This window comes from Thermobia domestica, chromosome 15 (genome assembly GCF_964235325.1).
Source record: "Thermobia domestica chromosome 15, izTheDome1.hap1.1, whole genome shotgun sequence".
NCBI lineage: Eukaryota > Metazoa > Arthropoda > Insecta > Zygentoma > Lepismatidae > Thermobia > Thermobia domestica.
The window spans coordinates 81,612,327-81,744,793 of NC_137468.1; the positions used below are offsets into that span (position 1 = coordinate 81,612,327).

Consider the following 132,467-nt stretch of genomic DNA (forward strand, 5'->3'; position numbering starts at 1 on the left):
TGGTCTGTTAATACTGATCCTAGATATTTGAAAATATCTATTTTGTCGAAAGTATTATTTGATATTTTAACCAGCGGCGTAGCGTACGGGAACGCCGGTATGCCCGGCATCTCCTGTTAATAAGAAAAAGTACGTATTTCATTATATATAAATTGTTTGCTTGTAATTATCACAATTATTTCCACTGCAATCTTCTGGCGCGCTCTCTCGACTTACTTTGACAAGAGGAACCTACGCATGCGGTCGCTCAGATGCACATTTTGTCTTTCCTCCTGTCGTATGCTATTTTCCTCGGGCTTCCAGGCCTACTGAAAGCATCGGGGTTTTCGTCTGCTTTCTGTTGAATGCGCATGCGCAATACTTCCCTTCTCACTCCTCCTCATCCCTTGCAACCCTACATTTGCTTTAGATATACGCTGGCATATTCAAGTATTTCCAACTGTATACATTTTGAACTAAGCTATAGTTTCTGAACAGAACGTACGAGCCCTAATATAAAGGAAATAGAACAAAACGGAAATGGTTAGTTCAACGCATTTTTGAAGCATGCCGGTTATGTAAATAATAGTATTAAAATAGTTATGCCTTAATCGTAACTAAATGCATCGTAATTGTAATCTTCATCGTAAAGGAGCTCACAGACACAGGCATAAATTTAAAGCCCCCCCCAGAGTTGGTTTAAGTGCTTTGTCTTTACATCTTCAAATGATATATACACTCAGGCCCATATTCACGAACGGGCGTCTGAGTTCCGGACCCAAGATGACAAATTTCTAGGGGCGATATATATATATATATATATATATATATTTGAAAGAACGAGATTGACGTGTGGTATGTGGAGAAAAAAGCCGCCCACGAGAAAGAAATGAAGGGAACGATACTGGAAACAATGTTCATGCAAAAGTGGGGCCTAGTTTTCTCGTCACAACGGTAGTGGCAAGAAGGAGCTGAGACAATTGGTTATTAAATTCTAACGTAATCCACGCATTCGCTTCTCTATGCCCCACTAGGCCTCCAATTAGGGGGGCTTCCTCCTAAATTTTGTATAACCCTATATTTCCATTCGGAATAGCTATGTATTGCTGCTTGCAGTAGTACTATATCGCACAAATGACTAACTTTGGCATCCCCCTTTTGGAATATCACGCTACGCCACTGATTTTAACGCATCCATAATTTGCAGTATTACGATCCCGACGAACTTCCATGTATTTAGCTTTTCTCTGCATTTACTTCTAAAACCTAATGTCCCTGCAAGCGTTTAATAAGACCTCCGCATTTATTTCTGTTGTTCTCCTATCATTCCCTTATCTATTTGTATCCATTTATCCATCAATATATGTCTAAAATCATATTAGTACACTATATTCCTCATAAATACTGCCAAATGAATAGAAGTTATTTGGCATTTCGAAAGTTGAAACACTATTAGCTGTTACAAAAATAGATATAAAATTAAAATGAAACTACATCATTAACGGAATGACTTACTTGATACTTTGGACATATATTTATAAAAACTACGATACGTACAAAATTATTAATAAATTTATTATACATACAATCAATTCTGTAATTAATATATTATATCTCTATTCATTATCAAACATTTTAGGAAATATCTGCGGATAATTGTTGTAATATAGAGTATGTTCTTGTCAATATACACATGTTTCTACTACATCCGAGAACAACACAATCTGTAGAATTATGTACATACACATTAAAATGCAGATGTCATTTGCGGAACATTTGTGCACAGATGTACAAAGGCATAGTAGAGCAACATTTTACTTTAAGGTATCACAAATATTTTTACGTAAAAATATTCTTCTCGGTTTTTATTAACATTTGATTAAAATGAAACTTCAGTTTCCATTGTTTATTCCGAAATTCGAATCTCACACCTCTAATGTCTACGAATTCCGTATTCCTAGCGCTTGTTCCAATTCAGCACGCTTTTGTTGAACTTTCGTGTAGAAATAGCGACATACAGCTTCTTGTGCCCAAGGTTGATAATAGAATTCAGCTCGCCTTTCCTCCTCTGGATTGCCCACAACGTCTGTCATAGTCTGCAGAAAAATTCAGAAACAATCGTAAATACATCAAAATGTCATATACATTAACGTATGAACTCTAACGCACTAATTTATATAAAAGAGCAAATATTACCTTATGGTGTGCAGTGAAGCATTATTTTGGTGCTACAGTGTGTTCAAAAAGTTGTACAACCTTACGGAGAAATTCATGAATTGTATTTGTTTCATTATAAGCGTTGAATAAATGAACAACCATAGATTATACGATGTAACAGAGTATATTTATTGAGACAATACATCCGCATCAACAGTTATGCTTTGAAGCAGAGGGCCTATAAAGAGAAGTATGGAATAGATGCTAGAAACAAATTCACCATCAAGTTCCGGGAGATACTTAATGTAGTGGATGCACCGAGAAGCTATCGACCAAGGTTATTTACTAGAAGAATGGTTGATCGATGTGAAAGCTGCATATGGGAGTCGAAAAAATCATTGGGACAACTTTCGAGTCAGTTCGGGTTCTCCATTGGTAGTACACACATGGCCTTACACAAGTGTGAAACTGTACACCTATAAAATTACAGTGATCCAACAACTGCTGCCTGAAATATGGATGCCCCAAAGGCAATTGCCATTGGTTTATGGAATTTATAACGCCAGAACGGAAGGAACTCAATGATTGGTACTGGACTGATGAGACTTGCTTCCATCCGGATAGATATATTAGAAATGAAATGAAATCTCTGAGTTTTACATCCCACGATTATGCCGGTTAGGCTAAAGGAGACGATGATGAGGAGTAATGAATGAAATTGTGGAATGAAGAAAGTGGGAGAACCTTGAGAAAACCCACGCACACGGTGTTTGTCCACCTCAAAGTTCACTTGGCGGGGGCTGGGATCGAGTCTGGGACTCCAAGCACCAGAGGTGAACGCTCTACCACTGAGCTATCGCGGCCCCTTTGATATATTAGAGTCCAAAAGTATGATAACGACAACCCACATTCCATAGATAATATACACGAGGCCTGTTATGTTAAATCCCGTTAAGTCCACTTTGAAAAAATTGAGGAGAATGAAACAATTTTGAGGGACAAAATACATGTGTTATAATAGCATTTATTCTGTATTTATTATGTATCATATTTAAGAGCATGGATATTAATGTTTTTGCTCTCTCCTCAAATCTATCAAAGTCGACTCACGGGGTTTAGCATGATAGCGTGAGACTGTGCGTCGGAATGAAGTTGTGCTTGTATTTGTGGTATTGCGAAAATGGAGATTTCGGAAGAGCACCGTGTGTGCGTAATTTTGTTTCAAAATTGAGCAAGACATTTGCAGAAACTGAAAAAGAAGTGTACGGCTTGAATATATAAGCCGAAATAAGTGTTAGGCACGGTTTCAGCGTTTCAAAGTAGAAAGAATATCCATTGAAAATGAGGCAAAATCTAAAAGCCCCTTAACACCATGTGATTACGCTCACGTTCAGAAAGTGTGCAATGTCATGAAAAAGTCTACCAAATAGCTGAGGAAATGGCAATTAATAAATTGTCCTGTCAGGTCATCACAGTTAAAACACTAAACATGCATCGTGTTGCTGCAAAAATCGATCCACGGTTGCTATGAACAAACAAACAAAAAAGTATCGAAATCTGAGATCTTTTGAATTGTACAAACGAAGGCAAATAGCTGCTTGAAAGACATCGTGACGAAACTTCAGTCTATGGTTATAAGGTTGAAACAAAATCCGAATGGGTGACAAGCGCCAAGACTCCCCCACCCAAAAAACTCATCAAACTCGCTCAAACGTTAAAGTTATGCTTCCTGTTTTCTTTGATTTTGAAGTTCATTATGAATACGTCGCATGTGCTCAAACCAGAGATGTAAAAAATCTGGCTTTTTTTTTAGGTGGGGGGGGGGGGGACGGAAATTTCGGCTTTTTCATTTTCATGATTTTTTTTTTTTTTTTTTTATAGTATACTCTATAGTTAAGATTTCATGACTATTTGTTCTGGAATTCTCAATCATGATAGATGGAGTACATGTTTTATGAATTAAAGTAAAGAAAGTACGTAGTATTTCAGGGCAATTTTAGAGGCTATTTAACTCTATTTTAACTTCTGAGTTATCGATTTCTTTTTTCTAGATCATATCATTTTTAGTCATCTGTGTTTCATTTCTTTGAGTTTAGTACTCTAGCTTCTAACCCATAAGTTCAATATATCCGTCAGAGTATAGTACCACATTTGTTATACTTAGAAGCACAAGCTTTTCGCACTAAGAATTTGAAAATTTCGCGTTTCGTTTTTCATATTTCGCGTTTTGTCACATTTTCCAAATACAGTTTCGCCTTTTGTAGCTCTTGTGGAAAAGAATTCCCTGACATTTTTACAATTATTCCTTTTTATTCATAGATCACTATAAAAATAAACCATTAATTACCTAAAAACAAAATGCACTGAATACTTCACTTGACAATGTCAATTTCATTGATGGAAACTTATATTTTTTTCAAATCAAACTGAGGAAAATCAGTAACTAAAGTAGGAACGTTTGGTGTCTTCTAAAAACACACAGGGACAAGTTACATTTAAGCATTAAACATAAGCATGTTACATATTTCCACATTTTCCTCCTTCATTGTTGTACATTTGTCACTTATCATCAGTCCATACTTGGAAAAAAAAAAATCTCACAATTGGCATTGCCTGTTGAAAGCCATACATATGTAAGTGCATTTACAACAAACTTCAAACAATCATCACTTCGAACTCCCCATCCAGCTGTAATGGTGATAGCTAACGGGCAACATGTTCCCTATAGTCGTGTCCTAATCACACAAAATGCACAGTTCATGTCACGTTCTACCGTTCCGCCAGCAGAAAACTAGCGTTTTTAAAGTAATGAAAACATACTTTTAAAATTTCGCGTAAAGCTGTCAATTTCGCGTTTTATCGCGCAACGGAAACCAATGAAAATACACATAGAATATAAAACGTCAAGAAACTGAAAATTACTTACTTCTGACGCAATTCGTTTTATCGCGCGTTGCGAACAACTCGTGCCTCTTGTTATACTGTACCTGTGTACCGATTTAGCAATAATCTTCTGGATACAACCTTGAATATCATTTTATAGAAATAATCAGTAGCAGATTTAGAAAAGTATTTTGAAGGGGGTTCTCTGATTAATGTTTGGTTTTTCTGAAGTCCCTAATTTTTATTTCGGAGGAGCATGGTTATGAGTACAGACATAATTAATATTTCGTTTTACAGGGTTTTCTTTTATTAATGTTTGTTTTTTTGTAAAAATCTCTAATTTTTATTTGGGAGGAGCTTGAAATTTATGAATAAAGGCATAACTAATATTTCGTTTGTATCTGAAATTCTATAATTTCGGGGAACACGCTTAAGTCCGAAAGAAAGACGACACCTCCACTCTAACCCCGTTCGCAAATCCATCACTGCTGGTAATTAGTAATAATAACGATTTAATCGCCCAGGACTTACAGTACACGCATTATCTCTACATTTACAGATGGAATTGAAAAAAAAAAAAAAAAAAAAAAAAAAAAAAAAAAAAAAAAAAAATCAGAATGGTCGAATGCGGGATTGAATACCGGACTTACAGATAGAAGCGCAAAAGCTAACCACTCACTCATGTTTCTTGTCCAGCTGTGCTCGACTTAAATGTATCCTATAGTTTTCCTTTCTTTTCTTTTTTTTTTGAAAAAAAAAAAAAAGCGTTCTGTGATATGTTGAATTCATCTTGTTAAAAATTCAGAAATCTTCAGGATTATTATTATTATTTTTTTTTTTAAAGAAAGTACTTACTTTTGTATATAAGATGTTAAAAAATTCTTATTATATACATTGGTCAATCCTTTGGGATTCATAATGTTAAGAATTAAACTTGTTTGACATATTTTTTAGAAATTCATGGATTATTTTCGAGGTTTTATATTATTATTTGCATCAAGCACTAATTATATGAATTTTTGTGTTGCAGAGAAGAGAAACAAAGTCTGCTTTATCAATTTAAAGCATAATTTTGAAAAAAGCCCAAAATTTCCCAAGAAAAAGAAAAAAGCGAAGCAGAAAAAAACTTTAAAAAAAAAAAAACGTACACCTGTCTTTCTGCAAGCGAGAAGTTTTGTGCAAAATATTGGTTTGTTTTATCGTATGCTTCGATTCTAGTATTGACTGTTTTGATAGGACTGAAACCACATGATTCAAGTCCTTAAGTGTCTAATATGCTCTTTTACTCAAGTTTAGATGTTTCTCTTCGCTATACCTATGTAGTTTGATCATCAGTACATACCACCTCGTAAATGCCAGATTTCAATCATGATGCAACATACAGCTAACAATATTTGCTCTTTTATACAAAATGTCAAGTGTTGACACAGTCCTACCTACAAGTTACCCAAATCACTTTCCTTCAGTAAAAACTACCTAAAAAACGCTAATTAACTGAGACTTTCGATGATTATTGGATTCTCAACTGAAAAAACATGAAGAAGGTACACCCTATACTTACATCATGGGAATACAACATGACAAATTGCCACCACTAAAGACAGAACTGTGAACTAGAAACTTAACTCACTGTGACTCGAGTCTTTTATTTGAGATTTACATGGATCTACAACAATCCTTATAGGTATATTCTACGGAGTACACATAAGTATTTATGTATTGGTGCGAATATTCGCACATGTACTTGTCCCTTCTTTGTATCAGACCATAAATCAGGACAGAGTAAATAACTAATTTGTTTGATATAGCAACTACTGCCAGCTAAAGCCATAAACAAATAAGTAAAAGATGAATTTACTTTTTATTCTGGAGCGCGATGAATGTACACTGCACTGAGAAAAAAAATTTACAAGCCTCTACTAACAGGGAAGAAAAGCTTTTGACCTTATTAGCAGTCAAACTGTATTCTTTCTTTCTGAGGCAGCTCTACTCACATCCGTGACTCTCAAACCTCACAGAGAGAGTGAAGAGCACAACGGGAAGGAACACTCACACGATCTTATAGAGCTTCCACAAGCGACCATCGCCTACATCGGACGGGATCACTGGATAGTTGAAGTGGAATGCACCACATTTTAAATATTGTACCACAATTTTCTGATAGTTTTGAAATTCAAGTCTATACCGGAAAAATATTGTACAAATCTAAAGATATATGTTCTGTACTGATACCCAATGTATAGGAAAAAGTTTACGCATTTTCACGAAACTACATTTAAATTACAAGTTTGTTTCTCGCATGGATTTCAGCAGAACTTGCACAGTACATTTCGATCTTTAACTAATTATAATTATTTTTAAATATCCATTACGGTACTCGCGTAAAATATTATTTCACGACAAAAAGAAATGTGTGAGAAGTCACATAATTTTATTTATTTTTAGCAAGTGATTGAAGAGAAAAGCAAGTCATAAAAATGCATAATTATTAATTCTTTGGTAATTAATTATTGAATTTAGTAGAAAATCACTTTTAATAATACATACAACCAATAGAATGTTTCCAAGCAAGCAAACAAACCATGATTAATGCACTAATATTGTAAATCTTAAACAAGAAAATGCCTCCTGAAGCGTCATCATTAGAGCGGTTGTCTAACGTACAGTGGTGCAGCCAGCGTCAGTTGTAGTAAACAGTAGTCAATTTGCTCAAGATTTTTTTTTTTTTTTTTTAAATTTATGTTCGTGTGTTCATTGAACTTCATGAGCTGTCTGTCTAAAAGGATTCTTGTGTTGCATAGTAGCCATTCTGCGCTCAGTTGATAGTGCTGCACGAGCACTCTAGGGTGGTTATTGAAAATTTAGGATGTCCTCTTTCAATTATCACGTGCATCTTTCACATTTGATATATGATTAAAGAAGTGCAAACGTATAAAACTGAATCATTTTTTGAATTAAATTGTACTGAAAGTTTAAACAATGATCTCACTCCAATCTCTATGACATTTGTTAACATATGACAGTTCTGTAGGAAGTACTCGCATGCTTTCTCACTTTTAGTCCACGTTTTATTGTATTTTTATTTATTTATTTATTTATTTATTTAACTTCAGAATTCAGGTGTCTGTATTCAGACAAACGTGAGATTGGATTACATTTTTTTCGAGAAAATCCGACAATCTGACTGTATTTATGATTTCTTTTCTTTTTTTGCTCATGGCAGTCACTTCTATAACTTCTTGTACTTAACTTCCAGATTATGTATGAGAGATAAATAGCATTTATACATATAGAAAGCAAGTAAAATACACAAAACTACACTTAATAACTTACCTTTAAGTCTCTTGTCTGTGATATTATCCACTTATTAATAAACTGCTGCGGGTCTTTTGCAAAACTTAAGAAAAATTCCCTATTTGTTTTCAGCTGATTAATCGTCTCCACTGTTTCATGGATTTTGTTATCTAAACTCTGAAGAAAGAAAAGAAAAAAAAATGAAGTTTATGTAAATCCTTTTACTTGAATTCTTCATTATGTGTATTAATGCCTACCAGATTTTTTTCTAAGCTTTGTTTAAAAATGTTTTGTTATACAAACCATAACTCACTGGCTCTTACAATTTAAAAATTAACATAGAAAATTATTTTTTTTGCCTGTTTATAACAAAATAATGATATTTATATACAGTGCAGCCCAGTTATAACGAATTTCAAAGGACCAACACAATTTCTTTATATCCGAGCTTCGTTATAAACAAATTCATGTGTTTTTCCGAATTATGGAAAAAACAAAAGATTAGATAACAAGCAGATAAGTTTAAAAAAGAATATACAGCAGTATAGCTTTACGTCTGAAGATAATTTTATTAATTGGGTAGTTATCTACCCTATCGTACATATTACAGTTCTTCCTACCTGTTTAAGAACGCTTGAAGAAAAAAATCTTTGAGTGTTACGTCCCGCGATTATGCCGGTTAGGCTAAAGGAGACGGTGATGATGAATAATGAAAGAAATGGTGGAATGAAGAAAGTGGGAGGAAACGGGAGAACCCCGAGAAAACCCACGCACACGGTGTTTGTCCACCACAAAGTTCACTTGGCGGAGGCTGGGATCGAACCCGGGACCCCAAGCACCAGAGGGGAACGCTTTACCACTGAGCCACCGCGGCCCCGCACGCTTGAAGAAGTCTGTAATTTTCTTCTGAACCGTGTCTGCTGCCGCTGTTCGTAGCACCGCCACTTCCACTTCCTTAAACGCCTGAGATGCATTGTCCGGCACCGTGTTGTTGTGTTCAAGTGATAGTGTTGCAAGTTTTTCAAAGTTCGCCTCTTTTGAACTCACGGGTTGTTTCACATTTTCCACTTCTCCATCATCATTGGAATCTGCTTCATCTTCCTTCGTAGCCTCACTCACGCTTTCCGCATTGAGTTATCAATATCGGAATTCTCAGTTACAAGCGCATCATCTGCAATGACGTAATCGACAAACTTAATTCTCTGTGTCGCTGCTTTCTGAAATTCCCTTCCAGTTTCAAGATTAACAGACTCTTCCGCCGCAATTATAGAAATGACATTAGGTTCATCACGATGATGATTTGCGTAACGCCAACAATTTGCGAATACATGTGGTTTCAACGCACGCCATGCCGCTGCGAGCATTTGAATTTCCACATGCAGAGAAATGCTAGTTTCCCTCTCAAGACGGATGTTAACATTCTTTCAAGCACTCTCTTGAGTAACGGCATTTCACAGCATTTATAATGTCTTGGTCTAAAGGTTGCATCTTTGAAGTGCAAAAAAGAGGAAGGAAAAGAAGGCTTGTAGCCTTTTGAGTTACAACCGTATTGTGTGCGGTGTAATTGTCCAAAAGCAACAGTACGTTTCTTCCTGCGTTTTTCCATCTTATCGAAGTACAGAAGCCACTCGAAAGATTTCCGTCGTCATCCACACTCTCTTGTTGGCATAATACTTAACAGGAAGATAACAGGGAGTTGGCATAATACTTAATTCCCTTAAAACAGCACGGATTTTTAAACGTTCCCACTACAGTAACTTTTGCAAGTTTGACCGGCCACTGTTGCAGCACAACAACGTGGTAATGCGAACTTTACTGCTTTTTCTGCCTTCACATTTGTCTCCTCTAACAGAGAAAGTTTTCTGCGGCAAAAGCTGGTAAAAAAGAAAGCCAACTTTCGTCCACATTATAAATGCCACACGCGATTAACTTTGACGAAGTGTCCTGGTGCCTTTTCTTCCAGTTCTCTAAAGTGGCATCACTCATTGAAGCACTCCCACCACAAATACTCTTCAGTCCGATGTTGTGTCTTTGAACCGCTGTAGCCAACCATTCCCAGGCTCAAAACGAACGTGACCCAGAAGGGTAGCAAACGTCGTTGCTACTTCTTTAAGCATCGGCCCACTTACTGGAATATTTTTCGCCCTTACATCGCAAAACCACTTAAAAAAGGACATCTTCAACGTCACTATACACAGCACTACGTTTTCTTCCTATTCACAGCCAAACAGTTTTCATTCATTCTTCAATGAAACTTCTTTCTTATTTCAACTTTGATTTATACAATCGCTGAGAGCGTGTTCGGTGGGATTTCATATCTTTTAGAAATCTCATTTTTCTTCAATTTTCTCTCTTCAACTTCGTCGATTATTTTCTCTTCTGTCTGAACAGATATGGCTTTCCTTTCGTTTGCCATCTTTCAGTCTTAGCAATGCACAAACACGAGTTTAAAAAATCAACTTGCAGCGTGTTGATTTACAGCAACCGAAAACCACACCTCAATTTCTCTCCACGTCTAACACAATGAACTCCAGTGAAAACGGAGATTTATTTTTAGCCTCGACCTTGAACTCTAGTGGACGCGAGTTGCCGGAAATATATGCACCTGGGGGTTATTCCTACTGTCATTCGAGTGGTAGAGGGAGAAATGAGTTATGCCTGGCTTGCACAGTGACAACAGCTATGAAAACCAATTTTGCGGTACCTGATTTATCTACGAGCAGAAGAAATAAAAACATGATACCGTTCTGGAAACTTCGCTATAAGCGGTCTTTACGGAAAATATTGTTTGTAATATACGGTCATTTCTTCCAAGTTTTAAATAGACAGTGTGACGGGAATTTCATTTATGTTAGTAATATCCAATAATTCGCTACTTCCGAGTTCGTTATAAGTGGACTGCACTGTAGTAAAATTCATTGATAACTGGACTAGTGTACGTAAGTTAATCCAGATCGAACCATCAGCTTATCTTTATATATATATATATATATATATATATATATATATAAAAGTCCGGAGGGAAGAAAGGGAGAATGAAAGCGAGGTGGCCAAAACGAGTGGCACTATTTTCTGAAGACGTACTGTTCACAAGAGTGACATGTAGTTGAAATTTGTCTTAGTGTGGGGGGAGGGGGCATTAATAGACAACGCTGAGAATAATGGAGTCATTTCGAATCTGACACATTAAATTTTCTCAGATCTCCACCTTAAAAAGAACGGTGATAATTCCGTTTTCCCAGCAAGGATTGCTATTTTATCTACATTTTTAAAGCATGTTCTTCCGATAGCAACAATATAATCTTTGATATAATTGCTTCAACACTGTCGAATGAGCTACATAGAATGGTTTCCGACATCTTAGTACGATTAGTTGTTGTTACAACTTCCATTAGTGTGTCTGACTAGAAAATTAGGCCTCATCCAACACTTAGAATACACTATCAAGATCGAAACAACTCTATAGCTTTAAATACAGTAAATTTTCTGTTACAAAAAGGATTACGAAACTCAAAGTACCTGAATTTCCTGCTGACTAGCCGTAGACAGAAGAAAGTTGTTCATCTGAGTTTTCAAAGTATCATCCACTTCCACATCAATGTCGTAGCACGCAGTCTGTTTCTGCTCTGCTCCTTCAACACTGAAATGAAAATATCGCAATGAACATATCATGAAGCTACATGTTCATAAAAGTAAAGCTGACTTCTGAGAGGAAATACGTAATTTACACTTGGAAATTGCTTGCCTTCAGATTCATACCAAAACATAACTTACGGCCCTTTTTACACGCGTGAAAGCCTGGCCCAAGTTTGTGACTATTAACTTCGACTACATTCCAAAAGTTAAAAAAAAAAAATGAAGGAAAAATAAATAAATACACAGGACTGAAAAAATGAAACCGAGCAGGGAACCAAACCGAACATCAGCTTATCGTGCTGATCCTTTATTCACTACGCTTCCCATTCCGTTTCCTATCTAATCATTCATTCACAGTAAGTGCTCAGGTATTCGGAACGCACAACTGAACCCACGGTGCATGAGAAATAGGTTGTTTCCTCCACTTTTTATACACATAAAACCGGCATATGCTCCCCTGTTACCGCGGGAAATATTTTTCATTTCTCCTTCTCCCAGCACCCATTCTTCTGTCTTCGATGTTGAATGCAAATGAATAACTCTCACAATTTTATCGTTCTGCGCTTAATAGCTTCGCAGATCTTGTATTTCTTTATTAAAAAAAACAGAGTAAGTTCACAAAATTCCGTCTAATCTAGAACTTCGGATGCAAAGACAACATTTATACACAATTTCAAGGTTCTGCGGCGACACTTTCGGAGATGTGGCAAATGGCAAAAATTCTTTCAAGTCTTCTTATCTTTGGCTTCGAAGACATGTTTCGCGCAGTTTAAAGAACAAACAAAATGTTTACATAAAATTTCAAGGTTCTGCGCATGATTGTTTCAGAGATCTGAAGAACAGAATGACTCAAACTTTGAGGAGTGATATTTCGCAAAACCCTATTTTGCCTACAGCCTCGAGTGCAAGAATATTTCTGCAATTTTTTTTTTTTTTTTTTTTTTAATGGGTCAGAGACATGAAGTCCCTATTTCCCCTCCCCCCTCAGGAGGAAGTATTTTGCAAAACCCCGTCTTATCTACGACCTAGGGTACAAGGAAAGAATTTATTCAAAATTCCAAAGAGATTTCTTTTATATATATATATATATATATATATATATATATATATATATATATATTTTCAACTGTCGCACTGTTCATATAAAAAATTGGACTGTCTAAGAACACCGTCAGTAGTGTTGCAGCCCATTCTCTGAGTGGTTATGCACCAACTATGAGTGGGTAAATCTGAGGCTGAATAGAAAACGAACTGAATAGTGTAGTGGTGGTTATCACAGCGGCACAGTATGCTTAAAACCAGATTCAATTTCCGGTCCAGTCATAATATGTCACACTTGAATTGTATTAGTCTTTTTGAAAAGGCCATATATCCACTAAAGTAAATTGCTGAGAAAGAAACTCAGGACTGCAAACTCGACATGTACAATGACATCGATGATATTGAGGCAATACTGTAGGATATGTAGCATAATGTGACCATATAATTCGCCTTTTTCACAGGGGATGCGCGTTTCTTCGCGTACGTCTCGAATTTGAACTAAAATGAAAATGTGGTGGGGATGGATATATGGCCTTTTCGCAATGACTGATTCAATTGTATTCAATTTCCACCTAATGAGGATATGATGTAGGTAGAAATGTGTTGAATTTCCGGTTCCTCCATTTTCCATATAATGATTTTACTTTTATATCAGCTGAATATGCATCAACAATACTTAAGGACTGTAATAGAAATAAAGTAACCACTAGGAAACACACCTCAAAACTGCAGATATTTCAACAGTCTCAGATGGCTCTCTACAAAGCGACACTACTGTAGTTGAAATGCCATAGCGGAGATTTGTTGTGTATGAAGGAAATGAGCAGTCATGGTATGAATTCGCAAAGCGACGCGAAAATTCTGCACAAACGATGCACCCATCGGGTGTCAGAAAAGTGCTAGAAGAACATAATACTATTATAGATTTAAAAGGAAGAGGACGAAACCCTACGGTTTTACTAAAACTTTGATCGGCAAGATTTTGGGAATTTTGACGACGAAAAGACATATGTCAGTTCATGATGTATCCAAAAAGGTGAAATCAGAAAGAACATCCGAGAACACAAAACAAAAAAGCGCCCAAACGCGGATGCGGAGCAGAACCAATGTACTTAAACGCGCGCCAGAAACTTTATGACCAATCTCGTGACCAATCCGTCTCGATACATTCTAATGAGCGATGAAGTATACATCAAAATGGGACATACAATACTGCCTGGGACCCAGTTTAACATAGCAACGAATTCAGTGATGAAAAAAAAAAAAAAAAAAAAAAAAAAAAAAAAAAACAATTCGCGTGTTGAAATTTATCACGAAAGTTCTAGTTTGTCAAGCTATTTATTCGTGTAATCTCAGAAATTCAACATTTTACACGAATGATACATTTCGAGGCGAAATTTAAACTGTGAAGTGAATCTTCAGGACCAATGGCCGGATTGTTACTAACCTCAGCAATTCAAACAAATGTGGAATAGCGCAGTCCGTAATGTGGTGTAACTACTGTGAGCAACTTATGAATGGTATCAGAAACAAGCAACTTATGAATGGTATCAGAAACAAAGTTCGAAACTCCTTTCGTGTCCAATAACAAATCTGTTCCTTTTTCAGTTGTACTGTCTCTGAATCTAGTGTAATAGACAAGGAAAAGAAATCTAAATTCAATTTGTAAACAATGACGTGGATAAACGTATCTGGAAGCAGTTAACTTTTTATATAACAAGATTTTAGAGACAAAATGCCTCTTAACTCTTAACCATCAAACCTTACAAGAGCTTACACATGTTGTCTCTAGCAAAAAAGATAAGGTCGATTTTATGAATATTTCTTTTATGTGGGAGTGTACAGCTAATCAAACATCACAAAAATACTGAAGTATATTTAGTAATGAATGTGTACACCAAAAATTTAGTCAAAGGATTTTTCAACAGCTGGCAAAAGATCTACAATGATTTTGTTTATTATATTCCATTAACTACTGGTAAGCTTCTTCAGATGAGGGAAATGAGAAAATTAGTAGTAGTTCTTCAACGATAATCTGTATAAATATGTATGTGTTATGATGGACAATGGTCCGGTACCTAAGATATCATTTGCTTTTATGGCCAGACCTATACAGTCTGCAGCAAAAAATCTGCATCATGAACACGTAAGTTTATTGTGAAACTACGCCTAACAGCCCAGGGAATCAACATAACGTGTAAGTGGCCGAATCATGCCAGAGAAATTTCGGCGTCCTGCCCTGCACACTTTTTTCTCTCTTTCTTTTTTCTTTTTTTTTTTTTTTAGCAAAAGACTTCGTCGTTTCAGAATAAACTTACATGCCCATGTTGCATGTTTTTGCTGCGGACTGTACATTTACGTTGTTAAGTTTTGTGCCAGACAGATTATTTTTAATGCAGTTAAGATATTATATCCTTAAGATTTTTTTAACGTAACATGGCCTTGATACAACCCTCTACCCCTTTATCATGGACACCCCTCTAACTTGGACAGTTTTCGAAGGAACTGCAGGCGTCTAACTTAGAGGGGTTTAACTGTATAATATTATATCCTTTGTAGTTTATGTCATACACTAAGCAATTACTTTCATGAATGTTTCTGGTTCTTGTGCTATCATAAAATATATATCAATTTTTAATTTAATCTTATCTGCTAATTGTTTTCGATTGCACTCCTGCATAATTAATGTAATGTTTTACTTCATTCTATCTGGAAATACGGAAGTATAATACGTACCTGATGACATGATTGATGACAATAGGATCGGGCGGATGTAACAAAGGATTCAACCGTTGAGGAATTTCCGCAAACTTCATTCTCTGACATCCAAAGATCTGTTCTAAATACTTATCGCAGTTGATATACTCTCTTTCGTGGGCATCCTTTAAAAAAGAAATTATGTATATAATCAGAAAAATACACGTCAAGAATAATGTTTATTATTAAACGTTTATCAGACATACATACATAATTCATGCATTTTAGAACAACATTCCTGTAAATTTTACTAACTGGACAAGAAATGTAGAAAGTTCTCTGATATACGATTTGCAACTCAACCATCACTCAAGAGGGTGAAGTAAGGTAATATGATTTGTTTTATATTGACATTTTTATTTGTATTGCGCAGTACAGACGTGATACAGAATTAATTATAGACTGACATATTGTTTCCATTGATGAACCCTACAATCGCATATTTGTTTCACAACCTGTGTGTTCATCATCACTTTTTCATATGGAAAACAATAATTATCTTCCTGCGAAATTCTTAGCAAGACTATCGACACATTTCCAATTCAAGAAAACATTAAAAATTTTGACATAAAAAACTTTGATATTTGCACGCGTAGGAACACTAGTAGTGTTTTTTTTTTTCTTAGCAATACCGAACTATCAGTTTCAAACTGAAACCGTTACCACTGAACTACGAAATCTTACAGAAGGGATTGTGGTAAGGGATACTAAATTTGTATGTAAAAACAATTCGCAAAAATCAGCCTTCTTATCCATAAGCGTGATTGGGAACAAAACTTACAAATGTTGAATTATCATATTGTGTGTTTCTGGAATACTTGGGGCTGATTCTCCTTTTACAGAACTCGAAACAAAACAACTAAATCTAATATCAGTGATACCTTGGCTTACATTTCACAGGCACGCGTACATGATCACAGATAGAACCGAAATATAGTGACGGATAAAGTTCTGAACAAGGGTACCGGTTTCTGAACATGGGATATAAGGTAAGTTTTTTTTTTTATTTGACGCAGAACTGTTTATCACGGAACCTGCCTTGCATTAAAATCAGCGAAACTTCTCTAAGTATTCGATACTCTTTGCCTCCGTGAAAAACAACCTAATTTTGATTTCTCCTTCCATATAACTCTTCTCATCCATCATTCCGTAAATTAGTGTTCGGAGCTTCATCATCATCATGTGGATAACGTACACGTGTTTGGCGTGGGAGATTCGATTTCTAAAATGAAATGAAAAATGAAATCTTTTACGTCCCACGGTTATGCCGGTTAGGCTAAAGGAGACGGTGGTGATGATAGATAAGTGAAATGGTGGAATGAATAAAGTGGGAGGAAACGGGAGAACCCCGAGAAAACCCATGAGCATGGTGTTTGTCCACCACAAAGTCCACACGGCGCGAGCTGGGATCGAACCAGGGACCCCAAGCACCGGAGGTGAGCGCTCTACCACTGAGCCACCGCGCCCCGAGATTCGAGTTCTATTCCCGGCAGGAGATGGTGTGGTTTGGATTCCACGTTAAGCTGTAAGTCCAGGTTTTATATAGCCTCGCTACTGAACGGGATGCTAAATTCAAAATCTAACTAACTCTAAATTAGAGTATTTTATGCACAACCCTATACATATTCAAGCAAATTACACTGTTCTGTAGTTTTGCTAAGCATGAAACCATCTTTCAATCTAAAATCGTAATGTAGTTTTTTAAGCCTCGAATGTTTATTTTAATCATGTTATAATACTGTGAAAGAGATTTAGTTGTTTACATTTGGAACAGTGGCAAAAGACCAGCAATTTCTGTTAACAGAAAAACTTTGTTGTCCACACAAATATTACAGAGAGAGAAACTGATAATGAAACTTTTTCGATTTCATTCGTAACATCTTTATTTAATTTTTATTTATAAATATTATCAAGTATAAGCAACCCTTATCTATTACGTATGAGGGATGACGTCCCTCAGCGAGTACAATATCCGGGGAAATATGGAAGCGGCCTGGGACCTGTTATGTTAAGTACAATTCCGCATTGCCTGGTGTGAATGAGGAAAACTGAAGAAAACCTTGTCAAGATGGCTGGCCTTGGAAAGCTGAGAGCGTTAAAGACTAAGCTACGTCGGGTCACCATTGTTGCTATCGAACATAAAAGCGGTGCAATAACATCTCTCGTAACCGGCATCCAATTGTAGGAAATATGAAAGCAACAGCTCGTTTACATCTTTATCGATTCACCTCAGGCAGGCAAGTCCAGAACGAAAGAACGAACGTTCACAATGGCTTACCCTAAGCGCTCACTAGCTAAGACAAACTTCGTGTGCTCTTCAGTAAGTTACGCACCCGCAACTCGTGCCACCAAACTTCATTCGCAAATAGTTCAGCGAATGCCACTATAGCTACTCCCGAAAAAAGTTCTCAAGCTTAAATTGCCTGAGAAAATGGGAGAGAGAAGTCAGCAGATAGTAAGTGATGGAAGAATATAAATATGAAAGTTATATAGTGTATATATACAAATTAAAATCCAGTTTTGTATAAAGTGTTAAACTAATTATCTGGCAAAATCTTGTATCCAGAAATGACTAAACACTGTTGTTGCCGGTTACGAGAGATCGTACTGGACTTCGTAATACGGTATAGAATTATCGTTGCACTTAACCACTCGCGTATTTCTAAAAATAACAATGTTGCGAACTTACAAGGTTCGCCTTCAAGTTGGACTATCGCAACATTTATAGTACAGTGATTCACATGACATCGAAACAAAGTTGTTTTTTTCTTTTTACTTAAATCCAATAACACATACTTTACCGTTGGAGTCAGCTTTTGTTCAAGTAAAAAATAAAGAATAAATCTGGACAGGGGCCAACTGGATCAGAACTCGACCTCAATTCTGGATGCGTTTTCAGAAAGTAAGAGGAAATTGAAATCAATTCTGGATCCAGATAACATGATACAGAAAAAAAAAAAAAAGGAAGAGTAAATCTCCAGGCTACTTTAGTTTCGTAGAAAGGATTTTTGGAGGCTTTCCTTTCGATTTTTAATTTTAGTCTTTCACTCCCCCCCCTAAAAATAGTTGTTGCCATCTTGATTCGAAGCATACGGGGTACTGAACGAGCGAGGTTCACGAGGGAGACTCCTACCAGTAACCACGTGAATTGCAAATTGCTACTTGCGTCAAGAGGAACTTTTACTTTCGAAGTGTATTTTAAAATTTGCCGCGAGATTCTATCTTTATTCATGTAAACGACATCATGTTCTGAAATTGGATGATTCTTATAGAAACATTGAATACTTTCCTCTTGCTATCGCTATAAGTAGTCCTGAGTGTTCTGCATAATGTCATATAGTATCCCTCTTAAAGTAAATTTCTGTGTAGGGAATAGGAAAAAGTTACAGGGCTAGATCCGGCGGGTAGAAGGCCAAGACGTGGCCAAGAAGTCGGATACAATTCCTGAAGTATGACACGAAGCATTATCATGGTGCAACAGATAAGATGCATCGGTTTATGATGAATGCAATCTAACTGTTGTAAATACAGTTGTGTCGATTTTCTTATGATAGTTTGGCCAAGTGGATGAATATCATGAGATGATTCCGAACATGTCAAAAAATAGTAGCACTGTCACCCCCGATCTAACTTGTCTGGCCTTTTTGAGTTTTAAGGATTCAGGTTAACTTCCATTAAGGCAACATTACAATGGTTTCGGCTTCGTACCCGTAAACCTATGATCATCCCCAGTAATGACACTGGCTAGGAATGTCAAATCGTTGGCGGCTGTTTCCTCCACCTCCTTTCTTATGGTTGACATCGATTTCCTTCTGGTCTTGTGTGAGAACCCGTGGGTCTGCTGTAGGGATGTACCGATACTGCCGATACCGATACTTTTGGACACATTTCTTATGTATGATCAGGAATTTTCAGAATAATGAAATGATCAACATTGTAATAGGGTGTATTACATATAAGGTCAAAATTTGAAATATAAAGACAAAAAGCAGAATTTTATATTAGGTCCCCCCCCCCACACACACACACAAAGAAAAAATACGTTTCCTCTAAATTTAAACCAGCTCACATAAAATGAACTAAAAAGCAGCAAATACTTATATAGTTGTAAACTTAATTCTAAGAGTCAGTGATTGATATTTAAAGTGATAATGTACTTTGATAGTTACAATGTATTTACTAGTCTCTATTACATACATATAATGCAAAAGGGTACTACCGTTACAAATTTATTGTTTACAAAATTATGCGTGCTGAACCAGGTGTTGCTGTGTATACTATCAAAATGTAAGAGGGTTATTTAAGTGAAGTCGAAAACGACAAAACTATTTATTAACTTTTAGAACTGTTTTTAACTAGTAAGAAAGAGAAAATAATGAAAAGCGAGCGTCTAATGAGTTTCTTTCATATCTTCTTTCTTCTGAATCGAAATCTGCCTTGTTTAGGATTCAAATTACGGGTCTGCTATCCTGACCATAAGCGTCCCAAGGGGGAGGGCAGGATGGGGACCCCCTGGCTCACGAAAATGTATACGTAATATAGCAAACCACGTATATTAAATACCAGACGTAATATAGCAACCATGGAATGCCCATCCCCCCCTAGAAAATTTTCTTCGGGCGCCCATGATCATGACTGAGGACCTTTGGCTTTTCATCAACACTATTTTGGCATTGAGAGATTAAAAATATCAGTTGAGTACGTAGTGCAAAGGTGTACAAGTGCATAAAGAAATCGATTGTACAATATTGATAAAAATTTAAATCAACTTTAAGCCTAAAAAAACTGATGAAATATAAATGTCACTGTTAATATTAAACAAACTGAAAATAGTTCGGAAAATGTATCGGTAAATATCAATGTCCATTTGCCGATACCGATACTCCCAAAAGTGGCCGATATCATCGATACCGGTATATCGGTACATCCCTAGCTGCTGCATGCAATCACGTCTCACACAATGTTTATGCTCAGGTGAAATACAATGCTATGACATCATGAGATGTTACCACATGTACCTGCGGTGAATATTTCGAGCTTTATATACTATTTTTTAAGAAAAATAGACTGGAAATTAAATGACCAGCCATTGTATATTTACACATACTTTACTGATGATGCTCTTTTTAATTACCTGCAATTTGTGTGTTTTGATATACTGCCAGAGTGCACTGATAATTACTGGTCTTGTCTGTGTGTGTACGCCCAACAAACGAGCTAATCGAGGATCCAATTTGAACTGAAGTGGCTGATAATCCAACAATAGTAATATGGTACAACGAACATTTTTATCACCTGGACGTTTCACCTGTAAAAGAAAACAAGGCAAACTTATTATCTCTAACAATAAAATTTAACTTTTGTGTTCTTCTTAGGTTTTTAATTCACTTTATAGTTTAGAGATAGTAATTTCCTTTCCTTACTCCAACATGAAAGGTGTACCAAATTTCGACGTATTTCCGCAGTTAAAATGAAGTGGTGGAAAATTAAAGTGTACTCTTGCAAGATGATAAGACTCATATTTACCAAACTGGTTAAGATTCTTGTTTCACTGTAAGGATGTCTCGGTTCGAATCTGGTAACCAGACATGCAAAATTTCTCTTCAGTACAACCAGAAGAACTCCATCAATCAACGCATCTTACGTTAGATTTGAAACTTAACTTATTCGATTAATCTTTTGTATAGGTGAACAATCATTTCCCCCAAGAGCTCCATTTGTGACATTTTATTGATTTTCGTTTCCATTTTCTAATCTTCAACTTCTTCGTAACCGCTACATATTCTGTCTAACTCTAAACGTTATATTCAGTTTGCATACATATCCCTGTTGACATTTCTTTAACGTTGGAACAGCTTTTGTAATCCAATATTATTTTTGAATGATAACAGGGAATTCCACAAAAATAAGTTTGTATTTCATTTCCGCCATTTCATTTTAACCGAAGTATCACGTTGAAGAAGTTTGGAGTTTCCTACAATTCTGCAGCTGAAATACGGAAATCCAGTACCTTAGAAACGTTTTAACTATAATATTAATTTTACTACGTTTCTGCAGTTGAAATACGGAAATTTTGTACTATATAAAACTTTTTAATCATAACATTAATAATAGCATACATTCGGCTAATCTTACGATTTATAAATGCTTCATACTAATTTTCAACAACAATTCATATCATGCGTTCTGCACATTCAACCAACTGCTTTATCTATTTAGGACGTTTCAATTGTATGATATCCGACACCGTGTTTTCACATAAATACAGTTACTTTGATCCACAACTATAATTACGAACGTTTCAGTTACGATGAAAATAATCTGTCTTCACTAGGATGATTCTTATAAAATAACCCAATTTCTTCCAAATATTGATTATCGTATGCAAGAACAAGAATTCTTTTCAAGTTTAATGCTTTGTTTTGAAGGTTCATTCACTGCACAGCAAAAAAAGTGTTAAAATAACACAAAATGACTACCATTTTAGCGTGTTACATATGTATTAACTTAATACCAAGGACATCGCCTTCCGAGCATATCAGAAATAACTAGTGCTATGTTTTTCATAATCTGTCTCGAAAATAGTTTTGTAACAGCCTGAAAAAAATCACATTAATAGCAGTGCTGCCATCTGCTGTTCGTATTTGTTGTTCTTATGTACTAGAATATAAGAACAACAGATGCTAGGAAGGCGATGTCCTTAGTGTTATTTTAATGTCTCATTCTTCTGCTGTGTGGAATTTAGTTTTCCTTTCAGTGCCGAGGCTACCTGAAACGGTATTATTGTATTAAGTGGATGACGATCCACTAATTAGGTTTGTATCCACAGCGACAACCCTATGAGGAATCGAATCCCGCAACAAGCAGGTTAGCCTCTTGTCACCAAGGGAAAGGTAATGAGACACTAATACAATTATATACAAAATGAAGTAGAAGTAACGTAACTGAACTATCTTAAAGCAGAATTAGCAAAGAAAAGAAATTGCACAGAAAATAATTTTAACAATACCTGAAAGCCATCTGTCTCCTGGGTAGTCGGAGTTCGATGCCACTCAACCAAGTGGTTGTCTGGTCCATACAGATCTTTGTCCAATTCTATAACCAAACTTTTGAAGAACGATGAAAATTTTCTTTTAACCTGCAACAAATGCAAAGAAAATACATTATAAAAAGAATTTTTTAAATGTTTTCCTAGTATAAATAATTGACTTACGACTCAATTTCTTCGTAGTGATTGTTTTCTAAACAAACAAACAAACAAACAAAAAACTTTTGTTTTACGAGAGGAGTTTGTTCTGTATTTCCTCCTCTTTTTTGGGGCAGTGAGAGTTTACAGTTTCATGAATATGAACCATGGTTAAGGGAGATAGTGATGATGTAATGAATGGAAAAGTAGAATGAAGAAAGTGAGAGGGAAACGGAAACCCCGAAGAAATCTACACACACGGTGTTTGTCCATTACGAAGCCCACTCAGCGCAAACTAGGATTGAGCCAGTGATCCCACACACCAGAAGGGAAAGTTGTACCACTGACTGGTGAGTCACTCTCTTCTAAAAACTGTACCCACGTTTATCTCATGAATGTCAAGGGCTTTTGATATTCATACGCGTTAGTTGATGAAATATTTCAGCTCCAAATTCATTATTTTACCACCTTTTATGCTATATTGTAATTCATCTTAATCAAATCTTCCTCAGGATAAAAATTAAACCTAAAATAGTTTTCCAAAATGTAAAAATATTAGTTTTTCCACACTTTTCATTAGTGTTTAATTTTAAGACTATTTAAGACTCCTGTGAAAAACAGGGGCAAAATTTGAAATTCGTCCAGCTGTAAGAATTATGGGAATGGGTTGGACTACTGAATATACATATTTGTAAGATAAATGTTGACTTCATATATGGCTGGAACAAGGAAACCCTGGTGGTCATGGAAAATAATTTATGGGAATTCCAATTCTTAAAAGAATTTTAAAAATATACTAATCTGTTTAATTTCCATACCTTAAGTCAGGGCTGCAAATAATCGCCGTGGGCGAGTGGTTCATCGGTGCGGGCAAGTATTTAATATCATATCGAAGGTAAGTAAATGATTTCTATTGTAAGATGTGGGCTAAACTTTTTTTTTTCTTGGGCTAGCAAATGCTTATTTGCATCCCTGCCTTAAGTGCTGAAGTTATCTTTTTCTCTGAACACAAGAATGAAAATAAATTAAGAAACAACTCAAGAAGTAATCCGGCGAATAGGACTACATGAATAAGCAAAACACAGCAGTTTCCGAAATATCACATGGAAGTAATATGCTTTGACGCACCACACAAGTAACATTATCTACTCTTTATATAAATTAGTGCGCTAATATGAATATATTGATGTGTTATCAAAAATTAGTTTCAAACCCTACTACAAAACAGGAATTAAAGAAAATCAAGTAAGTTCTTTGGTTTACGCTTCATAAGACAGCATGAGGAAGAAAAGAAAACAACGAATAAAAGAAGAGAACAATGTCAAGTTTTAAACCACATTCGTGTTCACTAACGTCACAGTGTTGCTAAGTAAAGTTAGAAAATGTAATTGAAGCGTAAAAGGTGTATGAAGTGTTAGTCTGAAAAGGTACTGGTAAGTATGGAATAACTACTGGAGAGAGAAAAATAAATAATTGTTACATAAGAATAGAATGAACAAAGCATTAATATAAAAAATAGTAAACCTCAGTTGTCGTAGTAAATAAACGAAGTCAAAATTACACATGGAAAAATAAAACGATAAATCTACAAAAAGAAACCAAATTAAGTATACGTGGAAGGAGTAAGGACGTTACAAGGAATAAGGCGAGGAATACAATTCGCGAATACGATGATAATGCAATTTCTTCCAATTTATTTTTTTCATGTGGTTTTTCAGAACATAATTTAATCAAAAGACATATTCGATGGCCTTCTGAGAAAACAATCCTCATTGTATGCAAGAAAACATATTGTACTTTTTCTAGAACTTTCCTTGTCTTTGATTCCATTTCCAGTTCAGTATTATGTAACTCTTAATCTGAACTACGAAATCTTATCTGAATAAGTTCAACAGACTTTGAACCAAACTTGACTAACGTTTACGAAGCGACCGGAGCTCTTGACAAAGGTGCAAGTTCTTCTTGAAGTACATAAGTTAGCAGCTCCTTTTTCTGAAAAAAGCATTAATAAAAGAAGGTAAGTAAATGCTTCCCAGATGGTAATGAAGGATGTACTAGACAATGCAACTGGCTAAGTTCTCAATCATTTTGTCGTAACTTTTGGTCTAGTTTGGGAAGCTCTGATTTTTTTTTTTTTTTTTTTTTTATATTGATGGCCACTGAGTAACAGGTGTTAGTATTTAAAGGAAACATGTTCCTACGAGAAAAAGTGCTAAAACAAGGCGAGAAAAGGGCAATAAAGGTGCTATTTCTCCTCAACTTTACTCCGCGGCGTGGCGTGAGTTGTATAAGTGTGTTACCAGTCATTACTCGCAGAGAATTTTCGCTCATCCCCTAGACGGTGAGATTTATCCTCACACTCTGATCCGTCTTGCAACGAATATGAAATCGTCATCTCCCAGAAAAGATTTTCTGAAACAACCCTGAGAGCTCCTCCCCCTTAACTATATATTAATGAAAATCTCATCCAAATTTATTTAATGGTTCTAGGTTGTTAAATGTAAAACAGTTTGTTACAGTAACAGATATTTCTTTTTGGATCAAAAGATCCAATATATTTCAATCAAAAATTTTCTTGTAGGTCTTATATCTGGAGAATTACATATAACGTAGCAAAATCCAAACTATCACTTAACTCAGTATGATGTACTTATTCCGTAGAAAATACGAAAACTCTATTTAGGGGCCGTTCAAAATTTTGAGGTCCCTGATTCAAAAACTAATTATTGGCCAAGATCGCTATCTTTTGATTTTTTATCCTCTAAAATTCCTGTTCTTTCTTTAATTCAAATCTTAACAATTGTTCATAGCGTGTCAACTCTGAATCTACTCTGAAAAATGCATGTTAATCACGCGATGCCTGATACCCAAATGAATCGGCATTCCTCGACAATGAAATACTATCATCACATTAACATACTGCGATTTTACCTCTATCGGGATATCTTTACCAGTCTCATTGCTGGTAGCAACATTTGCAAATGAAATAAAATCTGTCAACTTAGCGTCCCACGATTATCCAAGTTAGGGTAAGGCAGATGGATGATTTAGTCAAGTGGATGATAATTATGACAACCCCAAAACATAAAAAAGCACAACAGCAATTTACACATATGGTTGGTATCTTGAACATGGATGTGGTTGTCTAAGGGTCCAGAAGAAACTAATTTTAAAAGCATAATAAAGCACAATTTTAGAAAATAAAGCATAATTTAAAATATATAGCACAATTCTTGGAAAATTCTGTTTAACTGCAAGTTTAACATATTTATAATGGCAAATCATCGAAAACATAACAATGCAACAATGAAACGCTTATTTTTATTTTTGTAAACTTTTCGGTGTAATCCTTTGATGTGAATAAAAGAAAAAAGAAGGAAAAGTGAATAAAAGAAAAAAAGGAAAAGAAGAAGAAAACTTTCCACCAACAATCACCAGTTCACAAGAACTCCACATTGTATTGTTATGTGTATCTCTTGAACCTGAGCACTTTCTGTAATTTTTGGTGGCATCTTTTACTTTCCCTTTCTGTATATATGCACCTCTAAAGCACACACAAGTGATAGAAAAAACTGACTCGAGTAAAACACATCTCTTTACAGTGCATTAAGTGGAAAGTTCATTAAATATAAAAGAAACTGGTTGCATAAAATATTAATAAATAGATCAAGGTATTTATAATATTTAATATATAGTAAATATTATACATTATACACGATTAATGTAAAACAATGATTGAAATTAACAATAAAGCATAATGTGGGTTGCTCTAGTGATAATATAAGAATCGGTGGAATGAAAATGTAGGAGGAAACGAGGGTATTCTAGAAAACTCAAGGACACGATGTTGTCCACCACAAACTTACTTGGAAGGAGATCGAACCAGGGACCCCATGCACCGGAGATAAACGCTCTACCACTGAGCCCCGTGCTCCCCCTCCAACATCTGCCGTGGACTCATCTGAATTCATTCAACAAAAGAAAGCAAATATACTTCTCTCTTCATATTCCTTTGAGTATGAAATCAAAAGAATATTACTTAATTAAACTACTATAAACTTCAGTAATTATTACCGCCGATAACACTGGTTACATGCACGCAACGTCCCTGACTGTAATTAAAGACAACTTAATATAAATTACGTATAATCTCTTTCTCCATACATATGCAAGTATCTACAGATGTCAAATGTAAGCATGTTTCTATTTGGTGACAAAAGATCTTTGTAGATACTAAAGCTTCTTTCCACATCCACAGAGACAAATGGAGCTTGGTGTTCACCCCGAATGCAACACCTTAAACATTTCTTTGGCAAAATCATGTAACTGTTACCTCATGAAGTTCATAGCACATCGTTCTTTTCTAAACGTTGTTCTTCGATCACGAGTTTTCTTTGTCTGAGAAGTTCATGTGCTTTAGAAATGGCACCTGCATCGTCTGAGTCCACAGAAATCACAAACTGTTTGAACTCGTCAAAATTCTCTCATACTCAATTCACGGTGATTACGAAATTTGGAACAAAATTTTAAAAAAAGTGTCAGTCAAAGAAGGGAAAGACACGAAATTGGGGACAGATTAAGGGAAAGAAAAGCCCAGGCTCAAGAAGGGGACTAAAAGGAGATGGAAAATTATCTCAATTCTCAACTGGAAGCAACATTTGACATCTTTAGTATTTTCGTAGAGATGCATTTCGCTCTAAAATGAAACAAGAGGGCACTTAAATCCCAATTTTACTAAAATCCTAACCCTACTTAAAACCTTTTCAGCAACTGAGATTAAGGTCAATCACATTGTTTCAACAAAAATTCAACGTAAACTTCATAAAAATATTACTTGCATATATTTATTTCTGACTGAAAAGTAGGATTTATTTTTAAAAGTGACCTTTCCTACTAAAAAGAAGAAAAAGTATGATCACTTGAATCTTTAAAGCAATGATAGAAAAACCAGTAAGGTCTATCACTGAGCTGATGAGAACTTAAACCACGGGCCTCCGATTACTTCGTTGCTGTACTAGTTGACGGATAAAGTTTCAAAACAAAAAAATTAAGGGAATCGCTTGTAGCTCAATTGATACAATATCCGCCTGACACACGCGTGACAGTAAGTTTCGAGTCCCGCCCTTTGCAGTAGTTACATTTTTCTGCACAAAACCGTGTTAAGCATTACCCATTTAATAATTTTACAATTCTTCACAATCATTGTTCGTTCATGGTCAAAGCTTTGATCTAAGGATCTATCTAATTATTCTATAATAGTGAAACATTTCGCCTACACCATAGTTCTGACTACAATACAATAATTTAACACTGTTAATCATGTTATAGAATTATTTATTTTTAACCAAAAACCTACCCTCTTCTATCTTCCCCCAACAACAAAAGATGAATGAGAGTTTGTGAAAATAAAACAGTAACATGCGTACTTACTTTGTTGAGATCGGTTTTGTTGTCATCAAGTAATCTTCCTTCAACTCTTAACTCCCACGACGCGACTGTTCCATCCTCTCCATCAGCTGGCTCCTTGGCAGGATAGAAGGTGTTGGAGATGAAAATTCGGAGCTTTCGCTTCTGTTTCATTGGTCTTTTCAGGGCCTCCTACAAATTTTTGAACAAACACTTTTATTTAAATTAAAATATTTATTGGTGGAAATCTCAACAAGATTTTTAACATTAACTGCATAATTTCTAATTTCACAGTCAAAAAGAATATTTCCTCATGTTTGAAATGGGTATTAAAAAAATGATAAACGTGCTGTTTTTGTTACGTGTACGTTAAAAAAAAACTAGTGAAATACAAGAGCATGGTGGCTAAGTGCAAGGGGTACCGGTTCGATCCAAGGCGATATAAGTTTCTGGTAAACAAAACGTCTGTGGGTTTTCCCATTTCTTACATTCTCATTCCACCAATGACGAATAGTCATAGGGGACGATTTTCAGTAGACAACGGTTTTCAACTGCTCCACTGTGGCGCGCCTGTGGTCTCATGAAAGTCACCGAAACCAACGTTCATCCCGACAATCACCCTTGCGCTGTTCTACGTTGAGGCAGCAGTTATCACATAAATTTAGAAGTCAAATCTTACTACAATATATATATATATATATATAGATTCAGTATTGAAGCAGAAGTAAGGTAATAGAAGCATCATGGCTCAGTAGTAGAGAACTCACCTCTGGTACGAAGGATCTTTGGTTCGACCCCATGCCATATGAAATTGTGGCGAATAATATGTATCCGTAAGATTTCTTGTGAGTTCTTCTGCTATTTCTCATCATCTTAATACACTTTATTTTCTTTTACTTTTTCTACTTATACAAACATGCATCCTTTAATCTACAGGGCATATAACCGTTGCATTTCCTGGATGACCGGATGATCAGGAACGTGCGGTGTCCTGGTTCTATGGTACACATCACAGTTCCGACTCTAAATAACAGAATTCAATACTTTTTCACAGTTTATATGGTCCTACACGTTTCAATTTCAAGGTCAGAAAGTTTATAGTAGGATCGAACTGAACTAGGTGATCAGACGTGTCCTGTCGGCTGAGATTCGACTGCATTTTCATAATGCTAGACATTTGTCAGTACGCTCATAAAATGCGCTCATTTAGTTACATACTTTGTTACAAGAAAGTGGGACACTAACTTGAGAAAACCAGCAAGAAGTGGGAACAATTAGGCAACGAAATCACAATTTAAGATACGTATCGTAGATTTCTAAGAAGTTAAATGAAAAGTTATCGTTCATTGAATAGTTTTTCCCGACACAAAAGGAAGTTACGATGAATGCACGAACTGATGTCCTTAGTCCATCGATCCGTGTAAATATATAACGAACAAAAAAGGCCAATATGTAACAAGCCAGTAACTACGTTGCAGTTTTAAGGGGAAAATGTACAGCGTTTGATATAATTGCTGTATTGTTATTCTAATGATTTCACTCACGGAAGACAATAATGCACACACCTGTTCCCATGGGGATCACTAGATGATACGTAACTTCAATTTAAGTAAGTAACAATACAAATGATTTGTAGCGTGTCCGATATCGTGGTACGCTAAAATTATGTGCTTGCTTCAATAGCATTTAATATCTTTTTTGGGAGAATATGCTTGCAAAATCATTGCCACTGGATTACTGCAATTTGCAGGGTGTACTTAATTTCCTATGCCATCAAAAAGATTATAATACATGAACTAGAGTTTTACAAATACTGTACGATGTACTAAAGTCGGGCACGTTATCTTCAGAAGGGGCACAGGGAGAGTGGTAGACAACATAAGTGTCCGTGGCTTCTCCTAGTTTCTTATCTAACCAATTCTTTTATATTCATTAATCATCCTTCTCCCTTAGCCTACAGGACATGATCATGAGATGTAAAATCAATTAAGATCGAACTGTTGCAACAATATCCTGTGAGTACTCTTACAAATGAGTGGAGCAAAAGATGCCTTTCGTGAAGCACAAAAAGAAAGAGGATGAAAAGGATTATTGGAAGTTGAATACTTCAGCGATTGTTCAAATTAAACAGTAGTAAAAGGGGTGTTAACAACAAACGGTAGTGAACAGTGTATTTGGTCATGCGTGGTCTTGCAGCCAAAAGTACAGAAACGATATACGAATTCTTTACAGTACAAAGTAATAACAGGCTTTGGGATCTTCCTTATACGACATTGCTTTAATAATGTAAGAATTTGCAATAACTGTAAAGAACTAATTCAAGGGCTTATGTTATTAACTCAACCAGAGATATTAACTCAAACTCAATAGGTATACTATAAAAATCAACTGAAAGCAGTGCACGCAGATTTGATTTTTCTTTCGTAATACGAAGATTTTACATAAACACTAAACCTAACCACGATATATTAGAGCTAGACTTGTAATACTTTCAGGCCGTATTTATCGAATCTCTCTATGTCATACCTAATTCGGTATTAATAACGACCTTTATTCTGTTACAAGTCCAGAAAGACAGAAGAGTGAGCAAAGTGTAATCAAGTGGAAAAATTGAAGGCAAGAACTTTTTATTGAATATCTCCACAAGCAAGGTTTAAAGCCACAGGAGACCTACGCCGACATTGTTACTACTTAAGGTGATAGTGCCCCTTCATATGACACTGAAGAAATAGGCAGTCGAATTTAAGAGGGAAGAACCTCCATTGAAGATGACACTAAAGCAGGAAGGCCCGTGGAAGCACTAATTCAGGAGGACACTGACAATCTCCATGAAATAAACATGAATGATCGGTGAATGACCGTCAGGCAGATTGCTGAGACACTGAATTTATCTACTGCAAGCGTTAACCGAATTATTATCTAGCATCTGGGAATGAGTAAGGTTTCCACGAGATGGATGCCAGAACTTTTGACACTTGATCAAAAGCTCACCAGACGCAAAATTTCAACGGACAATCTCAATCTCTTCGGGAAATATCAAGAAGCCTTTCGCACTCGATTCATAACAGTAGATGAGACCTGAGTCCACCATTACAACCAGAGTCCAAACAAAATTCCAAGAAGTGGAAACACCCTTGGAACTGGAACACCTCATCTCCCCTTCCGAAGATCAAGTCAGTGCCCTGAGCTGGAAAAGTGATGGCTACAGTTTTCTGGGATTCGGAAGGGATAGTGCTGGTGGACTATCTTCTAAAGGGGCGAACAGTGACTGAGGAGTACTATGCAGGTTTTCTATGACAACTGCGTGATAATATTCGGCTGAAGCGTAATGGTAAACTGACAACAGACATGCTTCTCTATCAAGGCAATGCTCCTAGTCACAAGTTAAGTCACCACAATGACAGCAACTCACGACTGCGGTTACGGATTGGTCTTCCACCCACCTTATTTGATTTGGCCACCTTCTGATTTTTATCTCTTAACAAAGCTCAAAAAAGTTGGAAGGTACTAATTTTGACACTGATGGTGACGTCACGCATGCCGTAGATGAAATTTTACACACCTTCAACATTTTTTTTTTAAACAAGCGGCATTAAAGCATTTGAACATAATGGGAAAATGTGTTAACTTGTCAGAGACTATGCTGAAGAGTAACACCACCATCCTTATACTCTCTGCTACTCCGTTCATAGGTAGACTTAAAACTTTTGTAAGAACCCTCGTAATCCACGTACCAAACACAGGCCTCGCAATTCTAGGGTTAATAACACCACTCGAGTTTTTATTTTCCTATATCTGAATGTTAACATCTATTCTTCAGTAAACTTTCATTTTTATTGTAACTCTTAAGGTTGGAGAATTATATTTGGACCATACCATGACATGACAAGCCATAAAATCTTGTGTCTTATTCTTGAAACTACGATTATTCACTTCGAGATCACTACAGTTAAAACATAAGTGATAGAGAAAATGGTTATCACGATCAAAATAATGGAAACACTTGTAGTTTTTAACACGTAAGAGAAGTGGGCTGGTAACACTGAGGATGTGTGTACAGCGCATGGCTATTAGCTAATCATTTGTAGTGTCTGCGTGTGTTGAAGCAGACAGATGATGGTAATGCAAAATGGGAAACTTCTCTGAGTTTAAAATAAGGTAATTTGAAGCTGTGCAGTTAACGCAAAGCGTATCTAGGTGTTCACTGTGTTACATGTGTCACGAAAAACAGTTCCATGGTGATTACGACCTACATAATCTATGTCAAAACAATCTTGAAGAGTAAAAGTGGAACGGAAGAGATATCTCGGTAAGAGATCGCCGAGCATTCAAGAAGCTTATCACTAAAGACCGTAAAGTAAATACGATAAAAGTGACCACAGAATCAGAACATCTGAAACACTAATGCGACAACTACAGTCCAACGCGGGTTGGATTAACAAACAACTAAACAAACAAAAAGAAATTGGTTAGGTAGCAATTTTCAAACCGCGATCACCAACAGTGCTTTAGCGCGACAGAACTGGCGCCACGAACACTCAAGGTTGATCGCCGATCAATGAAAATTTCTAATATGGCACCACATGAGTTTATTTTCACCTTATTTCCCAAATTAGGTCACTATTATGTATGGCGGACGCCCAACGAAACGTGCTCCGAACTATCTCCTCCATATCGTTAAACACGGCGGCAGTTCTATGGTGCTGTGGGCCGGAAATTCCTGATACTCTGAGATTAAGCTTACAGGACGCAAAAAATGAAATGAAATCGTTAGGCTAAGGGAGACGGATGATTAAGGCAAATGGATGATGATGATGATGGAAGAATTGGTGAAACGATCTTGTTGGAGGAAACGAGAGGACGCCGAGAAAAGCACGAACACGATGTTGTCTACCAAAAATTTACTTTTCTGGGAATCGAACCAGGGACCCCACGCACCAGAGGTAAGCGTTCTACCAATGCCACCCCACCCCCTCACAGGCCGCATTACTGTCCATGACTATATATTGAATTTTAGCTGGCCACGTGCATCCTAAGCTTCAGATGTTTCTGGCCAATGATGCAAAATTCCAAGATGATAATGCGGCAATTCGCACGGTTGAAGGTGTTCACATATGGCTTAATGAACATTGGGATGATTTACAACACTTCCCTTGGCCCACCCAATCCTCAGATCTCAACATTACTGAACATCTGTGACCAATTCTGGCGGTCAAAAAGACGTCCTTGCTGACAGAATTGAGTATTGCACTGCATGAGAAATAATGGTGCAATATTCCTCTGGATTGATACAATAACAGGGCTCATAGTGGTCTGGTCTCTTGTAAATAGTTGAAAAGTGACCAAAAGCACAAACCGATTGTTTCACATGTGCCAGCACGTACTGAAGCTTTGAGAAAAGTAATGAGTAACAAATTTCTGCCTTTTTTCATTTATTTTTATATTTTTCTTAGAAAACTGCCAATGCAATACATAAATCACACGAAAAAGTCACTTTACCTCCCAAAAAAGTAACTTTTAGTGACCAACTTGAAAAAAAGTAACTTTTAGTATTAAAAAAAAAAAAAAAAAAAAATGACTCGCTATGAGCCCTGCAATAACCATTCATGAGTTGCATACTTTATTCCACGACGAATCAAAGGTAATGGTGGTCCCACCCCGTATTAATCAGCTAACTGCATTTTCTTTAAGTGTTTCCATTATTTTGGTAATCTCTGTATATGCAAAAAGCTGTCCTTAAAAAAAAGCTTTTCATGGTATTGTCCCAAACCCTTCAATTACGTAAAACACTAATCTCTCACCTGAATATCCAGTCTCTTCCTCATGATGGTGGCATCTAACTTCCTTTCGAATGCTAGAAGATCCATATACGCTTGCGATTCAGGTACTAAGTCTCGAACCTTCTGGGGCAAAATTTTATCCGCCAATTTCTTTTTCTTCTTACTACTAGAGTGAGAAAAGTCACTATAAAACACAGAAGGTTAGTTTGGTTTTATTTCCCCAGAAAATACAAACTCGATAGGTCATTTGTAGATTATAAATGTTAACCATAGAACGTACTGTTAGATAAGAAATGTTAGTAACTAAGACAAGAAAGAATAAAATTTATAAGACAGGTCATAAACTTTTAACAACTTCTTTCTATAAGTATAGTATTTCAAACAATAAAGTAATATTGACCAAATACTAACTTTACTAAAACTAAATACATGCAACGAAAGCAATACCGCCATCTGAAGTTTTGCTTGAGGTGACGGGATGAAGCAAAGCTCTCTATCGATATAGTTTCACTTATTTCATTAATATATTACTACACTATTAATAAAAATGTATACATCTCAAATTCAAGGGGAGATCAATTACCCTGCTAAATGGTGTCCTTGAACGAAAACTTCTTTCTATAGGCTATGGCAATGTAAATCAACTACCATTCCAATTTTGGAATCCATGGAAAACATTTTAAAATTAATTTTGCGTCTGATTACACATCTACCCATCTACCTCATTCCCTTTCTTCCAAAACTAACGAAAACTCTTGAATAATAAATGCATTGCCTTACAGAGATTTCGAATGATTTGGAGTGCGCTATGTATTTCATCCAACTAAGGGCTTAGATGAATAATTATTTAGAGAAAATTGTTTTTTGTTATTTTCAACTTGTAAATTGTACTTGTGTCATTTTGATTTTTCCCGCATATTATAAGCTTTATGTTTTGTTATCTTAAAGAAACTGTGTGACTTTATTACTTTCCAGCAGGGTTGGCAAAAACCATGGTTTTTATTGAAAAAACCAAAAAAACTCGTTTTTTTTGTGGTTTAAACCAGGTTTTCTTTTAGGTTTAAATAATTTGCTCTATATATTTATATCATATATGGACAGAAATGAATTTGTTTTACGTTGTTCGTGTTATGCAACAACCGGGTTATGCTGGAAGGGGTCACATAAGCTTAAAACGGAATCCAAACCCGTTTCTCGACTTACATCCGAAACAAATTGTCCTCCATTTGAACTCGAAACCGGGACTAATTGGCCACAAATGCGATACGTATCCAGACTCACTCACGAAGGACTCCTGGGTATGCTGTACTGATTTTTACATACCTTTAATATAATTGTCTAATTGTCAAGTCATTTGAGGACAAAAAGATGAACAGTTGCACAAGTGAAACCATCATACAGAATTGCATATGGATAATTTCAAAATACTGCAGAATACAGAAGAACAAATTTAGTCCAAGTTTGTTCACTACGAATTTTATTAGTCCAAGTTAAAGAAATACAACGACTTAATTTACATATCAGTAAAAAAAGTGAATAAAGATAAGAATTATTTGAGTCCACTTTGGCTCTGACCCATTTATACATAAAGATACCAAAGATAATTCTGATTTCAGTAAATGCCTTTCGTAGGGTATGACCCCCTCCCAAAATAATGCACGGTATTTCGATGTATTTTATCAATAGTAAACATTATTGAAGCAAAACAATATTTAGAATTTTTCTTCGATTGCAATTGCATAACAATAACAACAAACTATAAAAAAAAAGTCACAAAAGAAACATTCATAAACTTAAAAAAAAAAAAAAAAAGTTGCTTTTGTAGTATAATTTCTTTGAGTAATGAACGGATAATTTAGGTCTAAATATAATACAATACGAGTAATATGCGGGAGTGACACGTGAAAACACACAAATGTGTGTTTATCAAGATTTTACGAACATTTTTCGTTTTTTTGGTTTAAACCAGCCAACCCTGCTTTCGAGCAAAGACACCAGAAAAAAATAGAGATCATTAATAAAAAAATAAGTGTGAGATTTAAACTAATTTACACATTTCATGGTCCTTACACACCGAAAAGATTATTTTTTGATATCCTTCATTCTCCTGTTGGCGAATGTCTGTACTGGCTCCATTTGTGTCTGCAGTCACGATCTCTTTAGCTGGTCACTCAGATGGTTAAGCGTTTTACTACTGGGTTGAACGAAAAATTACACGGAACATATCCATATGTCCTAATAACTATCCACTTTAGGCAGCACCAACGCAACACAAACATCTACAAATTTACACACTACATTGGTAACGACACTGCATTTCTTGTTTCTGACCTAACTACAAAGATGACGGTAGCGTTGCCAAATCGACCAACCTTCTGAATTAAAGCGAGCGTAGGAAGCTTCTATCATTTGACATTTGTGTGCGCGTGTCTCTGCCTGTCCCACGGTACTCACGGAAAAGTATCCGATTTGAATGAAACTTGGTATACACCTTACTCCAACCTTCGAAAATAACCCTATTGTTTGGAGATGAAATCCATCAACAATAAAAGGGCTAGGAGGAAACAACATCCATCCCATGTTTCAAGTTCTATTCTAAAGAAAAGCTTCTCTAGCTTCTACAATGCGCAGCCTCATTAGTAATTAAATCCAGTTACAAATACAGTGAAACCTGTCTATGTTGGCCACCATCGGTTCCATCGAAAAGTGGCCAACTTACAGAAAACAAGTGTGATTTGTGTATTTTTAGAATAGGATTTCTAGTATTACTTGATTGTAAAGTTTTAATAAGCAGTGGCACGACAGCTACTTATAAATAATGTATATAGAGTAATCATAAAAATATACAGTACTAGAAAATATTACTATAGTATGCAAGAGCGCCGATTTCTCTGTAAATTTGGGGGGCCCATTCAGATGCAGGAGGTATATATATATATATGAAGATTTTAAGACAAATTGCACTCAAATTATACCAAATATTGTATACTCATAAATAAAATAGGGGCCACATAAGCTTTGGGAGGCCCGGGCCCGCTCGGTCCCCCTACGATCGACGCTCTTGATAGTATGTTTAATATATATGCATATCTTTCTCTTCCTGAAATCTAGTCTGGTGCATTGGATTATTCGGATTGAAAACACAATAACACAAACAACCATGAAATAGAAGTGTATGTACGCAGTTTATTGAAATTGATATTATAGCACACTGAGTTATTCAGATTGAAAACAAGAAAAGCTAAGTTATAAATTGAGAAATTCATATGCAATTTATATGACTTCTTTTCAGTTGTTACAGAATGGTGGTTCATTCTAGACATATTTGCTTTATTCTTTTTGGCAGATATGCACATTATAATATTGTAGTTAACTACCTCTTGTTTCCCTCGGAGCAAAAGATGTTTTGAGAAAATCTTGAGGGAATTCATATCTCAAAACCTCCGCTACCTTTTGACATGCAGTCAGGTGCCAATAAATGACAATTGAGCTTTAACCTTGAGAATTTTTCGGAATTACTAAAGCTTCCCACTGATGAAAGGAGCCGATATAGCTAATGGTTTTACCAAAACAGACGGAGTAAACAAATACGTACAACCATTTCCTGAATTCCTGTACGTGCTTTTTCTTATTCACATCTTCCTTCACCACCCTTTTATGAGGGTAGTGTTCTGGCCATTGACCTCCAAGAACAAATCGTGCGAATCTATGCTTCTCTGTGGCCAGTCACAAATACAGAACATCTGCCTCTCATATGGGAATTCGAAAGAGTTAAGAAAAATAACAAAACTGTATTTTTCGTGGCCAAGATACGCAGGTAAATTTATCATTATCATCATAGGGTAAACATTGCTTCAGTGTGGCCAACTTCCAAGATAGACAGGTGGCCAACTTATAGAGTAGTAAGTAACGAATGTCTTATGGGAAAATGCAGGTTCAAGACGAACTAGGCCAAGATAAGCAGGTGGCCAAGTTGACAGGTTTCACTGTATAACATAATTATTATAGAAATGCACAGGATGGTATTACGATTCTCTCGAGAGCTGCACACAGAATCCTTCAAATATACGATAGTACTTAAACTAAGAAGGGAAGTCACCTAAATAGTCTTCTAAGACTTGTGCTATCACTAATCATGGATAAAGCATGAATTTATGATAGAATAAACAAAGAAAAATACGGTCGCTGAACTGGCAGAACTCAAACCCTGATTTCCCACTTGCTGGGAGACTGTTTTACTTATCGAGAAATTGTCTTACAAGCAGGAGATGGGGTTTGAATGCGACAATGCAGCATTTCTCTGATACTTCTCGTTGCTCCTATCTACTGATATTTCACATACAATAAGTATTTTTTAAATCACGTAGAACACGAATTAGCTTCTTTACATATATCATATAATAAGGGTAACTTTAATAGCTTTCGCCTCATAACATTTAAAGGTAAAATTGAATAGATTTGTAAGCCTGTTTATTTGATTGTAGGAAAGTCCCTTAAAACCGAGGCTATACATCGAGACCTACTGATTACCATTATTCGAGTTTGTATCAGGTACGTTTACAAGAAATCGAACCAGAAAAACGCTCATAAGGAAAAGCAGTCAGGCCACAAAAAGTGTCCGAAAAAGTGTAGAAAAATGTATGAGCTATAGAAAGAATAAAAAATCACTTAGCTACAAAATTTCTGAGCACGATAAAAGAGCGGCTATGAAGAAGACTAAGAACAGACAGAAAGATGAAAATAAAGAGGAATAACATGGGGAATGGGCCAGATGAAGAATGATAGAATCAAATGATCATTAGAAAAAACAGGTAGATATCACAGGAAAATCTTAATTCCAATATTACAATTATCAAGCTGGTAAGTTTTCCCTAATTCTTATTGAGTCACTACTTAGTCGAGGCAATCCTTTAATCTCCGATATTTCCATGGAATATTCATCTATCCGGAAAGAGATCGCAGTCCGAATACCAACCAACAAACATATCAACCTTTTCAGTGATTTTACATCATTTCATACACAGTGGTACTGGAAGAAAATTATACACTCAAACCACTCCATAATTTGTTATTTCACACCGTTGTGAAAACTACGCCATGTAACAGGTGAGACAAATTAAGCATCAAGAATGCAATGTTATCGCTGTATGAGATGGTTTATTTTGTGTGTGTGCACAGTGAGAGAACGGTCTGCTCCAAATTGTAACACAATAAGAGGTATTTGAATATGGCTGTGTCAGAACACATACAGCATGTTATGCTCTATGAGTTTCACTATGGACATTCAGCGACAGCAGCGGTACCGGTCATCAACCCACGAATGTCAAAAATGATTCAGAAAATTCACTTCTGAAAACACCAGCCAAACTGGTCTGCCACAACAAGGTCGTCCAAATAAGTTTGACCAAATTCTACCAGGAGCCGTTGCAATAGAATTCACGTGAAACGCTGAAGAATCAGCACAACACTTCCTTCAAGCGTTCACCTTCATCTTCAGGGGCTTCGTCAAGTGTCCAACCTAAGAAAATGCGTATTTCCTGCGTTGATTTTCACAGTACAAGCACCACTGTATGGACACTTAGTTTTCTTTTCATCTGTTACAGAAAAGAATCAATTTTGGACAGAATGGTGACAAGACGCGAAAAATTTATCCTTTACTGCGACTCAAACATCAGAAATATTTAAAGGAGATGCTATATAGTGGGCACAGCCTCAGAACAACCACTTTATGTGATGATGTGTGTATCATCATTAATATATATATATATGTATATATATTATTGCTGTCAGAGAACCAGACAAGCAAGGCAAAGTCCACAATCAGTAGATGGAGCGTACATGAGCCGTATCTCTACGAATGTTATACACCAGGTATGTCAAATTCAGTATCTCAAGTGGGCCAAGTAACGATCACTATACAATAGTGCGGGCCACAATAAAGAAATTCGGGTAGCAGATAGATACCTATTATTTCTTCTCAAATACCGGACATCTTTCTGCATCCAGTTTTCGATGTCTGGAGGTAAGCTGCTTGTACAAAAAAAAAAAAAAAAGACGTTACAAATATCTGTTAATATGGATCTTGCTGGAGACTTGTTCCTTTTCATAAATGTGAAAAGTTGTTCACACTTATACGTACTACCAAATATGGAAATCACGTCCAATGCAAATTTGAGGGTTTCTGGGAATCGCGCAGGCTTATCCTCTTACTTGTACAATTTAGGTCCCTGAATTTTTGCTTTAGAACGGAATCATGCTGACTTTCTATTAATAACACTTTTAAATAGGCAGGCATTTTCTTAATGTCGGTTGATAGAGGGTCAGAAAACAAGGAGAGCTCATTTTCGATTTGACACTGCGGAACCTTTCGAGTTCAGTCTTCAAACACTCAAGCTTCTCGGTATAAGTTTTGTTCAAAGCTGGACTTTTATTATACTTAGCACAAGTTGAGAAGCGTGTCAAGTCTTAGTTTTTCAACTTTTCTTCCAGAACAGCATCTAGAGTTCAAATCATAAATATATCTTTTCTTCTGTATTTCTTAAATATATTTTTTATGATTTTATCCAGGTGAACCGAAGGCCACAAAAAATGTGTCAATGACCGCAATCTTGACATGTCTGTTCTACACGATTCCATCGTCAGGGTATGTCCGTACACCCATGGAGACAACACTCGTCCACACACAGCAAACGTCATCTGTTGGAAATTACAGATGTTTGGTCTGGAAGAAAGTCTCCATCCAACATCTCGGCCCGATGTTACACCTATAGATCAGTTTCGTTATCTCCGAAATGTTGAAAGGACGTGGTGAGAATAGTGACATGCATTTTCCTCCAGAAAATCCAGAACCATTTTTGGCCTGGTATTCAAAAACTGGTTAAAGGTGGCGGAAAGTTTAAGATGGCAGTGATCATCCAGAGAGACTGTGCCCGAACCTACAATGTTTACGACAAAACACATTATGTATATATAAATAATATATGACTTTTCTGTATATCAGTTTCCATACGTTCAGAAGAATATAACAATTTAAAATAAGTACAGAGTATAGAAGTCAAATTCTGTTTACCTGACTGGTGACTCCGACATTAAAAAAATTTGTCAACACTGACAAGCATGTTGTTACTCTGGAATTATCTCCATGTGCTTGATATGTTTATTTTTTTTCCTTGTCGTGCAGGAAAAATATATCTTCATCACTTAAATCAAAATCAATAGCTTTGCACCTCTCTTTTGCTGACAACAGGATAAACAAAGATGGCAGCCGCATAATCAGTATATAGCATTTAACAGTAAGTTATCCCAGTTCCAGAAACAGACAGACTTACAATGATATTAACAACATGTTTATCAATGTTAAAGAAATGAAGTCAATGGATATCGCAGTTTATTTCAAATGTCACGACGCATTACTCAGGTAAGCAAAATTTGACTTAGTAGAAAATAATGCGTTCAAATGCACAGCTTGAAGTATTGAGTAGCCAAAAGTAATAAATTTGGAAGAAGGAAAAAAAGAAAAGTAAATGCAGGGAAGTACTTCAGAGCCTACCTTTTCTGCTGAGGTGGTGGTGGTCTTGAATCTGCTGGTCTTTTACTGCCGGACTGTGATGAAATTGGTCCTTGCCTCATGGGGGTGTACGGAGCCTGTTGTTGTGGCCGCTGAATAATGCCGGTTCCTGAAGAACCCATGGGCGGTGGAGGGGTAAACCCTGGCCTCTGCTGCAAGATAATATAACAAGTAACATAACTGTACATGTAAAAAGACTTTCTTATTATTAAGTATAGCGTAACCGCCAGTATATGGAAATCCAAACATCAATAATTCGAAATTGATCGTAAGCCCCAATACAAAGTATATAAAGCTAACTACAATGAGCCACGTGAATAACAGACACCGAAGGGAAAAGATTATTTACCCGTAAATGAGGTGTGTCTGCTACAGAGAGGTTACACAAATTTAAAATACTCGGAGCTTATGCGTAATTGTATGCAGAATGTAATGGACCAAATTTACTTGCTAAAATTAGTTCACAATCCTATGTTTACGTTTTGCATTTAATCATTTTTGTTTTATATCTCTAAATTTCAAAATCTGATGTTCAATTTATCACATATGAATCAATTGACTATAGGCGTTGACCTTTTAGTAAACAAAATTATATCATTTAGATCACTGTATGTTTTTTCCAAAACATTTATTTTAAAAATATAAAATTTTGTTATTTTCTATAGATGACATGCGTTCAAACATGGCAACCGTGCGAAATTTTTATAGATGTTTTTGCTATACTGCATTAAGTTAATATATATGTAGGCTACTAGTTATTTGAAAATAAAGATTTAAAAACATATATTATGTACTGCTACTAATCGCTCGGAAAGGAAAAAAATTAATAACTATTTTGAAAGAAGTTAGATTTCTCTTCAAGTTGCGAGAAATCTTATATAACATTGCACTGGATTTCAAAACTCGACGTTTACATTGTGATCAGGGTCGAAAAAAAATACGATTTTTTTTTTTCAAAAATAATTTTTGACTTATTTAAATCACTTGTTCATGATTTTAAAAATATCAAATGTTCCTATTCTTAATCAGTACACTACAAGAGTTTTAGGCTTCTTTATTAAATGATGTTGGAATAAAAGTGAAATCAGATTTTCCCGATATTTATGTTGCGTTTCCCACACGTAACAGTTAATAGCAGAACAATATTGTTCACCCAGTATCTAAGAGCGGACATGGTCACTGTGATCATGCGAATTAAATTTACAATGATTGTACGAAAAAAAAAAAAAAAAAAGAGAGAGATAATGTATGGTAATTAATATTTTTTTTTTCTTTTTAAGCATCTTAATTACCAAATAACTAAAGTAAAATATGTGTAGAATGTTTTACCATTTTGCAAACTGAAAAAAAAAAAAAAAAAATGCGCTACACAGCGAGTATATAACTACCTACCTAACTCTTATGACCTATTGAACCCGGAGGTTCAATTCCGGGTTCAAAAAAGCTCTCTACTGACTTCTACCGTTAGCCAACTCGCTCCCGTTTCTACTTTGTATTCATATTTCTACGAGATCCATCATAATATTGTCCTCCCATCTGCGCCTAGGTCTTCCTAATGGTCGCTTTCCGATTTCCAGTTAAAACTTTGAAAGCGTTCCTACTTTCTTTCATTCTGGCTACATGATCTGCCCACCTGAGCTTCCTAGATTTGATGATCCTAACACATCGAGTATATAACCTTTTTAAAGTGCTTTGCTTACAGCTGAGTAGGTATACTACTATTAAAGCTTTTCCTGTTGTTTACATGGGGGAGGGGATCAACTTTATCAATGTCCGTTTCAGCTGGTATCCTTAATCAGACACGAACAATGGCACTACTTTCAACCATGAGACTAGTCTTACCAGAAAACTATGAACAAATAAATCCTTCTTTATGCACATTTTCACCTTCACTAACGCGCCTACTCTCTACAAACAACCGACCTCCATGCTGGTCCTTCTGCTTCGTCTTACCCTGACAAGGATTAGAGTAATACCAGCTTATGGTGAGCACTCAGCACCAGTTAGTTGGTGCTTTTCGCACAATTGCATTGTACATATCTTATGTGCAAAAACACAAGAATGCAATATGTCGCAAAATACTTCTACATCAGTCATACGTTTTAATACGCATGAAGGCGAACTGAAGCGTACTGTAAAGTTTACCCCATATTTCTTCAAGTGTAGTACAATATGAAACATATTAAAAACAAAGACGTTACAAGTGAACTTTTACATACCAAACTAAACCTCCAAACTTTCTTCCTCCCCCCCCCCCAAAAAAAAAATAATAATTGCACAGTTTGCCACAACTTGCAATAATCAAATCTATTAAACACCTTTGCTCTAAAGAAGAAGTTCCCTGCACTTCTGAATTTAAAATTTACAACAGTTTTGCAGACATAGTTACGAAATTACAGTTTTGCTTTTCAATAGAATTGGGTAGTGATTAAGGAGACATTCCATGTTATTTCAACACAGTTGGTGTGTACAATTTACCTCACCCTCTTAGATTTTGTTGAAAGCTGGTATAGTGGTATACCTTGATGAAAAACCAAAACGTTCAAATTTTCACCTCCCAACCTATTGTACCTGCGGGAACATTGCTTAATAAAACCAAGGATTGCTCTGGCTGTAATTAACGTAGAACTGTTACAGAAAGATCATTATAAAATTAAAAGTGCTAGCTTTTTCAACGATATACATTTGATCTTCTGTGGTGAATGTGATCTATTTGGTACAGTACGCTATAGGTGTTCATCTAATATATATGGCTATTAAAATACCTTATTTTCTTCTTTTTTTCCTTGTAAACAAATCACAGAAGCACCCTACCTGTTTGAGGTGGAAATGACTACAAGAACCATAGCAACTGACACTGTTTACGTGAAAAACTGCTGCTACCCTTTTAATAATAATCGCGACATAATAATTATACGTAATCTGAGACCAGTTTCTAAATGTCTGATAAAGAAGGTACCTGTAATAAAAAGTAAGCAGAACAAATATGCCGAAAATGAAGTTCTACACAGAAAAGTGAATAAGTGCTTCAACGGAAGAGTTCCTTCACAATCTAACTGGAAAACAGGGTTGGCAAAAACCATGGTTTTTATTTAAAAAACAAAAAAAAAACAAAACTTTTTTTTTTGGTTTAAACCAGGTTTTTATGGTTTAAATGATTTGCTCTATATATTCATATCATATATGGACAGAAATAAGTTTGTTTCGCCTTGATGTTATTATGCAACAACCGGGTTATGCTGGAAGGGGTCACATAAGCTTAAAGCGGAATAAAAACCGCTTCTCGAGTTACATCCGAGAGAAATTGTCCTCCATTTGAACTCGGAACCAGGACTAATTGGCCACAAATGCGATACGTCTGCCGACTCACTCACGAAGGAATCCTGATAAAAAAAAATACGTCGTACTGATCTTTACATGCTTCTTAATATAACTGTCAAGAGTCATTTCAGAAGGACAAAAAGATAAACAGTTGCACAAGTGAAACCATTACACAGAATTAATTACATATGAACAATTTTAAAGTACGACGGAGTACAGAAGAACTAATCTAGTTCAAGTTAGTTAACAACGACTTTTATTGGTCCAAATTAAAGAAATACACCGACTTAATCTGCATATCAATAAGAAAAGGGAATAAAGATACGAATTATTTGAGTCCACTTTGGCTCAGTCTCATTTATACATAAATAGATACCAAAGATACTTATTTCACTAAATGCCTCTCGTGGGGTCTGTATGACCCCCCCCCCACACACACATATATACACACACAAAAAGTATGGCATTTTTGATGTATTTTATCAATAGTAAACATTGAAACGAAAACAATATTTAGAATTTTTCTTCGATTGCAATTACATAACAATAATAACAACTACAAAAAAATCACAAAATAAACATTTACAAACTTGTAAAAAAAAGTTGCTTTTGTAGTATAATCTTTTTGAGTAATGAATGGGGAATTTAGGTCTGAATATAATACGAATAATATACGGGAGTGAAACGTGATAACCCACAAATGTGTGTTCATCAAGATTTTACAAACACTTACACTTTTAAGAACATTTTTTTGTTTTTTGGTTTAAACCAGTTGGTTTCTTTGAAAAAACCAGCTGGTTTAAACCTTGGTTTAAACCAGCCAACCCTGCTCGAAAAACTTCAAATATTTGTTACGTTATTACTTCAATGTCAAAAACTATAGAGCAAATATTTTTCCCACATCAAGGGAAGTCTTGAAGTTCGTGATTTTGCTGTGATTTCAGTGAGAATTACTCTTCCATTTTACAGGATAGTGTACAACTCTTCCACTCGTATTTACAAGTGACTACGCAATATCGTGTAATAACGTATCGCCATTTCGAGACACTTACTGCACCGAAATGGTCCCATTCGTGCTTTTTAGTGGCAACCTAGGACAAGCTGAGGCTAACGTTTAGCAGAAGGGGCCCATCAATTGTTTCTAAAAAATGTTACAATTTCGGTAATTTCCGTTCACATTAGGTTAGGTTAGTTTAGTTTATGTTAGTGTAGGGTCCAGCATAACTTTCCAAAAAGTGATAGAATCTCGCTTATTTCTGCTTATATTAGGTTAGCTTAGATTACGTTATGTTACGTCTAACTACTTGCATCATCCATTTCTCCTGTAAATTTTGTGCTTTTTACATGCTTTTGGACCCCTTCTGCTAAACATAACCCAAGCTGATTTATTTATTTATTTTTGCACAATCATATAAATGGTATACGTGCGGACGCGTATTTTTACCCGCACGCAATCATTACCTCGGCACCTCAGCTTGCACGCATATTATCAATCTATACGTAATTATTTGAGAAAGTGCCAAATACCAGTCTAAAACGCCTTAGAAAATCATATGACGAAAAGCATTTTTTTTTTTTTAACTTGACGGTTCATTCTCTTCTAATATTGTACTGCAAATACTATATTGATAATAACTTGGTACAAGTGACACTCCCACCAGTACGAAGCATTAGATCGATATATACTTGGACTCCAAAAATGCAGTTTGTTTATGCTAGACAAAAATGATCATCATTAATAAGTCAGTTAAACCGAACTTCATGACCTTGGATCTATAAATACCCTCAAGAACATTTTTATCATTAATTACTACATCAAAATGGCTACGACGAGTACATAAGTTCCCCAGAAAGTCCATAAACCATCTTTCATTGATCTGCCGGTACTTTCCATCGTACGGAAATTCGCTTCCAAAATTACTTGATAATTCTATTTTGAAAGATACTGAGTATGAATCTCTAAATATACATGCTTAGAATCTATCGCAATTTATACAAAGTTTCTAATTCCTCACCTTTTTCCCAACCATTCCTCTTTCGCTACCAATCTGTGGCATGTCTAATGACTTTCCGACATTAGCCGAATGCTGCTCAAAACTACATGCGCACTACATCTAGCAGAGCACAAATTTCATTATACTCGCGCTCAAATCATTTGTTTATAAAAAACAAAATGTACATGATAATGGTATATACTTAAGCTGCAGAGTCGCGTAACATATACCAACGTACTTTACGTGATTATTACTTCTTTGTCAAGGAAAAAACCTAACATTTCATTCAATTTTATAACAAAAAATGCGGAAATCTAACATAAAATACCGAAGCCGTCTTGCGTTATTTTTATTGTTTCGTACATGTGCGTGGAAAATAAAACAAAAAATAATTTATGACAGTTTTTACATACCGAAAAATTTGGTCCTGCATATTGCCTTAAAGGAGGAACTGAAGAGGTCGGATAACGTTGAGGTGTTGGAACAGACGCTCCTGTTGTCACATTTGATGAAAACCTCTGCGCCATTTTCTTATCTTTGCTAACGCTATCTCATCCGCGTTAAATAGCTGAAAGAGGAATTGAGTCCCTAACAACAAAAAATGGAAATACACACGATAAAGATTTATTAGAACAGCATAATTCCATCATACTTTACATTCCATATTAGAATATTTACAGTAGTGTTGTTATTTTCTGTAGCGTAACATAATAGAAAAAAGCCATAAAATTCATAATTTTTTCATTTAACTTTCATCCCTTCATACCTCTCCATTTTCGTTAGGCATTTGTTATACCTGCGCGATTTTTTTTATATTCGTCTGAGGTACGAATACCCGCAGGGCTGTCGTCTACTGGTATTATTGTTTGTGTAAGCAAGTGTTTTGATTGACGAATGTTGACGTTTAGTAAAAATTGTTTATTTTGAAATGTTTGCATCGCTGATTGACAACGATTGTTTATTTCTAGAAGTTAGTGTACACTAAAGACAGATGTGTAGTCTAAAGATAGAAATACGACAGTAATGTGAATTTGTGTGTAGTAAGAACCTATTTTATAACTGAATAGTGCTTATATTTTGACGAAATTGGATGATATTGAAGTAATAATGCAGAAATACGAAAAGTTAGAAAAGATTGGTGAAGGTATGTTTAAAACATTGTGTGGGCTTAATTAATGTATTATAAATGCTTGGTGTATTAAAGGAAATTAAGTGTGCGTGTAGGCTCTTTCCTTGCCGGATGAAAAGTAATGCAAGAGATAAATGTTGAAATTGATAGGAAAGATAAGTTACTTTGATAACGTTGAGGTTACAGATCTCAACTGCTGTTGAAGATCGTATTATTTTTCATGTATAACTAAGAATATCGAAACTTATAATTCCTAAGACGATCATTCATAGAACTATGTTCCGTGCAGGTGTACTTTTGGCGCACCACATTTCAGAAGTTGTACAGGTAAAATTCAGTACTTTACATAAAAAGACATATTTATATATATTAAAAAGAAAAACAAATTTCTGCAAGCGATAGAATGAAATACAAAGTAATACAAATGTATTTTAAATTTAGAAGTGTAGGTTTAATAGTGTAAAATCCTTGCAAGTGCTTTACTACGTATAAAATAAGTGTGTGTATATGAAAGACGACTGTGTTAGAAACAATTTTACATCGGCGGTTTATTTCTGCATAGTGTGCAAAAGTTGTATCTTATACTTACAAGTGGATTACAAGGGTGCGCTAATAGTATTAAATCATGGCAAGTGGTGCTAAAACTTGTATCATTGCCGAAACCCACTCGTTTTCACTACCTTCGCATATACGTATACCCACCGTCACTGACGCGCTTGGTGTCTTCGGACTCCCCCTCTCTAACGCTCGGGCCCCTCAGCTTCGCCTTATCCCTGACCCGGTTAGGTAGCATTTGTGCTTTTTATTGGCCATCTAGCGCCGGTTTTGTGTTTTTTTGCACTGTAGTTTTTATGCATGCATCCGAATGTTGTATTTATTATCAAGTCGTGAAAGAATTGTAATTTTTAACAATTGCTTACGATGGCCCCCTTGAATTTTAACTATGCCGTGTGGGATATTTTTATGTCGCCCACTCAAATACATTTACGAAATAATAAAAAGAAAGTTAGAGCCTATGTTTAGCAGAAGGGGTTCAGCTCTTTTCTCTAAAAGTGTTACAATTTTGGTAATTTCTGTTCACATTCGGTTATTTTAGTTTAAATTATGTTAGTTTAGGCTAGCTTAGGTTAGTTTAATATAGTTTAGGTTAGGTTAGTTTATGTTAAATTAGTGTAGGAATCCCGCATAATTTTCCGAAAAATGATAGAATTTCGCTTATTTCTATAATATTAGGTAAGTTTAGGTTAGTTTATGTTAGGTTAGATTTGGTTACGTCTAAGCACTTGCATCATTCATTTCTTCTGTAAATTTTGTGTTTTTTACGTGCTTCTGGACCCCTTGAAGGACATACTCCAAATTAAGTGAAATAATTCTAATTTTTGAACAATTATTTCAAGTGTTGCGCCAAAAGTAAACCCTTCACGGTTGAAAAATTATAATTATTTCACTAGTTCCCTTGTTATTGTCTCCTAAATGATTTGCGCTGGATGACATAAAAATATCTCACTTGGCATTGATAGAATTCAAGCGGACCATTAGAAGTAGTTGTTGAAAACGTGCAGGTTTACTTTTGCGCACCACTTTTGTGAGAATTGTTCAAAAATTAGAATTTCTTCCGTAATTTTCTTCTTATTGCCTTGTTCCCTAAATGATTTACGCTGGGCGACATGAAAATATCTCACATGACATAGTTAAAATTCAAGGGGCCATCATAAGCAATTTTTGAAAAAGAACAATTCTTTTACGATTTGTGTATAAATACGGCGTCCGGATGTATGAATGAAACTTCAGTGCAAAAGGCACAAAAAACATGTGCTAAGTGGCCATTAAAAGGCATAAATGTTATTTAACTGACTCAGGGTTAGGGGGAAGATGGAGGGCACATACGTTAGCGAAGGGCTGTGTCTGAAGTGATCAAGCGCGTCAGCGAAGGTGGGTATATGCATGGGCGTGGGTAGTGAAAACTAGTGGGCTTTGGCAATGGTACAAGTTTCAATAGCACTTGTCATGGTTTCATACTAGTAGCATTCCGCTTGTGAACATAAAATACAACTTCCGTACATTTTGCAGAAACACATTGCCTGTGGAAGATAGTTTCTAATACAGTCATCTTTCATACGAAATCACTTATTTTATCCGTCGTAAAGAACTTGTAGTGATATACACTAGTAACCCTGTAAACATAAATTGCAGCTGTATTACTTTGTATTTAATCCTATCACCTGCAGAAGTATGTTCTTTATAAATATGACTTCATGCGAAGTATTGATTTTTACCTGTAAATCCTCCAACATGTGGTGTACAAAAATTGAACCAGCACGGTATGTCCATTGAGTGTCTCAACAGTTACTAACCAAACACAACCATTATTACCTGGTTGGCAGAGTTGGCAAAACCATGGTTTTTATTGAAAAAAAAAAGTTTTTTTTTTTTGTTTAAACCGTTTTTTTTTTCTTTGTTTAAATAATTTGCTGTATGTACTTATATTAGATATAAACAGAAATTAGTTTGTTTCACCTTGGTATTACTATGCAGCAACAAGGTTATGCTGGAAGGGAGTCCAAACTGCTTCTCGGCTCTCCGGCATGGTTATTTGAATTTTCCACAGCTCAAAATTACCCAGTGCGTTTATTTTATTTTTTTTCTGGGCAGGAAGAGTAAAACTCACAATAAAAGTTTTTGAAAAAATTCCAAAAATATACGTACATCAAAACTTGGATTGAAATAATAACCTTAATGTGATTTCAGTTGTGTTTGTCACTACACATTTAGTTTCAAAATCGATTAAAAATACATGTTTGTCATGTGACCACCAGAAAAGAATGCCATTGATAAGTAAAGTGTTTGGGAGTCATGTATATCAAATTTTGCTCACATTCTATCAAATTCGCTGTAGCGATGTTTATCTGTAGTCGACTGCATTTGTTTTTTGTACTACATACTCGCGTAACACAGTTGTTGGAAATTATTGGATGGAATAGAACTACGTACGTATGGGAATAGTTTTAGATCTAACAAAAGTCATTGACATAGTAAACCATTACTAGAGAACCTTCGTTGTTACGGTATTAGAGGCCTAGCAAATAAATGGTGGTGTGAGTCATACCTTAAAGATCGGTGACAAGTAACTGAAATGGCTAGAATAATTAACAGTCAAAATAAAAATGTTTATCGAGGAAGAAGTTATTGATCGTGGAGTACCGCAGGAATCAATACTGGGGTCACTTCTGTTTCTTCTTTGAATGATTTTCCGGAAACTATTAACAGCTCGTGTCTGCAGATGATACAAAGATAATAGTCAGTGGGAAAGATGAAAACGAATTAGCTTTAAATTGCCAACTGGCAATGAACTAACTTTCAAGTTGGATTTAGGATTTTAGATTTCTGGGCTTTTGGCATCTAAAGTCATTTAGCCCTACTTTCAAGTTGGATGAACGAAATTATGTTAATTATTAATACTAATAAAAAATTTGCGTTAAAATTTCACAATGTTAAAAGTAATAAAACAAATACAATGATTCAAATAGAAAATTAAGCAAATATGTAAAAACTGTTACCTTTTCCGGAGTAAAAGTATCTAATAAATTCAACTGGAAACTTCATATAAAACATATAAGAACTTAGTTAAGCGAACTATGTTATGCAGTTAAATGCGTAAGTGATGAAATTAATGTAAGAACAGCTAAGTTTACATATTAACTCAAATTTTCATTCTATAATAAAATGTGACTTGATGTTCTGAGAAAGTACACCTAAAAGTCTTATCGTCTTTAGATTACAGAAGAAACTGTTACGGATACTAGCAGAAGTAGGATGGAACTCCCATGCAGAAATAGTTGTAAAGAACTTGAAATAATAACTTTTCCTCGATGAACATTACCATATATGAAAATAATAATAATAATAGTGAATTTGTTGTCAACAAATACCTTCACAGTTACAACACAAGAAGTAAAGAACACATTCACTTGCATATACATACAACAAACATATATAAATCAGTTACTCATACATAATAAATCAGTTACTCATAAAAGTACACGATTATATAAATTGCTTCCATCGTGTATAAAACAAAATCAGGTCTCTGTAAACAGCTTCAGATTCAAACGTTGAAGAACATTGCTTTTACTCTGTTAAAAGAATATATTCAGAATAATTCGTATGCGGAACATTAAATGTATAAATGAGATATATTAGTAAGTTTTAGAGTAATTCATATGTAAAAGTTGCATATGCGTTTATGTATATCTTTTAAACTGACATGTCCTAGTTTCTGGTATGACGATGAACGGATGCAATAAATGAAGATATATAAAAGTATTTATGAAGTGAAGCTCCTCATTAGTGTCTGGCTGGTGAGGGCAATGGGATTGGTTACCGAAATCATTCCAGAAATATAGTCATAGGATTCTGTTCCTAGGGCACATAAAATGCGCGTGTTAGTTAAATAAGCTTATTTTCATTTTCCAGAATAAATGTGTTGTGACTGTTTTCATGCTAATATCTAAAAATCTATTGAATACTAAGAATTGTGATGTCAAAGTTTTAGAGTTATGTCTTTATGTGTATGTTTCAGGTACATATGGTACTGTCTTCAAAGCCAAGAATAGAGAATCACACGAAATTGTCGCCTTAAAAAGAGTTCGCTTAGACGACGATGATGAGGTAAGGCTCTTCTTTCGATTCGATTGCTAAGATCTTTGTCAAAATGGCTTCTGAGTTAGGTACATCTTGGCTTGTTTATTATTTGATCCTCGATTGCTAACGCCATTCCCTTTAAGTTATCGGAAACTGAGCATAAGTTTTCTGATTTGTTTCAAAAATATTGATAAAAAGAATATATGGACTTGTTCTGGCTTCTATACTATCTTCTCAGACAACCTAATATTTTATTTTTGTAATTCAATAACATATGAATAAATATAATAGAACTCTTTTATTATTTCCAAAGAATATTTTTGGATCTGATAATTTGATTACCAATGTACAGTAATCGTCATCAGACTGAACTTGGAAAATTAGAAAACATTTTGCAGGTGATGGATTTACTTTCTTTTAAATGTGAGTACAGAGTGATACGTTATCGTTATAGGACGATTACAGTCCAGGTAATTGAAATGTCACAACCGAGCGAAGTAGCTCAAGTGGTAAAGCATTGGCTTCGCATTCGGGAGGTCGTGGGGTCGATTCCCATTGCCAACCATCGTGATGGGTTTTCCCAGGTTTTCCTCAGTCCTACCAGGCAAATGTCGAGATGGTACCTACTAAACAGGCCCTAGCCGATACCTTCCCAAATCCTTTCCTTGTTATTGTTTTTAAATAAATAAAATATTGTTGAAAGAGTAGTTCTATATTTTTTTAAATACTTGATCCTACATTAAAAGAAGAAAATATTGTTTCTTTTGTAGGGCGTTCCATCATCAGCGTTAAGAGAAATTTGTTTATTGAAAGAGCTAAAACATAAAAACATAGTTCGTTTGTACGACGTTCTACATAGTGACAAAAAATTGACATTAGTCTTCGAACACTGCGATCAAGACTTGAAGAAGTACTTCGACAGCCTAAATGGAGAGATTGATCCAGATGTAGTTAAATCTTTTATGTAAGTGTAAATTTGTTTTTAGTGTGGTTTCTGTTATGCCTAAATGTGTGCATAATGTAGTCATGCGATCTTTATTGTGGATGAGATAAACGAAAATTCTGAATCATATATCCATTATTTGTCTAAAGTCTTTTTTTATCATTTTTTTTATTACTGTCTATATGAAAACATGCTACCTGCATAAGTAAGTAAAGAAGTTTAAAAGAAGTGCAGTATGTTTACGTTTTCTTGATTGTTATTCGGTGTGGATGCAATTTCCAGGTAGATTGAATAAAAATCAAAGCACTTAACGGGTTATAGAAATGGAATGGTATTCTTTAAAACATACTCTACAACCCTTGTACTTTGTACATATTGATTGCAGAAGTCACAGGAAATTTGTTTAAACATTTTGAAGAAAAGTCCTTAGTGCCTTTTTCCAAAGCATATTCAACTTTAAGAATGACCTAAAGGCAGCAGACAATAGGTTGAGACAATAAGTAAGATGTTTAAACTAAGTCTTCGGACAAAATATGAAAGACAAATATTTTAAGAAATTAAAAATGTGCATTGCATGTTCAATTACATTACATAAAGAAATTACTCATTTGCAAACAACGTCAAACATGTAGAAGATCTATGTAGAGCAAAGCGCGAAATTTCAAGTCTGAATCCATTAGCCAGATCAGAGAGTTTGATAGCCATTTTCTCTTCGCAATTCGAAGGCAAACAATAAAGGCTAAATGCTTATTACCATACTAAAATATTTGGTTTGCCAATTGGTGATCGGAAATTTCGCTCCCTATTGTAGAGATAATGTTAGGAAACGGGTTCACAAACATGTCTTGAATTCCAATCATTGTAACAGCCACAGCCTTAACTTCCTCTTAGTAACCTGTATTGACTGTTCCTGATGAAGTCCATGTGATTTCATTTTCTGTCGTAATTGCAAGCCCAGGTTCATATAGCCATGATATTGAAAAGGGATGTTAAACTGTAAATAAACAAAGCAGGATGCGACTTTAATGAGAATTTGTAGTTTTTTGTGAATTGGATAAAATTATTCATTCTCTGTTTGTACGTAACAGCTTATAGGTGCGAAATTACTCAATGTAGCTAATATTGTCTTTGTCTAGTTCAATCAAGAAGAAATAGAAATGTATTTGGTAATGCGAAATAAATAGGACAGGTTTTTGACCACCTTTTCTGAAAGGCACGGATTATTATAACTATCTCGACTCGAGATAGTTATAATCGAGCAGAGCCCCGTTCGAACACAGTTGTCTGTTTATCTTTCACCCTTTAACGTCGACGAGGCATAGAAGCACTTGTCCACACGTTCCTGTAGGCTTATCGACACACTATTACCTGAGTATAGTGTAAACTACTCTCTTTTGTATTACTTGAGCACCGAACCATGCTACTGAGCAAACATATGCACCATCTCACTGAAATTGTTCGTACGTCATATTTAGCCTTTAAAATTCTATGAGTTTGGACACATTCGTAATTAGTGCTCCAATTTTCACGAACAGCAGTGTACATTGTATTGATTGAGCTAACTTTCTTACCTATAAAGAAAATCAACTTCTGCTTTTAATATTTTTATTTGTAAGTTGTATTCTCCACAATGAAAATTTATTTATTTTTTTACAAAACTGTTAAAGATATCAAAATTTAAGCATAAACCTTATTTATTGATCAGCTCAAAATGCATGACCATTATAACTTTTGTGTTGTACATTTGTCTGAAACACAGAGAAAGGAATACCAGAAGTAGAGATGGAAAGAAGATGATAATTCGGAATGTAACCTCTGATTGAATGTAAATAAATAATAATTTTAAAAAACGCATAGATATATTTTTTAACTCGCTTTTCTCTATATCCCAACATAGTTGCCATGTAAATTTAAGCATTTTTCATAGCTTTGCACTAACTTACAAATCCCTTCTGCGTAACACTCGACCGCCTGTGAGTTAAACCAACTTATCACAGCATTTTGAATATCCTCGTTGTAATCAAACTAGTCCCATTTGAGTTGACTCAACAGGTCTAGCGTTCCCCGAGCACTGTGAGGGTGAGCGTTGTCATACAAGAACACAACCCTAGATATCAACAGAGCGCGACCTTTGTTTTGGATGGCTCTTCTCAATTTCTTCAGTGTTACAGTAGACTTTAAAATTGATGGTTGTGCCACGTTTGATGGGCTTATCACGTCTTGTTTCGAGAAGCGATATGAACCAATGCCGTTGGCTGTTGGTTTATCTCATTGCCAGTTACTATTCTGTTCATAAACTGCTTCCTTGAACCGGGAAAGAAAGTCTGAGGCAGATTCTATTTAATTGGTTTTGTAGATCTCCGTTAAAATTTTTGGTACCTACGGAGCACAAAACTTAGCCTAATTCTCTGCTGACTACCCCGTACAAAACAGTCCGAGAAACGTTCGGAAATAGTTTAGAAGGTTCCAAGATTGTGAATCGATGATTCTCACGAACTTTATCGTCAATTTTCTTGACGAAATCATCACTAAGTATAGAAAGTCTTCCACTCCTCTGTTGATCGTGAATGTTCTTCCTTCTTAGAAAGTCTGATACAATGGTGTACGAAACATTCATTCATAACTTCTAGACTGTATGCAGCACACAATTCAGAATAAAAGTCTGCATTTCATAGATTTTTTGCCCAAAAGAAATCTTATCATTTCTCGTACCTCGCTTTTAGCGTGATTTTCTATGACATCACACATTTTGTGATATAACATGCACACGCACGACAATACGATACTCTCACTAGCACAGCTGGAAGCTTATTGAACCACAGATTGTGCGATGTAATATCGGTGACGCTGCGCCCACTACTACTAGCGCTACATCACAATGGTAATTATTTTTCTAATTACTCTCGTATGTTATGCTTGACCCTCCATATGTCGTCAATAAGTCTCACACAGCCGTGAAGAGGCGACGTTGAAAGCAAAAGACTTTTTTTTTTTTTTTTTTTTTTTTTTAATTCTGCATTTCATTTTTTTAAAAAAATAGATATCTCCGTGACAATTATGTCGAATATATGTACTTTGCATTTATTTGTTTATTTTAATTTTTTCGAGAATGTAAAAGGCAGAAATACTCATTAAGAGTTAATTGATGAGTCTTTAATAGAAAGATAATCATATGGTTTGGAAAATAAATTATAATTTGAGTGAGGTAATAAATAAGAAAATTGAAAAGGAAGCTTTTCTAGAGAAATATGAACTTATATCCGAATTACGTTGTATTGTTTCAAAATGCAAAATTCTACTATATTATTTAATTCTATTTTTCGTACTTTCTTGATACAAAATAGCTGTTCCCTTTTATAGGTACCAATTGCTTAGAGGCCTAGCATTCTGCCACAGCCATAATGTATTACACCGGGATTTGAAGCCACAAAATCTTCTAATCAACAAGGTAAATTTCAGTGTTCACTAAATTTAGAGTACGTAATGATTCCTTGTTTTCAGGTTTTGCGTTAAGAAAAAGGAAATTATGTGACAGCATTATTATTCTGCAATTCCGAGTTGAGTCCAGTTTTTGCTGGATATTATGCTTTCAATAGTAGAAGAGTGAAGACAATCGGTCGAAAGGTTTTTCAGACCAGCCTTCTGAGTGAGGTTTTTCTAGGTTTTCCTCATTTACACTAGGAAAATACTGGGATGGTACCTGCCATACAGGTCTCAGGCCGCTCCTCCCCTTCCTCAGATAGTGTGTTCGCAAAGGGAGTCATTTCTTATCTGTGATGGGCTTAAGACCATGGATGCGATGCCGATAACGTCCTTATATATATATATATATATATATATATATATAAGATGGCTTATACATTCAAAGATAAAAATAAATGTTTGTATTGTCTGAAGGTATATAATAATTTATATAAGAGAAGACAGCACAGTAATGGCTTCAAAACGATATTTCAACGATGCTGACATCGAGGAAGAGTTATTAATTAGTGATTCTGATGTAAGTGATTTTGAAACAGATTTAGAATCAACATCCAAAGTTCTCAAAAAAACCTACACTTTTTACAGCGGTTCGCATCTGAAAATTACGCACTGAAGGGGTTAATGATACTAGCAGGACAACAGTATACAACATGATTAAGGTATATAGCTTAGAATTGTCTTTTAAAATGTCCGAATATGAAACATATAAACGGTTTCAGAACAGGAGAACCTCAGTTTTTGAAATTGCACGGAACACCCACATGGCTCTATCCCTTGTCAACAGGCCATATATCTAAGAAATCAATAGGCGACCCTCGGTTAGAAAGAGGAAAAGAAGTTGCGAAACGTTCTCTTCCCTCCAGACTTTTTATTTAATTTATCACAAAAGGTAATAACATTAAGTCTTTATTTCTCACTTGTTTTCCTTTCTTGTTTTCTCTTTTGGTGGTGGTGTGAGACAAGGCTCGTGTGTTTTGTAACGAACAGTATATCAATCGATAGATTATACCGAGTTAAACAAGATGGTAAATGCTGATGCGTAGATTTTGAGAAAATCTAGAAAGACGAATTTTTAATAACCTAGAATTATGTCATTTGTTGATGCTAATCTGATGTAGTTGATAGACAATAATGACGCACATACTATTTATAATTGTAGTTACATAAAATTTCAGTTTACAAATGTTTAGTTTGGCCTCTTCTAGCCACATAGCACATATCAAATCAGTAGTGGAACTCTATCTTGAACACTGATGGGAGTTGGGGAGTCAACAGATGGTTGGCGAAAGATGTTACTAGCGTTCGTCACTCTTGCACACACCGCCAACCAAACGAAACATTGGATATTTCCTCTTTCGAATACTTAGCCCATTTTAAGATATAACACTTCATAATCGGATAAGATTTTAGAGATATGATACTTTGATATCAGATTCCAAATATAGAATTTTGTATATGTTTTGTTTTTCAGAATGGTGAACTAAAATTAGCGGATTTTGGACTGGCTAGAGCGTTTGGTATCCCAGTAAAATGTTATTCTGCCGAAGTTGTAACTTTGTGGTATCGGCCGCCTGATGTTCTGTTTGGGGCTAAACTTTATACCACATCAATAGACATGTGGTCAGCAGGCTGTATATTTGCTGGTTAGTATATGTTCAGACTTATCTTCAGATATAACCTTTTTTAATGTGTGTGTTGGAACTTAGAAAGATTTTTATAAGGACACTATATATAGTACGACTTCAACCAACCTCACACAATCGGGATCATTTTCGTATGGTGGTAGACCTTCACCTATTATATAAACATGTAAAACATTATGTTATGCAGGAGTCTTGCCTCAACTTGGGGCTGAAGCATCTGGACTGCCACCAGTTAACTTAGCGACGCTGAATACTAATGATTCGACACTAATATCGGTCGTTTTCTGTATTTTTACATCGTTATATCGCCCCCCTCCCGTGTGCTAATGCGGACTAAAATAGCATCGAGAGTGTCAATTTATCTAAAACGGCCCCGAAAACTATGAATTCAACACTAATATCGGTCATTTTCAATTAGTTTTTTATGTTTACTCCCTCCCTCTCAGCAGTACTAATAGGGGTTGAATTTGAATGGCATCAGAAGTGTCACTGTTCATTTCAGCGATTCCGAAAGCTACGGATGCGACATTATTATCGAGTTACTGAAAGGTGGCCTTTGACAGATAGTTGCACATGTTGTAAACAAAACGAGAGGGAGGATTGTTCGCCAATCACAGCAGTATTCTTTCACGCTGTTGCTAGGCAATGAAGGTCATTGACCACGCTGTTGCCGGTAGTTGAGACTTGTTAAATGTCTTAAGTTTGTCGCCAGAACTGCTGTCTCTGTTGCGGAGCCTGTGGCAACAGCGCCTCCAATAATCCACGTGCTCTGCCCAACTGTCAGAATCCACCTTTCCTTGCGCACACAGTAATATCGGCCATTTTGATCATTCTTACATGTATCCCCTTCCCCTGAGGTATGCAAAGGGGTCTTACCCTCACTGGTGGGCTGAACTTGAACTTAAAGGACATCGACATTGACACCAATCAACTCATGGAGCCCGAAAACTATGGATTTAACACTAATATCGGTCATTTTCGATCATTTTTATGTATCTGCCGCTCCCACTTGGGTGTGCTTGGGGTCTTACCCCAACAGTACTCTTTTCCAGACTGCAAGTAATATGTGTACCAAGGTTGGTTAAAATTGCTCCAGGCGTTTCAGATTATGGTGGAATACACACACACACACACACACACGTAAATCCATATATATATATACATACATATATATAAAGACTAGCTGAAAATGCCTGTTCTTCGCACGGGGAGAAAAGGTATATGCGAAATATTTGAATCCCTATCCTTAGAACATTTATTTCAATGAAAGTGTAGTAATAAAAATACAGAAGGTACTTTACTTTTGGCATAAAAATTAAAACACCCTACCCCCTCAGAATAAGCATATTGATATGATGAAAAAGCCCTGTTTGAAGTGGGTACTGATTATTTTCCAAAAGTCATTTCAAACGGGCCAGATGTTTTTCCGACCCAGTAAACTATGAATTCAACACAAATCTCAAGTCATTTTTGACATTTTATTTTTTGCCTCCTCACCCCACATTCTGCAAATGGGATGAACTTGGACTTGAATGGCATTGTGAGCGTCACTATTCATTTCAGCGAGCGAGAAAACTATGGATTCGACACTAATATAGATCATTTTCAATTATTTTTACGTGTCACAATTCTACTTCCCCAGGGTGCTAATGGGGCTGAATTTGAACAACTGAAGTGTCATTCTTCATCTTAGCGACCCCGAAAACTATGGATTCGACAGTAATATCGGTCGTTGTCTTATCATTTTTATGTCTGCTTCTCCCGCTCCCCTAAGAGTGCTCAGGGGGTCTTCCCCCTCCCCTCGTAAATTGTACACAGCAAAAACAAAATGTCCAAAAGTAAACAAGTGCGAGTAGTATGAAATGGTACACAAGTTTATTACTTTTTCGGATGATCCTGTGTCTTTCAAATTGTGCAGGTAAACAAATCTCGAAGATTATTATATAAGCAATCAAGTACTATAAGAAGAATTGGTGCTGAAGAAGGTTCCGGAGAGAACTAACCTCATACACTGACCCGGAAAGTTTTTACAGGTTGCAAACGTGAATTCACCATTTATGTAAATTTCATGCTATTTATTATTCTTCGTTAATACTTTAATCCGGAAATGATCATCAGAACATCTTAGGAATACTTTCCATGATATCAGTAAAGTATTTCGAGCTATTGACAATAAAACACAATATATCGATGTCTTGCAAATAATGTGTGGTATCTGTTGGTTGGCAAATTGTTCTAGTGTTTGTTACCTAATACCATTCGGGTTTGACGTGATACTGTTGTTAACAGTTGGCAAACAAAGTTTTTACCTAAACCTTTTCATGAGCAGTGGCTTGAGTTCATCTGTATGGACTTTTATCCTTTGTTCCTACCTATGTGCTTGTATCAGCTTTACCCTGCTTCTTGTCCTCTACTGTCTCTGAGGGAGGACGCACATCATAAGCCGAAACTAGTAAGGTTTATTGTGAACTTCCAGAAGGTATCGAAGTGAATTTCATATCCTTATTTTTTTGCCTTCCTTGTGCTTCAGTGTCAGCATTTATTTGTGACATCAGTTTTACCTTTTTAACCGTTTCATGATTTTCTTTGTTCATTCTGTTGAAAATAATAACAACGAATTGAACTGACTAACAACACTAACTAACAATTAAGAAACCAAGCTAACACATGATTACAACTATTAACTTAGACTAACCATAATTAATATACATCTGCCATTTAAGAATTGCTGAAAATTTCAATGAGTCAGTCAATTAAAACATGATAAAAAAATGGTCAAAGGGAATAATTATTTATTTAGTATACAAAGTTAATTTGTAAAATGTTCGTATTTTAAATTTGTAAATAAATTCCAATCATTCACTGGTGCTGCAAGTCAATCATCAACATTACATAACGTCTTTACAAACGTGGAAGCTCAAAATACATACACATAAATTCCTGAAACACATGACATTATTTTAACTAGAATATAAATCTTGAAAGTCGAAGAATAAAGCTGCGTCTTACTTTAAAGAACAAACTAGGAAATAATACTGCAATAATTATAATAAGATGAAGACTAACAACAGGCCATTGATACAGAAAGAGAGGATTTGAGAACCAACAAGTGTGAAAATTGAGATTGTTAAGAATACCATTTTTCCATTGGCTTGTAACGATGTGTTAGAGTGTGTACGTCCGACTCAAAATTTGGCTGCCATATTCACATCAAATGACGCATCTGTTAGCTTGGCCATCTACTATTTTAGAATACTAATAGACCTCAGCAGCAGGTTGAAATGTTAGCTATATCTAATTTTTTTTATTTTCCGTTAATTGGAGTCCAACACACTTTTGTTATGTTATTAATTTTAGTAATTCAATTAGATCTAAGTGTGTGTGACAATTAGCGCACGGCCGCCAACAGTGGAGGACATGGGGGCACTTGCCTTACCCTCGTAAGCTGTTCAGTTCTTGAAATTACATGTCAAAACATACTAATTTCCTTATTCATATACTAAAGTACTTAATATATATATATATATATATATATATATATATATATATATATATATATATATATATATATATATATATTTCGAAACATATTAAAAATTTATTTTCTCTCTTGTATATAATTGTTTCGTTTAAATGTTAGGATGAGTCTATGAAAACAAAACTACATTCAATTATTGCTTTCGTTGTATAAGAAGTTAGATTTCCTAGCAACAGTTGTGTTATTGTATGTAGATACAATATTTCTGTGGAAACGTTATTCTGAGGTGGAAAATGGGTTTTATGATCTTCAATTTCACAGATACAGACCAATCTATGAACCTTTATGCCAAAGCCACCAGTATATGAAATATTTACTATACATACAACGGCAGTAACAGTTGCAACTTAAGAGTAATTCTTCAAGGGAACCAAAAAAGGATAGATACAAATATATCATTAACAGCAACAAAATAACGGAAAACTTATTTAAACTGCCGGTATACAGAGATGGTAATTGAAGTATGCACATTAAAATGGAAAAGTGATCGGATAGGGTCTACACAACTGCAAATTACTCTTTCTAAAAATATACATCAATTGTAAATATTTAATCTCATGCACAGAAACAAAGTATTTTATTACAAATTCGCAAATCATTATTTGAGTTCATAAACGACCTACGAAAAGAAGATCTCTTCTAATTCTTTGCCACTTGGCAAAGTTCCCAAACTAGCTGACACATTCCTCCGTTGAATGGCTATACTAATTCGTTGTATTAGAAATGCTCTTGCTCGGGTATCTCCCGATTTTAGCGATATGCGTTAGCCAACTTCATTGATGAAATTTAGCCCTTCTTGTCTCCATGAACCACTTGATTCAATTGCTATTGTAACAAACAAATAACAATTATATTAAATACTATATTTTATGTACTGTAGTTATTAGAGATATATGTTTAAATAATTGTTGTCTTATATGATATATTATGTGTACGCTTGCATTAAAGCATGTGTGTATTCGCGACTGTGCCGGTCTTTTGACCCTTTCTCTAGAATTGGTCTTTTGTCGCCCTTGAAAGAAAAAATCCTGCAGACGTCCCTCCATCAGCCTCGTATAATGAGAGGTTAAATATAAAATGTCTGAGCTACGCAGGATCATTTTTGTGAAATACTATGATTCCCATCTTGTAGTTAAAAAAGGTAGCTAAATCAATTAAAAAGATAAATAAGTACCCCCCCCCCCCCAAATCCCCTTTGCAACATGTTTTTAGTATTTTTTAGATATATGTTATGATTTTCTATACAGAAAATGCGATAATCGAGCATTAATTTGTGGATACTTCGTGACAAGCCAAAGCAGTAGATATTTTGGTGGATTCACGGTATTCACAAGTAGAGGATTAGTATTGTTTGTAGTCTCAAGGTTGTAACACTATAGTACATCTGCACCAATCTGGAAAGTACAACTTTTCAATGTCCCACAATTATGCCACTATAGTAAAGGAAACGGGAGTGTAACTTTAGTTACTGATAATAGCAAGGTATTTGTGTATGTATATTTTTTCTTTCTAGAAGAAATTGTTTAGTTTGAAATGTTTATAACATAACAAATGATGTCGTAAGATGTAAATAGAAATTTGCAAGAATACTTTAAGGAAGCGCCGCTGAGGAAGATCGAATTACCATTGAAAATTTCGGCAATTATTAAATAATAGACATATACTAAGATTTCTTAATTACTAAGTCTTTCACAATTCAGAAATGAAAGTAATTTTAGATTTTAGAGTTTGTAGGTACTTCTGTTTAGTATAGAACGTTCTATAGCTTCAGTGAAATGTTATTTGTTTTTCTTTGTTACAGAATTAGCAAATGCTGGACGGCCTTTGTTTCCAGGGTCAGACGTAGATGACCAGTTAAAAAGAATATTTAAGCTTCTGGGTACTCCTACAGAAGAAACTTGGCCAGGGTTAGCGTCGCTGCCTGACTACAAGCCCTTCCCTATTTATCATCCTAGTATGAGCTTCTCCCAAGTTGTGCCAAAATTGAATAGCAAAGGAAGGGATCTTTTACAGGTAGAATTTCTGTTACAGTTTTCATTTGTTGTAAAGTGAAATGGTATGACTATGATTATATATATTTAGCAAGAGGATGAGTAGATTGGATTCTCGAAACAAGGCGTACAATTCGCAGCATAATACCACATGCACATAAGAAATTAGAATAATAATTTCCTGCTACACCCTGTCGACGATATTTCTCTGTATTGTATACTTTTCAGAATATTATCTGAATGAATTCGACAGTCGATGATTCCAAACTATAAACCATTTTCAAGTGACATAATGTGACTTCATTATATTCTTTTCTAGATCATTATATATACTTCTTCCTGTACTTCCATAAAAGATTGAACCAATTGGATTATAAATAAGGATGCAATAAGCATAGATAAGGCATAGGCATGAAACATAAAACTGGACTTTATTTTCTTTTAAAGCCGTTTCTATGGTTTGAAATATATATATATACACAGAGTGTTTCAAAACAACACCGGCAACGTGTGGGAGGTGTTTGATGACACCGAAAAGTATGGACCAGCCTGGGTGCACAGATGCTTCCTTTCGGAGTTATAGGCTGCCGAAAATAAAATAAAAACTGAAGTTTGAAGGCCCATAGCTCCAAAACTATGGTACCCACCGTAGTCTAGTCAAAACTGCACTTAGGAATTAATATGTGGCGCTATTCAAAAATACATGTTTCATAATGCTGCGGTACTCACGCAACAATTTTTATAAAGGCAGTTTGGATACGGGCATATAATTTGAAGTAGTCACCAACTACCTCTACAAGAATTGTTGTGGAGGTACCGCAGGATTCTGAAACATGGATATTTGTATAGGGCAGATGCTTGTTCCTAAATAAAGTCTTGATCCGACTACGATAGGTCCCGTAATATTGGAGCTATGGACCTTTAAAGTTCATTTTTTCATGTTTTCGGCAGCCTGTAGCTCCGAAAGGAAGCATTTGCCCACCAGATTAATCTATATTTTTTGTTTTATCTTGGTCGGTGTTGTTTTGAAACAACTTATATATAAAATCCTAATCATTTCAATACCACATACGATGCTGATATCCTCGTCACAGTAGACTTCCCCTTTGAATATTAAACCGAGCGGATTTTTACATGTTACTTATTCAAATCTTCATCACAGATATTATATATTTTCATCCTTGTACATAAATAAGTATAAAATATAAATGTTTTAACGTATGTGGACACAGTTTACAGTACTGGTTCTTTTGTTGTTCAATATGATACATAATGTTGAACTAAATTAAAACCTACTTTTGCACGGAAAATAAAAACAAAAAATAATATTTACTTATTTGAAAATTTCTGTGGGGTAACCACTTTCTTTTTTCAGAAAAATTAGTTGTTATGTACTTTTATTATTGACTACGTATACTTTATTTGATGATAAGCAAAAGGAAAAGAAATTATTGTGGAAACCATTTAAGGTAGGGAAGGGTATATAAACTTAAAGGGTTATTCAAAAAGCGCGCCGGTTTTGTTACATCAAATTATAAACTTTATTTTTTCAAAGCACACGATCAACATTCGTAAACATGTTCCGATTTCAGGTATGGTGAATGACGGCCGGGCATATGACCTCATCTACTACGCTGGCATGCAACAACTTGGTTCGTGAAATTCACTATGACTGCCTTACTAACAGTCACACTGTCACGAACCACCGCAGTGTTTTACTCAGAACGACCACTACGACGACGCGCAGGACTTTTAATGTTCACTGTTGAACCTGTTTCAGTGAACTTTTTTATAAGTGCGAACTGTTGATTCATTCGGTGCCTCATTTCGCCGTAAAACCGTGCGAAGTTGCTTGACGGTTGTTGCATAACTTTATCTGTTCTGATAAAAAGTTTTCACAATTAGCACGTCGCGCTATAGTAAACTGCTCCATGGCTAGACACAGACTGAAGAAATGCGAGAAATTCAGATTAAGGCGACAATCTGAATTGTGTGGGTAGAGCAACAATACAAAACAATGTCTGCAACCGAGAAACAAAAATCTGCCAGACGATCGAAAACCGGTGCGCTTTTTGAATAACCGTATACAAATATTTACCGGTAAGTTTGTATCATTCTTTCCCATTTGTAGCAGTTTCATGTTATATTTTCCTTTTGCATGCATTTTCTGTTTTGTTGTAACCCATAACAGGACATTGCCCCAGTTACAATATGCTTACATAACATGTAGCTATACTTGGAGATATTTAGCATACTCAAAACGAAGAAATGTGCATAGTGTTGGCATTAGTGTATAAAACAGTCGCTTTACAGAAAAAAATACAGTAGTAAAGTAGGACAAGAAAATCACAAATAATTTGTCTAATATTTACTAATGATAATATGCCTAATCTTTGCTTCACAGAATTCAAATATAATTGATATGGTCATGAACAATCAACTTTCGTATTGCCCTTAGACATATTATTGAAGCTCCGACAAGTTCAAGTCAGAGGAAAATTTGCATGCATATAAGTTTTTTATTTTACATTTTAAAACTGCATTCAAGTCCTTAAACAGGTTTTGTTGGCATTATGCTCCGTGTTCCCGTTGACTTAATTGTTTGAACCATATTCTTTTCAAAATCATATATTTATTACTGTTGGAATTCTTTACACATTCAGCGAATGATAAATGTTTTAATGTTTTATATTCAGATATGAAGAATACTTAAATGAATCACAGAACTAGATAACCCTTATATTTTGAAGGATTTTTTAATATGCTGCTGTTTTTCGTGAATATATGCAGGTGATAATGTTTCCATTCCTCCCTTTTTCAGAGGTTGCTTGTGTGCAATCCAGCTTTAAGAATGGCTGCAGAAGATGCGATGGGACATGCGTATTTCAGTGATTTGAGTCCTGCTATTAAGAACGACCGGTGCCAGTAAATTTTCTCGAATAGACTATACAGTGTTCATTATCCATCCATTTTTATAGCATTATTGAGGCATTCTACTTACTGTAAATATTGGCAGTTGAGTGTTCCTTGCCTTGTGATATTTGTATTTTATAAGTACATTTATCGATTTTGTCTAGTCAAATCATTTCTTTCCCGAAATGTCATATAATGACATTACCAGTAAAGAAATAACAAAGGGGAGATTGTATATTGTAGCTACAATGTAAGTGAGGTAATTTTAAAGGATTAATTCTTACACACATGTAGAAAGAAGACTGCAAGAAACATTCCGTGTATCAACTACTCCCGACTGTAAAAGCTAATCACTTTTGTCGTAAAATAAAATACATATTTAATATCTTTACGTGCTCAAGACTTTCACATTATCTTATTCTATTCCCTAAAGTTTTGTAATGAAGCCAGAAGTTTTTTTCTGAAATCCTGAGGTCAAAAATAAGATATAATAAGTTTCTTTTTGTTTGTTTGTTATGTTTAATTTTTATTGTTTTGTCAAAATAATATGGTTATTAGGTAAATAACAATAGAAACAGTTCTAATTTAAGTAGCAATGTACGAGGGGGAGTCCGAAAATAAGTTTCCCCAGGCGACTGTGGACAGAGGTAGGGATGCAAGACCAAAAGTAGTATGTAACATTAAAAGTCACAGGGCTCATAGCGAGTCACTTTTTTTTTTTTTTTTTTTTTTTTTTTTTTTTACTAAAAGTTACTTTTTTTTAGGTTGGTCACTAAAAGTTATTTTTTGGGGAGGGAGATAAAGTGACTTTTTCGTGTGATTTATGTTTTCTAAGAAAAATATGAAAATAAATGAAAAAAAGGCAGAAACTTGTTACTCATTACTCTTCTGAAAGCTTCAATACTTGCTGCCACATGTGAAACAGTCAGCTTGATTCTCACTTCAGTTTTTTATTCTTTCTAAAGCACAGTGGATGGTTGGTGGACGCTTAAGCTCTCAAGGTGGGGTTGAGAACCCTTCTGTGTCTAGTCTTCTATCATAATAGTCTTTTAGTTTTCTCTCGTAATAGTTAACGCTCCGCTCAACGTTGTGTGTGTATGTTTGTGTGATTTATCATGTTCGTGTTGTGTTATGCTTCTTGTATGTTCTTCTTAAGAGTATGTGATGAATTTGAATATTTCATGACTTTGAGAACTCTTAATGCTAAGTTAAATGTGTCTGGGATGAAGAAATTCGGAAACAGGCTAGAAGTGGTTCCACTTACTCAGAAACTGCTTCTACCGTAACTACAAAGCATACTTAGAAAACCTAAGAAAGGAGGAAACTCAAAAAAGAAGTAAAGAAGAAAAGATGAAACAAAACAATAAAGAGAGAGGTGATTGAGAAATTGACAAAGGAAAAAAGGGACATGATGAGATTTTGGTCACTTTTTGGTCACTTTTCAACTATTTTCAAGAGGCCAGACCATTATGAGCACTGAAATCAGATGTACCTTTATTTTCTCACATATGTACCACTTACATTGAGACATTTGTTATACCGGTCTATAAGCTTCCAAAACTCTTCCAGGAAAAATTCATGACTCTGCATACGAAAGAAGCGTCGAACAGCTTCTGTGGCTTCAGTATTTCTTCCAAAGCGCCTGTCGCCAAGAGTCTTCTTCAAAGCCGGAAACAGATGGAAATCACTGGGTGCGCTTCCAACGGCTGTCTTGTTTCCCCCATTGCTGTTCGCTTTCCTGGGGAAAATGAGAGGGAAAATTTATTTTCAGACTCTCCTTCGTATATTACATTATCTTTTTTCCAAATGGTCTTCATACCTGTATTTCTTTACATGCAGTGTTCTAGTAATAGATTACGATTGTGACATATACGAGGAAGGCTCGTCGTAAAATCTTTAATTCAACAGTAGAAAGGTATCATGCTCTATTATCTACCTTAATGTAGTTTCTATTTCTTTGTGTCAGATTTTCCAACTGTCATAATTGGGCTCGTTTCCATAGAAAGTTAGAAAATATAATGGAACAGGGAAGTGAAAACTATATTCACTCAAAAATCAAAATTCATGGAATTAGGTTTGGATGCTTATCGTTGACTTGTGTGCCATCATTGAGTGTGAATGCTCTGTGTGAATGTGAATCACATTAACCTTATCATCTTTACATAAGGATTATTATTTTCTTTAATACTGTCTATTAAGTTTAGTTTTTCTTTTATCACATTTCCCATCACATCCTCAAGATACTATTTTTTTGTTTTTCTGTCTTAACCAGTTTTGTTTCATTTTTGAATATACACACCACTCTACATACATAAACTACAACTCTACTATTCACTTATACTGTAAAAATGTCACGAAAACTAAACAGGCGAAACACAATTTTTAGCTTATCTATCAAACCATCACCTCACAGAATATAACCCGTATAGTTTACCGCTTGATAACTTTGTGATCACAACCTGATCATTATGACTAAAGATTATACTATCTGTCTGTAGGCCTATACGTAATATACATTAATAAGTAAATTTAAAATTGATGCATCTTGTACTTTTCAATGAAACCAATGATAATACACTTTCAATTCTTGTCAAGGTTGCCTTCACTCAAGTTTAATTCGGATTTCTTTGTTCTTAAATAAATAAGATTCAAACACATTGTAATGAAGTTTTTTCAATGTTTTTAACCTTCTTAATACTATTGTTGGACATCCCTAGATGTTTGGAAAGATCTGAAATCACATAATCCTGATCATTTTTGTGTCTTACTTATTCCTTGATGTTCCTCTTGGTGATGATGATGATGGCGTCAATGTTCCTCTTGGTCGTATCAGTGTAAATTTACATATTGATATATAACTTCATGTACTCCCGCATATAACAGTATTTTTAACAAAATATTTTTTTAATGTTCATAAAATGTTCCTCTATCTGCTTTGAGATATACAATTGCCTGTAAACCGTATTTCTTAGCAAACTTATACAAATTAAATCCTCCAATATTACTTCCCCTCCTCGTGCTTCTTCCAATACTTCATTAATTACGTTGGAAGCAGCTATTTTTTACCATTCTCCATAACCACATTTCAGAATCCTCTAACCGGTTTTTCATCCAGCTCACAGTGCCTATACCTCCGCGCAGTAGAGCGATACTCCCCGCGAAACATTCGGTGCATTTCTCGTAACTGACTGTTAAGGGACTCACAAAATACGTTTCTACCATTAAATTCAGGGTGTCTACTAATCGGGAAAACATGGAAAGTTCAGGGAATTTTCTGTATATTCTGGAAATTTTTGAAAAGTTAAGTTTATTTCATTTCTTTTACATTTTATATGCATAATGTTTGGAAAACAACTTTTTGCTACAGCAGAAGTCATCATACAATGAAGAATTTCTGAAAGAAGTTGGCAACACTTGCGTCTGGAGATCGTGGTTTCTCATCTCCACGTTAAAAAATGATTCTCATCTCCAGGAGTGTAGTCAGGCTATTGCAATCGGTGACCACCATCGAGTTCTAAATAACACTTATTTTGATCTTGTTGATTTTAATATAGCGATAAGTTAGAGCCTACCTATGTATGGTTAATGCTAATTTATTTGTAATGCGTACTTGCATTAGTGAGATTTAAAACTTCAATTTTTGATTTTTCCATGTTCCATTTTCAGTGCAGTTTGGCGTTCTGCGTGTCTTTTGTGATGTTTGTTATTATTTTGCTGGTAATTTCTGTGAATACATTTGGTATGATTGTAACTTTTTAATAAGATCGTTTTTCTAGCAAGTGCTCATGGGGGAGATCCTACGAACTAGAATTGAAACGCTAGTCCAGTCAATGGAACCACCCGGGGCCTCACGATTTAAAACGGTCAAACAAAAGCCAGCAAATGTGAAGGGCATGATGATAATGTTCTATGATCAAGAATACATTATCCTCTTACATCAAGTGACAACAAGAGTTACCGTAAATGCTGCGTACTATGCCTCATATCTGAGTAACCATTTGCGGCCAGGATTGCGACACAAAAGACCACATATCCTGCAGTCTGGTCCAAATATGCTTCACGAAAATACCAGATATCATATTGCCCATGCAGTACAGACTCTTACGACGATAGAATTGGGAGGTACTGGAGCATTCGCACGCCATATTCCCGGGTATGAGCTCTTGTAGTTTTTATTTGTTCCCCAAAATCAAAGAACCACTTCTGGGATAATATTTCCGTGATATTTCCAGCATTGTTCGTGCCTTAGGGCACTCTCTCAGAACCCTCTCATAGACGGGAGCTGAGTTGTGTCCAACGTCTGCCAGATAACTGGAAATGTGTTTGTCACCAGGTAGGCGAGAATAATATCTAGGTAATGTAATCATGTTCACAAAAGTAATACATTTCATTTTCATTTACCAGATATGTTGCTACTTCAATTTAAATTACCTTTGTCAATATATATTTCCTTTACTACATCGCGATCCTCCTCATTAGTTACGGTTGAAAGTAGTCAAGGATAAGTGAGCAAAAGAAGGTAAATTCCCGAAATTTTCGTAAAAATTCGGAAATAATTTTCTTGGATAAGTTGCACTTAGATGATTTGATTTTGATGGAATATGATATATATTTTTTTAGGCTTTCCACTCATCCCACTTACTCCTCGGCATTACAGTCCATGTAGGACTCGGGCCTTCTCAACTACAAGTCTCCATTCTTCTCTTCCCATGGCCTTGGTTCCCAAATGTCGTATTCCCATTTCTCTCAAGTCTTGTAACCATCTCAGCCTAGGTCTTCCGGCTAATCGTCTTCCCTCTGGCCTTCCAATTAGCATCCTTTTCGGTAGTCGGTCCTCGCCCATACGTTGAACATGGCTTACTCACTTTATTCTTTCGTTGTTTAATGTGTGCTATTATGTCTAAACCTCTATATATTTGGTACAGTTCTTCATTTGTTGTTATCTTCCACAATTCCTCTATCTTTTTTAGTCCGTAGATTTTTCCTTTCCCATCGCAGTAATGTTTCGTTTCCTTTAGTTAGGGTCCATGCCTCACTAGCATATGTTACGATTGGCCTTAGGATTGTTTAATATATGGTTTCCTTTACCTGTCTTGATATTCTTATGGAATTGATAATTTTCTGTAACGCGTACAAGAATCTATTTCCTGTTGCTACTCTTGATTTAATATCAGTTGTTACGTCATTTACTTCCGTCACTATTGTACCAAGATATTTAAACTGATCCGTATGTTCGAATGTATAATTCAACATAGTTTTGTTCTTTAGTTCTCTTGCACTTCTCCTCATTGTTACATATACTTTGTTTTCCCCTTGTTTATGCGTAGACCGAGGTTTTCGCTTCCCTTTCAAACTCTTCAAACGCTCCTCTTAGGACTGGGTCTGTTCGTGCTAATATTATTACGTCGTCTGTACACGCCATATGCTGTACTGGCGTATTATTTATGCATCCTCCTGGGTTTGTTTCGATTGCTCTTGCCGCTTGTTTTAGTGTAATGTTAAAGAGCTGTGGAGATAAGGCACTCATCCCTCCGCTTGAGGTTAAAGTCTCTCACAAATGCCATTGTGAATCCTCCCCATTCTTCCTCAATTAAAAAAAAAAAAAAAAAAAAAAAAAAAAAGTTACACTATAATTTTCGTAAAAATATATGTCTGATTTTGAAGGAATATTCCACAATAACTTTTGTGAAATAATATTCGGTTTTGGTACAGTACGTTGTATATGTTCCATGAGGCTTTCTCACAATTCCTCCTGTTTGGGGTTGAAATTAAGTCAATAATGAGTGAATGAATGAAACATCTCCCTCATGTATGCAGTATGCTTTGATTCAAATAAAAATAATGTTTGAGTAAAGCAAACGCTTATTATTATTAATCTGTGTTACAGTTTCGGCGATGTCATTTACCTTCATCAGACAAAATGAACAGCATTCAGATATCAGGGCTCATAGTGAGCTGGTTTCTTATAAATAGTTGAAAAGTGACCAAAAGCACACGAAAAGTGACCAAAGTCATCATGTCCCTTTTTTCCTTTCTCAATTTCTCCATCACCTCTCTCTTTGTTGCTTTGTTTCCTCTTTACTTCTTTTTGAGCTTCCTCCTTTCTTAGGTTTTCTAAGTATGCTTTGTAGTTACGGTAAGCAGACTTAGCAGATGTAAGAAGTTTCTGAATAAGAACCAGTTCTGGCCTATTCCCGAATTTCATCCCAGACATTATATTTAACTTTTGCATTGAGAGTTCTCAAAGCCATGAAATATTCAAATTCATCACCTATTCTTAAAGAAGAACATACAAGAAGCATAACACAAGACGAACATGAACCACGCAAACACACACATAACGTTAAGCGGAGCGTTAACTATTACGAGAAAAAACTAAAAGACTATTATAATACAAGGAAGAATAGATACAGAAGGGTTCTCAACCCCACCTTGAGGGCTTAAGCATCCACCAGCCATTCACTGTGCTTTAGAAAGAATAAAACTGACTATTTCACATATGGCAGCAAGTACTGAAGCTTTGAGAAGAGTAATGAGTAACAAGTTTCTGCCTTCTTCCATTTATTTTTATAATATTTTTCTTAGAAAACTGCCAATGCAAAACAAATTACACGAAAAAGTCACTTTACCTCCCCAAAAAGTAACTTTTAGTGACAAATTAAAAAAAAAAAAAAACTTTTAGTGACCAACTTGAAAAAAAGTAACTTTTAGTTAAAAAAAAAGTGACTCGCTATGAGCCCTGAGATAATAGTTCACTGTGAGTGGCGCAGAATTACTATAGAATGAATGATAGTACGAAGACGTTTACAGTGCTGTAAGGACTATGGTGAGAGAGTCGATGTCAGAAAACAAAAATAAGAAGGAAAAATGGAGACCGGTGTGGATATTTTCGTATTCGTTGATTTCCATTTGCTGGCCTTCCTTTTGAGGCTAAAAGATGCTGGGACATTCAACTGAAGATGTTATTCCTTTCTTTCTTTCTCTTTCCCCATTTGTCCTCCTTGGTGTGGTGACTAGTGATGGCGTGCATTAGGTCCCAGGTGGAGAGCATCGGGCGCAATCTCATTTTAAACTGTAGTTCTGGCTCTATATATCATCGCTTCTGAACCAGAACCAAAATAGAAATCAAGAATTTATTTCTTTTCCTGGAGTAACCAAACTGTTTATAATATCAAATTCCTTCTGTCACTAGGTTTGCCCTGTCACTTCAATTTATGGGAGCTCCCCATCATCTTTACATCAATATGTCTTCAAACCGTTCATATGGTTGGTGGTGCCATTTGCAGAAAGTGGTGCGCGTCATTTCTAAACGACAATTTGTTTATATTATGCTGGTAGAACAGGGGCGCCATTTAGGGAAGGGGGGGGGGGCAGGGAGGGGCATTTGCCCCCCCTGAGTTTGAGATGTATATAGATTCTATCAATAGAATAGTAGTAAATCAGTGAAAAACGCGAAATTTTACTTATATCAAGGGGTCTTGCCCCCCCCCCCCCCAAGCAAAATCTGAAATGACGCTCCTGTGGTAGAAATGCTGACAATCACTGAAATTACAATAAAAAGTATTGCGAAATTGAGGGATCCGTCACTAGAAGAAGATAGAACAGTTCTCGATTTTTGTATTTTAAAATTATACTGAATATAATTGATTTTTCTTTGCATCGGAGAAGCGCGTTTAATGATCGTTTTTGTACTGACATAAATTAATTATGCTAATCATTTTGTACCAGGTTGTGATTTAGTCATTGCAAAGCGGATCATTGAAGGTACTGAATATGTAATTCGGCAAGTTCAGCTTTTAATTCTTGCCGCGCATCTAAAGTATTAATTTGATCCTTCCCCGTATTTGATACAAATTTTGCAATGTGTCATCGATTCAATGTGGCCAGTACATTTAGTTTATTGTATAATCAATTTTTTTCTTTTTAACACAAAATAACATTTCTTGTAACATTAGTGTAACAAAATTAAGTACTTTTTCTGAATATTGAAAGAGAAAAGAACATTGATATTATTCGGGATGACAAAGCTATTAGTAATTAAATTCCGTTATATCGGATGTTCCACGCTAAACCACTCAGTACCCCGCCTGCTCTTAATAGAAACGCGCTCTCTGATAAGCGTACATTACAAGTAGTTGTGCATTACTATGATGACCAAAACTCAAAGTAACAAGTAACTACCGTAAATCGTAATATACTTTACAAGAAATAATATCAAACAATACTATAAGAGTATACTTCGGGCAAGCCGGGCCAGTTTTACTGGGACAACCGGTAGGTTTCCTTTGAATGTACAGTCGTCTACAAAAATATGTGCAAATTGTATACATCTTTATTCAGTTTCCTTGAAACAATTGATTTGAGTTTTCTGTAATATACAGCAAACGTAATTCTCTGTAAATTGTGGCAAATAATAGTCTTAATAATTCCTTTTTGTGAGGTATAAAAGAATACGTATGGAGTATACAACTCAAAGAAATGAAATCTTTGAGTTTTACGTCCCACGGTTATGCCGGTTAGGCTAAAGGAGACGGTGATGATGAGAAATGAATGAAATGGTGGAATGAAGAAAGTGGGAGGAAACAGGAGAACCCCGAGAAAACCCACTAGCACGATGTTTGTCCACCACGAAGTCCACACGGCGCAAGCTGGGATTGAACCAGGGACCCCAAGCACCGGAGGTGAACGCTCTACCACTGAGCCACCGCATCCCCTTACACAACTCACAGATCGTACCTTGAATCAGAAGAACTAAAAATTCTATGAAACAGTTTCAATGTACGCTAAAATCTTTATCGATAACTTCTTTTCACAACTAAACTGGAGACTATGGGTAGGTTATTGCCTTCCTGTGGAACCTCTCTGAGAGAATAAAATAAATAAATTCCTTGCTTCTCAAATTGAGAGCAACCTAGCTTCTTGGAAAGGTATATCACAAAGTAGATAGGTTTTTCTCTATTTGCAGGTTGATAAATGAAGATTACTTATCTGCCTGTTGAAGAGGAAATTAATTTAAACTCATAAAAACTGTGAAAATATTAAGAAATATGTATAAATCAGTAAATTTTCAGGAAGCTAGATTCATCTCAGTTTGAGAAGTGAGGAGTACATTTTTTTCCTCAGAAAGTTTCCACAGGAAGATACGAACTTACCAATGTCTCGAGTTTAGTAGCAAATAGAATTCATCAATAAAGATGTCAGCGTACATTGAAATTGTTTGATGGATATAAAGTAACATCTTTTATATTTGAGTTATTCATTATGTATGCTACAAAATCTGAAGCCAATGGGAGAAGTGATAAGCAGTATATTATTACCTTAATGCAGAATGCACTTCTCATTTCTACTACCAGCGGGTATGGTGGCTCAGTAGTAGAGGGCTTATCTCTGGTACGTGGGGTCTCTGGTTCGATCCCGGCCAAGTAAGCTTGTGGTGGACAACATTGTATCCATGAGTTTTCTCAGGGTACTTCAGTTTCCTCCCACTTTCTCGTTCCGCCACTCCTTTCATCATCATCCATTTTCTTTAATCATTGTCTCCCTTAAACTAAAGGTGATAATCGAGGGACGTTAAACTCAAAGATTTCATTTTATTTTCATTCTCACTACTTTCCTCAAACGTTCCAGATTCTTGTTTTTGGAACTTTTCAACGTGTGAAAATCTAGATCAGTTGTTCGAGTGAGTGTTTTCCGAAAATTATTTATACTGTGTTCAGGATTTTCTTAAGTACGAATAGTGACAATTCAGTTCTTGGAAAGCGCTCGGTGCACAGTGGGATACCTAATGTACAACAATCGAGTTTACGGAAAATGCTTTAAAATCATATGCAGGAACCAGAAGAAGTACACAAACAACAAAATGATGCATTTTCACAATGCAATACACCCGCTGATACGATTATGTCGCACTGACATTTGCTTAATTTTGCTGTCAACGTTGAGAGTAGTATCTTTATTTATATTCATTTTATGTTATTTTTATTTTTTACGTAGACTAACAGTGTCAACAACGACTTCTCGTATTCATTTGTAGACTCGGATGTATACTCTTTAATCGGTCATTTGCGGTAGGGTTTGGTTCTGAATTAGCTGACCAAGTTTAGTAGAGTCCTATATAATAACAACGTTGGAAATGTAGCCATCTTTTATTATGAGATTATTCTAAAGATTATAGCGAGCTGAAGGCTAAATTATTACTAGAATATGTTGAGAACAACGATCTTTAATTGGTTTATTTAACAATTCATGTTTTTTTATTTTACTTTTATTTATTTATTTTTTGCTATAGTAGCTTATTTTGTAGATTTCTTCTGGCAGAATGTGTACGTACAGTGATCAGCGAAACATTATACCCATCTAACTAATATCTGGTATGTCCAATTTTGACTCTCAGGTCAGCAGCAATGCGGTTTGGCACGGAAGCACGGAGCTCCTTGGTAGGTGACTGGAGGCATGACGCCCTACATCTGTACATATAAGCCATTTTAATTCGTGTTACTTCAGCGGATAGGGGCGATGAACTCAGATCTGACGTTCGATGACATCGCAGAGGCGTGCAGTTGGGTTAAGATAGGATGCGATTAGGTTGGAAGCCATTGCAGCAATTGAAATTCACGATTGTGCTCCTCGAACCACGGCAGCCCAACCAACTTAGCCTTGTGGCAAGGAGTCTTGTCCTGCTGAAAGATGCCATTCCCAATTGGAAATATATCCGACATGAATAGGCGACATGAACTGCAATGTTCTGACACATTGCAGTTCCTTATAACAAACTAATCTTTCGTCATTCATTTCTATTCTCAGCCTTAGTTTTTGTTAAGGCATCAACATTAAAATTTTCGGTCTTCACATCATTCAGAAGCTGACACCACCTTCTTCTCTTTCTCTTCTCAGAAACTAATCCTTCCAAAGTATCTCTTATAAGGCAATTCATCCTTAGAAAATGTCCTAACCAATATATTTTCCTTTTTACTATCAACTTCAGTATTCTTCTTTCTTCATTCAGTCTTTCTCAGAATTTCTTTATTTTTTATTTTCTCTTTCCAACTGATTCTTCCATTCTTCTCCATATCTACATCTCGAATCTTATAATGAATATAATTATAATTGTAGTGGAAACATGTGTGAAAGCATAGTAATTTGAGTATCACTGTTCAGCTCTACATTATAACAGTGGATGGAAGACTCAGAGCCCGTTCTTATAGCCACTTTTTCCAGAGCTGTCATTTATTAAAACTGTTGTGATAACTGTTTGTGTGAATATTTACATTTTATTCTATTAATGATGATAACTGTATTTACAACAGCAAAAGGACACGTTTGCTGTGGGGCTATGTCCCTACTAGTTCTCACCCTGCTGCGAAACTAGCTATTTCGAAACGGGACAGCCTTGCTCGTATATCATACAAAAGAAGTGACTTTAACTATTCCGTTTGTTAACACAGAACCACCCTAGCCAAGTGACATTCCGATTCTATAAGGTTCTTTACTATAAAGGTAACCAAGGAAGTGCTGTCGCTTTTTCACCCACTACCTTCGAACATCGATATGTCACTTAAGATGTACCTGGAAGATCAAAAATAGTCCCCATCAGCATCGACGACCTTCTGCCAACGTCCTGGAAGACCATGGATTCCATCGCGGTAGAATTTGGTGGACCGTGAAGCGAAGAAGGCATCAAGTGCATTTTGCTCCTCTACTAGGGATTTGAACTGGCGTCCTCTAAGGTGATTGTCCAAGGAATGGAAAAGGTGATAATCGGACGGTGCAATATCCGTCGAGTATAGCGGATTCAATAGTGTTTCCCACCCAAGGCATAGAATAGTGTCCCGGGACATCCTAGCCACGTGGGGCTTAGCGTTGTCCTGTAACAGGAGATCCCCTTTGCGATTCAGAAGTCAGGGCTCCAAAGGTTTGGGTTTTTCTTAAAGACGGCTCAACTGCTGACAGTACGCAGTTGCATTGATCCTCTGAACATTTGGTAGCAGTTCCCGATGCACGATGTCGCGAGCAGTCCACCAAACACACAGGAGGACCTTATTCTGGTGCAGCGCTGGTTTCGGCTGTTTTGGAGCCGGTTCATGGGATGTTTACCAATGATGACGGCGCCGTGGAGCTTCGTACAGGACCCACTTCTCATCACATGTTAACACCCTGTTCAGAAATGGCTCCTTCCTCGGACGAGACAGCAAAGAAATACAAATGTCTGCTCGCGTTGCCTTCTGGTCCGGAGTCAAATCATGTGGGACCCATCGACCTAACTTGTAGTGCTTCACAAGTTTTGATGGAGCTGCTGTCGAATAGTTTTTCCACTCATACTGAATTGTAGTCCAAATTCCTCACATGTTTGGCCACTGTTCACCTCAATTGCTGCCTGAAGATCTTTATTTTGTACATGTGTTTGTCTTCCGCCACGTGGTGCGTCTTCGAGTGTTTCATCACCGTCCTTAAACTTGTTAAGCCACCACTGAACTGTCCGCGTAGTTACGACACTCTTACCAAAGGTTGGCATATATTCCGCCCCGCTGGAACGCCGTTTGACCCCAGTTTGAACTGTACAGCATACACGCCCTTATGACGCTCTGTGGAGGTCCCATGTTCGCTCTGTTCTTATTCAAGTTCACGGTATATCTGAACTGCCACAATCAGGTAGTATGTTGGATATATCCACACCAACAACTGACCTTCGCTTTATCTCCATTCGCATTTAACTCATGGTGTGAGGGTCAATTGAACACAGACCTCCACAAAAAGCGAAAGAACTTTCTTGGTTATCTTTATAATAACAAATGAACTAAAGTCAAAGAAATTAACTCCAAAATCTTTATCAGAAACAAGGTGAGCAGCACAGAGCGAAGCTACAAAAGCATTGTGAAGGAGACATGGAGAAATGTGTGCTGTTTCTTAGTATATCTGAGGATCCTGAAGAAAAGTTATTCACCAAGGCAGAAACAAAATTGCTTCTTACAAAGCTAGAAAGAAAGCTAATTGTCATGACAGTTGTATGGGATTCTATTCCTGGACGAATTCAGAAATTTAGCTAAACTTTGCAGGCAAGTTCAACAAATTTATCCAACATTCTGTCATTATTGGATAGTCCAACTGCTTTTATTCAACCCGTGAGACTATTTATTTATTTATTTTATTTTTTCAAAGCAATTTCCCAACAGCATTATGACTTGTTGACCGCTTGTATTGAATTTGCTCACCATTTTCTTTTGCGTCCATCCTTTTTGCCCAAAGAATTATCTGCAATCGTTGATTTCACGAATGTCACATCTCGGCCTCAAAACCACAGTTTACACGTAATCAGAAAATAACTAGTGGCTCCAGACTTAATAGCCGTTCTCCATTTAGTGATACGTTTTTCTTTTGTTTAACTTTAGATTATGTTTCGAATACAATTAAGCATACATAAATAAACCATGTTCAACCTTTTTTATAGGTCATTTTTCACCTTTCCACTCGTTGTCTTAATATGTGTAATTATCTTTATTATTTCAATCGCACTGTTATTTCGAGAAATGGAAAAGAAAACTTGTTAAAAGTGATATCTAATAAATGCTTTAAAAGCAGACAATTCTCACTAAGAAAAATAGTTTTCCCCCTCTTTTGAAAAAATGACATCAAATCTTTAGTATAACACCTCACAGTTATGACCTGCAAGCTTAAAACAAGCCAGATGATTAATAAGTAGGGAATGATTGTGAAAGATTTGTTTAAGTAAGAATGAAACCGAAACGGAAGAGTTCCGAGAACGATTTCCATTACAAGTTCCAAGAATATTATAAAATAAAGGATTTGGCCATATGTATCTTCATCCTATTAAATCCATGAAAATAAATAAATAAAATCGGCACGTCTGATTGCCTACTCTGGTTTCCGCCACAGTCCGATTGGCTACTTTTGTTTCCGCCATGATTGTTGTCTCAAAACATTGCGATCTTATTGGGCGGAGTGGGCAGAGTAGGGGCGGCGAAACTGTGACGTATGGCTTCAAGATTTTGTTGTAAGGGCAGATCTTTTATTTTATAACATTCTTGACAAGTTCGCATGGTTTAGATGGTTTAGGATCGATTTCTCGCACTAGAGCTGATCACTGTACTACTGATCATCATTTTCTCACTCTAAAATTCAATTCAATTAACAAACAAACTCGAAATTTACTCCCAATGTTTCAAGATACATCGGTACAAATGGAGTTAAAATAATATTGCCAGCCCCCCCCCCCCAAAAAAAAAAGCGACATTTTCCCCACACAGTACTAGAACTGTTTCATTTATAAAAGAAAATTCTGTTCACGTATTCTTATCCGTTAATAAAAATTTAATGCAGTCAGTTACAAACGCAGATTCCTTGAATCCAGTAATTGACTTGGACAGGTACTCACTCAACTTACAGAAAAAAAAGAAGTGTTTTAATACAAAATCTATTGTAGATTATAACATACGAATTTCTAATGTAGTAAAAATTATTTCTGCAATATAAAACATTTCATACGGTTAGCGTATATGCCTTCAGAACAGGAGATTTGGCTTCGATTCGTTGGGAAATAATGTATTTCGGATCTTACGTTACGCTGTACGTCTACATTAATATAGTGTAGATATTGAAAAGGGATATTCAATTCCAATCCAACTGTATCTTAATTTGGCATTCACACACTGGTTTCAATGTAATTTCGCTATGTTAATTGCCTACAAATTGCAAAGCATATTGTTTATTTTTTTCTTTCATCTGTGACAATAGGTGCAGAAAAGGTAGTTGGTTCCAGGAAATACTCAAACTCTTCACGCTGTTTCATCCCTCGTAAGTTATGAAGTAACAAAAGTGGCCACTTTGTTCTGGATTTACAAACATAAATATACCATGTAAATAGTTTTGACCATTAAGCCCTGAGAAGGTGGTGTCATATTTCTTTTTATGCGCTTCGCAACATAAATCCGATTCTCATCTACATTACGCACTGCTGCGGAACCGATTAACCAATTTCAAGGTTGAGTATTGCGCAAGAACGAAAGCTTGGAATGGGTTGTTGATGAGATATGGGAAGTGGGTAAATCGTCATTTCATAAGAACTCTAACAGTTACAATGTACCTTTTGGAGAAATGTCAGCTGACAATGAAATGTCGTCTCAAGAATCATTGCACCTTAATGACTAACTTCGTTTCGTAATACGTACGAACACACCAAAACACGTTTTCAACTCTCTAACGATGTCCATGGTTACTGTTATAGCGTTCTTTTAAAAGGCATAATGCACAATTTTCCCTTCCCTTTACTCAATATATTGTTCGTTTCTTTTTTTTTTCTTTCTTCACAAATTGACTGAAATGAGGAAAATTTCACAAATACGTCGAGAAATTTTGATAACTGTAATATCTAATCTTGATATATGTAGACTGAATATAAAATCCGTGCTAAGTGGCAAAAATAGAAAAGTTCGGTTTAATGTAAAAATGTGGCCTATGTGCCTAACACTACTCAGTGAAAAACTTGTTATCTAGTATTCACTGTAGAAGTAGTTCAAATAATCCCCAGAAGAATGCGCATGGGTATATGTCCCATCAGTTCTAAAGTAAAATCTGGGCTGTTTATACAACATTTTCGTTTTGGCATTTAGCACGGATTTTGTAGTCAGTTTACAAATGTTAACCATTGAAAACAAAACCGAATAATAATAATAATAATTTAACAAGCGAAAATATTTTATTTCAATTGTTTTCACCATGACAGCACAGAGCAAATGAGTGTTACATATACTGTATAAAATAAATGGAAAATATAAGACCATCAAAACATTTAGAAAAATTACGTCGTACAAACATTACAGTTAATTACACCAATGCAATTTTTTGAGTATGTGTGTTTATGTCCCGTTCAAAAAATATTTGTTTTTGAGATACAAAAAATCTTTATGCGTAAAATATACTAAAGAATTTCGAGATTGTCTTTAAAAAAAATTTAAATAAGGAAAAAGGTTTGGTTTGAATAAAGTTTCTTTTACAGAATGATAACTGCAGTTGAAGTTCTTTTCCTAAATACAGAAGAACAAAGTCCAATAAATAAGTATTGAGTAGCTGTTCTATTATTTGTGAGAAGATAATGTTTTGAGTTTAAAAACGAATATATATATAGGGCGCAAAATTTCAAAGTCAAACCCACTCGCCAATCCAAAAATGATGGTCGCCAATATCTCTCACAGATTATGAGAGGATACAAAATCTCCAAACCAGACAATTCAATTCTGGGCAATTCACATACATGTTAAAACATATCGTATCTTAAGACTTTACTAAGGTTCGTGTAAGGTTTATGTAACTCTCTCTCTCTCTTCACTGAAGTAACATTTATCGATTGCAGCTTTCGGATCAAAGTCCTTAAGTGAAGGGCCATTGATGGAAATTGTCAGGAAATCATCCAGTGAGGCAGTCTTAATTCTATTGATACTGCTGAAGTCTCTTTCACATATGAAGCAGTACTCACAGATAAAAGTGCAATCACATTGGAAGCACATTTAGAAACCTCGTAATGAAGTTTTCGACTGAGGGCGAGGAAAGGAGGGGCGAATTACAATGTTGTGAAGACTTCACATTGCGTTTTCTCTCACTCAGTGACAATTATTTTCGTGCAAAACAGAAACTGTGCAACCCTGTAAGTTTAGGCAGAAACCATTCCTATTAAACACTAGTCGCCAGTTCTAAATTTCAATGGTGACCGGAAATTTTTCGCCCTATATATATCCAAGCTAAGGGAAGAAAGTTTACCTGAATGTACTCTTTCTTGTATACAGCTTTCTTTCCTTAGCTAATAAAATTTATTTTAACTATGCGACTTCCTTCAAGAACCGTCACTTAAACAATATTCACTATTTATTTAAAGATCTCTCGAGAAATTGATGCATATTGGTAATAATAAATTCTTGCATTTATCCTTATTGCTTCTCTCATTACACGCAATAAATGTACATGCAGACCTCATAATTTAGGTACTGACTATTACATAATTTGTATTATCCGCTATATGTAAATTGTAAAATTACGTAATTACAACTCTAATCATAGACAGTCTTTTAATGAACACTTATAATCAATACTGGGAATTGAAATAGACGGTAGTCTCTGCTTTTCTAGGGCTGAACACAACCCATCACTGGAAATGGTATAATGATATTCAAATATAGTGGGTACATAAATATGATTTGGAAGAAAATATCATTTCATTTTTTACATCCTTATTACTACTGTAGTATTCCAAGAAAAATCGTACAAAAATATACTGCCTTTTTCATTCTCCACTTTTAACGCAACTTATCATTGTCTTATTTTCTGTAATTTGGCTGCTAGTTTTTCTTGGTTAGTTTACCACAGGACCGATTACGACCAATTTTACTCAATATGAAAAAGGAGATAGTTACAAAATATTTCCAATCAAAATTAGCAATTATGCTGACGAAATACATATTAAGGAAAACATTACACACAATCTAGCATTTACAACCTAGTTTTATTCATTACACAATTCATTACAGCCTTTTAATGACATATTTATTCATCCGTATAAGTTCGGTCGTTCCCGAATTCGTCTACTTAAATAATTCTTGTCTTCAAAACTAAGTTTCATTTCCTACGACAATACATATAAAGTATGCATTTTATTATTATTATTATTATTATTATTATTATTAAATGATTTATCAAATAAAAACTTTCCATTAAAAGATCGAAGGAATAAGTTACAAAAATATTTAGCACAAAAGAGCATACTTCACCATGTATTATAACTGTCCATTATACTTACCCTAGTGATAAAACTTCCATTTGAGCCTCCTTCTCCATATACACAGAATGTTGTGAACTATACCGACAAATCACACCTTGATTCCTTACATCAAAATAAGAAAAAAAAGTTAATGTGGGAGAAAGTGTATAATTTCGGATCTAGGGCTGTCCAAAGCGTGAAAAAATATACTACAGCATGCGTTATTCCGAACAAGAGAAAAAGAAAGTTTTCGATATCCGGCCGACTCATTCCATGTTGACTGTTGATTTACTTTTAGCCCACTTTGGATCCACTTTTAAGTTCGAGCACGTCTGGAAATTCTTTTACAGCTTGTATGGGAATTATGTCCTGTGGGGGAATAACCTGCGCACCTATCGCACATTACTAAAATATACACTTTTGGATGGTGTATGATTTCCTTAACGCCCATATGGACTGCCACTTCATGGTTCCTCGTGTTTGAAATAACACGTGTTGCAATTTAGTTTTTCCAACTTCCGACACTATGCATTTTTGCACTACAGATTCACATGAACTTTTATATTATTTCGATGAGGAATCACCTCTTAAAATTTGTCGGTATTGTTCATTAACACCCTGTATATAGGCGCCTATTATGCATTCTAATGTATACTCATGTCCAAAATTATTATCGCATGTCTATAAATATGTTGTTGTAGGAATATACTTTGAAAACGAATTCGCCCGGTATTTCTTATAATGTTAGTATGTGTATAATCGGCAAAGACATGTATGTGGAAAATTTCATGTAAAAAGAGCAGTAAATAAGAACAATAAAACGAAAATAAAACTTTCTGGTGCATTTAGCAACATTTTGTTTTATTCATTCTAATTTTCGTCTTTATAATTTTTTCCCTATGAAATTTACCACAAATATACATTTCCCGATTATACAGAGTATCAGTATTAAAGGTACCCTGCACAATCATTATCAAATTATACTCTTACAAGAAGACAGTTATAGATATGCGACAATCATTTTAAACATGAGTGTACATCGTTTAAAGACCAACCTTATCAACGAACTCGAATAGTATTTACATTGCTCTTTTGTATTCTGTTACAGTTATGTTTAAAGGAACATACTAATGTCAAAATTTCATTGAAAGCTGTCTTCGAAAATTGGCAGTTTAAATATTTGTGTAAACTTATCACAGGATACAGAAAAACAACGTAAATATCATTTGAGTTTATTCTCCAAAATTTTCAGACTTATTCTCTATTCATGCGAATAATTATAAATCCTCAGAATTATCTCTATATATTGGCTGTTTCAGTGGCGTACAAAAAAAGAGGGCGTTCTAGATTTTAACCCACCCCCTTGAACACGGTATTATGGAAACAAACACTTAACATATTATAGGTATACAAAAATGGCATGTTATGCTGAAACGATATTTCATGAACCTCTCCTTTGATGAAATTCTGTGTACGCTAACGGTCTGTTTTAATTAATGACTTTTAGTTACATTATTGAATTCCAGGATTGCCTATAGTTGAAACTGGAACAGAAAAACTAATTTAATTTTCCTAATATGAATCATATCCGAAGCAATAGATCATCTGTAGGCTTGAAGGTTAAAACAAAAATTGTCACAGATGTCAAAATCAATTTATAATGTACTCCTCCTTAGAATAATTAATTTGCCCTTCCTCTATCAGTTTGATCTAGCTATAGACCAGTGACTATTCCTTTTGTAAAATATAAGTTTCGAGAGTTAAAGATTTCATTAAAAATTTTCAGAAAAGATTTCCTTAATATCAATAATTCATCTTGGACTAACAGAAAACAAAACTACTCAGAAACTAAAATGTGTGCTATTTTCTCATTGTTCCCCGTCTTTTCCCCCAGTCGTGGGTGCATTAGTTTATCCGATCTTGCTGCCTTTGCTTCGATCAACTTCAGTATCATACTGTGACAATTTTTCACACACAGAACTATTTTTCCTTATGTCTTAGACTTACAAATAGAAAATCAAAAGATATTTTAACAGAATTACAAAGTCACAACCCTTCTCATGCATCTTTGGATATATTATAGAAAAGAAAAAAAACATTGTACCTGGATCAAAATCTAGACACCTATAAAACAAAATAAAATAAATTACTCAAAAAGTCCCTCCGTTACTCTTAGATATTAGTAAACAAAAACAATATAAAACATTAATATATATAATTAATAATATAGAGTAGAAAAACAGCTTTATAAAATAATTCAGTCATGCTCAAAAGAAATCAGCTATTTTCTGTTCTTTCGAACAGCTCATTTTCGTTTGCAATAAAGAACTGACGACGAAGTTAGGCCATTTAAGTTATTTCGATTTAACGCACTTAACTAATAAATGTGTTGGACGCTTAGCATACACAGAAAACGACAGCTGGATTGGCGTGCAAATAACAATCTTCATTCGTTGAAGAAATTCTCTACTACTATTCTATCAACGCACGGTTAACTTCTGTGTTATGTCATTATTCATATTTGAAAAATTTGCTTACAGTAAACCCACGATTTAACGCATACGATTTGACTAATGAAGCACCTGTTAAGGCAAAAACTTCAAATTGTTGTATGGGAGTGGTTCGTACAGAGAACAACAATGGCGCCACTGTGTGTTTGAGTCGGAACATTGGCTATATTCGTGATAACTCATGCCCACATGCAGCTCCAAACATGAGAGCTGATCAGCTCTTTGTCACATTTGATTATTAAAAGACAACTGGAGCAGGCTTTTTGTTTTACTCTTGTAATAAGTAGTTGTAAGGATTTTTTTTTTAAGATCTGACGTCCCTTTACGCTAAGAGACAAAAGAATAATTAAAGTGTATGATTATGAAAGAACTGATGAGTTCAGATTGTGGAAGGAAACGTGAGAACCCTAAGAAAACCCACAGACACGATATTGTCCACCACAAACTCATGACCTGCGTCAGGAACCCCTTGGATCAAAGATGAGCGCTCTACCACTGTGCCAACTACCTCCATATATATATATATATATATATATATATGGGTCAATCCATCTGAAATGAAACAAGGAAAAAATGAATTGGTTGCTCGACCATTTTTGAAAATTATGAAACCTACGTAGTTGATTACTTCATGTTTTAAGACTCTAAATTATGTTCACAATATGTTTATCTGAAGTGGTTTGCCAGTGGCGGCCATGTTTGTTTCGTAGCGCGTGCCTACTATCATGATTGTAAGGGTTAACAAAAATGTTCATTACGAAAACAACACTTGGTCTAGAAGAACAGAACAAAAATCATTTGATTGATAATGGATCGAAGTAAAAACTAGACCTATATGTATTTACCTGTTTCTTCTTTCTATGAGAAATTTACAAGTACAAGTAAACATCAATATCGGTGCAAGTTCACGTTTTGTAATGTTTTGTAAGTAGGAAGGAGCAGTATACACAGTTTGATTTAGTTTGTGGTATGAAGAGATATGTCAGTAGTTTTACCAGAAAAAAATATTGATTGTGATATACTTACCCTTGTTTTTATGATCGTGTTAAAATCCCGGTTTTGTCGAAAAATCCGAAGTTTGGATGTAAATAACTCTGATGGGGCTAGTGATAAAAATCTCAAATTAGCACAGAATGTAGTGCTGTTGTATATGTTTATGGCAAATAAAAGACATTCTTGTGTATTTTACTACTACAAAAGTTATAGACTCTCAAAAATGAAACATACTCCGTTACTAATGTGTATATTACACTAGTAACAAACATATATATATATATATGTGTGTGTGTGTGTATGTGTGTGTGTGTGTTACTAATGTAGTATGCAAATACATTAATATTTTACATTTACATTATACAGCACAATTTCAAGTATAATATACTATTCTAAATACTGTTCATAAAACAATTCACGATTTAACATACTTCCGATTTTACGGAGACCCTTTCACCCTTAGTCCGTTAAATGATAGGGTTTACTGCATATAAAATTTTATATGTATATTACTAGGATCTCTTTATGTCCTTCTCTATTTCATTATATGTATCGCTATAATATTAATTACTAATATCAGTATGCTAGGATGTTACTAATGCAGTAGTTCAGTGTCAGAGCTCCCTCGAAGCTACATGGTTCGCCATGCGCCTTTGACCCGAGAGACCCGGGTTCGATTCAATCTATTAAGCTGTAGGTTCATGTCTTATGTGGTCTTGCTGCTAAACGGGACGCTAAATTCCAATCCAACCAACCAAACTTGCACCAGTTAATGACTAAAGCCTAATGCAATAATTACACGTTTTACTACCATGTGATCATTTATTCATTTTTAATATTTCTATCATAACGCAAAGTTCGACATAACATTAATCTATAAACAATAAACAAAAACATCTATATCTCTTCGAACAGTATAAAGATGACAGTCTTTCATGGTCTATTATAACACAAAACGTAAACAAGCATGCAAGTAATTAATATAAAGGTTAATGCCTCTTTCGTAAGCACTTCTTGACGTAACACATGACAACTCCTTGGAATTTACCATAAAGCATGTCAATTCCATTGAATAACATTTTACCACTCCAACACTTACTTTGTAAGACAATCTACTATTCTGTGATACTGAGTGAAGATTCTCTACATAACTTGCAACCGTTGGTAAATAGTGTTTAATTTATTACTTAGTATTTGCAATTCCTTAATAAGAACTTAAAAAAGACAAACTATTAAAATACGAATTTCTTAATAAGAACTTAAAAGAAAAACTATTAGAATTTACCACCAATGTATTAACCAAGTAATACATACAAATTTTAATTATTTCATATGTTGGAAAAAAAATATAAAAAATCATTTCATTGAACTATTGTAGCGGTAAAGCACTTGCTCGGCAAACATAAGATACTGGGTTCGATTTCCTGCCAGCCAGTATCGGACTAAAAGAAAATATCAACAACGCTTTTATAAAATGCACTAGAAAAATTAAAAAAAATATATTTTGATGGGTTCAAATTCAGAAACTAAGACTCAAAGCATTGGGTACAAGCCCTCAATCTTAGGAAGAGCGCCCAATGCTTTCAGTTTCTTAATTTACCTCCCCACGTAAAACATCTTTGTAATGGATATCATAAAAGCATGTTTTTTTAAATTTTTTTAACTGTTAGCTTGAAAATATTACATGATTTCAATATGTAAGCTTACATATTTTATTTTCTAAGGACGTTTCACAAGACTTAGTATAACAATTCATTCATTTTTTTTTTAGTAAAATTATATGAAAATATGAATGCTCAAACTTACAGATATGAAGTGGACATAACACCTAATCGTCTCCAACCAACAACATGTCTGTGAGGGTATGGACTATATAATCAACAGGCATAATTCTAAATACTTAATACAGTAAAGCGATAAGCTTCAATATAAATTATGTGAAAAATATTGTATTGTCCTCGTTTTTGCTTACTTGTACAAAATTTCAGAGCTCTAGTTAGTAACAAAGTACATGAAATTTAAGTTGAAAATTTGATTAACAAATAAACAGAAAAGTAACGTAAAAAGGGTACTGTAATAAGAAGAAAGAAACAGAAGTAACTAATAAAAGGATTGTAATAAAAAGAAAAAAGAAAAGTAACCTAATAAAAGCATCGTAATGAAAAGAAACAGAAACCTAATAAAAGCATTATAATGAAAAACAAACAGAAAAGTAACCTAATAAAAGCATCGTAATGAAAAGAAACAGAAACCTAATAAAAGCATTATAATGAAAAACAAACAGAAAAGTAACCTAATAAAAGCATCGTAATGAAAAGAAACAGAAACCTAATAAAAGCATTATAATGAAAAACAAACAGAAAAGTAACCTAATAAAAGCATCGTAATGAAAAGAGACAGAAACCTAATAAAAGCATTATAATGAAAAACAAACAGAAAAATAACCTAATAAAATCACTGGGAGAAAAAACAAATAAGTTATTCAAGGTTTCAATATAATCTGTATAAAATAGAACTGCAGGATGAAACTTGTAGTCTAGTTAAGAAAAGCGTTTACAATGTTAGCACGATTGGAAACAATGAAGATCAAAATAGCTTTCTGAAATTACCAGAATTCACATATTGTTACCAGATTATAATAATAGACAAGATTACATAATACAGTCTTTTAAAAACTTCTATTTTACTTAATTTCTACAAACAACATTAGTTCTTGTCTACACAATTTTCCTAGTTTTAAGTACCGCATTTTGTACTATCTGATTTGATTAATGGTATACTTTTACTTTTTTTAAAACCCTTTAACTGGTTGCTTCCCTTGCCAACTAACGATCCCACTGTGGGTAGGTATTTAAACTTCCACGCTGCCTTCCTCAGTTCATTTAAATTATGAAAGTACAAAATCAGCGTTATTTTCAAAGCTAAATAACGCTACAGATACAAATGAATCACATAAAAATTAGTCATAACTACTATATATATATACTTGGGCAATAAAATGATAAAATGACCTTTTTTGATTTTAAAATGTCCACAAAAGGACGATGCGACGAAACGATGTACAATACATTTATATTTTATAACACTGTTTATTACTATTATTAATATATAAAATTTGTCTTATTACAATAGTTAGTTTCATTACAATAAATGGCTACTGACAATTGACTTACATAGGTAAAATGATAAAATGGATTAGCTTCGTGTGCTTGGTTCACAATAATAGCAATACATGAACCAGCGAAGAAGTGCACAACCTTACGTTACGTAAGAACGAAACATCTCACAGCGTGTCATCTATTGATCTGGAAGCTATATCTCACCACTGCAATCGTGTTAAGTTTTATGGATTTCCATTCACTTGTTCTGTAGCCCGTAAAATTGAGTCAAATTCATCTGATAGGCCAACGCAATCGACAGAACGCCCAGAGATTTTTTTAAGCACCGAAATATAAATTATTCCTGAAATAAAGTTTAAAGTCTGCTGAAATATAATTTAAAGATAGTATTAAGACGTATTTTAAATAGCTTATGATCCACCTGCATGGCCCACTAAATCATGGAATGACTTCTGAAGTCCTAGACTGTAATGATGTTCAAGGTTTTCGTTATAGTTTTCTCTAAGTTGGAAACATAATCAAAAAGTAACCTTTGACTTGTGCTTGTGATTTAAAAAAAAAAAGTATCCACAGGGGTACATGTCTGGCAAGTATGCGGGGTGTGGTAACACAAACACTTTTGGGGGTCAAATACTCTTTTCAGTTTTTGCTCCTCTTTTACGAAACGTGTAAGAGCTTTCGTTTCTTAGATTCTCCGTTATTGATTGGTGAACAGGCTCCTTATTTATCTCTACGAGGTCTGATTAACCTCAGACTTGCATTTCAGTCATTTAAAATAATATCTCAAACTTTGCCAATCAATTCAGTCATTCTGACAGACCTGCTTGGACTAGATCGCTCGTCGTCTTCCATAGACTCTCTGCTAGCACTGAACCTTTCTCATGCCAATCAAAAACACAACAACGAGAAAGGCAATTATCCTCATAAATCTTTTTCAACGTCTTAAATGATTCCGTTGCAGTTTTTCCGAATCGCACACAGAACTTGATATTCCTCTTTGTTCTACTGTTGAAACGGTGACAAGGTATTACAACACTAGTCTACATTTAGCCGTGTCACATGCCACACTGCTGTCGGGCCGAGTTAGAAATTTCTGTTTGTATTTCCAAGGCCAGACGCAACGTTTGCCACTTACGTTCTTCCCACTATGAAAAACTTACATTCCGAAACCAATTTTGCGGCAAAAAAGTCTCGTTTCCTAACTGACACACTGCTCATGTAACTGAATGCTTACACTGAATGCTCTGTGTACAAGTACTATTTGATCTTAAGGCCATTTTCTTTAGTGCACGGAATCAAGAAAGAACCTTTAGCGTTTCAGAGATTCATCCATTTCATCTGTACGTAGTTGTCCATCATTTACAAGTTCACAGCATCTACATAATGTAAGCGTTAAGCAGCATAATCTTTTCTTTCTACTACACTACGGATAATGACAGCAGCTCATCAAAATTGTCTGTAGTCATCTACATTATTTCGAGACGGACTGGAATCTATCGTCATTTAAAAACTGTTAGTAGTAAGAAATTTTGAAAAGAACTACGACAGCAAAATTTCGTACACTGGAAAATGGCACAGTGACCATTGAGAATGAAAATCAGAGTGGTCGATCATTGTCTGGGCTGTAATGCGTGGCGAACTTGAAGAGAAAATGACTGACTGATTTAAACGACTGTGAATTTCACTAAAATTCACTTTTTCTGATGTTTAAAATTCAGTGACTGCGAAATGTTTCACTCGTTGAAACAGATATCATGTATACTGTCAGATATCATGCATAAAATTCACTCCATTTTACTGGCTACTCATATAGAACGAGGGAACAGAGCTCCCTTATGACTTTGGATAAACTACCAAGATAGCAATAAATACTGCTAGATGCGCTGGTTTTGTTCTTATATTATTTGAGAGTCTTCAATTGTTCCCCTTAGCCGATTTACCTAATAAACGAAAACTTGTTTTTATATTTTGTGAAATATTTTAATGTGGCTTGGCACTAGCACGGCACAGTTACTTAAGTCCTTTTTCGCTTGTCAATGTCTGTTGTTGGCAGCTAGATTTCTGTACAACTGGGAGCTAAGCTACGCATTTGCAATTTTTACTGGAATTAGCATAGCTCCCTGTTTCCAGTGAGCGCTTTAATTTAATGATATATCGTTCTTTTAATGTCCTCTGTTTGGAAGCATGAAAAGAGAACACTCATGGACTACTGTTCCATATAGGCTAATGGGTAACGAGCTTGTCTTCCGTGCGTACATTCACATCCTGCTGGAAGTACAAAACTTTGGAGACAACCATAAGCATTGGTTTAGATTCCACCATAGTAGTACATTTCCTCCTTCATAAATTTGCCGTTACGTGAAGACGTATCACAAAATAAGAATTTTTAAAATTTATTCTTTTTAGTTGTCACCGCGTCGTTATGTACACATCGTTTCGTGGTACTTCTACACATCATAATGAAAAGATGAATGGCAAGTTGTGCGCTTACAATATGTATTACACATCATAAAAATCTTATCATAAACATATACTCTGATGCTTTAATAGCATTCAAGAACCCTGCTTACAGTTAACACACTTGTATATACAACATACGAACATCAGCTCTTCTTGTTGGCTAATCTATGAGCTCTTAAACACGTAGTGGTACAAAATCTAAAATATTCGTACTCAAACGGTACTTTTCCAGTAATATCGATTCCACAAAGAAAACAGCGCGACAGTACGGGCCTGGGACCGTCAGAACTTTCCGCCTGCACCATAAAGCGTCTCTCTGCAGCTAAAGCTCTCTGAAAAGAAATTGCGTAATGTACATATATAAAAATGTCATTTAGCACAAAAATGTCAAAAAACAATATAAAATTAGTAATCTGCATGGGAAAGAACTTACACTCTTTGGTAACTGTAACATTTGGTCTCTTATGGATATTATACGATGAATAATTAACATTTAAAAAGGCAAAAACTTTTTACCTTAAATTCTTGAAATAAATTATAACATATACTATTACAAAGTTTCTGTTATCTCTTTCTCAGTTTAATATTTCAGCTGCACTGCTAAATTTATGACATGTCGATTGACATTTTCATTCTCGAAAAACCCGTAACTACAATGCAACACTTTCTGAAACGTAAACTTATATATGTTCATTCCACAGTTCCATTTACAATAGACAAAATTGCTCAAGCTTTTCTATCTGACACATTTTTTAAATATCTGTATTGTTTGATGTCTTTTTTGCTTCCTTCTTGTATAGAACAACATTCCAGTTGCATACAGCTCAGCAACTCAATAAATGGAGTTTGGATACAATCGCTCTATTTATCGTTTCGTTTCAGTGTGTCCGCTTTGCTCTGGATGCACATGCACTATTTAGACATTTCCAGACGCACACGCGATTCTACATTTAACTCAGCATTGGCAACTCCACACACATTACTTGCTAAAATATCACTATGCAGTGAAATTTGTTATCCTTGAAACTGAATACAGAAAATGGGATGAGCCTTATATGTCGATAAACACAGTAATAAGGATAATAAAATTGAGAAACCCAAGCGTGGCGAGACACATTACTTGTGTATGTAATTCGCTATTCGGGAAGCTAGTGAAAAATACTGGGAAAACAAAGGCGAAAAAAATAAATGAAGCTAGATCTTAGCGAGGTGGTAATAACAATACAGACTGGATTAATTTGTCATAAGATAGAATCTCAATGGGGAGGTTTTGCTTCAGCAAGTAATAAATCTTTGGACTCCTTAAACCATACAGTACGCTACTTAATATACGCTTTTCTTTTAATACGAGGGTGATTCAGAAAGTAATGCCTCCAAGCCCACTACTTGGTCAATAGTACTGCAAACATTCTGAACTGTTTATCATTAATGCACTGATCTTTAAGCTATAGAATATCACTTGTTTCACCTTCCTATCTCTTCTCGTTCCAGAGTAATGGAGCAATCCATGGCATCCAGTGGTAACGTCCGGTTGAAACAGCGGGCTGCCATTGAATTTCTGCCTGCGGAAGGTTGTGCGTCCAGGAACATTCATCGCCGGCGATGAGCCGTGGATACACCATTACGACCCGGAAACGAAGCGTCAGTCGATGGAGTACCGCCACACGTCCTCTCCTCTTTGCCAAAAATGCAAAGTCGTCCCACCTGGTGGCAACGTGTTGTTGACATTCTGACTCATCCTGCCTATAATCCGGATCTTGCGCCCTGAGACTTTTGGCTCTTACCCAAACTTAAGAATCACCTTAAAGGACAACGCTACAGTTGTGATGCGAAGGTGAAAGTAGCAGTTCGGCAATAGTTTCGCCAGCAGCCATCACATTTCAGCATGAAAACCTTATTTCGCGTTGGCGCAAGTGTCTTGCCCGTAATGGAGACTATGTTGAAAAACGATGAAACCATTTGTAGCTGACATTGCAAGCTTTCCTCGTGTATCTGTATCGGTGCTATCTGTCAAACACAAATAAAGGTATCACCTTGGAGGCATTACTTTCTGAATCACCCTCGCATATAAAGGGAAGAAAATGAGTAATATAGATTCTCTTAAGCGCTAAAGATATACATGTGTATGGAATTTATCGTAAAGATCTATGTAATAACAAAACACTCAAGATTTCCGTATTTTCTTCATTTGCGCCAAAAGTATCTTCACTAATATAGCAATGACAAACCAAACATCTATTGCTATTTGCAAAAACTATTTGAATGAAGCCCACACAACGCTGTAGAAAGCACAAAAATACAAATCACAAATATTGGAAAAAAGTAAAGAGAGAAAATCCACGGTTATAATAAGATCTAAATTATAAGATTTGTACGAAATAAAGATGTGTTACCTTTTCTCTATCACTGAGGCTTAGAAATCTTTGTCTCTCCTCCTCTTCTCGTTTCTTTTCCTGCTCTATTTTCTTCTTTTCTTTTTCTTTTTCTTTCTTTAGTTTTCTCTGTTGCCGCCGTCTTTCTGCCTGTTTTTCGGCCAGCGCTTGCTCCATATCATCAGTCAATGGACCTGGTACTTGAGCCTAAATACATACAAAAGACTGTATGTAATACTATTTAGTTTGACATAAAACGAGTACAATCTGTATTAATAAAAATTAATGTAATTTTATTTGTGATGGTATCACGACCGAACTGATTGACGTGTTTCTTTTTAACATAGTATCTCCTTGAACTGGGTTATTATCATATCACTTTCATTATAATGCGTACAGTAAGAGAGATCGCGAAAGTTCAAAAATTAGACCAAAACGATATTTCACGGCGCAACAGTGGATTAACTCATTATTACGTCTGAATATTACCTTTTATTGTAACGTGTCAAAAACATTTCCAGTATTTCTGACATAGTTTCGCAACATAAACCACACAATGCCAGTGGGAAAGCGAACAAAATTAGAAAGTAAAGTCAGGCATGCTATGTCCAACAATAGACTTAAAATAACAGAGAAAGAGAAAATCACACGAAAGCGGTTAGACAACAAGAAAACGAGTTAACATATTGAGCACTTGGATCGAGTTGGGTTCTCACCATTCCATTTCGATTGAAATATGCATCCTAAGGGGGTTGGGAGGTTCATATACACCTTTTAAACATTTCCCATAAGACTATTTCCCCTGTGCGAAAAATAGCCGTTCAGTTAGTCCACAATAAAAATTTCTACTTTTTCCTGCAAAAGAGTTCCCATACAGCGCGGACAATTTAAGATTCTTTTCGCCCTCGAGGATTTCCTTCCAAAAATTATTGTTAATTGTTTCTAATCTAAAATTGTCTTCAGTCGCTGAACCTCAAAATTAATTTAACAACGAAAAATAATTAAAGTGGTTGTAGTACAGTAAGCTTTCCTGCTTCGCGATTGAGAAGTCTCGAGTTTATATTAGACAGGGGGCCATCTCGATTTCAGGAATTAACCCTCAGTTTTATTACATGAATGTTGGAATGCCATCTTTAAATATACGCTCTGGCCGATTTTCTTCAGCTTCCTTACCCATTGTTATTATCATTCTTTGTCTTAATAATTCCAATGTAAAGTGTTTTCGCAAGGTGTATCTAGACGTTTGTAAAATAAGTAAATAAAGTTTGCGTCTCTCACAAAAAATAATTTCATTTTTTTATCCTAATTTTTTTTTTATTTATTTATTGTTGAGTTTAAGGTCCCACGATTATGCACCGAGGCTAAGGGAAATAAGTGATAAGGTGGATAATAATGGTGGAGTAACGAAACTGGGAGGAAATGTGAGAACCCAGAGAAAATCCACGTACATGGTGTGTGTCCATCACAAAGCCTACTTGTCGGGGGATGGGATCGAACCAGAACCAGGGATTCCCCACGCCAAAGGCAATTCTACAAATATAAACCAAGTAAACAAATTTTAACTACTTTCAGCACTAGGAGGGACTTGAATTACATAAGTCATAGATTTTCCCAGATGGTAAAACAATCTGTAGACAAAAGCTAAAATTTAATTAGGAACAAAAAGTGTTTATCATTGCAATATTTGAAAATAACATGTTCCTTAGACATTTCAACTTACAAGATCAATACTAACTAGGAATGCAATGGATATACCCGATTGCAATGAAATGAGCTGAGCGAGCTTAAACTACGTAATCAGTTTATTGTGACTTTTTAAAACATTTGTCTTTGATCGTTTGCGGCAATTCAAATGCGCGCAGATTTTAATTGTTGACAAAAAAAATCGCGTGAAAACTTTTTCCCCATGTTAAGTCTATGGAAGCGTTTTTCGGTGATTATTCCTCGATGGTACATCGGATTTTTGATTTCGACCTATGTTGTCACTCAGCACGACATACTCTATCAGCGTGCTAAGTTTGGTTGAGATCGGCCAAACGGTCTAGGAGGAAGCGTTTTTCGGTGATTATTCCTCGATGGTACATCGGATTTTTGATTTCGACCTATGTTGTCACTCAGCACGACATACTCTATCAGCGTGCTAAGTTTGGTTGAGATCGGCCAAACGGTCTAGGAGGAGTTCGCGGACAACCAAACGGCTAACCCGAGTATAAGAGCTTCGCTTCGCTCAGCTCAATAAATTTTCTTCCAGAATTTTAATATTATATTTTCATCTTCTCAGTATTTTGAAGATATGAAAAGATGTCGTGAAATTTTATTTAAATAATTGCGCGTCATCATGAGGTTATCTGATTTTAAAATTGATTTGTCGCGTTAATTTCATCCTTAAAAATTCATATGTTGTGATATCCTAGTTGTTTAATACAAATTCAACTTTGTTTAACAAATCTTATAAACAAGACAACACCAGAGTGCCACGGTAGCTCAGTTGTGGAACACTCATCTTTGGTGCCTAGGGTTCCTTTTCATTCCACTATTTCGTTCATTATTAGCATCACAGTCTTCCTTAGCCTTGGAGCATAATTGAGGGACGTTAAACTTAACAAAAAAGAAAAAAGACAATGCACTAACCTTTTTATAATCGTATCTATCTGGATACTCAGCCATGAACTTTCTAAACACATTTCTAGCTTCTTTTGTCGTTGCAACATTATATGGAGTTTTTCCTTTGCGATTTTTAATGGCGGGATCAGCACCATGTTCCATAAGTGTCCTAGAATAAGCATTCATTACACGCTTAATAATAATACATAAAAGTTACATACCCTAACATCAGTGAGTATTGATGTATATAAAAATTCTGTCTTTGCTTTTGGTATAACAATTACAGACAATGTCCATTTGGACACTTCACAGCTGCTTTTCTGCTATTAAATTCTTTTCTTTTTCTTTCTTCCCATCCCTTTCTCTCTCTCATCCTATGAGGCACCTAGCGAAAGAGCTTATAGTGTATTTTTTTATGACACATATTCGTACAGATACTTAACAATTTAATTAGAAACACCTGAAAATGTGCAATGTAGCAGATTAATTAGTTGGAGGTGGCAATCTGCACTAGATTTGTGTCTCTAAAACGGATCATAGATGTTCAATTATATTCAGGTCTGGGGACTGGGCGGGCCAGAGGGAATGTGTTTAACTGGTGTGTTCTTCAAATCACACCGCAATAGTTCCTTCTTTCTGAATCGGTGTGTTATCATCCTAGAATATGGAATCACTGCTCGGAAACAATATTTGGAGCATAGGATGCACATGGTCCCCTAAAATGGGAACATAATCACCGACAGTGACGCGACGGTAAGCATCCGCACAGGACCAACGAAAACCAGGATAATGTGGTCCGCAGCATTACAAGACCGCCGCCATACTTCATAGTTTGGAGGAGACACTGCAAATGATACGCTTCTTTGGGCGTCTGCCACTCATAAATATGGCCCGTGGTTTGAAATAAGATAAACAATAACTTATCTAACCATATCATCCGTTTCCAGTCATTAGCGGTCCATGTGGCAAGTTCATGGCACCTTGTGATGACATGGTCCCTTAGTGATTTCGGCGCTGTATGTCCATGTTATGTAACTTGCAATGACTGCGATTGCCGACACGAACCGATAGAGAGGTGTTGCTTAAGATCCTTCGTCACTTGCACTACAGTCGCACGCTGAACAATCCGCTTTAATGCTCAATGGAACCTGTCAGTAAGCGGTTTCTTTCGACCACTGTTCCTTTTCGCCGATGTGGTTTTGCCGTGAGTTTTGTGGGCCAATATCACCTTGGACACTATCCCTCGCAACACTTGCCACGTTCGTCTCGCACACACCTCATAACCATGTGCCAACAATTTGCCCTCTTTGGAAATCAAGAGAAGTAATCCACTTTACACCATCACTGTCTACTTAGTTCACTGCATGCATGCTGCTGTTCTATTGTTCCTCACGTAGTATGGAATTTGAGCTAACACACCACAACTCAGCCCAGTGCTGCGGTCCGCTGCCTGACTGTTGCCAACCAAGACATATGACGTGTTTGCAATTCCAGATATTTCCATGAAACTGATGAGTATCTGTATACACTTAAGACTATGAGATATCAGTAGGATACTAGTTGATGTTTCGGGAACATCACGGAAGACCAGTCAAACTGTGCGAAGCAGTTTCAGTGTTGCCAGTTGAACTTTTGTGAATGCAGTAAAATATTGTGTACCGTGGTGATGGCAACTCGATGGAAACTACCGGCGTTTCAGCGCGGGATGACAGTTGATACTAGAGGAATGGAGCATTCGATTTCTGAAGTCATCTGGGCATTGAACTTTTCTCGCTCCACAGTGTCAAGGATGGACCATGATTAATGCATTGGAGGCATTACGAACCATCAGGGACAACACAGTGGTCGCCCACGTATGCTGAATGACTATGACCGGCAACACCTAAGCAGACTCGTTTGCTCAGGTCACTAAAGCGCAATTCGGTCTCCATGGGGTATCGCAGCCGAAGACCAATATGAGTGCCGGTACTAACCACTGGCAATCGGCACCGGCGACTCACGTGGGCTCGGGAACACGTGGATTGGACTTTAGGTAACTGGCAGAGTGGTCAGATGAATCATATTTTCAGTTGGACATGCATGGATGGCAGGATCCGGTCCAGACTATGAGGCCTTGGACTCAAGTTAGTGGTGGTGTCAATAAGGTACTCTCCAAGTTAGTGGTGGTTACGCAATGATTTGTGACGTGTTTATAAAACATGGTTTGGGTTCTTTGGTCCGTCATCGTTATCTTCAGCTGTTTGGCGACCATCTCCAGCCCTTTATTGACTTCATGTACCCTCACAATGGAATTTTCCGGGATGACAATGCGCGATGTCACCGGGTTGCAATGGTGCACGATTTGTTCGACTAACATTTGGCTGCATCCAACGGATAATTTGACTCCTTAGATTTACGAACCCTAATTGAGCACATGTGAGATATAATCGAACAAGCTATTCATGCACAGGATCCTCTACCTGCAACAACCACCGAATTGTGGACGGCAAACGGCAGTCAAGACTGCATGGCTGCACATCCTTCCAGTAAGTTACCAGGGACTTGTAATGGTCCTACCACAACGAGTTGTTGCAATCCAGCGCGCTCGAGGAAGTCCCATATGTTATTCGGTGGGTATCCCATGAACATATAAATCTTGTCGTCAATTAGTGAAAGAGAACACGGGACAAAGATATACACCTCTGTTGTGTGGGGTCCCGGGTTCAATCCTAGTACTCGCTAGTGTAGGCTTTGTAGTGGACAAACATCCGTGGGCTTTTTTGGGATTCTCACTCTTTTTCCATTCCACCATTTTCGTTCATAATCATTATCACCGTCTCCTGTAACCTCGTTGAATAATAGTGAAACGTTAAACTAAAAACAAATAAGACAAAAAATCTTTAACCCTCTTGAGATTTTAGTGATTGTTGATCAAATTACCACAAGAACTGATTCATCCATTAGAAGGTGAATTAGAGGCAACTTTGATATAACAGGGGCACACACCTTATAATTTCGATATCTTAAAATTTCGCCTAAGTGAATTTCTTAGATGTGTGATTGCAGACAGAACTCCACTTTTTCTCAGGTGAAAAGAAATTGTTTTATGGTGTACAGTATAGTCAAACTTCTCTTTACTTTCAAGCAACGATTGGAAAGAAGAAAAATCGAATTCGAAATTTAAACGGATTACACAATTTTTTGAATGTTTGTCCGTTTGTTCATCTCGATGTATGTACGCTTGCCTAGAGGCCTTACCGTTGAACGTATATAAACGAAATTGTAAACTTACGGTTTTTATAAGTCTCTACAGAGGTTGAATTTTCTTTCAATCCCCCCCCCCCCCCAAAGTAGTTATTATTGGAGGGTGAAAATGAAATATTGCTATTTGCTCAAAAACGGCTTCAACGTTTTTATTTATTTATTTTTATAAATCAGTATTTCACTGACAATCTTGTATGGTATAAGTTATTTTTCTGAGAAAAGTCCAAAAAAGTAAATTACTCTTGGCGGTGAATTCTTTTTGGGCGATTTTCTTAAAAACGATTCTGGAGATTACGTTCATATTTCATAAATTAATGTTTTATTAATAACCGTACAATATGGCATAATCTATTAATCATGGAAACATATACAAGGGGTAGTTTGCGCTTGGCGTGATTACTTTCCGAACGACTCTGTCAAAAACTTAGGCTTTGTGCATTTGTCAAAATATCAAAATAAGTGTTTCATTAAAAGTCCTATAATATGACATAAATTTATTTTATCATGAAAAAATGCACAGTAGTAGTTCGGACCATGTTTTCCAGAAACGTTTTTTTATTCAGCTTTCGAAATAAGTGTTTCATTAATAGCCCTATAATATGGCATAATTCATTTCATCATTTAAAAAAATCCGCAGGGAGTCGTTTACTCTTGGAAGTCAATTTTCTTCGGTCCATATTTTCCGAAAACGCCTATTATAATTATGTTCATATTTTATAAATAAATGTTTCTGTAATAACTACAGAATGGCATAATTCAATGTAAGAAATAGGAGCGAGAAAGTTTAGTACGGTGATCTTACCTTTTGTTTTGAGATGTCTTTTAATTATTAATGTATTGAATTATAACATCTTTGTACTTGAGTGTTTTGTCCCACTACAGTATTATGGGATTCGATCATTTTAATATCAATTTTTACACATAGTTCTCTATTATTCTGCAATACATACAAACTACTAAAGGACGGTACTGGCTTTACACTTACACACACCTTAATTAAAACATAGAAGCACAATTACGCACAAACCACCACTTGAGCAAACTTACATGGACGTTTGGAAATTGAATTATTACACTACGTACTTTTTCAATATTATTAACTGAAGCTAATTTACAAGATATTATTTTCGTCTCCTTTACTTATTTTATAAACCCCAATTCAGCTCTTTTAAAAACAACAGGATTAATTTCGCCCATCCGCTCTATGACAAATGTTTTCCTTGTATATCTAATTTTCAAATGCACTTTCAGTAATCCAGATGTTGGACTACGAGGACTCGACTCTCAATCTCCTGCTTGCCGGACAGTTACTCCATTAATTGAACTACCAGTGACCGGACAAATTCTGTTTTTAGATACTGCCATACTACTGATACAAAAGCGCACTTCGAAAATATACAGAAATGATAAATATATATTAACTCTTTTAGGATTTTTGGTAACTTTTGTTATCATGGCATAGTATCGTGAAAGTCTAAAATTTACCTCAAAAAGTGGAAATCCTAAAAGGGTTAATAAAGATGCAAACGCTTCTTCACCTGAAGTTAAAATACAAGTTGCCAACAGATGGCTGGTGTGCAGGTGTAAGAAATAAAATTACTAAATACAGAAAAGTCTTGTCTCTGATAGTTTAACTGATACAGCAACAGTCCGATAGGAGCCAGATCAGGATTCGAATCCCAGACAATCCAGCGTCCAGATTATTCTGATCATTCTACTATTGTCTTTTCTCCAAGTTTGTTTAAAACATAATAATAAAACAAGTTTCTTTCAATAATATGAAAGCCAGGTAATTTCAAAGAAAAAGCAATGTCAGAAAAAAAACCTGTTTTCATGAAAAAGAAGTTTCCTTTGAAGTTTTATATCTGTTCCCAACAGAGACTACATAGTACGAGGACCTACAGTTTAACCTGAACCACATTACAAATGGAACTGCATGGTTTGCAAAAAGTGTTAATTAGATTAACATAAAGCGGGACCAAGTTAAAGCAATATCATATGAAAAAGCTGAATAAATTAAGTAAGTAAGTAAAAAATGTACAAGATGGACATAAACTTCTTGCCAATAATTGAATGAAGGAATGAAAAAAAAAAAAAATCTTACTAGAAAGACATATCTCTGATGGGAAGTTGTTAGTTAAATCGACTGGGAAATTATAAACGTTGAAGAATATTTTAAGTAAATAGGGTGATTTAGCTAAACCAAAACATTAATATTTTAAATTACCGATAAATGTACGGTAAGAATGAATACTGTCTGTTGTAACTGGTTCGCGGTCTATTGATTAGCATATGCATCTTTGGCAAATGGAACATAAGTTCAATTTCCAATCAGACTTCATGTGCTTCAGATCCCACAGTAAAGAGTAAACTATAGGTTTTCATCTCATATAGCCTCGATGCTATAAAGAAACGTTAAAAAAGAACTCCAAATGAACCAGCCAACTATTAAATCACTTTAGCTAAGTGTGTCACTTTTTGAACGAGGATGCTCTACAACAGTGGTTCCAAAGTTGGGAAGCGCAAAAAGACCACCAATAGGGGCACAAGCTACTTAAAATTTGCCGAATAAGGTAAATGTTTATTGAGAAATAATTATTAATACATCCTCAACTAAAATACGCCCACGGCTTGTATAGTACAAGACCAAAGGGTTGACATGGATTAATTACTTTTTTACTTCACTTCTTGTGAATAATAAATTCCATTGAGGAAGACGAGATCTTCAAGTAATGTAGGCTCCGAACCACTTGAATCCAATGCAGTTAGGGATGCAGTTTATGAAAGATCACATCGCACAGAAGAGATTTTTTTTTTCAATTACATAATTTCGTCTCCACGAAAGCTGGATTATGGAATCTTGCTACAAGAAATGGAGCTTGCATAATTTACAAATGAAGCCTCCCCCCTCATCCCCCCCAAAAAGTAACTCTCACTCTTAAACACTAACTTCTCGTATTTTTTGTATTTCATAACTTGGGGAAAACATGATTTGACACGACGCTTATTAGGGAGCTTTTATTTATTTCAATAAATAACTTTTGTTCTTAATTTATTCACACGCAATTTACGACAATTCTGCACGATCGAATAACCACAATCGAAAGGCTCTCTTAATGCTAAATGGTTGGTAGTTAGAATATGAATGTAAGCAACCCGGGTTCTATACCCAGTGGGGGTATGTGTACTTCAGATCCCATATCCAGCTGTAAGTCCAGGTTTTATATGGCCTCGGAGCTAAACAGAAACGTTCGAATGCAAAGTAAATTAATTAAACTCAATGAGAGAACGATCAAAAAATGAATTGGTTAAATACGTAAACTTAAAAAAGAATGCTTTACAAACATTTTAAAGCTAAATATTCAGCAGAATATAAATACTTACCGAATAACAACGTTATGACCCAATGTTGATGCAATGTGTAACAATGTGCTGTCATCCTCATGCAGTCTTTCATTAAGACAACACAGTAATTCAGTTTTACTAAAGTGCGCAGGAGATTCTGTTACACATTTCGCATCGTTTTCTATATGAGATGCACTCTTATCCTCAGTAATATGGTTTTCTACTTCTGTAGGTATGGTAGTCATCGAAGGAGTTTCTTGTTTTCTTGTCTCCTCTGATATTTGTTCAGATATTTGAAGAGTCGCATTCAGCAACGACGTGTCTCCTAATTTGCACGCTGTAAACAATTTTCTTCTTAACTCTCGAATGCTCTCACTTTCAACGCCTGTAATATAGTTGTATACACTTATTATAATAAATAGGAAAATTAAGAATAAAGATAAACAGTATATTTTCACTGAAAGATTAATTACAACGTCTGTCCGGAATGTAATAAGACTGATACAATAACATTCGTTTAATATGTTTACATTCAATTAAAATTCCTCGAAATAACAGACTGGTGTCCTTGCAAGATAAATTTAAGCCGGCGAAAAAAAAAAGTCGAGCCCAAATTCGGGCTGAGATAGGTTGCGGCAGCATTGCCACGTTTTGTTACGCCAGAAACTCTCTCATTACCACAGAAGCGTGGCTCGGCACATTGTCGTAGTAAAAAAAAACTCGGTGTTGGTGATCTCCGGGCGGTATGAACACCCTATAGTCAATCCATTTAGAGTGAAGAGAGACATTGAAGAGCAATTTCGTCTTCGATGTACTCATATAAGCTTTCTTTGATCGAAAAGACTTGGTATATCACTCACAGCTATATTTTTTAAGTCTCCGTATCGTACTAAAAGACCAAAGTTTCATAATTTCCGTGTGCGTTTCGTATCGTATTAAGGGTCTCGGTCGCGGATTTTCAACTTTAGCATAAAACTTTATCACAAATCGCTGCTCGACACTCTTGCATTTTGACCCCGTTACGCGACGCTATATTAAAACTGTCCACTTCACAAGTGATTTCGAACTTTGTACAAGCTCAGAGCCAACTGACGACCAATCAAACGTTAACCTGACATCTCCCACTCCGCTCGCCGGCCCTTCTAATTGGGCCACAAAAATCAGTCTACTTTTAATTCACTTCTTGTATTATTAGTATTACGTTTCTTTTTAACTGAATATAACCTCCTCAGAAATTGTTTTAAAATTAAGTGGAGTTTCTACTTGCAATAATGATGTAATAAAGATAAGGTGAAGTATTTACGTATAAAGATTAAGTATTTCCGTATGATATGAACAAGTAAGAACACCAATGTAGGCGACAATGATATTTCTTTTCCCCCCCTATATAGCCGTTTCTAAGGCAAACATTTCGATTGAATATAAACCCTTAAGCAAAATAAGCATGTGCTTAGCACATCAAGGGAAAGCTGCACCACAGAAATTTCTCTAGCTGAATTTAGCATGGGTCATATGGTGATATACTCCAAACAGTGGAGCTGAACCAGAATCTGCAAAAGGAACCCACCATTAAATGAAGATACAATAATGATAAGAGAATTCAGAGTGCAGACCTCAGAGAGGAAAAATGGCCCTTAATAAAAGTCTAAATAAGAATACTCAAGAAACTTTATGTGAAGTCTGTATACTTTCTTTACATCAATGAAAAAAATCTTTCGTCAAAAGCGTAACCTCCTTGGCTGATATAATAATAATAATAATAATAATAATAATAATAATAATAATAATAATAATAATAATAATAATAATAATAATAATTAATAATAATAATAATAATAATAATAATAATAATAATAATAATAATAATAGTTAATTAGCAATCAATGAAGATCTGATCAAAGATTTTGAAATTAAAAAATAGGAGCAAACTTACTAAATATAAATAAAGTGGAAGTATATGAAAATAAACAATATTTTTTTTTAAATTTCTGTGAGTTTTGTTTAGTTTAGATAAATAAAATTTTGTGATTTGTTCATATTTCGAATTACATATATAGCGGGCCACCAAAATCTTTTCAGTGTTTAGGATCTCTGTGAGTCTTAATCCAGCCCTGAGTGTATGGCAATATAAGCTATTTTTAGTGTTACGTCCTCGATATGAAAAGAACCAAAAAGTTCCGTGGAAGTTTACCTGTTCCTAATGGTATGTATTACTAAAATCAAAATTATGATCTATTATTATCTGTATTTCCTCTCATTCATTGTTTAGAAATTAGCATTATTGAATCAGAACAGGGACGGAATAATTCTTTCACCACATGTAATAACAGTGCTGAACCGGCTATAACCTGAAAACTCGTTTCAATTTCTAAAAACTCTCATATGAACCTATTTAATACAGAATGAATAAGTGCACGATTGGAACTCACCAAAAACTTTATTTTTAGTAATAAACAAGTTCCCTTACTACAAAATTGAAACTGCTCCGAAATGAATTCCACAAATAAAAAAACGTATGACCTTTGTCCAACAGAAAAATGAATAAATAACTATAAATTCCATCTACTGTTTTAAGTTTTCCGATCTTCTTGATACGCTGAAAGAACATAATATTTACCTTAGCATATTATAATAAAGATGAAATTCTTACTACTACACTTTCTTAGTTGTATGCTCAATACCTAAATTTGATGAACAAAATACATTATGGTACAGAATATATATATATATATATATATAGTGGCGGATCCAAGGGGGGGCTAGGGGGCTATAGCCCCCCCTTGACGCTCAGGTATACACTGGATAAAATGGGCTTAGATTCTGCTTTACACTGGATAAAACGGTAAAATATGGTTTAGCCCCTCCCTTGATCATATCCTGGATCCGCCACTGTATATATATATATATATATATATATATATATATATATATATATATATATATATATAATATAAAAGGGGAATTTGGCAAATGTCTCTCAAGAATCATTCTGTAATAATTACATAGCCAAGCTGTTAAAGCAGTTGAAAATTTAGCGAAGGTACAGGAATCTAAAAACAAAAAGTTAAGATTATTTCTTTCTGTCTCAATCTTATAAAATATGAAAAAAGGTCTGATGGCAAAAAATTCCAAGGCATGGCAGTGTTACATCATATGCTGTGACAATCCTGTAATCTGCAATTCGAGATTAAATTTCAATCGTTGCACTTTTCTTTTTCTTTTTTCTTCGTATGATTATAGTTTTAAGATTTTTTATTATTCATTTATTCTATACAGGATGCTTCAAAACAACACCGACAACGTTTGGGAGGTGATTCCTGACACTAAGATAAGACAAAAAAGTATAGACCAACCTGGGTGCACAAATGCTTCCTTTCGGAGTTATAGGCTGCCAAAAACATGAAAATATGAACTTTAAAGGTTCATAACTCGAAAACTATGGGATCTATCATAGTCTGATCAAGACTTCACGTAGATACTAGTATGTGACCTACACACTTATGCATGTTTCAAAATCCTGCGGTACTTCTGCATCAATTTTTATAGAGATAGTTGGCGAGTACTTCAAATTATATGATCGCAGGCAAACTCTCTCTATGAAAATTGCTTCGTGGGTACCTTAGGATTCTGAATCTTGGGTATTTGAATAGGGCACATAATAGTTCCTAAGTGAAGTCTTGACCCGACTACTATAGGTACCATAGTTTTGGAGTTATGAACCTTTAAAGTTTTTTTTTTTTTTTTTTTTTTCATGTTTTCGGTAGCCTATAACTCCGAAAGGAAGCATTTGTGCACCTAGGTTGGTCTATACTTTTTGTCTTATCTTGGTGTCAGGAATCATGTCCCAAACGTTGTCGGTGTTGTTTCGAAACACCCTGTATATTTATTTTTCAGTTAGTTTATTTTTGTGGTGCTGAAAACACTTACATTGAGTTTTTCGGTTTCATGTTCTGCACATTCTAATTTGAATTAGGTATTTTAAGCGATTAATACATTACGAAAACGCTGAATTAGGAAGAGAGAATCCTTTCAATCATCTAATAGATGTCTTTATACTACGTTCAGAAATTGAATCTTGTTTGCTAGATTGTCCAACTGGCAATCGTTGTGCAGAATGTCGATTGACTCATTATCCGTATATTAAATAATACAGTTATGTAACCAATTAATTACTACTTTCTTTGAGTCTTCTTACTTTAAAATGTCTAAGCTTCTTTCTTTAAAATAAATCTACTAATAAGTTCATAATAAACACATTATAATGTATTGTATTACTAGCGCAATTGATTGATTGATTGACTCAAGTTTAACATTCTTTTTAAGCAACAGGATTATATATGATGGAACATACTGTTTAAAGTGATAACCGAACTTTAGATATACGTATATCTGAGATAAATTTTCCATCAGCAAGTAAACTCAGAATTATGTAAACACAAAGAGAACGCACATTAGACATTGAATTATAAAAGAGTTTAATTTAACAATGTAATCTTCTTGATCGAAACAAAAATCTTATCTAAGGATTAACCAATTGCGTTCCAAGTGTCATTTTGCTATGTGCATAGTGTAATACCAGGTTTAATGTTAAAAGACTGTCTAGACCGTTATATAGGGCATAGTTATTGTGCACGCGCGAGGAGAGCAGTTATATTACTGATGAAAAAATAAATGCATTGTGGAACATTTGGACTCAGAACGGGATACTTTGATGTTCTCTAGGGATTTTATACTGCTTCAGATTGGCAATACTGATCAGAGATCAAAGACAAAGATTTTTCTTTTTTTCCGATCTCGAATTTGCTAATTGTTTATCGTCAAAACAAACACATGTGTCTCGTAATTGAATGCTCCCTTAGGCCTGTTATCTACTGAGACAAAACATTTTTTTCCTTTTCTGTCAGTAAGGTGCTGTCACCTAAAGAGAAATAGTAGAACTAAATCTTGCCTTGCATCCACTAACAAATTTCATCATCTCCAGGATTAATACGACTCTTAATAAAAGATATGTTTTCATGACATCCCAATAGATGTCACTGGTATGTAAGGCGTTAAAAGTATTTAGTTTCCATGTTCTAGTAGTGCGAAAATTATTTATCTTCATTATCAATATTTGAAGAAACTATGATTGCTGCTCTTTGATAGCAAAGTGTTTTTTACAAACTATAAAACCAAGTGCATATGGAGTAACAGTAGCGATTTCCTTATGCAACAGATGGAACAGCCTGTTCCCACCCTTTTGTACATCTCTGAGTAAGATTTACATTATTCTAAACCTTGCATCTTCTAGGGGGAATAAAAGTCCCTTCGCTGCCTTATTGCATACAAGCTCCATATCGTCTATTCTGCAACGCCGTTCAACATTCAGTTATTATCGGTGGTGCAAGGAATGTTTCCTTCCCAATAAACCCCGGCAGACACGAATATAGCGAGAAACAAAGGAAGTTAAAGGAAGCTGTGCGTTTGATCTGTTCCATCCACTGAATTGGACACAGTGGAATTAAGCGCTTCATACAGTTTACTTTGTTTCTGTAATTTTAATTTGTTTTGCTCAGGAATAACGCGATTTGTTCATTTTTTGGTATCATTGAATATGATATTCTATCACTTAAAAAAAAATCATGAAGGCTTAGGTTTCATATTCTTAATTAAATCTGCAAATAAGACGACAAAGGTATAGATGAGCACTAACTATTCCAGGTTAACGAATTTGGAAATTCTCTTGCACAGAAATGACCATCCAGTGTGTGACTGACCAAGTAAAATTTAGTCGTCATGATAGACTTACCTCTCACACGATACAATTATTATACATGACACACTTGCCTCTCACCTTACTGAGCTTGAAAATACAAAATCTTTCGGTAGGTATTCCCAAAGTAGTCACCATAATTCTACGAATCGGTTAAGTGGGCGTTCATTCAGTGATAAATTGTCATATTAGTCATGTTTAGTTTGTTACCAAAAAAGTTTGCAATATCTCAGAATTCAGTGATATAAACAGTTTTTTTTATATATAAATAATAGAAGAGACACTGACCAAAGCTTAAAACCCACTTTATTTTAAATTATAATTTGTAACTGTTTCGGATATCTAGCACATCCTTCTTCAGACACTATCGAAAATAAATGAAAATACAGACCTATATATAAATATTGTTATGACAAAGTTTAAATTATTTAACCGTCATATATATAGTCATTATTATGAAAAAGTTTAAATTCTTTTAACAGACATATGTATAGTTATTGTTGTACTTTTTTATTTTTATTTATTTATTTATATATTTTTATTATTATTATTTTTTTCTTCTTCCTATTTACTGAGGCCTTCAGCCAATCCCATAAGTCTTCGTTTTCACTTTCCAACTAATCACGTTCCTTCATTTTTGGTTCTTATAAGGGTCTTTCTTTTTATTTATTTTCTTTTTCTCTATGCTATTCAAACTTCCTTGCCATAATTCATTAATAGGTAAGCCCCCTGTCCAGTTCATCAGTTTATCTCTTCCTACCTTCTTTATCCAATCTGCTTCTTTTCACTTCCTTATTATCATTCTTTTCTCCATCTCCAATACTTCCGTCTTATCCCAATTAATTCCGTGATTCGTCTCCTTAACATGTTTGTATATGGCATTGGTATCTTTCTTCCTCCTAACATCATCTTCATGTTTTATCCTTTCTTTCATTCTCTTTCCTGTCTCTCCTATATATGACATATCGCAGTCCTCACACCATACCCTATAGATGACTCCTTCTTCCTCTTCATTAATCTTTTTAGTTCCTTTTCTATTCTTCTTCCTTATTGATCTTAATAAAGTTTCTCCACTCTTTCTATAAGTTCTGACCCCTCCTTTCTTCAATAAATTCTTCAGTTTCTTCTCCCATACTTTCTATGCCATGCAATTTTCCACTCTCATCCTCTTCATTCTTCTTTCTCCCTCTCTTCCTCTTCCTGCGTTCTTCTTCCTTCTCTAACTCTTTCTTGCTGTAACCGTTCTTCTCTAACTGTCTGTAGAATATCTGTATGCTCTCCTTCCTTCCTTCCTCTTCGTCCTCCAGCATTTCTATTCTTCTTATCATATTTGTTATGAAATTTCTCTTTGTACTCCTATCCACGTCGCTCCTCTCATGGCAGTACACTCCCGCTGAGCACTCTTTCTGGTACCACCTCGTAACTAGTCCTTCTCCTTGTTTTATTATGGTCATGTCTAAAAAGTTTATTCTTCCATTTTCTTCCAACTCCATGTCCAAGCTTATGCCTTTTTCTTTATCTTCCACACTATCTTTGAAGTTCTCTAATTGTCTCCTAGTCCCTTTCCACAAGCCTAGACAGTCATCCACATACCTACAAAACATGATCAAGTTCTTACCCCTTCTTCTTTCACCTTTTTCTCCCATTTGTTCATAATTATTTCTGTCAGTACTGGGCTCAGCCTCGTACCTATACTGATTCCTTTTCTTATTTTTACCACTTTCTTCCCTATTATACAATAACTGTTTTCCCATATCATCTTCAAAGCCTTAACTACTTTCTCTTTTGTCCATCCTTTTATACTTTTACTACCCATTTCTTCCTCTATGACACTTATTATTGCTTCTCTACTAAGGCTCGGGAACATAGCCTTAACATAAAGACTAAACATAAGTTTTGTGCCTCCAATAAGATCCACTCTTCTTAACAATTCCTTGGTTTCTTCTTTAGTTTAAACTTTTTCATAATGACTATATATATGACGGTTAAATAATTTAAACTTTGTCATAACAATATTTATATATATGTCTGTATTTTCATTTATTTTCGATAGTGTCTGAAGAAGGATATGCTAGATATCCGAAACAGTTACAAATTATAATTTAAAATAAAGTGGGTTTTAAGCTTTGGTCAGTGTCTCTTTTGTTAAAATAATCAATCCAAAGCCATGAATAGTCTTACTATAAATAATAGGTATCACGAATAGTTTTAAGACTATCTCCTTCCAAGTACTGCGTTAAAGACATTCGATTACATAACACTGACACTCATGTGAATTAGCCCTATCAATATGAAAGAGCTAAACATAATGACAATGTAAAAACGAAGAGGAAAAAAGAATGTCTATTTAGTTCCAGAGCTTTTCTTTAGCAAAGCAAGAATAAGAACTTAGAAGACATGATGAGGGTAGCGAGTCATTGAACAAAAGCAACTACATTGAACGGTTGAATTTGCTGAGTATGATATGAAACTTGTAAATCTTTTAATGAACGCAACTGCTTTTGCTAGAGCTTGGAACAGAATTCAAAAGGGCCTAAGCGGCTCTGTAGCATACGAGGTATCTAACGAAGTGACATGAAATTTTCAGTTCCTTTCTTGTTGCGATATTGCTTGAGAAAATGACAGGCGTAGCTACTTTGAATACTGTTAAAGAAGGGGCATCGATTATTGTATATCTTTCGGGGGGAGGGGGGAGGATTAAGGTATTTTTGTGTTTCTTTGTCATATATCTAAGCAAAGGATCCAAACAAATATATTCAGATTCTGAGAGGTAGGGTTCCCTCGGCCCCTCAAGATCGGATTCATGTTGGCACGGTAGAAAAATGATTCCCATGATTGACAGACATTACTGAAAAATGATCAGCTGTAGTATTGGCCGAGCACATATAAAAATGAAATGAAATCTTTAACGTCCCATGATTATGTCATTACGCTAAAGAAAACATGATTATGGAATATGTGGAATGATAATGTGGGAGGAAACGGGAGAACATCGAGGAAACCTATGCCATGGAGATGATGTATATCTTACTATCGCGTGCAATTAATGTTTGTCAATGACGACGGATATTTTGCCATTCGTGACATATTTCCTAATCGGAAACTGCACCGCACACCACTGTGGAGTGATTGCCAATAGTGTCTTTTCATTTTCATAATTCAAGTGTTTCATCCACTTAAAGAATGTAAAGATAATATCAGCAGCAATTGCTCGTATCATCAATTACTCAAATTATTTCGAAATATTGACAATGAAGAAAAATAATTTTTGCAACGTTTGATCATACCAAATAACTACTCTTCATTCTTTAATTGTGATCCAATTCGCAGTGTTCCATGCACACTATCTCTAGCTAAAAACTTACTTATCGAACAGAATGAACGAGCATGGTGGCTCAATGTTATAGCGCTCACTTCTGGTATGAGGAATCCATGGTTCGATCCCTAACTACGAGTTTCTGGTGGATAACACCGTGTCCATTTATTTTCTCTCCTACATTTTCATTCAACCAATTCATTTTTATTAATTACCATCTGCTTTAGTAGGGCGCAAAATTCCCCGTCGCAATAGGATTTGCCGTTTACTATTTTGTTTTCGAATTGCAAGAAAAATAACGAGCAAACACTGATCCGGATAGTGGATTAATAAGGTCTAAAATTTCGCGCCCTGGCTTTAGCCAAAGGGTCATATAGGTACGGCGTAAAACTAATAATTTCTTTTTAAAATGAAATGAAATGAAATCTTTTAAGTTTTACCTTCCACAGTTATGTCGGATAGGCTAAAGGACACGGAGATGATGAGAAATAAATTAAATGGTGGAATGAAGAAAGTGGGAAGAAACGGGAGAACACCGAGAAAACCTACGCACATGGTGTGTGTCCACCACCAAGCTTACTTGCCGCAAGCTCGGATGGAACTAAGAACCCCATGCACCACAGGTGAACGCTCTAGAACTGAGTCACCGCGGCTCCTAATATTTCATTCTATCGTACAGAATAGTAAAATTTTAAATCTAGTTTACGTAATACGCAACGATCATCATTAATTTGTCTTTGAACAATTGTCATGTTCTCTTTATATAGTACACCTAGAAAGTATTTGACAGTTGACAAATTATCTTTTGCCAATAGCTCGGGAACAAATTAATTAATTTGTATTTTTTTTATTATTATCATCCTTAGAATAGTTATAATTTGATAACTTGCCAATATCGGTACTCTAATAGGTTAATTTATTGTTAAGTTTTTAGGAAAAGAAATTTTGTCAACTGAATTTTTTTTCTTTCGTGACTGTACCTACCGAAAATAAAGGAGCGTTTAATATGATTTCAATCAAAGTAAAATATATGAAAACAGAAATCTTCAACAATACATAATTCAACATAAAGGAGCATGTACTTACTTTCAGAGACAACTTTCTTCGTTTGTTTTCTACTTTTCTTCTTCATCTGTCCTCTTACTCTGTTTTTAACTGCTTGAGGCACCGTGTCTTCATATTCACATAGCGTTTCACGAAAATCCATCTCCATATAGCTCTCAACCATAGGACTTATATCCATTCCATTGACACATTGCGTATCCACCTTCTCGAAAACTTTCACCAACATTTCACCCTCCTCACCTCCACTAGATTCACTACTGGAGCTCTGTGCTAGTTCTGTGACAATGCTAGGTAGCGGACGCGTTGGAGAAGGACGTGGTTTTGCACGATCAATGCTTCTAGGGTTGTTACTCTTTCGTGTAGTTCTACTGACACTTTCATTTGAAGTATCACGTACACTTAGAAAAGACGGAGTCTCCAATTTCAAGGGAAGAATATCACCACTATCAGCTAATTTAAGTAAAACTTGGTCCTTTAGCTCTGTTGTTGATTCTCCATCTGCAGAAGTAGCCTTATAACTTTTCTTCTGAACCATTTTCTGTGGAGATTTAGGAAATGTGTTGCGAAACTGATCAGCAGAACCTTTAAGAAAGAACAGAATGACTTTATGATTATGAAATCAATATCTTAACAGATTAAATATAAGTTCACTATTTCAATCGAGGAGTAAGCATAAACAAATTCAGTAATACTACGAGGGTAAGTCAATAAGTAACGGCAATATTTTTCTATTTCTTTTCAGGTTAGCTCTACGGCATTGTGTGTTCACCAGACGCTAGTTGTCACATTGGCTTCGCCCGTAATAGGTTGCAACGTTATCACATCAGACCGCTTGGCGCTGTTGCGAAGTAAAGATGGCCGCGCAACTCTCTTTGTGCACCAAAGAAATAACATTCTGTCATCTTTTTTTTTTTTTTTTTTTTTTTTTTTTTTGTGTGTGTGTGTGTGTGTGTGTGTGTGTGTGTGTGTGTGTGTGGTTTGCAGGTGAACCTGAAGCAGAAATTCATATAAGATTTTTAGCACAATACGGGGACAATGTGTTGCCACAATGAAATGTTTACCAATGGATTGAACGAGCGTGAAGGATGAGGAAAAAACAGGACGTCCAGAACATAACAGCAGATGACATTATTGAACGAGTCGTGGCTTGATCCTGAATAACAGACAAGTGACTGAAATGGCAACCCATATGCAAAGTAGTCATGGTTCTGCATATGACACCATGCATAACAAGCTCAATTTTCACGAAGTCTGTGCGAAATAGTTTAAAAAAAAAAAATCGATGAAGAGCACAAGCGAAACCGTGTCAGAATCAGTCAGCACCTACTGGACTGTTATGTTAACGAAGGTGAAGCGTTTCTCAGGTGAATCATCACTGGAGATGAAACGTGGATTCATCACTTTCAACCAGAGAGCAAACGCATAAGCATGGAACAGAAGTACCCTAGATCTCCCGTCAAGAAAAAATTCAAGACTCAATCTTCTGCAGGGAAAATGATGCTCACAGAATTTTTGACTCAAAAAGGTCAATACTGGAACATCACCTGGAAAAAGAGTAAACAATCAAAAGTACAGTGGATGCTGGTAAGCAAGCTGAAGCCTGCAATTCACAAGAAACGCAGAGGTTGATTGTCGAAAGGTGTTCTTGCGTTACACGATAATACGTGTCTACATACCGCCGCCCACACGGCTCAAACTCTTAAGACGCTGCGTTTCAAGGTGTTGGCGCATCCTGCATACAGTCCTGATCTCGCCCCGTCGGATTACCATTTGTTTGTTTTACTTAAAGATGCTTTCAGAGGCCGTCGGTTCAGCTCCGATCAATAGGTGAAGGAAGCGGTGCATTCGTGGCTTGCTGTGCAATCAAAAACCTACTTTGCAGAGAATATCGGAAAGCTTGTGCAACGGTGGACCAGGTGCATTGAAAAGCAGAGTGATTATATTGAAAAGTTATGAAAAAAATGTACTCTTGTAGTAATAAATAATAAAAATTGATTGCAGATACTTATTGACTTACCTTCGTATTTAGTATTTAATGAAAAAAATGTCCGAACACATACCAATCTACAAATCTCACTGAGCTGAAGATAGTGATATGGGTGTGTGTGAATCTTAATCGGTAGTTTTCGACAAAAAGGAGAAAATGACGTTTTCTAAACATAAAAAGTGATGCTGTAAGATAACCACATCACCTATCAAGTACCTAAAATGTATCTTAATCAAGTTTTTCCATCATTTTATACGCAAGACGACAGCATACCGTATGGTTAATGAGAAACAGCCCCAAAAATAGGATTAATTCTTAAATGTTAATTTTTGTTTAACCATAAAATGGTTCAAAGAAAATACACACATCAATAATTGATAGACATCGAGCTGAGCAACATGGGATACTTGAGAGAGAATTCTCATGCATATTTTTTGAAAAAAAGAAACTTACGGTACTAAAACTTACATCATTTGCTGCCAATAATTAATATAGTTTTCACTTTGCTAGAAGAGATTAATTTATTTACTATATATGTAAAAATAGTTATATAGCACATTGTATCTACTGTTGTTTTTATTTGTCTTTTCTCAATGGTGACAAGTACTCCTAACAGTGACGCACATGCTACTTGTAATAATACCCCCCAAAAATAAATTCGGAAATAAGTACAGGGTGTCCACATGAAACCTCCCTGATTACAAATATTAATTGCATGGAAACTATTAGTGCTAGAATATAACGGTTTGCGGTATCTTGAAGAGCAACTTAAACAGTTTTTCATGTTGTTGATTGTTAATTGTCGTTTATGCCCCATCTGTATATGATACTCCTTCTCTTCGTCACAAAATTGAAGAAGCCATCAACTAGATCACACAGGACATGCTACACAACAAATGGCGGGAGATTGAATATCGATTGGACATCCTGAGAGCTACTAATGGGGCCCATATAGAAGTGCATATATAGAAAAAAAAAGAAGAAGAAAGAAACTGTTGAGTTACTCTTCAACATGCCGCAAACTATTATTCTCTGGCACTTATAGTTTCCATGCAATTAATATCTGTAATCATGGAGGGTTTCATGTGGACACCCTGTATATTGATAGCGGAAAATGTAACTAACTAGTGTACAGAGCTTCCTTATCAATGCAATTAATATCGAAGAAATTAAAATTAAAAATCTAGAAACGCAATCTATTGTATTGTATGCATGTGAAAGTTGCTTGCTAATCCACAAAGAAGAACAGAAGTTGAAAGTTTTGGAAAATTGGGATATAGACTTGGTAAAAGTCTCCCAAAAAAATTTTAATGAAGATTTGCTTAAAACATCGATGAAGAACGTCTGTTTTTCCGCAATTGAGAAACTTAATTAAGCAACTAAGTTACTGAAATATGAATCTTACGCTGAAAATCTTTTAGGAAGAGAAAATTATTTTTTTTATTTCTTTACTTCTCATTTAATTCCGTATAAGCATTACTACGTATTTCTACTGTTAAGTCAATTCTAATCAAAACTTTATCTTGTTCTTCTTTTTGCCATACTTAAAAGTAATAACGCCAACATATGCAGTACTGAAATGAAAAGACAAATAATATTACCTTGTCGTCATCTGCGAATTTATTCTCCTGAAGAGAACTAAGACGCTAATTAATTCGCATGTCGATTCACTACGGTATGCGTAATGTAAGTGTTTGGAGCATGCAGTCACTCGATAAAAACAGTGTTCATAAGCGTTCGAGGTAAGCATGTTCAATGAGTATCAGTACCATATACTTTGGCGCAAACCATTAGAATATAATGTTCGCCCAACATCAACATATAAACAGATGTTGTACTTCAAAAGAATCCATGTGAGTTTCTTTCGTAAAATATGCGAGCACCTACCATGAACCTCCATAGTACTAAGCATATCATGAACTCTTTTCACTTCATTAAATGTGGCTCTCCTTGTAGGAAATGGTACACTCCTCAGACGGACATCAGTCTTCTTAAGTGGAGGATTTTTTCCACCAAATAATGTCTTCCTGTTATGGCCCACAGCTCGATAGAAAATCAAATCACTTTCCTTTAGGTAATCTGACCAAGCTTCCATGATATCCTGCACATGCTGTGAAGCGAAATGAAAATTAGGAAGTCTAACAAGTAAAAGAAAAAAGTTCTATAGTAGTATCAAATTTATTTTACGGACCTCGCCCGTTATACTGTACGAGTATGAAAGTGGTCGTTTACTTGAAAAGACGAAAAGGTTGAAATTGGTAGAGTTTCTGCAAGGAGTAGCAACAACTTATATGATGATCCCTAAATATTTAACACTTAAGACTAAAAGTGGTGGATGAAAACTCGTGTGATTATCCTTCTTGTTTTAAGATATTAATCCTGCTATGGCCGGTTTCAGGCCCATCCTGAGAAAGGGGGAGGGATCATCTCTGGCCCTGGGCCGAGCTGCACGCAGTATGGCAGCTCAACCTTAGAGAGGAAGATTGGAACTCGGGAAGTGCATGCAAACATGTTAATCCTTTTATACCCGGTTTGTGGATAGTAAGGATATCCGGGCAACAACCTACACGGGAATAAAGGTTTTGGCCGGATATCCAAATGCCGACTAACGTGAGTTATAGGATCTGGAAGAGTATGTGCGATTTCGTCACGGCCTCATCAAGGTAGATAGAACACGTCTCTGCCCCTATTGGCGGAGGTGATGCTTCGGCTATCCTCCGAAATGGACAATTTGGTCATGCCCTTGGGTCCAGGAAAACGAAACTATGTGGTACCCCAACATGTATGAAAGAGATGATGATAATTTTAAGTTGAACGTCCGTTTCATCAGCGAAGCTATATGACACAGGACTTACTGATTAACGTTGGATCCGAACCACATGAGCTCCTGCTGGGAATCGAACCCGGGTCTCCCATGCCAAAGGCGCGTACGCTAACCGCCGTATGAAAGAACGTGGTTAAAGTGTCCAGTAGGGCGAACCCATCATCCCTACCAGAATGGATGTGATACTGTCCTCAAAGAGCGCTTAGTGCGTCCTCTTGGGTTCGGAATGGAATATTATATCTCAATGCACTCTTGTACCTCAAGAGGGAAAGATAGTGAGATTAATCCTTCGTCACAGGTTTTTCTTGGGCTTACTGGGTGCAGAATCAACGACACTACCAGGGGACCCGCCGCTCTCAAATGGCCATTGTCCTTAAAGAGAGATAGTCTACATGAGTCATTGGGTCTGATAATGTACGGTGTGCTTCTTCCGTAAACAAAGGAAGTTCCGTATTGATTGAATGTCTTTATCGAGGGAGGCTGTGATGTCCTTCCCAAATGGTGACTTACACGTACTATTGGGGTCGGAAGATAGCATTTATCTAACAAGTAAAACATAGGTAGTCCCGTACTCTTGGATAAACCTGAAAGGGAGGCTTCACTTACTTCAAAATGAACATGTCATTGGCTCTGGGAATGTACGGTGTACCTCTACTGTATTACAAGAAGTCCCATATTACTTGGACGATTCTACCAGGAGGGGAATGTCAGCCTACTACCTGGAGGAGGACCGAATACGAGTGGGGAAAGATGCCAATCCCAAGTATACCTGGGTAAAGGTTTCTGATCCTAGTGGAAGGAAGAAATTTATCTAGGGTCGGGGATGATCAAATCCACTCGGGCATACATGGGGCTCCCGGATTGGGTTGGATTTTGTCGAGCTGTGGTCAAGCCGTGGGATGCGGTAGCTAGTGCTTCCATTGGTGAAAGGTGAGTTTAACTTATAACGCTCGAGCCCAATAGCTACAGAACATGCAGAGATCTGACTCGCTAACAGGGCCGACTCGACTAATAGGATAAATTGATAGGCACTTAGGACTTCGGTCTGGCCGCGCAGTGGGTGTATTCCGCTCCCCTTGATTAAATACAGGAGTTACATCGCTAATGTAAACCAAGGTCAAGGGACACGCCTTGAAGCATGAGGACAATTAGAGTTCAATGAACAGAGCAAACAGACTGGATGTAACGACGCTTTTCTATAAAGTAGGCTGAGCGGCCGCAGCATGTCTTCGTGACATGTGAAATGCGTAGTGGTGGACCACTCCATCTCTAATGTTCTAAGATATTGTTCAACCAGACCCAAAAGGTGTTCTAATTGTGTAGCTTAGCCATTGCTCTAAGCTCTGAACTGCGTAATTGTAGCTAAAAATATAGTCATTGTTAATTTATTTGTTTATTAATTTAATGTGTAATTAAGATTTCGCTTGTGAAGTTTCAATCATTGTCAAAATTCTAGTTCTTGATATAAACTTGCTAGATATCTAGAAATTTCACAATACATGTTTTAAGACAGAAATATAATTTACTTAATGATGTATTACTTCAACTTCTTGTGTTCATTAAACTACCATGAAAAATCTTGAAATGATTATATTGTATAAATTAGTTTGATGTGATTCTTTCCTAAACTGTGTCCCGCGATTAATATAACTTTTAGTTTTAGGTTTTCGAGATTCTCAGTGGTTTTTCCGTTATTTTTCGTTTCATGTTCACCAACTGAAAATGATCCTCAGGAAAGCTGAACGCATAGAGACTGTTCCGATCACGGGTGAACGAACTGTGAGAGACATCATAGATGATTTCAACCATCGCCATCCTGAAAGCAATCCTATCTCATCCGACACAGTCGCTACTCTTCTATATAAATTTTCAGATACAGGAGCTGTTGAAGACAGACACCGGACAGGTAAACCTAAAACGGTTATAGACGAAGCAACAAAAACAGCAGTGTTGACGTCCGTTCACAAAAGAATGCAGCAATAATTACAATATACTTGTTTGCTTTCAAGGTTATCTTTATGAACGTACGATTTACGTCACTTTCTATGGACACAAGGCCTTCAGGGCTTTTGTGGAAGGACGTGAACACTGCTATTGTTGTTGTTTTGCCTGAAGTCGTTTTAGGTTTACCCGTCTGGGGCCTGTCTTCAACAGCTCCTGTATTTTTGAATTTGGGATAAAATGGAAAATAACGGAAAACCCACTAAAAATCTAGAAAACTGTAAGAATTTAAAAAAAAAAAAAAAGGATATAAATTCCTGAGCAAATTTTAGTGCTAGGTGATGTGTCACTCACACACACCTTCCCATCTGAAATTTAGAAGCTGAATCCAAGATAACAATTTCAAGATGACTGCCAAAAATACAGAATGGTCTGTGACATTTAATTCCTGTCCATCGCGTATTTTTAATATTGTTTGACTGTCCTCAGACTTTTGGCCCATCCTGTAAACAAAAGTAAAAAGTTTAAAAGTTGATAATAATGTCGGTCTATTCCTCATTAACCAGTATAATAATGAAAAGCTTGATTAGGGTCTGCATTAGTTTCATCTTAATGAGTGATGTGGTGGTCCTGTAGCATTAATTTCTAGGTTTACAAAAAGTTAGTTTTTCCCAAAAACTACATACTACAGCTCACCTATATTATCTTATTAAGCTCAATGAGATGTATCAAATGGTGTATTATTATTATTATTATTATTACTTCCTTTCTTTGTTAGACGCTAATATTTAGAATTTTGATTCATTTCTTATCACTTTCGCATGACTTATTTGTAATTCCGCAATTCTTGAAGGTACTACAGCATTCGTTATTCGTTCGGCTTAGATTCCCACAGAGTACATTTAGGATAAAATATTAGATTTATTCCTTTACTGTCTTTTCTTTCGTTCTATGATGAAATCTGGGAACCATGGAGAAGAAGGATTACTAATCCTTTCCTTTGAGTGGATGCTCATAACCACCTACTACGCATAAAGAAAACAGTGATATATATATATTTCTTGTTGGAGTTTTACGACCCATTTCATCATCAAAACTATTTAAGACTTAGACCTACTGTTTTACGTAGTACCTAACAATCTGAATTACATCAGGAATTGAAGCCACGTCTCCCACACCAAACGTTCGGCAAACGGGAAATCGGATTAGGATTAGGATTTTAGATTTCTGGGCTCTCGGCATCTAAGGCCATTCAGCCCGTCACGTTTTGAGGGATGACGTCTCTCGGCGAGCATACTATCCGGGGAAAGGGAAGGAAGAAAGGAAGCGGCCTGGGACCTATAAGTTAGGTACCACCCCGGCATTTGCCTGGTGTGAATGAGGAAAACCCAGGAAAACCTCATTCAGGGTGGCTGGCCTGAGAAAGCGTTCTTACACCTTTTCGACCGAGTGCCCCCACCGGGAATCGAACCCGAGTGCCCCGTTAGCGACTACGCTATGCGGGGCCACAACGGGAAATCGGAGTTAAGGATCTCTGACAACTAACTACTTAATCTTTCGAACAAATGAGAAATCATGAGTCATTATGATCACAGATATCAAATCATGTGTTGCAGATAATTTTGTTTCTGATTTTTATGTAACGTTTGGTCACGTGTATTTACACATATTCCTCTACATTCATACGGGATTTCATAAATTTGCTCATGTTTTGGGATCTGAATAATAACTTAATAGACCACTATTGCTACTAACGGGCTTCAACATTTGAGAGAATTTAAGATAATATTGAATTTGAGTTTCAGAAGAAACGAAATTCTTAATGCAAGTTAGTTATCTTTTCAAATGAATGTGGTGCATAATGTTTTCCGCGTAATACATCACGGTAAGAAAAAGATTTGACTTAACATGAAACACATATTGGTCTCATTCGTTTTATTCATTGACAAAATATATTTTATCAATGGAAATCCACATTTAACCTCATAGACACTAGGTTCTTTATTGATACATTAAACAATAAATCTTTCTCATTTCTTATGCGACAAATCCCTTTACTCATTCCTACAAATACAAACCTGTATCAATGATGCCTCGTTGTACCTTCGAAGACTTGCACCAGCTGATTTAGGATGACTCGTACCACTTTTTCCATCGCGTGAGCTCTGTGAACCTCCCTGTTTAGCTCTTACGGTATAACAATGAAATGTTTTGTGTATCACAACGTCCTTTCCTATTAGACAAAGAAGAAAAAAAGAAAAATATATTTTTAGAACTAGATGTTTTGTATATAAAACACAACAGATCATTAGATACACTGGAACAAAAAAAAAATCCATACCCCCAATACATCCAAGAAACCCTTAACCTACTTGATTCAATAAGACTACGGCTGCATCGATTTTCCGGTTCATCATATAAAAATTATGTAATAGTTTCTTTTTTCAGTATTAGATAAGCTTTATTTCTGTATGATTAACAATGAGAATACTATAAGGCTCCTTTGCTATTGCTGTTTTATTATTAACACAGAAGAGAGAGAAAGACAAAAGTGGAGACACGATTCCATTTCCATCTTTTACTTCACAAACCTGAGACACCATGAAAATTAACAATTCACTATAAAACAAAAACAGAAAAAAAAACATACAATGACCACAAAGTGCACACTGAAAGTGATTCGAGCCTAAGTGGCTCATCGAAATTAAAAGAAGAAAAAAGAAAAGCAGCAGACGAAAGAACAAGTAAGCTGATGAATGTAAGAAAGAGTTTCGAGTGAGAAACAAGAAAATACTGGAAGACAGACGAAATGGTGTGCAGAAAGAAACTATGAAGAACTGTACATATAACACATTAAGTGCGGAAAGGACTGCTTATTTTATGGAGGACTTACGTCTAGTGCCTACGTCATAAACTTTTCGTTTAATAACTTGTGAACTTCCTCATTTTCGAAACTGTTCTGGTTTCATTTTCAGGGAGAAAGGGAAGAAATAATAAAATAAGGTCAGGTCTAATCTTGTAAATTCCCGACAAGTTCAACAAATGGCAAATTTTGCTATCGACAGATAAATTTGTTATTATTGTTATTATTATTTTAATGAGCCAATGTAACAGAAAATTTACTTGTTCTAAATTCGTATAAATATATTCTGTGTCCTATAATATATAGAAAATAGATCACAAATGAAAATCAAACATATTTTGTGAAGAAAAATGTAAAGAAGATGTGCCGTTAAACATACATTGATACTTTTTTTTTTTTCTTGATAAGCAGACACACTCACCTTTAAAAATTCCTGCAGCAAAATGACCTCCACCTAACATAATGATCGCCCAGTATGTATGGGCTGGGGATTGAAGAGCAAGGGATACCAACTGTTTATCTCCAGCCGGAATATTCTGTAGAAAGAAGAAGAAAACATGTAAAGTCTCACCACACACACACAATTTTAAATCCACTTAAAGGAAATATGAAAAATTGATTTTACAATTAATATCAACACATATATTCTCTAGAGGGATGGAGATATAGCTATCATGTATCTTAGATTGACTCATATACTAAATTTTGTGCGTTTCGGCTACAATTCGAAAACAGTGGCAAGAATCTTGCATTTCGCGAACTCTCACTATCAAGCCCTGGAGGAAATTTAAAACTCAATAACACTGTAACTGTTATGTTTATTACTACTTTTTTTTGGGGGGGGGGGATGAGATGAAGGAAAGTTTTGTTCTGGTCACATCACTCAATAACGCTTGTAATGGTGACCATGTGACTCAAGATGGCGTCTATACAGGGAAAGGTAATGTGTACTATGGTTTACGGAGTTAAAACGTTGCGTTTCAGTGTGGAGAAAGTTTCACATAACGTAAGGGAAACCACTCCCAGCAGAGACAAGTATCAAGGGATGATATGGTGAGTTCAAGGTTGCAGGAAGTGTGTTAGATTTGCCAGGCAGGAGGAAGACCAGGAATAAGTAACGATATGATTCAGACAATGCAGTAGAAAATAGAACGGAGTTCGATGAAATTGCTTAAATATTGATCCTTGAAACTGGAAATGCTAAGATCAATGTTACGAAAGGTCGTCAGCACGAAGGTGAACACCGGGCCTTACAAGTTAAAATTTGTACACGATCTGAAAGATGAAGACTGTGATATCAAGGTATTTTATGAATCAGTGCTCATTCGCTGACAAGGTCATGGCGATTTTCGTTTCGGATTCTGTTCTCAGACGAGGCATGTTTCGATTCGGAAAAGGTGAACAGGTACAATTGTCAAATTTGGAGAGTAGTAAATCCACATAAGTTCGAAATGCATATACGGGATACTTCCGAAGTCAATATGTGGTACACGCTTCCAACGTACCATATCATTGGTCCATTTCCCTTCGAGGAAGACATGGTAAATAATGACAGCTATACAGACAATCCTTGTGTCAGAACCTCAGAACTTAGATATTATCAATGAAATCCACGTGCAAGAAGATAAGGTGTTTCCATGTTTTGCCCCTGGGATTCATACGTATCTTAACGAACAATTTTGGGAGAGATTGACTGGCCAAAGAAGACTCACACCTTGGTCTACAAGATCACTAGACTTTAAAACTTGTGATTACTGATTATAGACACGTAAAGATCGAGGTGTATGCACAGAAACCACGTAACCTCGAGACCCGAAAGACGAGATAAGTGATGTGATTTTGTATATCCCAAAAAGATATTATCAGTATGCAATTCTCTGTTTTAGAAAAAGATTGCAACAGTGTTTGGACGGGAATGGTGCACAATTAGAGATTCAGCGATGAACTTAACAAACATGTAAAAATAAAAAAATAAAAACTTCAAATGTTACTGTAAGTACACATAAAATTTTGTGTTAAAAACTTAATAGTTTTTTAAGTTACAGAGCTTTAGTTTCCTACAAAACTTTATGATGAGTTCCCTGATAAAACGGACAATACACATTGGAACAACAAGGAGATAAAGACATTTGTACAGTTCTGAAAATAACAGAAAATGCATATATAACAAGAACGGCAAAATGTAAAAGAAGAAAGAGAAGGAATAAGAAAATATAACATGAAACATATAAAACAAAGTGAAAAGGGCATAAAAAAAACTATTTAACAAACTTTTTTTTTTTTTTTTTTTTTTTTTTTTAAGGCGGTATGACAAACATAAAAACAGATGTATGGGAAATGGAGTAAGTGTAGTTAGTTGTAATATTATAAACGACATAGAAAGCGGGAACACTTTTGCTGTTAAGAACAGTAATGTAAACCAGGGATAAAAGTGAGGGGGACGCGTAGGGACGCCGTCCCCCCACCTCGAAAACATTTACGGCGTCCCTCTAGTTCCGAAAAAAAATACAATGGGCAGAGATAGACAGGGAGAACGGCGTGAGCATCATTCCGCTACCCACCGTCCGCCACCTTTTCAGATCCACTTTTACCCCTGATGTAAGCGTAATCCCGACTTTTTCTGAGGTGCGTGGGAAAGTCTGGAGGCAGGATTTTGAGAATACTTATGGAGGAAATGGTCGGATACACTATTGTGCAGCGTTGTGTGCTGAAGCTGGTAAATAAGAAATTTGTGCGCTACAGAAGTACCTGTGACTGTTCACGTAGACCGAAAGAGAAATTACGGAGTTCCGACTATATAGAAAGATGGACAGTAAAGGCATTAAAGACCTAAATGACATTGGAAGGAAGAAGTTGTTGCCTTTGTAATAAAATCTTAGAATACCAAATTAATATCGAATATAGGGAAACTTTTACGTCTGAGATTCAGGTATTCTTCTGTGAAGGAGTACACCTAAAGTACATATAAGTTAGGGCTATATGTTAAGATTCTTATTTTGAATAATACGCAACGCACTTATGTACAAATAAAAATAAAGTAGTTTATGTACCTTGCACATATTTTTTTCGTTTCAAAGGACAATAGTTTCGGCACTTCAAGGATTCCTAATACTTGTTTCAATTTCCAATAGTATCAGGAACCATGCACCAGGAATTCTCACAGATGCTGAAATTATTGTTGTTAGAAACAAGGAAAATATACGCAAAGAATGTAAATTACTGTGAAAAATACAAGAATCTGTTTTACCCATACATATCTTTTAGTTTTGTAATAGTAAAATAACCGTTTCAGTGGATTTTCTCTTACAATGAACTTTCAGGGTTTTCTAACGATTTGAGATAAACAATAAGTAGTTCCACCTAGATCTTTGCAGAACTTGTACCCATCGATCACAAAGTAAGTAATAGTCGAACGCAGCGCTCATCTGCAAATACTGCACAGGAAAGAGACAGCTATAATTTGCCCAGCAGTAACATCAATGGATGCGTATAACGATCATTGACGTTTGTTGTTTAAAATATATTTAAAGTTGTGTAAAGCATCAAAGAAAACGTAATTTAAAAGATAAAATAGTATGTATACGGGTTCACATTTTATAAATAAATATTTTCGCCAATGTACTTTTTTTTTTTTTTTTTTTTTTTTTTTTAACTTTACGAATTTTGGTAACCTTGGTAATCAACCGATTTTTCCTTACATCATAGCCTTTATACGTGCTAAATTAGAGAAAACTTGTCTTATTTCAACCGATTTCAACCACTTACCTTATTTTGAAAAAGAATGCACTTGTACAAAGAAATTACATTGCCACTTTCATTTTCAAAGAAGACTTTTGAGTGTCGGGACACCACTTTCCGAGGTGCTGCTGTGTTACTCTCATCTTCAGTGTCTGTTGAACTTTGGTTGGAAGAAATCTTTTCCAGAATTCGATTTCGAATTGGAGTTGCTGAAGGACCCCTCGACCCACTCTGTCGTCGTGGGCTGCTTTGAGGACTACTGGTCGATGATTCTGAGTCATGACAGTCGTCCTCCGAATCCGAACCGGATATGCTTGAAACATCACCTGCAAACATTGTACGTTACTTAAATTGGATATATTCTGTGAGAAAAGAACAAGGAATTAATCGTTACAACGTAAGCAACGAAAATAATGTTGTACAGTAAAAACTGAGTTGGTTAACTTTGGTTATATAGAAAATGTGCTAATAATAGAAGCGCTTCGCAATATCTAGGAAGCATGGTGGCTCAATGGTACAGCGCTCACCTCTAGTGATAGACATTACAGATCTTGTGAGTGTGTTGTGCACATCATCGTGCCCGTACAGTTGCGGCTCTTGCGGGAAGTCACATCAGCGAAAATCGGAGTTTTATCGCTGTGGTAGGAGAATTCGCGTAATGTTATATGATGATTACTACTCTATTAGGCCAAAAGGTCCTGAATAGAGAAAACATTGTAATCACTGCCTGTATGCTCGCCCGAGCGTTGACAATTGGACAAGTTATTACAAGTGTGTTAACCCCTTTCCCCGCCAACTACACATGGGCGACATTCAATAAGGAATTTTAATACAAAATATCCAACAGTAATAACTTCAGCAACACAAATATTATACCAAAATGGATTGACTTCAGAAATACGACTCGAACACATTAATACGATATGAAATTTCGTATGTCAAAATGTCACAAACTATGTGCTAACACCCTAAAACACGACAGAGAAATTGTCTGAGAAATCACAATATCACAAATGAAATATATGAGCAAATTTAATATTAGCAGACACTTTATACAGGTATTCTTTACATATTAGGATTGGGTGAAACTAAGGCTTACAATTATGTTAGGTTTACCATGAGAAATATACAGTATGGCGTATCTATGACATAACTGCAGGGTGACAACTTGTTTTTGGCTGCCAGTTGTCACTGAGATGACCTTGGTTGCTAGGCAACGAACATGTATGCGATAGGAAGTATCATACATAGCGGTGTAGAACAGGTAACAATATACAATATTATAGTGAACTGAATGCAGTCTTTATAAGAGAATAGCAACCTTTTAAAATAATAAATGAGCCTCTAGAAATGTTTAGTATGCGGAGAAAACGATGCAGAGAAGTTTATCACAGTACTAATCCTTAATAATAATAAAGTAATGCGTCCGTTTATCGTCAAATTTTTGCATAAAAGAGAGTCACCTAGAGACACCAAACTTTGTACACAGATAAATCATCACTAAGTCTCATGGCACATGGAACCATTTTTCGATTTTCGGCTCGGAAGAAGGGTGAGAGGTTAAAATTAATATAATTTAGTAGCAGTGATATGTAGGTTTTGGCGCAAATTTGTACAATACCTTAGCGCACTACGAGCTCTCAAAATCTACCCTCCAATGAATTAAGGAAACTTCCTTTTTGTATCAGTATTGTTACACGTTGTTAAAGATTTTATTTCTATATAAAAATCTTTAATTTTTGTTTGTATATTGAACAGCGCAAAAATATTAATCAATTGTAAACTGTAACAGATTATTACTCTTTATGTAAAAACATTATTACATACTCTTTTCAACGCCTTTTGAATCATGAAGTTAGATTTATAAATAAAAAAGTTAAGATTTTTGTCTACGTGTGCAACCACATTCGATATATTATTATTATTAAAAAACTTTAAAGCAGCAAAACCAGCGCTCGAACCGCACTCAACTGGAGTTATATTATATCTTATTGCTTTCCTGCTGTTTTTCCCCAGTTTGATTCCGTTTTATTTTTCTCTTTGCTGTTTCAGTTTCTTTTTCTTTCTCTGGCTCCTTCTCTATTTTAGTTTTGTTTTAAGTCTCGAGGATACCTTCTTTCTAAGGGCATGCTCACATCCACTGTTAATCCTGACTAGTGCTAGTCTCCTTTCACATTAACTCACATTGTCTTTACTGAAGAAAAGAGAGTGAAAATCCTTCGGTGCCTTCCATTTCAACTCAGGCAAAAAAATATAAAATTGTACCATCACCATCTCAGATATTGTTGAAACTTTTTTTATAGCAACTAGACATGTATTTAAGAGACCCATATTTTTTTGTTTTGTCGAAAAAAATTTTCCCGCCAAGTAATGGGCCATCAAAGACGGGGAGTACAATTTATGAATTGTAGAAGACATGGAAAATGGTCAACTTCGGAGCCTCATCATTCGCCTGTGGAGACAGGTAGAGTTATAATTCTTGTTGTGGTATGTACATAGGGATATAAATAAACTATATTTTATTATAGTTTGGTTTGCGCATGCGTATCTTTTTTGTACATAAATTAACAAATGAACGTCAATTTATCTGAAAAGTCGAAGTTTGCGAATTTTTTTCGAGCACTTCCGGTTCGAATTTTAAAATTCTGTTTTCGCGGTTGGTAAGACCTAGTTACCCGCTTTCCGAAAAGATTTTTGTATCGCTTCTGTGTGCAACCGTTTTGTCGCAAAAAATTCGAGAAATTGTAAAATTTTCAAAAATCGCCATTTTTGGGTGCCATTTTCTCGAAAACACCATTTTTTAAAATTCTGAAATTTTGTCAGGTGGTTCAACTTTACATGAATAATAAACACACCAAATACCATTCTCGACCAATGCTTCATGAATTAACTGCAGCCTTTTAAAGTTAGCGAAGTTTCGTTAACTTTGATGTCACAGTTAGCAACACTGGGAACATAAAAGTGCAATGATTTGATGATGATTGTTGGTTCGCATTCATTAAATGAAGAATAAAAGGTTTTCTTGACTGTTTTGTTCATTATTTTGATCAAGAAGTCTCTCTGAAATAGTAAAATGAGCCTCCCCTACTCCTCCGTTTTCTTAAACAGAAATAATCTTAGGTGGAAATACGATTACGAAACGCACAAATTTCAAGTTCACTTACTTAAAATGGTCTTCGGAAACAAAATTTTACTTATTTTTTTTAATATTTTTTTACGTGGACCAATCATTTGCTTGGTTGGTGTCTTCTTCGCTAATAGCATGTACCGTGAAGGTGCTCCAATAGGTGTT

At 35.6% G+C, this 132,467-nt stretch overlaps 3 protein-coding genes across 7 annotated transcripts in view; 1 reads left to right on the forward strand and 2 right to left on the reverse strand.

Moving 5' to 3' along the window:
- Nucleotides 1–1,533: 1,533 nt before the first annotated feature.
- Nucleotides 1,534–47,639, reverse strand: Bap60 (Brahma-associated protein 60). 4 transcript variants are annotated; one of them, XM_081739895.1, is made up of 10 exons: nucleotides 47,415–47,639; nucleotides 41,669–41,838; nucleotides 34,141–34,282; nucleotides 28,364–28,531; nucleotides 22,757–22,885; nucleotides 20,882–21,055; nucleotides 15,727–15,872; nucleotides 11,833–11,953; nucleotides 8,353–8,490; nucleotides 1,534–2,075 (listed from the first exon to the last, which is right to left on the reverse strand). In XM_081739895.1, the coding sequence occupies exons 1-10, from the start codon at nucleotides 47,526–47,528 to the stop codon at nucleotides 1,920–1,922; spliced, it is 1,458 nt and encodes a 485-aa protein (XP_081596021.1). In that variant the 5' UTR covers nucleotides 47,529–47,639; the 3' UTR covers nucleotides 1,534–1,919. The 4 variants fall into 4 exon arrangements, with proteins under 4 accessions (XP_081596021.1, XP_081596019.1, XP_081596020.1 ...); XM_081739893.1 differs by having other exon boundaries at nucleotides 34,141–34,303; nucleotides 47,415–47,637; XM_081739894.1 differs by having other exon boundaries at nucleotides 34,141–34,285; nucleotides 47,415–47,632.
- A 126-nt stretch (nucleotides 47,640–47,765) lies between these two features.
- Cdk5 (Cyclin-dependent kinase 5) lies at nucleotides 47,766–68,003 on the forward strand. The gene is made up of 7 exons (XM_081739898.1): nucleotides 47,766–48,145; nucleotides 52,710–52,798; nucleotides 53,542–53,735; nucleotides 57,075–57,162; nucleotides 58,669–58,840; nucleotides 64,180–64,391; nucleotides 67,191–68,003. Exons 1-7 carry the CDS (start codon nucleotides 48,109–48,111, stop codon nucleotides 67,296–67,298), a joined length of 900 nt encoding a protein of 299 aa, XP_081596024.1. The 5' UTR covers nucleotides 47,766–48,108; the 3' UTR covers nucleotides 67,299–68,003.
- A 20,288-nt stretch (nucleotides 68,004–88,291) lies between these two features.
- Nucleotides 88,292–132,467, reverse strand: part of LOC145671112 (tRNA endonuclease ANKZF1-like) — a 59,692-nt gene continuing 15,516 nt past the window's right edge. The window contains exons 4-12 of one of the 2 annotated variants that reach the window (XM_081739899.1): nucleotides 129,203–129,501; nucleotides 125,859–125,973; nucleotides 124,653–124,807; nucleotides 119,697–119,919; nucleotides 115,844–116,404; nucleotides 105,729–106,074; nucleotides 99,129–99,270; nucleotides 96,519–96,704; nucleotides 88,292–94,457 (exon numbers count right to left, since the gene is read on the reverse strand). In XM_081739899.1, coding sequence (XP_081596025.1) covers nucleotides 94,269–94,457; nucleotides 96,519–96,704; nucleotides 99,129–99,270; nucleotides 105,729–106,074; nucleotides 115,844–116,404; nucleotides 119,697–119,919; nucleotides 124,653–124,807; nucleotides 125,859–125,973; nucleotides 129,203–129,501 — 2,216 coding nt within the window. In that variant the 3' untranslated portion in view covers nucleotides 88,292–94,268. Of the gene's footprint in view, nucleotides 94,458–96,518; nucleotides 96,705–99,128; nucleotides 99,271–105,728; nucleotides 106,075–115,843; nucleotides 116,405–119,696; nucleotides 119,920–124,652; nucleotides 124,808–125,858; nucleotides 125,974–129,202; nucleotides 129,538–132,467 lie in introns of both variants that reach the window. The other variant, XM_081739900.1, reaches the window with a different exon arrangement.

Coding starts and splice junctions, on each gene's coding strand:
- Bap60 (XM_081739893.1), bottom strand. CDS start 47,528: ATGGCGCAGAGGTTTTCATCAAATGTGACAACAGGAGCGTCTGTTCCA. Junction 34,304..41,668: donor CCACCACCTCAGCAGAAAAG/GTAGGCTCTGAA, acceptor TGTGTTTTATAG/TGACTTTTCTCACTCTAGTA. Junction 22,886..28,363: donor ACAAAACCGATCTCAACAAA/GTAAGTACGCAT, acceptor CATTTGTTGCAG/GTTAAAAGAAAATTTTCATC.
- Cdk5 (XM_081739898.1), top strand. CDS start 48,109: ATGCAGAAATACGAAAAGTTAGAAAAGATTGGTGAAG. Junction 57,163..58,668: donor AAAATCTTCTAATCAACAAG/GTAAATTTCAGT, acceptor TTTGTTTTTCAG/AATGGTGAACTAAAATTAGC. Junction 58,841..64,179: donor AGCAGGCTGTATATTTGCTG/GTTAGTATATGT, acceptor TCTTTGTTACAG/AATTAGCAAATGCTGGACGG.